Source organism: Heterodontus francisci, chromosome 8, assembly GCF_036365525.1.
Source record: "Heterodontus francisci isolate sHetFra1 chromosome 8, sHetFra1.hap1, whole genome shotgun sequence".
NCBI classification, from domain to species: Eukaryota; Metazoa; Chordata; class Chondrichthyes; order Heterodontiformes; family Heterodontidae; genus Heterodontus; species Heterodontus francisci.
In genome coordinates this window covers 24,627,440-24,749,335 of record NC_090378.1, presented here as the reverse complement: position 1 = coordinate 24,749,335, position 121,896 = coordinate 24,627,440, and the positions used below count along the sequence as shown (strand labels likewise).

General features: G+C 43.9%; 4 protein-coding genes across 7 annotated transcripts in view; 2 read left to right on the top strand and 2 right to left on the bottom strand.

Moving 5' to 3' along the window:
* Positions 1-1,688: 1,688 nt before the first annotated feature.
* Positions 1,689-79,343, bottom strand: LOC137372489 (very-long-chain enoyl-CoA reductase-like). Its single transcript, XM_068036359.1, has 13 exons — positions 79,018-79,343; positions 34,658-34,708; positions 34,102-34,153; positions 30,107-30,151; positions 25,251-25,354; positions 18,842-18,957; positions 14,152-14,257; positions 11,726-11,798; positions 11,584-11,627; positions 10,307-10,364; positions 9,111-9,199; positions 2,372-2,417; positions 1,689-2,267 (listed from the first exon to the last, which is right to left on the bottom strand). Exons 1-13 carry the CDS (start codon positions 79,039-79,041, stop codon positions 2,140-2,142), a joined length of 936 nt encoding a protein of 311 aa, XP_067892460.1. The 5' UTR covers positions 79,042-79,343; the 3' UTR covers positions 1,689-2,139.
* LOC137372488 (transforming acidic coiled-coil-containing protein 3-like) lies at positions 68,069-68,716 on the bottom strand. Its single transcript, XM_068036358.1, has one exon. The coding sequence runs from the start codon at positions 68,686-68,688 to the stop codon at positions 68,137-68,139; it is 552 nt and encodes a 183-aa protein (XP_067892459.1). The 5' UTR covers positions 68,689-68,716; the 3' UTR covers positions 68,069-68,136.
* Positions 79,344-90,380: 11,037 nt separating the features above from the next.
* Positions 90,381-112,849, top strand: gclm (glutamate-cysteine ligase, modifier subunit). Its single transcript, XM_068036819.1, has 7 exons — positions 90,381-90,573; positions 90,682-90,747; positions 99,735-99,819; positions 102,941-102,997; positions 107,949-108,151; positions 110,004-110,118; positions 110,970-112,849. Exons 1-7 carry the CDS (start codon positions 90,439-90,441, stop codon positions 111,137-111,139), a joined length of 831 nt encoding a protein of 276 aa, XP_067892920.1. The 5' UTR covers positions 90,381-90,438; the 3' UTR covers positions 111,140-112,849.
* Positions 112,850-116,016: 3,167 nt separating this feature from the next.
* Positions 116,017-121,896, top strand: part of LOC137372703 (deoxynucleotidyltransferase terminal-interacting protein 2-like) — a 21,084-nt gene continuing 15,204 nt past the window's right edge. For 2 of the 4 annotated variants that reach the window (XR_010975480.1, XM_068036816.1), the window contains exon 1: positions 116,017-116,187. Coding sequence is in view for 2 of the 4 variants with exons in the window: in XM_068036816.1 (XP_067892917.1) it covers positions 116,041-116,187 (147 nt within the window). In the remaining 2 variants the exon portion in view is untranslated. Of the gene's footprint in view, positions 116,188-116,574; positions 116,591-117,455; positions 117,557-121,896 lie in introns of those variants that run through there. The other 2 variants (XM_068036818.1, XM_068036817.1) reach the window with 2 other exon arrangements.

Here is a 121,896-nt window from a genome sequence, read left to right as displayed (position 1 = left end):
TATGAAGGACTTGTAAAATATAGGCACTGTTGTAAAGTACCAGCCGTTTGTGCACAGCAAGATCCCACAAACAGTAATGTGAAAAATGATCAGATAATCTGTTTTTGTCAGTAATATTGGCTGAGAGATCGATGTTGACCAGAATACTAGGAGAACTACCCTTTTCTTCTTCAAATAATGTCATGGATCTTTTACATTCAAAGGGTCTCAGTTAATATCGCATCTGAAAGATGGCACTTCCAACAATGCAGTACCCCCTCAGTGCTACATTGAAACATCAGCCTAGATTAGGTGCTCAAGTGGAGTGGAGTTTGAACCCATGACCTGGTGACTCAGTGGTGACAGGGCTCCAACTGAAACAAGGCTGAGACCTGCTGTTATAACTCACATGTCAGGACATGATCCTGACAGGGGTGAGGCAGAGTGTTATTTAAAAGACTGCTTTCTATATGGCAATTACATTTCAGACCATTGGAAAAGCAGTGAATTTGAAATGTTGGCTGTTGCGTTTGATTGTTCAGTGATTGATTGCTCTGTGCTGTAAGACTGCTCACTTTGCAGTCAGTCAACCCTGAGTGGGCGTGGTTCCAACAGTGAAACTATAACAGATCCGGGAAGCCATCGTGAATAAAGCCTACACAGAAATCATGAGTCTAATTTCTTCATGCTTGGGGTACGAAACATAACATCAACTTAGCAATTATCTGTAAAAGATCTTTATCCCCCTGCACTGCAGCAACTTCTATGCAACCAGCCACCACAGAATTTGTAACAAGTTCAAAAATCTATCCTTGGGGGCTGGATCACCCCCGATTTGCCCTGAGAAGGCCTGGAGAGAAATTTCCAGGGTTGGATATTTAAGAAGTCACCTTGCACACATCTACAAAATAGAGTAACACCCTTCTGAAAACACAAATCATACAGCCAAGCACCCAATCCACTTCAAAACAAGTCCTTTAGGTGAAGTTTATTCAATGGACAAAATACGTTAGCCGCTGGAGACTCCTTGTAAAGCCAGGCTTTATGTTTAATAAAATGAATCACACAACCGTTTTGCTGTCTTTCAAACCAGCAGCACTTGCTGGCCCTACCAGAAAATATGATGTTCACAATGTTTGGTGTTGCGAATTTGAAATCACTCGCCACCAGGACCCTGTCAGTTCAACAATAAAGCATTGCATTTACATCAGATGAGACAGTAAACCGAGGCCTAACCTGCCCTCTCAGGTGGATGTAGAGGATCCTATGGCTCTATTATGAGGAAGAGCTGAGGAATTCTCCCTCCTGGACAATATTTATCTCTCAACCAATAACACATCATAAGCAGATTATCTGGCCATTATCAAATTGTTCTTGGGAGGAACTTACTGTGCACAGATTGGCTGCTGTATTTCCTACATAAGAACAGTGATTGCACTTCAGAAGTGCTTCATTGGCTGTAAAACACTTTAGGGATGTCTTGAGGTTGGGAAAGACACTATATAAATGCAAGTCTTTCTTTATGTGCACGTTTAATTGGGTGGTATTTATTGCACATGCATTGCCAGGACATAACTCAATGGAATCTCTAGAATATCTCTCATTGCTTCCTTCACTTATGGATCTAAAAAGAGCAGAAAACACTTCAGCTAAACTTTTTATTCAGATAGAAACAGCATTAGCAAAGGATCTGCAAAATAACACACAGGCTTTGCTGTCAGCATCTGTGTTTATTTCAAAACTAAATCTCGGTAACAGCAAAGCTCTCTACCTTTACACTCAAGTCAACAGCAAACATGCTTAGCATACAGTAAAGTATCAAAGGATATCATTGTGCAGTTTGAGAAGTGCCTAAACATTTGAGCACCACAATAAGGTGAGGTTACTGTAAGATAATGAGGGAGCTTCTAGTCTTGGATCAATCTGGTTTATAATGTAACGATAATCAACCAACAATATTCTTAAGTTAGGGTAGTGCGCTACAACCAGAGATTTGAGTCAATAGCATAGTTGTGAGCAGTTTAAATTTGCAGTCCCATGCTAAAGTTTGACATGTATTGAAGGGCCTGGTACAGAACGTCAGTATGTCAATAAGAACGAGAATTTCTGCCAAGAAGGCTTTGTTCCTTTTGGTGCTACGTGGTTTCAAATTGTGCTACGTTATAGCAAAAAAGGAATTATTGGCATGCGCAGGGTGGGATAATCCTTAAACTCCTTCAGGTACATGTGATGCTTCCCTTTAGCCCAGACAGTCATCTGGAAGAAACCTATCAGGGTAAACAGACCAACTGGAAGGCAAAGTAAAGAAAAGATTAAATGAGAATTGCATACATGCATTTAGAAACTCTTTTTCTGCACTTCTGTTGAATATTTTTGATTTATATTGTCCTACCTGGAAGACACTGTGTCATTATGGTAAAACCAATCCAGGATCCCACCTATAAGTTAAGAAGCAGAGTGAGACGATCATGATTTGGACTTATGACTATTAGCCAGTTTAGTTCCTCGCTTTTAACAGCCATACAGCAAATTGCATAGTCAGAAACATAATGGTTATGTTCTTTCTAGCTAGGGCCGATCCCTTCAGAAACAACAAAATGCAAATTAATAACCTGCTGTTCCTCAATATTTTAGTTTATATTAAGTACAACATTCATGACGAAAGCAAGTGATTATTATTAGTAATCTGATCAAGGGATTCAGGTGTTGACAGAAAAAGATTCTTCCAATAACTTTTTCTCCCTTCACTACACACAGAGTGCAGACAAACAATTTCTGCCAGATCCCTGTCCAACTCAGTCAGTTAGCAGCCCCTATCAGATACAAAGATAGCTTAGAAGCACCAATTGAACCAGGTTTGAGATTCAGGAAGGTTAACCTGTGGGGAGTTGTACGAATTGTGCTTCTAACATCTGAAAGGAGCTCTGGGCAGTGTTGGCATTATTTTTATTTACAGTTTTTGAGGTATAGGTGCTTAAACACTTCACTACTTTCTGAGGACAGGCTGTAAGGTGTGGAATCACCAGAAACCAGCACAGTTTCTGATATCATTGCTGCAGCGTAACAGAGAAATAATAATCTGCACTGAATGCAGGGGGGTTGTATATAGACCCCCAAACAGCAGTGGTGATGTAGACGATGGCATTAAACAGGAAATTAGAGATGCATGCAATAAGGGTGCAACTGTAATTATGGGTAACTTTAATCTATATATAGATTGGGCAAACCAAATTAGCGATAATACTGTAGAGGAGGAGTTCCTGGAGTGCGTACGTGATGGTTTTTTGGACCAATATGTTGAGGAATCAACTAGAGAGCAGGCCATCCTAGACTTGGTATTGTGTAATGAGAAAGGATTAGTTAACAATCTTGTTGTGCGGGGTCCCTTGGGGAAGAGTGACCATAACATGATAGAATTCTTCATTAAGATGGAGAGTGAGAGGGTTGATTCCAAGACTAGGGTCCTGAATCTAAATAAAGGAAACTATGAAGGTATGAGGCGCAAGTTAGCTATGATAGATTGGGGAAAGTTACTTAAAGGGTTGGCAGTGGATAGGCAATGGCTAGCATTTTAAGAGCGCATGGATGAATTACAACAATTGTTCATTCCTGTCTGGTGCAAAAATAAAACAGGAAAGATGGCTCAATCGTGGCTTACAAAAGAAATTAGGGATAGTATTAGATCCAAGGAGGAGAAATATAAAATGGCCAGAACAAGCAGCAAACCTGAGGATTGGGAGCAGTTTAGAATTCAGCAAAGGAGGACAAAGGGATTGATTAAGAAGGGGAAAATAGAGTATGAGAGTAAGCTTGCAGAGAACATAAAAACTGAGTGTAAAAGCTTCTATTGATATGTGAAGAGAAAAAGATTAGTGAAGACAAATGTGGGTCCCTTACAGTCAGAAACAGGCGAATCTATAATGGGGAACAAAGAAATGGCAGACCAATTTAAATACATACTTTGGTTCTGTCTTCACAAAGGAAGACACAAATTATCTCCCAGAAATGTTCGGGAACATAGGGTCTAGTGAGAAGGAGGAACTGTATGAAATCAGTATTAGTAGGGAAATGGTGTTAGGGAAATTGATGGAATTGAAGGCCGATAAATCCCCAGGGCCTGATAATCTGCATCCCAGAGTACTTAAGGAAGTGGCCCTAGAAATAGTAGATGCATTGCTGGCCATTTTTCAAAATTCTATAGACTCTGGAACAGTTCCAACGGACTGGAGGGTAGCTAATGTAACCCCACTATTTAAAAAAGGAAGTAGAGAGAAAAACAATGAATTATAGACTGGTTAGCCTGACATCAGTAGTAGGGAAAATGCTCGAGTCCATTATAAAAGATGTAATAGCAGAGCACTTGGAAATCAATGACAGGATCGGACAAAGTCAACATGGATTTACGAAAGGGAAATCATGCTTGACAAATCCACAGGAATTTTTTTGAGGATGTAACTAGTAGAATAGATAAGGGAGAACCAGTGGATGTGGTGTATTTGGACTTTCTGAAGGCTTTCGATGAGGTCCCACATAAGAGATGAGCATGCAAAATTAAAGCACATAGGATTGGGGGTAAGGTGCTAATATGGATAGAGAACTGGTTGGCAGACAGGAAACAGAGTAGGAATAAATGGGTCTTTTTCCGAGTGGCAGGCAGTCACTGGAGGGGTACCGCAGGGATCAGTGCTAGGACCCCTGCTATTCACAATATATATTAATGACATAGATGAGGGAATTAAAGGTAATAAATCTAAGTTTGCAGATGACACAAAGCTGGGTGGGGGTGGGAGTATGAGCTGTGAGGAGGATGCAGAGAACCTCCAGTGTGATTTGGACAGGTTGAGTGAGTGGACAAATACATGGCAGATGCAGTATAATGTGGATAAATGTGAGGTTATCTGGCAAAAACAGAAAGGCAGATTATTATCTGAACAGCAATAGATTGGGAAAGGGGGAGGTGCAGTGAGACCTGGGTGTCCTTATGCACCAGTCGCTGAAAGTAAGTATGCAGGTGCAGCAAGCAGTTAAGAAGGCAAATGGTATGCTGGCCTTCATAGTGAGAGGATTCGAGTACAGGAGCAAGGATGTCTTGCTACAATTATACAAGGCCTTGGTGAGAACACATCTGGAGTATTGTGTGCAGTTTTAGTCTCCTTATCTGAGGAAGGATGTTCTTGCTATGGAGGGAGCGCAGTGAAGGTTCACCAGACTGATTCCTGGGATGGCAGGACTGAAGTATGAAGAGAGATTGGGTCGATTCGACTTGTATTCGTTGACTTTAGAAGAATGAGAAGGGATCTCATAGAAACCTACAAAATTCTAACAGGACTGGACAGACTAGATGCAGGAAGGATGTTCCTGATGGCGGGAGAGTCCAGGACCAGGGGTCACAGTCTAAGGATAAGGGGTAAGCCATTTAGGAATGAGATGAGGAGAGATTTATTCACCCAGAGAGTGGTGAACCTGTGGAATTCTCTACCACGGAAAGCAGTTGAGGCCAAATAATTAAATATATTCAAGAAAGAGTTAGATATAGTTCTTAGGGCTAATGGGATCAAGGGAGTTGGGAGAAAGAACAGGGTACTGAGTTTGGATGATCAGGCATGATCGTATTGAACGGCGGAGCAGGCTCAAAGGGCCGAATGGCCTACTGCTGCTCCTATTTTTTTTTCTATGTTTCTAATTTCTACATCCAGTACATGAGATAACAAGGGACATTAAGAGTAAAATTAATACCTTCAAACCCTGCAGCAGTGCTTTTAATAATCTAATTGCAGTAACTTCTAGTCAACAAGACTCAGGGTATTGCTCTGGGGACATGAGTTCAAATCCCACCACAGCAGCAGGTGGTATTTAAATATAACTAATAAATCTGGAATTTAAAGCTAGTCTAAAGATGGCCATGAAACCATTGTCGATTGTTATAAAAACCCATCTAGTTCACTAATGTCCTTTAGGGAAGGAAATCTGCCGTCCTTACCTGGTCTGGCCTACATGTGACTCCAGACCCACAACAGTGTGGTTGACTCTTAAATGCCCTCTGAAATGGCCTAGCAAGCCACTCAGTTGTATCTAATCGATACGAAGTCAATAAAAAAGAATGAAACCAGACAGACCACCCGGCATCGACCTAGGTACCGAAAACGACAACGGCAAACCCAGCCCTGTTGACCCTGCAAAGTCCTCCTTACTAATATGTGGGGGCTTATGCCAAAGTTGGGAGAGCTGTCCCACAGACTAGTCAAGCAAAAGCCCGACATAGTCATACTCACGGAGTCATACCTTACAGACAATGTCCCACACACTGCCATCACCATCCCCGCGTATGTCCTGCCCCAGCAGCAGGACAGACCCAGCAGAGGTGGCGGCACAGTGGTATACAGTCAGGAGGGAGTTGCCCTTGGAGTCCTCAACATCGACTCCAGACCCCATGAAGTCTCATGGCATCAGGTCAAACATGGATGAGGAAACCGCCTGCTGATTACCACCGACCGCCCTCCCTCAGCTGATGAATCAGTACTCCTCCATGTTGAACAGCACTTGGAGGAAGCACTGAGGGTGGCAAGGACACAAAATGTACTCTGGGTGGGGGACTTCAATGTCCATCACCAAGAGTGGCTCGGTAGCACCACTACTGACTGAGCTGGCCGAGTCCTAAAGGACATAGCTGCTGGACTGGGTATGTGGCAGGTGGTGAGGGAAGCAACAAGAGGGAAAAACATCCTTGACCTCATCCTCACCAATCTGCCTGCTGCAGATGCATCTGTACATGACAGTATTGGTAGGAGTGACCACCGCACAGTCCTTGTGGAGACCACGTCCCGCCCTCATATTGAGGATACCTACCATCATGTTGTGTGGTACTACCACCGTGATAAATGGGATAGATTTCGAACAGATCTAGCAATGCAAAACTGGGCATGCATGAGGCGCTGTGGGCCATCAGCAGCAGAATTGTACTCAACCACAATCTGTAACCTCATGGCCCAGCATATCCCCCACTCTACTATTACCATCAAGCGGGGATCAACCCTGGTTCAATGAAGAGTGCAGGAGGGCATGCCAGGAGCAGCACCAGGCATACTTCAAAATGAGGTGTCAACCTGGGGAAGCTACAACACAGGACTATCTGCGTGCCAAACTGCATAAGCAGCATGCAATGGACAGAGCTAAGCAATCCCAAAACAAACGGATCAGATCTAAGCTCTGCAGTCCTGTCACATCCAGCCATGAATGATGGTGGACAATTAAACAACTAACTGGAGGAGGTGGCTCCACAAATATCCCCATCCTCAATGATGGGGGAGCCCAGCACATCAGCGTGAAAGATAAGGCTGTAGCATTTGCAACAGTCTTCAGCCAGAAGTGCCGAGTTGGTGATCCATCTCAGCCTCCTCCTGAAGTCCCCAGCATCACAGATGCCAGACTTCAGCCAATTCGATTCACTCCGAGTGATATCAAGAAACGACTGAAGGCACTGAATACTGCAACGGCTATGAGCCCTGACAACACGCCAGCAATAGTACTGAAGACCTGTGCTCCAGAACATGCTGCGTCCCAAGCCAAGCTGTTCCAGTACAGCTACAACACTGGCATCTACCCGGCAATGTGGAAAATTGCCCAGGTATGTCCTGTACGCAAAAAGCAGGACAAATCCAATCCAACCAATTACCGCTATATCAGCCTACTCTCAATCATCAGTAAAATAATGGAAGATGTCATTAACAGTGCCATCAAGTGGCACTTGCTTAGCAATAACCTGCTCAGTGACGCTCAGTTTGGGTTCCGCCAGGGCGACTCAGCTCCTGACCTCATTACAGCCTTGGTTCAAACATGGACAAAAGAGCTGAACTCAAGAGGTGAGGTGAGAGTGACTGGCCTTGACATCAAGGCAGCATTTGACCAAGTATGGCATCAAGGAGCCCTAGCAAAACTGAAGTCAATGGGAACCAGAGGGAAAACTCTCCGTTGGTTGGAGTCATACCTAGCGCAAAGGAAGATGGTTGTGGTTGTTGGAGTTCAATCATCTGAGCTCCAGGACATCACTGCAGGAGTTCCTCAGGATAGTGTCCTAGGCCCAAACATCTTTAGCTGCTTTATCAATGACCTTCCTTCAATCATAAGGTCAGAAGTGGGGATGTTCGCTGATGATTGCAGAATGTTCAGCACCATTCACGACTCCTCAGATACTGAAGCAGTCCAAATAGAAATGCAGCAAGACCTGGACAATATCCAGGCTTGGGCTGATAAGTGGCAAGTAACATTCGCGCCACACAAATGCTAGGCAATGACCATCTCCAACAAGAGAGAATCTAACCATCTCCCCTTGACAGTCAATGGCATTACCATCGCTGAATCCCCCACTATCAACATCCTAGGAGTTACCATTGTCCAGAAACTAAACTGGAGTAGCCATATAAATACCGTGGCTACAAGAACAGGTCAGAAACTAGGAATCCTGCAGTGAGTAACTCACCTCCTGACTCCCCAAAGCATGTCCACCATCTACAAGGCACAAGTCAGGAGTGTGATGGAATACTCTCCACTTGTCTGGATGGGTGCAGCTCCAACAACACTGAAGAAGTTTGACACCATCCAGGACAAAGCAGCCTGCTTGATTGGCACCCTGCCCACAAATATTCACTCCCTCCACCACCGACACACAGTGGCAGCAGTATGTACCATCAACAAGATGCACTGCAGCAACGCACCAAGGCTCCTTAGACAAGACCTTCCAAACCCGCGATCTCTACCAACTAGAAAGACAAGGGCAGCAAATGCATGGGAACACCACCACTTGCAAGTTTCCCCTCCAAGTCACACACCATCCTGACTTGGAACTATATCGCCATTCCTTCACTGTCGCTGGGTCAAAATCCTGGAACTCCCTTCCTAACAGCACTGTGGGTGTACCTACCCCACATGGACTGCAGTGGTTCAAGAAGGCAGCTCACCACCACCTTCTCAAGGACAATTAGGGATGGGCAATAAATGCTGACCTAGCCAGCGACGCCCACATCCCATGAATGAATAAAAAAAGTCATTTGATAGATGTGCAGTTGGTTTCATGCAGCATCTGTGCAGGCTATAAATGATAACAACTGAGTGAGTGCACCCGACAGAGAACATACCTCATAGGTGTAATTGGGGCAAGACACAAAGAAGAAGAGCCAAGTGAAAGGGTTTTTTGTTGGGTAAGGAATTTTGCGCATCTTGGATCCTGCCGGAAAAAAAAAGACACATGTTCATCATAAATATAGATAATGTGCACACACAAGGGATAGTCTTCTCACCCTGAGACCTTGAACAAGCTTCCTGTGTGATGTACGTTGGGCTTAAGATTTTCACAAGTTGACTTATGCAACAATCTTTTTAAATCCCTGTGATGTGAATTACAGCAAACAGGAGCCAGTGATTACCAGATATCTAAAAAAACAGAACAGGCAGTGAGCAGCTAGCAGACCCAGAAAGAGAAAGCAACGAGACAAGTTAATATCAGCTTATGCATGTAGGTGAGACTTTATTTTTGAAAATGTTCTACTCTTGACAGCTGATCCTTATAATGTTCTGTAAAAGGTACAAGATTCTTACTGAAAATATTTCTGAGCAGTATACATAATGGCATTCGGTTATAAGGTTTCTGTGTTGTTATACTGTAAAGTGCACAAGATTGTACAGGGCCAGAAAAGACTACATCGTCCATCCTAAGTGTCCGCCATACCTCAGTGGTGGCACTTTCGCCTCTGAGTTAGAATGTTGTGGGTTTAAGTCCCAATATAGGTCTTGAGCACATAATCTAGGCTCATCCTTCAGAGATGGCTTTGGGATGAGACGATAAACCAAGGCCTCATCTGCCTGCTCTGGTGGACGGAAAGAGTTCAACAGCACTATTCCAAAAAGCAAGGGAGATCCCCTAATGTCCTGCAGTACATATGTTCCTTAACCACCACCAATAACTGTCATTTATCCCATTAGTGCATGTGGGCCTTTGCTGTGTGCATGTTGGCCACACTGTTGGTATCTACAAAAGTAATTAATCGGCTGCTAAATGAATTGGGAGATTCTGAGGACATGAAAGATACTGTATGCCTGGAAATTATTTCATTCTATTCGTTCTGTATCCTCTATTTCCATCCTTCTGAAGAACAGTAAATATACAATTCCTAATAGAATTGTCGTATAATGAAGGGGTTTTACATGTAGGGTGGAGTGGATTCAAGTCAGCTTCAAAAGGTGATGCTTTCTAACTTAACCTCCAGGCTCAGAAACACATTGTTGGAAATAGATCACAAATAGAAAAGCAACAGAAGAGTAGAGTGGTGCTTACCCTCTGAACGCAGGTTCCTCAGGGCTATATGGATCGAAAAATTTCCAATTTCACACACCTACAATGATGCATAAATCACTGTGATATAATTACTCTCTCACATAGTCTGCAAAGCATACCCTTTAAGATGCTACAACTGTGGTGTTAGCTGTACCCAGAGTGACAGCATCACAGTCCAGGCTGGAATTTGAATTTATTTCTAATTTTCAAAGGTTGTCTGATTATAAAGGTGATAAATGTTGCCAGGCCACTGCATTCAGGCTAAAACTAGTGGTCCAATTTACTTAAAAGTAAATTAATTACACAGAAGCATAAAACTACAGCAAGATACTAAGAGCACAAATAATTATAAATATCAATTGCTGAAATCGGTCCACAAGGATTCAAATATCTTCCTTAGAATGTATCTCTGACACAGTCCAATAATCTACCAGATTTTTGAAGGACATACACATTGGAAGACTTCCTTTAGACTTCCTAATATGATGCTTGGATGTGGGTGAGGTTCTATTGTCATTTACTGCATGGATTCCAGCTGTCCACTTTAAACCGAACTAAAAATGACAGGAAAGGTTGCTATACATATTCCACAAATTAATAGACCTCTGAATATAGAACTGTCAATCAAGTTTGTTGAAGGTGCATTTGTTATCCAGAATAATCTGATGAAAAGCCATTCACATTTTGTCCAGGCTTCATATAGATATTGATGTCCTGACCACATCCAATTGAATTAGCTGTCAGACAAAGCTTTTAGCGTAATATAACCACCTGCATCTGGCAGACATCTGGACTCCAGCCCTCATGTGTAGCATGGTAAGTGAAGACCCACCTTCTATCCTATGGCTAAGTATGTTTCTACGCATCACTGCCACGGCAGGAAAGATTTCCACTAAGTGCAGTAAAATCTTAAAACTGAGTATGAAGACAACTAGAGGGGCTGAATGGGCTACTTCTGCTCCTAACTCATATGTGCGTATGTTCATATGTAGAATTTCCTCACACTAAGCAACAGAAATTTCCCCCCACATTTTTATAGCTTTGTTACATGGGGATAAGTCTAATCACTCTGTTTTGCTATCATTGCCTTGCTTGAGTCAGTAGTTAACTACTGATTACCTTTGTGGTTGATAGTTTAAAATCGATAATAATAAACTGCAGATGATAAGACCTTATCATTCTACACATTGCTTAACTTCATTGCTAACTTAACACTTCCGATTTGAAACATATGGAAATGCAGGCAGTGTAAACATTTGACAATTGATCAGGCTTACCAGGAAGGTATATAGAGCCACATTGACCTGTTGGTCACCATACACTGCAAAAGCCAGAAAAACAAATCAGGATAAAACATAGCTTAAAAATGGATTATTGAAAGCTCGTGAAATGCAGCAGGCACAATATCATGTTACTCACAGGGAGGCGTGTAGAGTGGATGGTTGATGAAATAAGCCAGCCACGCAGTGAAACCCCAATAATAGAAACAGTTCTGTGAAGGCAAAAGCCAACCTTCAGACTAGCAGCCAGCACCATTTTAATTGAACAAGTTCAGCTCTTTTACAATGTTATTCACGCTGCAGCTACTGAGAATCCGAAAGTCTTTACTCTCAGATAAACTGGATCAAAAGTAATGTTGTCAAGAGTCTGAAAGAAATCTTGTTGGAAAGATTTCAAATAACCTTAACAAGCACCAATCCTTAATAAGAACATCCAATAAAAACTTATTTATAGATAGATTTAAATTTACATTGTTACTGTTCATTTATGATTCATATCGACACAGTCCAGTTGGTATTACATTCTGAGAGGTTATTTTCATTAAAGTAAAAGTGCATCTAAATGGTGTGTATTTTGTTTGGCTCAGTGTCCCTTATAATAATGGCTATTCCTGTACTTGTCTTACTTGAGCAGAAATGAGGCTGTTTCCACTGTTGCCTTCCTCTTGCCAAACCAGCGACGTAAGTGCTTCAAGTTCAAGTTGACAAACTTGCCTTGTTTTCTTTGGGACCCCCAAGAATGGCTCGGAGCCCTACCATCCTAAATAGCCGATTCCAAAACACAATTTCTATTTGGCTTCCACGAAAGTGACTGATTCTCTCGTAAGTGAATTACCCAAAGTTGTTACCCTTCTCTCATCTATCGGACAGTACCTCAGTATTCTTATAGTGAGGTGACCAGAACTGCCTTCATGACATCACCCCGGAAGGGCCTAGCTCTAATTTTACGGTTATGTCCCTTTGTGCTGGACTCCCCGTACCAGAGGAAATAGTTTCCCTTTTTATACCTTGTGACGAAAACACCACACGTCAAATGGAAGTATTAATTTCATCATGTGGAACTTTGCCGGAGACTTTTACTGGAAATTGTTACAGATAACTTTTAAGGCAGAACAGCTAGCAGCCAAGATGACCACGCACAATTTGCCTATGAAAAAACAAAAGGATCAGGCTGGAGACAGATGTGATTAACCTCAGCTAGCCAGAACAATGGGGTACTCTCTGATTCACTTATCTGAGATAACCTTATCAATGTGGTTGTCAAAAGGCATCAACACCCATTGACTTTGAAAGAGCCAAACACCCACCCACGCCCACCCCACCAAGTATGTCTGAACAGCATGAGGGGAGAGCCTTGAATTTCAGAGACCCTTCCAGAAGATCTCATTCAAGCATAAAGAGGTTGTCATATCATGTGACCGCTTGGGCCACTCTGGAGATTTGTGAGTGGTGACTCAGAAGGCAGACAGTAACTGAGATCCAGCAAGAGAACATCGCTCTCTCTCTCTCCCTCTCTCCAACAGAGATCCAGAGAAGCCTCAAGCTGCAGCTGGTGGATGCAAGTCTACAGATCCTTACAGTCAACAACTAGGGGACAAGGATAAGGCCCCTCTTCTGCCTTCCAGAACCTGAGAAGCAAGCCCGACCCGTGCACGTGGCCATGCAAGTCCTGATGGACTACAACTTCAACTAAGGAATCTGAGACTAAGTTTCAGTATTTAAATTCCATTTTTATTATGGACTCTACTTCAACCTCCCAACTTTGTTTTTCCCTCTGTAATCTATTAGTGTGTGTCTGTGTGTGGCTCTTGTGTGAATGTGGGCATGGATGCATAGCGTATTTTAGTAATTTTAACTGGTTTAGAGTGATAAGGATAATAAGCTTACATCTTTTTTGTTTAAACTAAAGAAAAACCTGTCTGATTGGTTCATTTGCAATTATATTAGAGTAACAGGAGCAAGTGCTCACTGAGGTGGTAAGTTCAATCACTGTGTAAAAAGAATAAACCCTGATGCGGTCAAACCGGAGAAGGGGCGTAAGGGGAGCCTGAGACCTCGTTCCTCACCTGGTCGTAACAGAAATTGAACAATTCCTTTAACCATCTTAAATGCCGCAAAGGCTTTTTATCGATATTGTTCATTGAATGAATGCAGTCATTGCAACTGACTGGGCCTGCCTGCTCGAGTGATTCCAGCAGCTGTGTCTTCTTGCCAGTTTCCTGAACATCTCTCAATGAGAAAGTGGAATATAGTGCTAATCTAGCTCGCAAAAGCTCTAGCATGCATCCCATGTAATTTCCAACATTGGCTGCCATTGCAAAAGTCCAAACTTACTTGACGACCATTTGGCCTACATGCAAATAGAATTCGAGACTTGCTGCCCTTTAACCGCAATTAAACCAATGTAATTATGCACAATACTCTTCCATTGTGAAGGCATTGTTTCAGCGCCTATGCTCCAACTTAAGTATACAATATTTCTAAATGAACATATTCATAGAAATATGCTTTGTGTTTAAGTTGTAGTAAGAGGTCAATGCAGGTCAACAGCTTGGAGGCACTTACCTTAACAGTGTTTCGAAGAGGCATTGTACCATGAGAAAAGCGATGCACAAACAGAGTTTCGATCAGTCTTTTGACATAATGGAAGGAATGGCAAAACCCTGCCAAGCTGGAAAAGACAAGGAGCAAAGCTATATTGCAGCATACCGAAAAATACCACCATGTCAGCTGAATGCCTCCTGTTGTTAACTTCTTCAACCAGGTGAGGGGTTTCCTGGTCAGGTCACGATACGTCTGACCTTTGTCCGTTCTGACAAAAGGTCAATGGTCTGAAACTTTGGGGAAAGTCTAACTCCCAAAAGTGGGTGAGTTTGGGTCAGGTGGGCAGTTAAAATGTTAAAAATCTCAAACCGAAAGCCAACCTGCCCTGAGACCACCCACTTCCAGTTTTAACAGAGGCAGGACGGGGAGCAGGCAACCAATCCACTCCCAGGACACAGGTAGGTCATTTAAATATTATAAGGAGGCTGCGTGACCTCAGTCTTCTCAAGGGCAATTAGGGATGAGTAAGAAATGCAGCCTTGCCAGTGATGCTCACATCTCATGAACGAATTTTTTAAAAAACGTAATCACCCTTTTAAATTTAACCCTGGCTAGCAAAATACTGCAGATGCTGGAAATCTGAAATCAAAACGGAAAGTGCTGGAAATACCCAGCAGGTCTGGCAGCATCCGTGGAGAGAGAAACAGCGCTAATAGGATTTTATGTAGCCCCCGAGGCAGAGTCGGAGGCGGGCGGAGGGGGGGTCACAGAGTATCGTGACGGGTGGCAGAGGGCCCGTTACCAAGCAACCAAGCAATCATCCCGGGGGTGGGATAGGCCGATGATGGCCTTCCTGCCTAGAGGCTAATTGAGGCCCTTAAGTGGCCTATTAATGGCCAATTAAGGGGCTCTTTCCACTGCCACTGGTATCTTACGAGCAGCGGAGGGGGGGGGGGGGGGTGGGTGGGGGAAGGGGTTGGGGGGGTGGGTGGGGGAAGGGGTTGGGGGGGTGCCTCCAACACACGGGCAAGGCGCCTTGTAAAACGAGGTACACTCCCTGCTGGGTTGGGGGGGGGGGGGAATCCCTCTATCGTAGGCAATCTGTGGCCCACAGAGGAACCCAGCTGGGACCTCTTTACCTGCTGACCCCACCCCCTCCCCGGGATCCCCCTTTCCCTGGACTTCAAACCTACCACCCTTCCTCGCTAGGGCCTTCCAGACTGGCCCCTGCGACCCCACCTCACTTACCTGAGGTCTGGAGTACCAGTGCTGGACCTGGGTCCAAGGTCTCTGCAGTACCGACAGTGGTCACTGCTCCCAGTGGCGCTGCCAATACTGCTGAGTTGCCAGCCCTCTGATTGGCCATCTTGGAAGCGGGATCCCCATCTTTAAAAGGATGGGGATCCCAGCTCCTGAAACTGAGATTTAAAAAGACCGGAGGATCTCTCCGGGGTGGCACGAAAAGGCAGAGGTGGGCTTTCCCCCACCTTTTCAGCCAGGCACCAGGAGTCCTGCCTCCAACACAAAATCTAGCCCAACGTTTCAGTGAGCTGTTTTTCAAAAACCCTGGGATCTTTCCTGGCCTGAACCGCCAGAGCAGAGCAGGTAGGGAAGGCCAAAGTTTAACATTTCATCTGAACAACAGCACCTCTGACAATGTGCCACTCTCTCAGTATTGTACTAGAATGTCAGTTTAGGTTATGAGCTCAATCGGTGGCTTGGGCCTCAAACTCACAATATTTGGCCCTGAATGACATCAACGGGAGTATGCACCACTCGAGGTCGCAAAACAACATTTTTTTTTATTCGTTCCTGGGATATGGACATCGCTGACTAGGCCAGCATTTATTGCCCATCCCTAATTGTCCTTGAGAAGGTGGTGGTGAGCTGCCTTCTTGAACCACTGCAGTCCATGTGGGGTAGGTACACCCACAGTGCTGTTAGGAAGGGAGTTCCAGGATTTTGACCCAGCTACAGTGAAGGAACGGCGATATAGTTCCAAGTCAGGATGGTGGGTGGTTTACAGGGGAACTTCAAGTGGTGTTGTTCCTGTGCAACTGCTGCCCTTGTCCTTCTAGTTGGTAAAGGTTGGGGGTTTGGAAAGTGCTGTCTAAGGAGCCTTGGTGCATTGCTGCAGTGCATCTTGTAGATGGTACACACTGCTGCCACTGTGCGTCAGAGGTGGAGGGGGTGAATGTTTGTAGATGGGGTGTCAATCAAGCGGGCTGCTTTGTCCTGAATGGTCTCGAGTTTCTTGAGTGGTGTTGGAGCTGCATCCATCCTGGCAAGTGGAGAGTATTCCATCACACACCTGACTTGTGCCTTGTAGATGGTGGACAGGCTTTGGGGAGTCAGGAGGTGAGTTACTCGCCACAGGATTCCTAGCCTCTGACCTGCTCTTGTAGCCACGGTATTTATAAGTCTACTCCAGTTCAGTTTCTGGTCAATGGTAATAGTGAGGGATTCAACGATTGTAATGCTATTGAATGTCAAGCATATCGCTGGGCATAAAATCTGCCATGAACCAGCACAATTGGGCAGCATTTTAAAAAATACATTTTCCTTCAAAAAAAATTTCTTGATGTGTTTAAGATTGGTAACTTGGGCAGGTTCATTAATACAGCAGAAAAAGGGTTTAACACAAAAAATAAGCATTGGAATCACAATGTCAATTTTCCACCTGTAAATAGCCCGATCTTCAATTGCTGCAAATGACTTGTTAAAAAAAAAACCTATACAGAACCATTTGCTAAATATATTGGGGTACAGTAGTCATTTCTTGGTAATTAAAAAAAACAAATTCAAAGGTTTTCAAAATCCTTACAGCCAAAAAAAGCTTAATTGTTAGATCCTCCTTAAAGGACTGTAAATGAGTGTAATTAGCAGAATCTCCCAATGGTAATTAATTCATCCTGGGTCATAACCAATTTTGTGGATGGAGTCATCTTCTAGTGCGATGTTTTTTAAATGAGTGCAAAAGATTGCAAAAACTCAATTTGGGCTGAAAGCAATTTGCACTTAAAATTTCGTGACCTTCAGCTTAAGTTATGTCGATTTCAGGTGATTCAGGCCAAAAAAAACTACTGCCATTCTTACAATGTATTTTCTCTCTTGCCCTTTCTTAGATTTTCTAAAGCAATGCTGAAGTGAACTGGGTTACAAAGCTAGGAGATAGATCAATAGAGAAGCTCACATCTCATGAATCTCATGCTCACATCTCTGTCCTGGGATTGCTGCAGTGTTCCAGTGAACATCAACGCAAGCTCGAGGAACAGCATCTCATCTACCGATTAGGCACACTACAGCCTGCCGGTCTGAACATTGAGTTCAATAATTTCAGAGCATGACAGCCCCCCATTTTACTTTCATTTTTAGTTGTTTTTTCTTTTTTCTTCTTTTTTTCATTTTTTACAACCTTTTATTTGCATTTATTTCATTTCATCTTAGTTTGTTCAGTTTGCTTACCCACTGTTTTTTTTTCATGCTTGCACTTGCTGCAGTTCAATATTCAGTCCATTAACACCTAATCTGTACTAATGCTTTGATTTTCATCACACCATTAACATATTGTTTGCCTTTGCTCCATGACCTTTTGGTCAGCTATGTGGCCTTGTCCAATCTACACCTTCTCCTTTGTTATCTCTTGCCCCACCCCCACCTCACTTGCTTATAACCTGTGACATCTTTAATATTTGTCAGTTCCGAAGAAGGGTCACTGACCCGAAACGTTAACTCTGCTTCTCTTTTCACAGATGCTGCCAGACCTGCTGAGTGGTTCCAGCATTTCTTGTTTTTATTTATTATAATAGAGAAGCAGTGGCAGACATTCAAGGGGATATTTCAGAATACTCAGGATAAGTATATTCCTATTATAAAGAAAAATTCTAAGGGGAGGATCCACCATCCGTGGTTAACTAAAGAAGTTAAAGAAAGCATCAAACTTAAGGAAAAGGCATATAATTGCGCAAAGATGAGTGGCAGGTCAGATGATTGGTCTTTATGTTGCTCCTTTAATGTAGTAAAACATCCCAAAGCACTTCACAGGAGCATAATCAGACTCTGAGCCAAAGAAGGAAGCATTGGAACAAACACTTGATCAAAAACATTAGTTTTAAGGAATGTCTTCAGGGAGGAGAGAGAAGCAAAGAGGTTTAAGGTGGGAATTCCAGAACTTAGGGCCTAGACGATTGAAGGCACGGCCACCAGTGATTTATTTTTTATTTATTTATTTATTTATTTAGAGATATAGCACTGAAACAGGCCCTTTGGCCCACGGAGTCTGTGCTGACCAACAACCACCCATTTATACTAATCCTACATTAATCCCATATTCCCTACAACAACCCCACCATTCTTCTACCACATACCTACATTAGGGGCAATTTACAATGGCCAATTTACTTATCAACCTGCAAGTCTTTGGCTGTGGGGGGAAACCGGAGCACCCGGCGGAAACCAACGCGGTCACAGGGAGAACTTGCAAACTCCGCACAGACAGTACCCAGAATTGAACCCAGGTCACTGGAGCTGTGAGGCTGCGGTGCTAACCACTGCGCCACCAATGGGATGAAGGATCTTATGAAAGCCTCTATTTAATAGAGTGGCCTCTATTAAATCCACAGTCAAACTCAGATGATCATAGAACTCCACTATACTGGAGCTTGGTGGGGGGGTTGTGTTCATAACAGGCATCCAAAACCTATTTACTTACTGCACCACAGTGTAAGGGCTGGTGGTAAATTCATCCTTTTCTTCATAGATAAATGGCAGGCGGGAATAGAACAGCAGGTAGATAAAGAGTGGACCTGCATACTCCGTCAGGAACACCTACAGTCAAAGAACATACAGATGGAAGCTTAACATGATAATTAATTTCAATACAATGTAGACACAAGGTTTGCGTTTCGTCCAACTTGCTCCCATTTTCCCCTCCATTCACCTTCCCTCCCCCACCGACAATGGTGATTACCTCTGAGTTGGAGCTCCACAGATACAGCCAGGCCTCTGGTACCCACCTCATGCCATTATTCATATGGGAGCCTGGACTGTGTGTAACACCCGGCCTGTTGACAATGCGGCATTACAGCTGCACCCAATTCTATCCATGCCCACCAATTGCATACTGATATTATCCACTGACAATCACAGATTGAAATCAGGAGGGAAACAGCGGGGAATATTTTTCCCCCTTCTGCAGTCAAACAGCACTGAAGCCAATGTAGTACCCCGCCCCCCCCTACCCCACCCCACCGAAACCCACCCCCAACCAACTGCCTGGGTAAAGTTTTGGAGATCATAATACAAGACAAAATGAATACTCACTTAGAAAGACTTGGGTTAATTAAGTACAGTCAACATGGATTGAAAGACCCTACCATTGGTGAAAGCCTCCACTGAACCTATGCCTCCCACCAACAACCCCCCCCCCCACCCCACCCCCCCCCCCACCACCTCTCCCACTCCTCTTGATGGATGAATCCTCCTCTTACAGAGCAAGGATTAGAGATTGGATCAAATCGGAATTGTCCACCCCTACCAAGGACAAGGATTCTGGTCCTAAACTGAGGAACTGCCCACTCTATTGAGCAAGTTTTTGGGGCCTGGATTGACTCACAGCTCACAGCAACCTCATCACCCAAACACATCCCTCTCCGACCCCAACACTCAGATAGTTTCCCATCCCCTCCCACTTTTCCCCAATTCAACCACAACCCTGTTCCCATTCTCCGCTTTCCTCTAACCCTCAGGCTCCCAGTCTCCTCTTCTCTTCCCTTTCACAAAGGAATAGGAGGAAGACATTCAGCTCTTGAGCCTGTCCTGCCATTCAATGAGTTTGTGGCTGATCACTGACTTAATTCCATGAATCCACCTTTGCCCCATATCCCCTAATATCTTTGGTTAACAGGAATCTATCAATCTCAGATTTAAAATTAACAATCGACCCCCGGCTGCAGGACATTCTGAAGGGGGAGGGTGAGCAGCCAGAGGTCGTGGTACACATTGGTACCAACGACATAGGTAGAAAAATAGATGAGGTCCTGCAACAAGAATTTAGGGAGCTAGGTAGCAGATTAAAAAGCAGGACCTCGAAAATTGTAATCTCTGGATTACTCCCGGTGCCACGTGCTAGTGAGTTTAGAAATAGGAGGATAGAGCAGATGAATGAATAGCTGAGGAGGTGGTGCAGGAGGGAGGGCTTTAGTTTCCTGGATCACTGGGTCTGTTTCTGGCAAAGGTGGACCCTGTACAAGTTGGACGGGTTGCACTTGAACTGGAATGGGACAAGCATCCTTGCTGGGAGATTTGCTAGTTCTGTTGGGGGGCGCGGTTAAACTAATTTGGCAGGCGGATGGGATACAGAGTGGAGGTACAGTAGGGAGTAATATAGAACAGAAAGTGAATCTGCCTGGATGGCAGAGCAAATATAGACCTGGTAAGGCACAAGGGAAAAATGCAAGGTTGGATTGCATCTATTTCAATGCAAGGAGTCTTAGTATTAAGCAGATGAATTGAGGGCGTTGATGAGCACATGGGATTATGGTATTATTGCTATCACAGAGACATGGTTGAGGGAGGGTCAGGACTGGCAGCTCAATATTCCAGGGTATAGAATCTTTAGGCGCAACAGGGGAGGGGATAAAAGAGGAGGTGGCATTGCACTGTTGATCAAGGAGTCAATTACTGCAATAAGGAGGAATGACATCTTAGAAGGTTCCTCAAATGAAGTCATTTGGGCAGAACTTAAAAACAATAAGGGGACAATCACTTGGCTGGGTGTGTACTACAGGCCTCCAAACAGTCAGGAAGAAATAGAGGAGCAGGTATGTAGGCAAATCTCTGAGAGGTGTAAAAATAATAGGGTAATAAAAGAAGAGTATTTCAACTTCCCCAGTATTAACCAGGATAGTCTCAGTGCAAAAGGCTTAAAAGAGGCGGAATTCTCAAAATGCATACAGGAGAGCTTTTTGAGCCAGTATGTAGAAAGTCCTACAAGAGAAGGGAACGAAGCCGGACAACTGGTAGAAGTGTCAGTGGGGGAGCATTTTGGGGATAGTGACCATAACTCTGTAAGATTTAAGGTAGTTATGGAAAAGGACAAAGATGGACCAGAAATAAAGATACTGAATTGGGGGAAGGCCGATTTCAGTATGATAAAACAGAATCTGGCCAAAGTGGACTGGGAGCAGCTACTTGTAGGAAAGTCTACATCACATCACCGGGAGTCATTCAAAGAGGAAATTGTGAGAGTTCAGAGCTAACATGTACCCGTTAAGGTGAAGGGTAGGACTAACAGGCCTAGGGAACCCTGGATGTCAAGGGATATAGAGGATTGGATCAGGAAAAAAAAAGGAGGCTTACGGCAGATCCCAAGCACTGAAAACAGCAGAGGCACTAGAGGAGTATAGAAAGTGTAGGGTGGCACTTAAAAAAGTAAGTAGGAAAGCAAAGAGGGGACATGAAAAAACACTGGTGGGCAAGATAAAGCAAAATCCCAAGGCGTTTTATAAGTATATTAAGGGTAAGAGGATAACCAGAGCAAGAGTAGGACCCATTAGGGACCAACGTGGCAATCTGTGTGTGGAGCCGGAGGACATAGGTGAGGTTTTAAATGATTACTTCTAATCGGTGTTCACTATGGAGGAGAACCATGTAGGTGTAGAGATCAGGGAGGGGGATTGTGATATACTTGAACATATCAGCATTGAAAGGGAGGAAATGTTAGCTGTTTTAGCGGGCTTAGAAGTGGATAAATCCCCAGGCCCAGATGAGATGTATCCCAGGCTGTTAGGTGAGGCAAGGGGGGAGATTGCAGGGGCTTTGACACAAATTTTCAAATCCTCTCTGGCCACAGGAGAGGTACCAGAGGACTGGAGGACAGTAAATGTGCTATCATTATTCAAGAAGGGTAGTAGGGATAAACCAGGTAATTACAGGCCAGTGAGTCTAACATCAGTGGTTGGGAAAATATTGGAAACAATTCTGAGGGACAGGATTAATCTCCACTTGGAGAGGCAGGGATTAATCAGGGATAGTCAGCATGGCTTTGTCAGGGGGAGATCGTGTCTAACTAACTTGATTGAATTTTTCAAGGAGGTGACTAGATGTGTCGAAGAGGGTAAAGCAGTAGATGTAGTATACATGGATTTCAGTAAAGCTTTTGATAAGGTCCCGCATGGGAGATTGGTTAAGAAGGTAACAGCCCATGGGATCCAGGGTAATTTGGCAAATTGGACCCAAAATTGGCTTAGTGGCAGGAGGCAGAGGGTAATGGTCGAGGGTTGTTTTTGCAATTGGAAGCCTGTGACCAGTGGTGTACAGCAGGGATCGGTGCTGGGACCCTTGCTGTTTGTAGTGTACATTAATGATTTAGACGTGAATATAGGAGGTATGATCAGTAAGTTCGCAAATGACATGAGAATTGGTGGTGTTGTAAATAGTGAGGAGGAAATCCTTAGATTACAGGGAGATATAGATGGGCTGGTAAGATGGGCAGAGCATTGGCAAATGGAATTTAATCCTGAGAAGTGTGAGGTAGTGCATTTTGGAAGGACTAAAAAGGCAATGGAATATACAATGGATGGTATGACCCTAGGAAGTATAGAAGGTCAGAAGGACCTTGGTGTACTTGTCCATAGATCACTGAAGGCAACAGCACAGGTAGATAAGGTGGTTAGGAAGGCAAATGGGATACTTGCCTTTATTAGCCAAGGCATAGAATATAAGAGCAGGGAGGTTATGATGGAGCTGTATAAAACGTTAGTTAGGTCACAGCTGCAGTACTTTGTACAGTTCTGGTCTCCACACTATAGGAAGGATGTGATTGCACTGGAGAGGGTGCAGAGGAGATTCACCAGGATGTTGTCTGGGCTGGAGCATTTCAGCTATAAAGAGAGACTGAAAAGACTAGGGTTGTTTTCTTTGGAGCAGAGAAGGCTGAGGGGGGACACGATTGATGTGTACAAGATCATGAGTGGCATTGATAGGTTAGATAGGAAGAAACTTTTTCCCTTAGTGGAGGGGTCAAGAACCAGGGGGCATAGTTTTAGGGTAAGGGGCAGGAAGTTAAGGGGGGATTTGAGGAAAAATTATTTCACCCAGACGGTGGTTGGAATCTGGAATGCACTGCCTGAAGAGGTGGTGGAGGCAGGAACCCTCACAATATTTAAGAAGTATTTAGATGAGCACTTGAAAAGCCATAGGATACAAGGCTACAGGCCAAGTGCAGGAATATGGGATTAGAATAGTTGGGTGCTGGATGGCTGGCACAGACACAATGGGCTGAAGGGCCTGTTTCTGTGCTGGATAACTCTATGACCTAGCATCATCTACTATTTGCAGAAAACCTTTCAAACCTCTACCACCCTTTGGTGAAGAAATATTTCCCAATTTCACTCCTGAAAGGTCAAGCTCTAATTTTTAGACTAGACTCCCCAACCAGCAGAAACTGTTTATTTCTCTGTACCCTATCAGTTCCACTCAGTATCAAAAACTTCAATCAAATTACCCCTTAACCTTCTAAATTCCAGGGAATACAATGTTAGTTTGTGAAACAAAAACAAGAAATGCTGGAATCACTCAGCAGGTCTGGCAGCATCTGTGGAAAGAGAAGCAGAGTTAACGTTTCGGGTCAGCGACCCTTCTTCGGAACTGTGAAATCTCTCCATCATTGAACCCTTGGAGTCCAGATATAATTTTAGTAAATCTGCACTGTGCTCCCTCCAAGGCTAATATATTCTTCCTAAATTGTGGTGCCCAGAACTGAACACTCCAGGTGTGGTCTAGTGTGAGTCTGGGAGCACGAGAATAGTTGAAGAATGGTTTGGGCTTTGCATGCCATTGCAGGCTCTGGCCATTTGGTGGCACTCTGGACCACAATATTGCTTTTCTCAGCCCATTAATCTCCACCATTGTATTGTATCAGTGGGTTTTTTTGAGGTAATTTTTGTTTTTTTTCAAACTTTTAAAATTTATAATTTATATGTAACTGTAATTAACTTTTGCCATTTTGCCCTCCAGGTGAGATTTATCCACAGCATTTGTCTTCAGACACTTCCGATGCCTCCCTGCTCCATAGACTATCTGAGTTCTAGCTCATAATATTTCCATTCAAGTTTATTACCTGTATTATTTTTCATATGGTGGAATATAATTTTTAAATATATTTTCACATTTTTATTTAATTCACTAAGGATTGGCACCCCACTGCCTATAGCCCCAGCCAGAAATAATTGTGGCCCCAATTTCCTCAGAGAGAGCCATCATCCCACCCAGGCACTAAGAATCAACTCAGCCCTATAACAAGAATATTTTCGATAAATAGCCATGGGGGCCCCCACCTTAGCAGAGCCAGTAGATGCGTTCAGATAGTTCATCTTCTGAAATGTCCTAGCCCTGCCTGCATTTCACGAAATGAAAATAGTCACTGCCCGATTTTAGAGACTCACGGAATAATGCCTGGTGTATTTGAGCTGCTTTGGCCTATCTTACCGAATGCACTGTAGCTGCACATTCATATTCTAAATGAGGAACGTTAGGTTTATTGTTTTTTTGGGGGATTTATTCCTGTGGTGAAAGAAATACTCCCTGACGTTGTGCTGCAGGTAAACTCCATTAAGCAAACATTCCTCCTCCTTGTTTCCCCCTCCCCTCCCCACTATCCACCCCTCCCTTGCTTCTTTTATCCCTTTATCCCCTCCTCTCTCTCCACTTGCACCCTCTTCTTCCCTCACTCCCCACCTCCTCTTCCTCTCACCCATGTCCCTCACTCCACCTCCTGTCTTCTTTTGGATTCCAGTCTTTTCTCCTCTTTCCTCATCCTTTCCTCCTGCTTTTTTCCCCATAACCTTGTACATTCCTCGTTCTCAAGTACGCGTCCAACTCCCTTTTCGTAAAATTATTTATGGAATCAGCTTCCACCATCTTTTCCGGTAGAATGTTCCAGATCCTGAAAAAAATCAGTGGAAACATTTCTCCTCATTTTTCCTCTGAATCTTTGGCCAATGATTTTGGTTTGTTTTTTTTGCTGGCACTCTGCCCAAATCCACATTTGTTGCCAGCAGACCAGGATACTCCTGAACGTGGAACCCATCGACAGCCCTGCTGAACAAGGGAATGCTCACCGTGGTCCAACCGACTTGTGGGCCCAGATCTTTGAAATAGAAGGTAGCAGTGGTGCCGACTGGGAGCGTCTGCAGGATTTCTTCATCCCGTACACACTTGCCCTCTGTGGAGCAAAGCAACATTAGCAAGAGGTGTTCAGCTACTGTACAAAAGCACTTGTACTCAGAAGGGGAACCAAACTGAAACTATTCACAATGCAATATTGAAGAAATCTGGCTGGATCTGAACCCAGGTTCCAGGCGGAAAAGATTTACTGCTTCATTTGAATACAAAAATTAGATTGACTGAATTGATTGAAGCTAATTGTGCTTTACTAAGGATACCTTAAGTCCTTTGTGTTATCCTCGTGAAGTCAGCATTAGGCAGTCCAGGGGAATTAATGTACACACAGGCTAGTAGTTGGTGAACAGATTTAAAGTATGTTTTCGCTCCACCCATGGATCACTGAGTTTATCCCTTGACGAGTTGGTTTATAGGGACCAGGAAGGTGCCTCTAGACTGTACTGAGTTTGCTAATCTCAGTACTGCAGTTAAGGAAATGGCAATCGGCTGGCATTCTCACTCCTGGTCACCATCCAGCTAGACTCTGAAGAGGTGCATGTACTTGGACCATGCACAAAGACAGGATCGGGTGTCCGCTCATGACGGCGTGTCCTGCCAACACTCACTGTCAAAACTCACAGCAAAAATGGTCACTTGTGCCCAACCTCTGCTCAGCTTGTCAAAACACCGCAACATGCCTGTTAATGTGTCATTGAGGCAAAACCAATCTACGTACAGTGAAAACCTGGTAAGATCAAATTGCTGAAAAGAAATGAAATTCTGAATTAAAATGGAATGTATCTTCTCTGTTGGGTAAGCAGAGACACAAGATAGGAAAGGATAAATAGGACATTCTACATTTGTGACCAAAAGGGATTTCTAATACAACTTTACTGTGTTCCTCCTTTCTGTGCCATCCTTAGCTCAGCTGAGATGAAGCTCAAGCAATACAAATCAGGGATAAACCTTGTGTTTTCTGGTCTGTCCAACTCAATGCTGGATGCTGTTGTCCCGTTGAGCCAGTATGGAAGCTCGTTGACAAGCACTATGAAGCACCCGCACAATTCCTGAGGGTTGGTCGGGCATGGGAGGTCCTCCCAGAAAGCATAATGGAAACAGAATGACTTTGAAAAGGGCAGTGGATAAATATTTGAAAAGGGTAAAAGGGTCTGGGGAAAGTTCAGAAGAAGGGAATAAGTGGATATGGTGTAGATGGAGTGACTGCAATGGCTCAGTCAGTAGCACTTTTGCCTCTGTGTCAGAAGGTTTTGCGTTCAAGGTTTTGTTTAATGCATTTGTGGGATATGGGTATTGGCCAGCATTTATTGTCCATCCCTAATTTCCCTTGAACTGAATGGCTTGCTAGGCCATTTCAGAGGGCAGTTAAAAGTCAACCATATTGCTGTGCGGCTGGAGTCACATATAGGCCAGACCAGGTAAGGACAGGGGCAGCAGATGTTTTTACAACAATGATTTCATGGTCGCCATTAGACCAGCTTTTAATTCCAGATTTATTAATTGAACACAAATTTCACCATCTGCTGTGGTGGAATTTGAACTCATGTCCCAGAGCATTAGCCTGGGCTCTGGTTTACTAGTCTAGGGGCATTACCACTGCACTCCCACCTCCCCACTCCAGCGAATTAAGCAAAAAAATCGAGGTTGATATTCCAGTGCAATGCTGAGGGAGTGCAGCACTGTCGGAGGGTCAGTACCGAGGGAGTGCTGCACTGTCAGAGGGTCAGTGCTGAGGAAGCGCTGCACTGTTGGAGGGTCAGTGCTGAGGGAGCGCTGCACTGTCGGAGGGTCAGTGCTGAGGGAGCGCTGCACTGTCGGAGGGTCAGTGCTGAGGGAGCGCTGCACTGTCGGAGGGTCAGTGCTGAGGGAGCGCTGCACTGTCGGAGGGTCAGTACTGAGCGAGCGCTGCACTGTCGGAGGGTCAGTACTGAGCGAGCGCTGCACTGTCGGAGGGTCAGTACTGAGCGAGCGCTGCACTGTCAGAGGGTCAGTACTGAGCGAGCGCTGCACTGTCGGAGGGTCAGTACTGAGCGAGCGCTGCACTGTCGGAGGGTCAGTACTGAGCGAGCGCTGCACTGTCGGAGGGTCAGTACTGAGGGAGCGCTGCACTGTCAGAGGGTCAGTACTGAGCGAGCGCTGCACTGTCAGAGGGTCAGTACTGAGCGAGCGCTGCACTGTCGGAGGGTCAGTACTGAGCGAGCGCTGCACTGTCGGAGGGTCAGTACTGAGCGAGCGCTGCACTGTCGGAGGGTCAGTACTGAGGGAGCGCTGCACTGTCAGAGGGTCAGTACTGAGCGAGCGCTGCACTGTCGGAGGGTCAGTACTGAGGGAGCGCTGCACTGTCAGAGGGACAGTGCTGAGGGAGCGCTGCACTGTCGGAAGGTCAGTACTGAGGGAGCGCTGCACTGTCGGAGGGTCAGTACTGAGGGAGCGCTGCACTGTCAGAGGGTCAGTGCTGAGGGAGCGCTGCACTGTCGGAAGGTCAGTACTGAGGGAGCGCTGCACTGTCGGAGGGTCAGTACTGAGGGAGCGCTGCGCTGTCGGAGGGTCAGTGCTGAGGGAGTGTTGCAGTGTCAGAGGGTCAGTACTGAGGGAGCGCTGCACTGTCGGAGGGTCAGTACTGAGGGAGCGCTGCACTGTCGGAGGGTCAGTACTGAGAGAGCGCTGTATTTTGGATGAGAGGATAAATCAAGGCCCTGTCTGCTGTCTCAAGTGGACATAAAGGATCCCAAGGCACTATTTTGAAGCTGAGCTGTGAGTTATCCTCAGTGTCCTGGCCAATATTTATCCCTCAATCAATATCACATAAAAAGATCATTATCGCACTGCTGTTTGTGGGAGTTTGCTGTGTGCAAATTGGCAGCCATATTTCCTTCATTAGAACACTTCAAAAGCATTTCATTGGCTGTAAAATGCTTTGTAACTTTGTGAATGATGTTACAAAGCAGCAAGTCTTTTCTTTTCGAGATTTCTTTCAGTGATTTGGTCTGTCCTCAATGTGCTGAAGATCCTCCTTGTGTTTTGTAAAACTCAATAGTTCCTTTCTGAAAGAATCTGAAGCAAAAGCAGACAACCAAACGCTGTGTTACCCTGATAATCTCCATCTCCCGCTGTGCCATTCAGACCAAGAATATCCTGAGTTCCTATCCCTGGCCTGTCATCAACTACCTGACCTCAGCAGTAGTGACATTCCAGTGGGGCTCAGCATCGCTGGGTTGGGAAGTGGGTAATGGCAGTGTTCTGATGACTATCTAACCATCTGCAAGTGCATACATGCATAAATATAGATACACATGTACGAGGATAACTGTGATGCCCCTGCTGTCAAATAGGCTGCTCCTACTCACTGTCCAGCCTTGCATTGAAATGGGACATTTAAACATGGTATCAGAGATTGGCCAATACTTAATATGTTTCTAGGAGAGGATATGAGGGCCCCAAAAATCTGCAGGCCCCCAGCCCTGAGCCTTTCAGAGTTGGCAGGCTGATGTTTTACTGGCTGTGGCATCAGCGCTGAGCACAGTTTGATCAAAGTGGGTGGTCCAGCGAAGTGTAACTCAATCCATATTAGTTTCAGCCCAGTGACCAGAACCTCAATGTCACATCCACCAGACACTATACATGCCCTTGCAAGCAGATTCTTTCAGCAGTAAGCATTTCTGAAATTCCAGGACTGTTAAGGTAGACAAACAGTGCATGTTATTTGTAAGCCAGTAAGGCACTGTGTTCAGTCCCTTCATCCTCTGCGAATTTTCAAAAGAAAACCAAATTGTTGACGCAGCTGAATGATGCGACTTTGGTGCGAGCGTCGGTTCAAATTGTGTTTGTATCTGCACCAACTCAAATAACAGCAGCTAGATTAACCCATTTGGGAATGGAACAGATGCCAATGTCTCCTTCAATCAGTACCGCTAAAGATGACATACATAGAATCATACAGCACAGAACGAGACCATTCGGCCCACCATGCCCCTGCCGGCTCTTTGATAGAGCTATCAAATAAATCCCACTTTCCTACTCTTTCCCCACAGCCCTGAAAATCTTTCCTTTTCAGCCGGATATCCAATTCCCTTTTGAACATTCCAATAAATTCGAAGTACTGGAGTGGCTGGAGAACACAAGTGACAGTGTTACTTTTATCGCATTACTTGTTGCTGAGAAGGCTTCACTGATACTGTGTTTGCAGCCCTTCAGCATGGTGTCTTATTCCAGGTCTTGCCTGCCTCACTGACCTGAAGCAAAATTCCTTTGGTAGGGTTCCAATTTTAAAAGAATGCAGATATTAACATTCCTCCTCCTGAATAACCAGTCATTAGCTGTTTGTGGGACCTTGCTGCTTGCAACTTGGCTGTCACATTTCCTGTATTACAACAGTGCACTTCAAAGCAAAAGTACTTCATTGGCTGTGAAGCACCTTGAGATGTCCTGAGGTTGTGAAAGGTGCTATATTAATGCAAGTTTGTCTTTCTTTTGTTTCAAGCTTATCTGAAATCAGTTGCTGTGTAATCTATCTGAAACAGACCTAAGCAAATGGAGAAACAGTAAGGAAAGGCTGTTAAGGTAATTTGGTGTTTTGCACATCAATTCTTAGATGTTTTTGAATTTATGATTCCTCTGCTAGAAGGGTCAGGATGTTTTCCTGCTTAATGTGAACCAATACAGTAATTAAGGATGTAGTTTAATTGCCTTATTATCAGTTGGTTAACCATATCTAAACTAACATTGTAAAAGCTGGATAATTTCAAATGCAATAAATAAATGCCCATAAGTTTGTACATAGCAATAAGGTACTTACTGGGATCTAACCTGATGGACTGTCTTGCTGGGTACCACTGAGGGTCTAAAAAGGAAATGCAGAAATAGGATTTATCTGTTATTGTGAAATGGAGAGATTCTAGATCAAGGAGACTGGATTTCTCAATGGGACACGATCCTCATCAGGAGTGGTATGCAGCCAGACTTCTGTCTGCCCAGACTCACTTACGCCGACTTGCAATATTTTCCAGGGTCAGCAACATTTGCATAATCTAGTCAAAGATTGAAAGGCGCTATCACTGGCAGTTTGTCCATTTGGCAAACGTGGAATATCAGGCCCCTGCAGGGCCTCAAGGGAGCTTTTTCTGTAATGCCCAGCAACCCTGAGTGCCCATTTTATACCTTTCCCTGGCCCGTTTCCAACGTCCCTTGCGAATTTTTCCCTTTCAAGGGCTGGATTTTAAGAGCCCACTGCTGATTTCGGTGGGGGGGGGGGGTGCTGACCAACCTGGCAATGACGTCAGCTGCCTGTGAGCAGCCAGCCCTGCCGCCCAATTTAAATTTTTTAAGTCCCAAAATTAAATGCATTTCTAATGCCCCTTTCCCACCCCCCAATAACAATTGCAATAACTATTTGTCCTTCCCCCCACCCCCAAAACACTTACCTTTTACATCTAAACTTCCCCACCCCCCACCAAAAATGGACAAAGTTTCAGGTTCCCATCATCCTCTACACCCATTACGTGTATTTGACCCTGTTTACGCCCCCCCCCCGCCCCTCCCTCGCACTGATAAACTTACCTTCTCCACCTTCCCCACCAGTGTGGCACGTCATTTCCCCCAACGGGAACCTGAAGGCACGGGAGTGCCGGCTGTCACGCCAAGGATCGCGGCGGGCCCTCAAGATCACAAGTAAGTCTATTTAAATTTATTAATTTTATTCATTTGAATATTTAAATTGTGGTCCCATCGCCCAGCAGCCATTGGGCCGCCACAGAGCCTTGCCGCCGCCGGGAGAATTGAGCCGGGCCCTCCCGGCGTTAAGATCCCTGGTGGGCCTCATCTGGTGCCATCTTCAGCCCACAACCGCCCCTCGCCAAGGAACCCGACGCATGGGGGAGAACAAAATCCAGCCCCAGGTATTTATCCAATTGCCTTTTGAAAGTTACTATTGAATCTGCTTTCAGACAGTGCATTCCAAAATATAACAACTTGCTGCGTAAAACAAAGTTCTCCTCCTCTCCCCTTCTAGCTCTTTTGACAATTACCTTAAATCTGCTTCCACTGGTTTTTGACCCTCGTGCAAGTGGAAACATTTTCTTCCTTTGTACTCTATCGCAACTCTTCACGATTTTGAACACTTCCTTTAAAGCTCCCCTTAACCTTTTATGCTTTAAAGAGAACAATGCCAGCTTCTCTAACCTCTCCACATAACTGGAGTCTCTCACCCCTAGTACCATTCTACCAATGATCTGATTGGGCATAGTCAACATGGATTTATGAATGGGAAATCATGTTTGATGAACCTGTTGGAGTTTTTTGAGGATGTTACTAACAGAATTGATAAAGGGGAGTCGGTGGATGTGATATACTTGGATTTTCAGAAGGCTTTGTAAAGTCCCCCGCAGGAGGTTGATTAGCAAAGTTAAAGCACATGGGAAAGGAGGTAATATACTGGCATGGATTAAGGATTGGTTAACAGGCAGGAAACAGAGAGTAGGAATAAATGGGTCATTCTTGCATTGGCAGGCTGTGGCTAGTGGGGTACCGCAAGGATCAGCACTTGGGCCCCAGCTGTTCACAGTATGTACCAATGATTTGGATGCGGGGATCAAATGTACTATTTCCAAGTTCGCGGATGACACAAAACTAGGTGGGAATGTGTGTTGTGAAGATGATGCAAAGCAGCTTCAAGGGGAGTTGGACAGACTTAGTGAGTGGGCAAGAACATGGCAGATGGAATATAATGTGGAAAAATGTGAGGTTATCCATTTTGGTAGGAGGAACAGATGTGCAGAGTATTTCTTAAATGGTAAGAGATTAGAAAGTGTAGATGTACAAAGGGACCTGGGTGTCCTCGCCAATAAGTCACTGAAAGCTAACATGCAAGTGCAGCAAGCAATTAAGAAGGCTAATGGTATGTTAGCCTTTATCACAAGAGGATTTGAGTACAGCAGTAGTGAAGTCTTGCTTCAATTGTATAGAACCTTGGTTAGACAGCACTGGGGAGTTTTGGTCCCCTTACCTTAGGAAGGATATTATTGTCATAGAGGGAGTGCAATGAAGGGTCACCAGACCTGTTCCCAGGATGGTGGGACTGTCCTATGAAGAGAGATTGAGGAAACTGGGCCTGTATTCTCTAGAATTTTGAAAAATGAGAGGTGATCTCATTGAAACCTACTAAACACTTAAGGGGATAGACAGGGTAGATGCAGGTAAGATGTTTCCCCTGGTTGGGGAGTCTAGAACCAGGGGACACAATTTCAAAATAAGGGGGAAGCCACTTAGGACTGAGATGAGGAGAAATTTCCTTACTCAGAGGGTTGTAAATCTTTGGAATTCTCTACCTCAGAGGGCTGTGGAAGCTCAGTCATTGAGTATGTTTAAAGTAGAGATTGACAGATTTCTAAATACAAATGGTATAAAGGGATATGAGGATAGTGTGGGAAAAAAGCATTGAAGTGTATGATCGAATTGAATGGCGGAGCAGGCTCGATGGGCTGAATGGCCTACTCCTGCTCCTATGTTTCTATGTTCCTATGTTGCAAGTAAATCTCCTCACCCTTTCCAAGGCCTTGACATCCTTCCTGAAGTGTGGTGTCCAGAATTGGAAACAATACTCCAACCGAAGCATGACCTGTGATTTATAAAGGGTTTGCATAACCTACTTGCTTTCAGACTCTGTGCTGCTGTTTATAAAGCCAAGGAGGATCCCTTATTCTTTAACAGCCGTCTCAATGTCCTTCCAATCTCGAAGATTTTGTACATACACCCCCAGATCTCTCTGTTCCTGCACCTCCTTTAAAATTGTGCTATTTAGTTTATATTACCTTGTTTCATTCTTCCTGCCAGAATGCATCACTTCACCCTTCTCTGCATTAAATTTCATCTGCCATCTGTCTGCCCATATCACCAATCAGTCTGCCGTCCTGAAGTCTGCTACACTACATTTCTGAATTTTGAGCCATCTGCAAACTTTGAAATTATGTCTGTATACCCATGCCCCAGTCATTAATACATAGAATCAAAAAGAGCAGCGCGCCTAATACCAACCCCTGGGGGACCTTTAAAGTTACCAACTCCTTTTTGTGCCTTTCAGTCTCACCCTTCCTTTGACTGTCCTTTAACTATTTATATGTTTATAAAAGACTTCAGTGTTCCGTTGTATGTTGCCCGCTAATCTATACTCGTATTTCCTCATATTTCCTTTTACAATTCTCCCCTCCACATTCAGTCTTCAGCTTGATTCTCTACTGTATTAACCTTATATTAAACATCAATTTCTTTTTCTGTTGCATTTTAATCCCTATTTCTTTAGTCATCAAGAGAGTTCTAATTTAGGATGTCCTTCTTTTCTCCCTCGTAGGAGTGTGCCTCATCTGTACCCAATCTATCTCCCATTTGAAAGCCTCCCATTGCTCATTTATTGTTTTACCTGTAATATTTTTTTTGCTTTCTAGCGATCAGATTTCATTGAGTACATTCTCATAATAACTATTGTTAAATTTATCCCTGAGGGCAGCTGCTGGAGGGAGGAATAAATAGACCCAATCCAGGAATTGTCATTCATTCCAAAAGGATTTGTATCTAATGATTTACAACCTCCCAGGATTTCTCTTTACAAACCACCTCAACTACATGTAGTAAGGGAAAGAAATATCTGTACAAAAAATAATGATGTAGCAATCAATTACAGAGTTTTGACAGAAAGAAAACAAAGCAATGAATAAACAAAAAATAGGCAAATTAATTCAAATACGACAAGGATGCTGTCATTGGGATTTCGAGAAAGTCTTCTCAAATGCTTTGACTTACACGACTTATGGAACATGGATTTTATTTCTCCGACTGTGGCATTTGGCTCCACCTAAATAAGAGGCAAACAAAATGTAGTCAGTAGCACTGCACACTGAAATTTCTAAGCAGAAGGGGAGTCTGACACATTGCAATGCAGATTTCAGGAGAAAAAGCCCCAAAAGTGCTGTACTAAGGACATAATCGTTCATTAATGTGACATTCTGATGCTATAGGGCACAACAGCGGCTGAAATAAATTCCGCTGCCCTGCAACAAAGTCAGGACATTTTCAGAAGCACCTAATCGGGGCTTGATTCGTTGTGACATAATTAAACTATGTGTTAACCAAGTCACTTCAAAAACGTCCTTCAAATCAATCTTTATATTGTGTAAAAATAGATGGGAGGCTCAGACATCTTCGTAATCAGTGAGCACCTCCGCCTATTAAACAACCCATGGATCAAATACTTGGCAAATCACAAAGCTGCACCAAATATTTATGTTTGCAAAATCAGTTGCTCAATGGTTATAATTATACATGAGGGATATTTTTAATGTAATGTTTGGAATCTTACCTTGTCGAGGAAGCAGAGCTGCTCCTTTGTCTTAGCATCAAGGATTTCCACCTCAAAGAAAACAAATGATTTTGCTTTTTTAGTTGTGGTTGAGGAATCTCTTGCTTGCTGAGTGATAGTAGTAGTGACTGCTTTCTTCTTTAAACTAGTTGCAGTAAAGACAGTTGTTAAGTCTATCGTCTGCATCGGTGCCATAGCTTTTCAGTGGGCACACAAATATATCCGAAATGTTGCACAGAGCAGGCACCTAGCAGTGCAAGTGTGAAGAAAGTGGCAAGCACGCATGTCCCTGACATTTCCAGACAGTAACAAGTGTAAAGATGCATCATGACAGCAGTGTGACAGAACAACCCAACTGATAGAAAGGGCCTTGTAATTCGATAATGCAGAATGCCCTATCAATCATGGTTATAAGTGAGCAGCTCCCTTTTTTTTAATCCAGCTGTTTCACTGCCTGCAAATGTATCCTTCCAACTCATGGCTTGTAATAGTTATAGAAAGCTATATCACCAAAAAAAAAAACACTATCTAACAAACACTTTGGGCCAGATTTTCAAATGTGGCCTGCACCGAGTCCTGGCCCCTTTGAAAATCCAGCCCTTTGAATGTGAAAACTTCAGCTTAAAGTACCACATGTGGGAGCAAAGCAGCGTACCATTCATTTCAAAATAGCTCACATTACGGGTGAGTGTGTCTGGATGAATACCGTACATACACATCAACACATTTTTTTGTGCGTTAGGTAAACAAACTGATGTTTTATATAAGGTTTGTTAAGTGCCCCTTCCCAAGGATGTCCATGAACTGAATTGTAAAACTCTCGAGAGTTTGGGATTAAGGATGAGTTTACATCTGGTAAAATGAAATGGGAGCATTATATTTGAAAGAAAAATATTTAATTTTTAAAAAATATTTTTAAAAGTTACCATGGAAAGAATATATTTGATCCTCATGTCTGAAAGTGTCATGGAGTGACTCTTAAAGAAAGTGAATGTGAGACATGGGTACTCAGGAATATACCCTCAGATGTCAGAAATAGATCCAGTGCCAATCCTGTTCTACAACAGCAATATCTATAGTACTCAACAACAACAACAACTTGCATTTCTATAGCACCTTTAACGTAGTAAAATGTCCCAAGGCTCTACACAAACCACATGGAGCTATTAGGACAGGTGCCCAAGATCTTGATTAATGAGGTAGGTTTTAAGGACCATCTTAAAGGTGGAGAGATTTAGGGATGGAATTCCAGATCCTAAAGCCTGGGCAGCTGAAAAAGTCTCATTTCATGGTGAAATCAACTGGATCGTGTTATGAAAGTCCTTCTATTTTAAAAAAATTTTTTTGAGGGTTCATATTTAGAATCACGAACATTGGTTTATTTGGACAAACTGAAAAGACTCCATGGATGCTTTTTGCAAGGGTCACTGAGAGGTCTTGTTTGAAAACAAACCTTTACTGGATATCACATGCCTTAAGCTCAATAAACAGCAGAAACCTTGGTGACTTGGGGGAGATGTTTACAGAGAGGTAAACATATCATGATTTAGGATGGTCAGGAAGTCGCTTTTGGGATATTGTTTTGACTTTCTGTTTGGGTTGTGGACTGTTTTGAGTTAGTTGGAGATCAACCTGCCAAGAGAGAAACACCTAGCTCATCCCTTTCCTCCTGTCTCTGTGAAATACTGTAAAGATCCAGTGTGTGAGAGCTGAAACCCCTGATGCTGCATTTCTGCTGAGAAGCTGAAAAAACCTGCCAGATTAATTCTCGATGCTACCCTGAAAAGAACTGCTCCAGAAAAGATCCTAGTGACCTATCTACATGCTCTCGGGTGCCAGACTGTATGCCATTTTGGGAAACATCATATCTCATCCATTTTCTTCGAGTATTTGGCCAAAGTATTTTTTTTGTCTGTTTTTTGTAAAAGAGCTCTGCAGAAAAAATGTCTTTAATTTTTTTCCGTTTTAACCAGAGAGTGTGTGTGTGTGCGTGTCTATGGGGGGTATTTAAAAAGGACATTTTCATATTTCAATCTGTGTTGATGCTTTGCTTTGTTATTGGATAAGTTTTGTTTTATAATAAACTAATAGTTTTGTTGTTTATTAAAGGAACCCGCCGGTGTATTTTATTTTGGGATAAGGAGGAGTGTCGATGATTGACTGTATCGGTAACTGGGTAAACATTTAAATATATGTTGTGACCTGTGGAGAAGTGGAACTAGAAAAGACAGTGCACTCCTCCCGCCTCAGTTGTAACAATCGTCTAACATTTTTGAAAAGATATATTAGTAGAAAATTGAAGCCTTTTGAACATAATTTTTGACTTTGAGCAATAGTGTAAAACAGGCTTTTCATTTCTGTTCACTTCAATAGAAATGAAAATTGGCAGGGATGTACAGCGGGTGACTGAATCAACATAGCTCGTTTTGTGACTGAATCCATAGTTTTGACAGAATTTCCCCAAAAGATGTCAGAATAGTGTTTGCACAAACAATGCAGGGAGTAAACATTACAATCAGTCGTACAAGGAAATACCTTTCTAGCACATGATCCTGGTTTGTGCAGTGATTTTAATCTGACCTTGTGATACGGGCACTGCTCACAGGGCACCTTCCCCAGCTGGTGGGCTACCGATACAGTCAATCATAGACACTCCTCCTTATCCCAAAATAAAATACTGTCTACTAGCAATTGTTTTTACAACTGTGTGGCTTTCTAGATCCTTTACAGGGCATTAAGATTCAACCACCCAGTGTGGACTAGTGTCACCTGTAAGCCTGTCTGCGTAAGGGTCTGACAGGCTCACATACCCAAAAAGGCATCAGTGAAACAGTAGGGTTTTTACAAACTTCATCGTTTTTTTTTGCGGTCCTGGCCCACAAATTGCCAGATTGGAATTGGTGGGATTTGAAGTTATAAATCTCTGGGTTACTAGTCCACGAACATAACCACAATGCCACTGTGTGCCTGGTGGGGTGGAGGCAGAGGTGGAAAATGCCCTGGTCTTCAAACCAAGAATAACTAGCGCTGAACACAGAGGTAATTGAAACTCTGCTACTGTATAAATGTGAGATAGCTTCGCTGTATGGAGCCAAAGTAAATGCTCTAACCCAAATATGGTTTGTACCACACAGCTATAAATGTAATAGCATTACAGTACTATACAACCATTATCATAATATCATTACAGAGCTACACTTCTATTAGTACAGCCTGACTATACTACACAACTAGAAGTGACAATATTACAATACTGCACAGCAATGTTCCCAATAAGATTCACACATGTATGGCTGCACAGTAGCTTGGAAGCTACCACACAGGCCTTAATCCATATTAAATACCGTGCCTGCAAAATTTAAAGATGCTGCGCATTGAGAAAACTGGCCATGTACAACAGCATTTTACAGGGAGCATTGCTGCATAGCTGTCAATACAGGGGCATTACTGTACTGCAGAATCATGAATGCATTACATAGCCACAAATATGACAATAATATATTGCTATGAAAACAATAGGATTACAGTACTAACCAGTCACAAATATGATAGTATTACAGTTCTAGACAAATAGAAAAATAACAGCAGGTAAAACACAGCCACATGCAGTAGTTTTGCAAGGCCATAAATACAATTGGATCACAGTATTAGGGAACACTGAATGATCCAAGTCAGAGGAAAACACTAACTAATAATAAAGGACAGGTTTAGGTTTAGTTTGCTTTGCGAAGTGCAGAAGATTGGTGCTTGGCACTGTAACAGGGACTCTTGGCTAACTGTACCATTCGAGGATATACCAATTTTTGATACATCGGGTAGAAGGCAGCTTGAGGAAGATGGAGTAGAGACCAATTGCTCTCCTTTGATAGGGTTGTATTGCAGTACTGCATGGTCATAAATACAACAGCTCTTGTTGTCTCCATTGTCACTTAGATTGAAACTTCATCAATCTGCTGCGATTTCATTGCCAATTTTTAATTTTTAAATCTACTCTTTCGCATAAAACTTCAAGACAGGCTTTCAAAATTGTACTGTAAATAGGTAGCTGTATAACAGGTACATTTGATGGAATAAATTGCTAAGCTGTGTTTAATTTAAGAGATAACTGAATTTATGACCTTGCAGTTGGGCAATATTATAGTTTTTATGGCTGTGTAGTACTGTAATACTGTCACATTCATGACATTCATACTGTAATACTGCTGAGCATTTTGGTCCCAGTGTGTTTAGACCCGTGGTACTGAAACAGCCATGTTCAACCAGGCGCTCATTAATAATTCCCATCCTTTCCTGGTATGCAGGGTGGTTGCTGCCAGTCGCCTGATGGACCTCATAGCTAACATGGCTGTTTCTAGTGGTAATCCTCCTTACACGTCAACAACAACTTTCATTTAAATAGCACCACATACGAGGCACAAGTCAGGAGTGAGGGAATACTCTCCACTTGTCTGGATGAGTATAGCTCCCACAACACACAAGAAGCTCAACGCCATCCAGGACAAAGCAGACCGCTTAATCAGCACCCCATTCACGACCTTAAACATTCACTCCCTCCACCACTGGCGCACAGTGGCAGCAGTGTATACCATCTACAAGATGCACTGCAGCAACTCGTCAAGACCCCTTCCAAATCCACAACCTCTTCCACCTAGAAGAACAAGGGCAGGGGACACATAGGAACACCACTAGCTGAAAGTCCTCGACTTGGAAATAAATTGCTGTTCCTTCATTGTAACTGGGTCAAAATCCTAGAACTCCCTTGCTAACAGCCCCAACACTACATGGACTTTTTATTCTTTCATCGGATGTGGGCGTCGCTAGCAAGGCCAGCATTTGTTGCCCTTCCCTAATTGCCCTTGACAATTGAGTGGCTTGCTAGGCCATTTCAGAGGGCAGTTAAGAGTGAACCACATCGCTGTGGGTCTGGAGTCACATGTAGGCCAGACCAGTTAAGGGCAGCAGATTTTCTTCCCTAAAAGGACATCAGTGAACCAGTTGGGTTTTTACGACAATTGATGATAGTTCCATGGCACCATTACGGAAACTAGCTTTCAATTCCAAATTTTTATTAATTCATTGGTTTTATCAATTATTGACTGTCTTTGATTAATGTGTGTCTTTCTAAATGAAGATTTATCCTTTCCCTCAGAATTCTTTTCCCACCACCGAGGTTAGGCTGACTGCAGCAGTTCAAGAGGCAGCTCACCACCATCTTCTTAAGGTCATTTAGGGATGGGCATTAAATGCTGGCCTTGCCAGCGACACCCACATAGAATCATAGAAATTTACAGCACAGAAGGAGGCCATTCGGCCCATTGTCTCCATGCCAACCAATGAGTCATCATCCAGCCTAATCCCACTTTCCAGCTGTTGGTCCATAGCCTTGTAGGTTACAGCACTTTAAGTGCATATTCAATACTTTTTAAATGTTATGAGGGTTTCTGTCTCTACCACCCTTTCAGGCAGTGAGTTCCAGATCCCCACCACACTCTGGGTGAAAAAATTTCCCTTCTAATCCTCTCTATACCTCTTCCCTAAATGTATGATCCCTGGTTATAGACCTCTCGTCCAAGGGAAATAGGGCCTTCCTATCCACTCTATCTAGACTCCTCATAATTGTATACACTTCAATTTCCAAAGAAAACAGCACTGGCCTATCCAATATTTCCTCATAACTAAAGTTCTCCTGTCCAGGGAACATCCTCATGAATCCCCTCTGTACCCTCTCTAAGTGCAATCACATCTTTCCTATAGTACGGCGACCAGAACTGCATGCTGTACTGCTGGCTATGGCTAAACAAATGTTTTTTTCCAGTTCCAGCATAACCTCCCAGCTCTTATATTCTATGTCTTAGCTAATAAAGACAAGTAACCCCTCTGCCTTCTTGTCCACCTTATCTACCTGTCCAGCCACCTTCAGGGATCTATAGGCAGGCATTCCAAGGACACTCTGTACCTCCACACATCTCCGTATCCTACCATTTATTGTGTATTCCCTTGCCTTTTTAGCCTTCCCCAAATGCATTGCCTCAACTTCTCCGGATTGAACTCCATTTGCCACTGTTCTGCCCACCTGACTAGTCCATTGATATCTTCCTGCAGTCTGCAGCTTTCTTCTTCATTATCAACCATATGGCCAATTTTTATATTGTCTGCAGACTTCTTAACCATACCCCCTACATGCAAGTCCAAATCATTGATATATACCACAAAAGCCACGGACCTAATACTGAACGCTGTGGAACCCCACTGGAAATAGCCAGTCACAAAAATACCCATTGACCATTACCCTTTGTTTCCTGCCTCTGCGGCTACTCTCAGGTTCCCATCCCCTTGTCAAGCCAGTTTAAACCCTTCCCAAAATCTGTTGAGGCTTCTACAGGTCCACCTCCCCGAGAAGCGGTCCCAATGCCTCAGGAATCTAAAGCCCTCCTGCCTGCACCATCTTTCCAGCCACATATTCATCAGCTCTATCTTCCTATTTTTGTACTCACTAAAACATGGCACCGGGAGTAATCCGGAGATTACTACCTTTGAGGCCCTGCTTTTCAAACTCTCTCCTAGATTCCTAAACTCTGCCTGCAGGACCTCAATGCCTCTTTCTGCCTATGTCATTGGTGCTGATATGGACCACAACCTCTGGCTGTTCACCCTCCCCCCTCAGAATGTCCTGCAGTCACTCAGTGACATCCTTGACCCTGGCACCGGGGAGGCAACATACCATCTTGGAGTCACATCTGTGGCCACAGAAGCACCAGTCTGTTCATTCACTATCAAATCCCCTACCACTGTTGCTCTTCCACCCTTCTTCCTCACCCACTGTACAACTGGACCACCCATGGTGCTGTGGACTTGGCTGTACCTGCACACCCCAGGGGAACCATCACTCTCAACAGCATTCAGAACTGAATACCGGTTTGAAAGTGAGATGCACTCAGGGAATCCCTACCCTGCCTGGTCCTCCTTGTCCTTCTGGTGGTCGCTCATTCCCTCACTGCCTGAACATTTTTAAGCTGCATGTTGACCTCCTCCAGAAACATGCTCTCCACGAAGCTCTCAGCCTTACAGATGGCCCATAGTGACTCCAGCCTCCACTCAAGCTCCAAAACCCAGAACTCAAGCTGCTCCAGCTGGCGACACTCCCTGCATATGTGGACATCCAGGCCATGAGAAGCATCCAGGATTTCCCATATGGCACAGGATGTGCATTCCACAGGACTGAGGTGCCCTGCCATGCCTTTACTTTCTAGATTATTAGCTGGAAACACTTACCAACTACTCACCAATCGACTCCTTCCCTGGTTGGCGCATCAATTGAGCTGTTTTGCAGATGTTGCTTTTGTTATTGCCGATTTCATTGGGAGCTCTCCCTCCCACTATAATTCCTCGGTCACTGTGCTCAGCCTCTACCCAGGTTCACCACCGCCGCCAGTGTATCTCTCTGTAATATAGATAAACACCTCCCTGCTACCCCAACTAACGCCTCTAGACTTTAGCTCTCAGGACTCGCTGTCTCCTGTTCCCTCACTCAGACCACTCCTGGTTTGGTAAAAGATTAGACAGCATCTCTTCCCTTATTGTGCCGAATTCCCTCACTCACCAGTCGAAGCAGTACTCCGTAGAACTGGACTTTCCAAGAACGAATAAAAAAAACCTTTAATGAAGTAAAATATCCCAAGAAGCTTCACAGGAGCATTATCAAACAAAATTTGTCAAATCAGAAATTCAGAAAGAACTGATGTAAGTAACCGGTTTGATATATGATATCCTGGCTCTAGTACTATTTTACTCTAATCTAATTTTAACCTCGGTGTGCAGGGTAGGGTGTTAGAGGGTCCACGCAGGGACTGGAGTTTAGAGGATTGAAACTTGGATAATGTGAATACAGAGACACAGGGGGGTACAACAGTAACAAATGTTCAATATACAGGTATGTCAGGCTTATTAAAGGGTTAGTGTTAACCAGTGCATAAATGTTGCTTATCTTTTAATCTTTAATTCTGTTGAAAGTTGCACATCCAAAAAGTTAAAGCTGTCTTTTCTCTTTACAGATGCTCACTGCCCTGCTGTGCATTTTCAGCATTTTATCTTTTTATGTCAAGTTCCAACTTTCTTTGTAAAGTTATAAGGAATGACAGCTCTGAAGCAGTTTAGTTTTGCTCCTCTGCTCCTCATGAACAGTGTTTGTCTCTTTCAGCGTGCTCACTATCATTGTAATCCTTTCTGTCCTTGTTTGTGTCTGTGTTTTTGCCAAGACTTTCTTTTGCAGCTGTACCTCTTTTCTCTGCACCTGCTTCCAGCGCTGACTCACTCCAAATGGATTCCAGCTAAAGTTTCACTCTTTATCTTTCACAGACAGTCATGATGATCGGTACCTTTGTGATATCGAATACTTCTCTGGCTACTGCTTTTGGTATTTCATGTAATCGACCCTCTTCATCATACACCACCACATGTACAGTCTTGAACATCAGATTGAATCTATACCATAACTGTTCCACATCATCCTTCATCACATCTGATACTTTCACATAAAAATGGCAAGAACAGAAAACTCAAGCAACTCTTGAATGGCAGTCAATACTCACTGTCTCTTCCGGTCTACTTTTATCTGAATTTATCTTTGCTAACCTCACTCTTTACTGGCTTTCCCCCTGTGACCTCACGCTTTCTGACCTTGAACAATCCTTCCTTCGTAAAGGCCTTAGCTTCAGCTGCCAGGCAGGCATTGCAATAAAATCCAAGCCCGATATGACACTGAGCTTTCCTTCCTCTACCACTTCCACCAACCACATTGTTCCACATTTTTTCTCTCAGAGAGTCATGAGTCGTTGGAATTCTCTTCCTCGAAAGGCAGTGCAAGCAGAGTCTTTGAATATTTTTAAGGCAGAGGTAGATAAATTCTTGATAAGCAAGTGGGTGGAAGGTTATTGGGGGTAGGTGGAAATGTTGAGTAATCAGTTCAGCCATGAACTTATTGAATTGCGGAGCAAGCTTGATGGGTTGAGTGGCCTACTCTTGCTCCTAATTCGTATGTTCCTCAAACACACACATTCCCTGTGCAACACCCTTTACCTGGAGGAGATGAGTTCAAAGAGTAGGGACAAGTTCTGAACAACTTTAACCAGACAGGGTTTCTGCTCTTTCCACCTTGTTCCCTAGATACACAAACAGGACTGTTCTGACAGAATGATTGTTTCAGCCTGCTCCTGATGTCTGAACCAATTCCTTCTTGCCTTGACTCTATTCTACCTTACCCCATACATTTTCTATCTCGCTACATCCATGACTCCTCTGATGCCTCTGCTACTTCAGGAACAAAGAACTGGGAGTAGGCCATTTAACCCCTCGAGCCCGTTCCACCATTCAATGAGATCATGGTTGATCTATAACCTAACTCCAAATACCCACCTTTGCCCCTTAAACTTTAAAACTTTTAGATAACAAAAATCTATCACTCTCAGTTTTGAAATGAACAATTGCTCAAGCGTCAACTGTCATTTGCGAAAGAGAGTTCCAAACTCCTACCACTGTTCGCGTGAAGATGTGTTTCATAATTGCATTCCTGAAAGGTCTAATTTTTAGACTGTGCCCCCTCGTCCTAGAATCCCCAACGAGCCTGTCTGCTCCCCTTAATATCTTGAAAACTTTGATCAAATCATCGCTTAACCTTCTAAATTCCAGGGAATACAACCCCAGTTTGTGTAATCTCGCTTCATAATTTAACCCTTGGAGTCCAGGTATTTTTCTGGTAAATGCACTCCCTCCAAGGCCAATATATCCTTTCTATAGTGTGGTGCCCAGAACTGCTCACAGCACTTCAGGTGTGATCGAACCAGGGCTTTGTATAGCTCGAGCATGACTTTTACTACTAGTTCTCTAACTAAAAAGAATAGCATTCCATTAGCCTTTCTGATTATTTTCTGTACTGCTGAAAATAGAGACATGTTGTCGAAGCTTTTCGTCTTGCTCTCATCTGCAAGCTTTTGTTGCAAGTCTGCAAGAATAACCAATGTAAGGGAAAACAACAACTTATACTCCATGAGAAGAGAGTGCTGATTGGTTGGCAAGTGAACTCTGATTGGTAGAGGCGTTGCCATGGAGAATGCACCAGTTTATGGTGACTGACAGTTAACTGCCAGGCTTTGTTTGAAATTTAAACCAGGCAGCTTGACTCTGATTGATCAAGGCATTGCCCTGAGGAATGAACCAGCAAATGGCTGTCACTTAATTTGTTTCGCTGAAACATGCGCAATGTATTTACGTATTTTTTCTGTCTGCAAAGAACAGGGCCGTGTGTATTAATATATGTAGCTACCAGTACGCGCAAGTGTGCCACACTATGAACCCTACTGACAATCTTAAATTGATTGCCAGCGTAATTCTTAGTACACTGAGGATTAATTAGCAAAGGTTGTCCAATCGCGGAATCGCATCTAATGTTGGACACTGTGTTTTGAGCTTTGCAAGCACGGGCTGGTTGGGTATGGCCTGTACCTTGCCCATTGCGAACAGCAGCAGGGACTGGGTCCAAGGCCTCTGCAGTACCAGTAGTGGCCACCGCTCCCGGCGGTGCTGCCGATACTGCTGAACCGCCAGCCCTCTGATTGGCGGGGCTCCCCCCACCTTTTCGGCCTGGTGCTTGGAGCCCCAACACAAAATCCAGCCCATTGCGTGGCTTTCAGGCTGTGTGTGAAAACAGACACTGTGCCACAACAAAAACAAAATACTGTGGGTACTGAAATAAAAACAGAAGCTGCTGGAAAACACTCAGCAGGTCAGGCAGCCTCTGTAAAGAGAGGGACAGAGTTAAATGTTTCAGGTTGGTGACCTTTTTGTCAGAACTGTACCACCATGGGGGTTACATCTGGCAATGCCGCAAACACATGATTGAACTAAAAGCAGCATCATCAACAACTCTCAAAGCTTCCGTTATCAGCCTGTGCTTGTTGTTATTAAAACTGAGCTCTGCCTCTGCTGAATCAGCGGGGATACTAGCCAATTAATCAAGACCTAATCTCAGCCTACAGTGAGGCACAAAAGAGCAGTGTGAATGCCGTGTTAGTATATCGAATCATAGAATCACACAGCACAGAAAGAGGCCATTTGATCCATCGTGCCCCATGCTGGCTCTCTGAAAGAGCTGCTGATTAGTCCTTTCCCCATGGCCCTACAAATTTTTCCTTTTTGAGTATATACCTGATTTTAAAAGTTACTATTGAATCTGCTTCCACCACCCTGTCAGGCAGTGCATTCCAGATTATAGCAATGAGGAAAGTAAGTGTTTCCTTATCTCCTCCTGGCTTTTCCAACAATTATCTTAAAGCAGTATCCTCTGGTTACCGACCTTCCTGCCAGTGGAAACTGTTTCTCCCAATCTGCTTTATCAAAACCCCTCATAATTTTGAATACCTCTATTAAATCTCCCTTTAGCTTTCTCTGCTTAAAGGAGAACAACCTGAGTTACTCTAGTCTTTCCACCTTACTGAAATTCTTCATCCTTGTCACCATTATAGTAAATCTCCTCTGCCCCCTCTTCAAGGCCTTGACATCCTTCCAAAAGTGAGGTGACCAGAATTAGGGCACAATACTCCAGCTTGAGGCCTAGTTAGTAAGTTTTAGAGGTTTAGCATAACTTTCTTGCTCTTATACTCTATGCCTCCATTTATAAAGCCAAGCATTATTAACTTGACCTGCCATCTTCAAAGATTTGTGTATGTGAACCCCCAGGTCTCTGTTCTTGCACCTCCTTGAAAATGATACCATTTAGTTTATATTGCCTCTCCTCATTTTAGCTTCCAAAATCACTCCACACTTCTCTGCATTAAATTGCATCTTCCATGTGTCTGCCCATTTTACCTCAGTCCTCCCGAACTCTGTTGCTAGCCTCCTCACTGTTTTGCCGAATTTTGTGTCACCTGTGAACTTTGAAGCTGTGCTCTGTTTACCCAGGTCCAAGTCATTAATATATATCAAAAAGAGCAGTGGTCCTAATACCGACCCCCAGGACACACTGTACCTCCCTCCAGTCTGATAAACAACCTTTCACCACTGCTCTCTGCTTCTTGTCCTGCAGCCAATTTCGTATCCACGCTGCTACTGTCTCTTTAATCCCATACGTTTTAATTTTGCTGACGAGTCTATTATGTGGTACTTTGTGAAAAGCCTTTTGAAAGTTCATATACACAAAATCAACCACACTTTTAATCGCGTGACATTATTTTATAAGTTTTAACTAAACACATCCCAATGGTGTATGGGTAAATATTATGGCTTACAAATTCCACTATTTATCTAGCAAGCTGGGAGGGGTAAGGCAGGAAACTGGGGTGGAATCTGTTTGCGTTGGATTTGTGGTCCTTACTCCCGAGAGAGGGGGGAATGGGCACTTCCTCCATCCCAGCATTACATTTTAGGGTGGGTGGGTGGTGTCTGGCAGGATCTGAGAAATCCCACCAATTATGCCTCCTGCACAGCCAGTGGTAAGTATGCCTCCATGAAGCAGGTGTGCTTCCTGTACAGCTCCATACGTCAGCCCCACTCGGCTGTATCCAAGAGAGGTTAATTGCCATGTGAGGTTGGAACCCACCTGCAGGGGATTGTCAGAGAAGAAATTTGAAGGCCTTCAGCCTGACCAAGCTGTGGTCCGCCTGATAGCGTAACAAGACACCACTCTAAATCCACCCAGCTATGCAGGCTGAGTGCCCAGCAGTGTCAGCACTGGTGCAACCTTCTCCCCCTGATATTGAAATGACCTAATCTCAAAATTTGATGCCCAACAGTGTACAGTCCCATCCCTCGCATTTTATTGAGACCAGAAAGGTCCCATTCGTTTATACTGATTCAGCTGATCTCAGTTGCAGCATCAGTAGAGGTTCTTTAAATGGCTAGAGGTCCCCTTGGTTAGGGAAGGCATCCAACTTTTGATCAATTTACAAGAACCCCTGGTGAAGACATGAACACAGTTGGCTGGGATGCAGCTCGTCTGCATTTGGTGTAGAAATTAACTCGCATTTCTTTTTAAAAGAAAGGTTTTAAAATATCAATAGCAATACAAGGAGGTGGGGGCATGCAGGGTGGTTGCAGTATAAAAGGAGCACAGAATGGGTTGTGCTACACACAGAGTGCATCTTACATGGGTAATGCTGCACTTGGGAGGTTCTGCCATGCAGACTAAGAAATTTTGGGTGGGGAGAGCTACAAGGAAACCAGAGTATTTACTAATTTGAACAAAAAACCATGTGGACCCTTCTCTGTGTGTTATTATCTATACATCTGCCCATAGACACACGCACTGCCCAGTTGGGAAAGATCCAACCAATATTTGAAGCTACAATCAGGAATGGTGAAGACAACTACTGTAGAAGAGCCTCTACAGTTAACTTTTACAAGACATTTCTGAGTTGATATGAATGTTCTTCTTGTTTCCACAGCTCCAATACCAACTCAGAAACTGCCAACTGTCCCTGCACCACTGACAACACTGGCAGCTCCCTTTCCTCTGTCCTATTTCTTTAAGCATTCCTCCTCTTCTCACCCACCAACCGCCCCCCCCCCCCCCCCCCACCCCCCAACCCACTTACTCCCAAATCTCCCTCTACTCCTGATTCTGGCAGCTCTCCCTAGTACTGATTCTAGCTCCCAAAGCTCCACTGCTTCTGTACCCAGGGATCTGTGCAGCTCCCAGCCCTGTACTGCTGCAGGGAGGATGCATTCAGCCTCTGGTGGTTGGCTGTAGACTGCCATTAACAGCAACAATCTTTCCACAGCAACTTACATTACTGTTTAGGGAGATGCTTCCCTCAGTATTTGTTCTTCAATGCTGGCTACTTTTTGACTTACAAAAACATTTATATTTGCATTTATATAGCACCTTTAATGTCATAAAGCATCCCAAGGCGCTTCGCAGGAGCATTAGCAAACAGAATTTGACACTGAGCCATATAAGGAGATATTGGGACAGACAACCAAAAGCTTGGTCAAAGAGGTAGGTTTTAAAGGAGTGTCTTAAAGGAGGAAAGAGAGGTAGATAGGCGGAGAGGAGGAGGGAAGGTATTCCAGAGTCTACAGACTAGGCAGCTAGTCAAGGAGAAGGCAAGGAGAGATAGTGGTTGAAACAGCCCACACATAGAGCATCTTCTTGTAAACTGGACAATAACAAAGTTAATAAATAGCTGTCTGTTATATACATGTGTGGTGTCACCACTATGGCAGATTTGCCAATGTAGCTTTCCCTGGGTAATTCTTGATTATTTTACTTTACAATGATCTCCACCTACAGGGTTTTTCTGCGGAGCTGCACTAATAACCATTTCAGACAGCTGATCTGGAGTGACTGAGCCAGTGTCATGTCAATCAGAGGGTTCCCCTTCAACACGAGTGATCCAAAGAATAGGATCAATCATCACCAGCCTTAAAGAGCCCCTGTGCATCTCTCTGCAAAGTATTAATGGACTGGATGGACTCAAGGGGGATTCTCATGGCCTCTGTCTATTATTAATAAAACAACCTTGACCACTGCACGTGCTCAGCTAGACTCAAGATGTGAAGCTGCTGCCTCTTGTTACAGTCCTTCACTAAGCACATGCTTAATGGTACCTCACTCCTCAGGAATAATGAATAGCTATCAAGATATTGAGCCATTTCCAGGTTATTCAATTATCATCTGTACATGTATGCAAAGAACTTGAACCTTATTGTCCTATTTTCTTATTGGCCTGAGGCTGGAAACCTAAGCCGGCTGTAATTTGTTTATTGGAAAGGATGGGGGTGGTGGGAGAGGTGCATCATTCTCAACTTCTAACACCAAAATATATTTTTAAAAGTGAGGATACCTTTAAATTCCTTTGCAAGTGTTAATTCTCTGCTCCCCTCAATCAGCCCAAATTCCATTCCTTTCTTCAAAAAAAATTTTTATGCATGATCATTGCACCTTTATTTAACACTTTAGATCGCCCCAGAAGGCAATATTGCTGGAGTTGGCTGTTCAGGTGCAGCACCTGTTGAGCAGTGAGATAAATATGTGAGATTATTCACTTCACTTTGGGCACCTCCACTGTGCAGCTCAGCTGAGAGTTGCCGAGACTCCTGATACACTGCATGTCAAAGAAAGAAAAATCAATAAAATGTAATTAAATCTAGTGACCAGTCAGAAAACTGTGGGTTCATTATAATCAATTACCAAAGGAACTGCCTCACACTGCTCGAGGTTAACATTTTTAATCTAACTAGTCTGCCTGTCTCAGCATTTTCTATTATTTCAGGTTTAAATGAGGCATGTGGATTTTCCATGTCACTGTCTCTCAGAATTCCTGTTCCACAACATTGCCTCAGTCTCCTGACCATTCACTGGAAGGGCTTCAGAAATATTGCACGAGTACACAGGAAACAAAGGAAGAATGGTTTGGTCATAGTCATGGCTGCAATTGGTATCACGCCCTGGGTTAGAAATGAGAAATTCAGTTAGGGTTCCTGGGCACAATTGTTGCCTAGTTACTCTTTCCTGAAAGTTTGTGTGTATCAGATCGGTGTGATCAAGATTGGCTGTGGGGTTTCCTCCCACACTCCTCCCATGCTGCTGCTTACTGCCGTGAATGAATAACCAAATGGGTGAGGTACCAAAGGGCACCTGATGTCATGGGGCTGAATTTTCCCAACATTGTGGCAATGGGTTTGGATGGGGGGCACCAATTAAAACTTACTTGCACTTCTTAAAGGCAGCCTACACTTCTTAAAAGGGAGGTGCAGCAGCTCATTCAACAGGCTGGGAAACACATTAGGATCAGGAATAACCCTCAGCAGTGGTGCAGGAAGACAGAGAGAGTATGCCAAGGTTCTCAGATGCAGCTCTGGCAGCCTTAGTGCAGGAGGTTGAAAGGAGGAGAGAGGTGAGCTATCCACAGGGACTCAGGAGGTCCTCCAGACAGACATAGTGAAGGCAGTGGCAGCAGAAGACACAACGGTCGATACCAGGAGCCTGGCCTCAAAGACCTAGATACAGTGCCAGAAGAAGTTCAAAGACGCCACACTTGCATTCAAGGTCAGGTAATGCAGCTTTAAATGTCATATCCCAGTAATTGCACCACCAACATCACACATTTCTCAATGCAGCACAGCTCCATCACTCACCTATGAACAATCTCTGACAATCAGAACTCGTGCCTAACATTCATATACTCCATCTCACCCTTCACATGCTTACCACTGCTGCAAGCCTCACACCTACAGCTCACATCTTCCACATACTGCCAGTTATTCAGATATGACTGGTACTTCACCCAAACACATTGCAATCCAGAGACACACTTCCCCCTCTTTTCCAGGATAAGGTGGCCCATAATAGATGGCAACAGCAAAATGGCATGGGAAGCAAGGGAGGAGATTGCTGGGGCCCTGGCAGAGATTTCCGTATCATCGTTAGCCACGGGTGAGGCACCAGAAGACTGGAGGATAGCTAATGTTGTGCCTTTATTTAAGAAGGGCAGCAGGGATAAGCCAGGGAACTACAGGCCGGTGAGCCTTACATCAGTGGTGGGAAAGTTATTGGAAGAGATTCTGAGAGACAGGATTTATATGCATTTGGAAAGGCAAAGTCTGATTAGGGATAGTCAGCATGGCTTTGTGCATGGGAAATCATGTCTCACGAATTTGATTGAGTTTTTCGAGGAGGTGACCAAGAGGATTGACGAGGGCAGGGCAGTGGACGCTGTCTACATGGACTTTAGCAAGGCCTTTGGCAAGGTCCCGCATGGTAGGCTGGTCCGGAAGATTCAAACACATGGGATCCAGGGTGAGCTAGCCGATTGGATACAAAATTGGCTTGGTGATAGGAGGCAGAAGGTGGTAGTGGAGGATTGTTTTTCAGATTGGAGGCTGGTGACCAGTGGAGTGCCACAGGGATCGGTGCTGGGGCCTCTGTTGTTTGTCATATATATTAATGACTTGGATGAGAATGTAGGGGGCATGATTAGTCAGTTTGCAGATGACACCAAAATTGGTGGTATAGTGGACAGTGGAAAGTTGTCTAAGGTTACAACAGGATATAGATCAGCTGGGAAAGTGGGCAACGGATTGGCCAATGGAATTTAATGCAAACAAGTGCGAAGTGATGCATTTTGGGAAGTTAAACCAGGGCAGAACATATACAGTGAATGGCAGGGCCTTGGGGAGTGTTGTTGAGCAGAGAGATCTTGGGGTGCAAGTACATAGTTCCCTGAAAGTGGCAACACAGGTAGACAGGGTGGTGAAGAAGGCATATGGCATGCTTGCCTTCATCGGCTGAGGCACTGAGTACAAGAGTTGGGACGTCATGTTACAGTTGTACATAACGTTGGTTAGGCCGCACTTGGAGTACTGTGTGCAGTTCTGGTCGCAGCACTACAGGAAAGATGTGATTAAGCTAGAGAGAGTGCAGAAAAGATTCACAAGGATGTTGCCTGGTTTGGAGGGCTTGAGTTATAAAGAGAGATTGGATAGGCTGGGTCTGTTTTCCCTGGAGCGAAGGAGGCTGAGAGGGGACATGATAGAGGTATATAAAATTATGAGAGGCATTGATAGGGTAGATAGCCAGAGGCTATTTCCCATGATAGGTGTGATTAAAACTAGAGGGCATAGATTTAGGGTGAGAGGGAGGAGGTTTAAAAGGAATCAAAGGGGTAAATTTTTCACACAAAGAATAGTGGGTATCTGGAATGAGCTGCCTGAGGAGGTGGTGGAGGCAGGAACAGTAGCAACATTTAAGAGGCATCTGGACAGGCACTTGAATGAGCAAGGCATAGAGGGATATGGAATTAATGCAGGCAGGTGGGATTAGTATAGATAGGCATTATGGTCGGCATGGACGCAGTGGGCTGAAGGGTCTGTTTCTATGCTGTACGACTCTATGACTCCATGACACGGCTGCATGTGCTTACCCCCTACACAGGAGATGGTGCTGGGCATAACTGGAGCGGCTGTCACTGAGGCCTTGGCAAGTGGCATTGCTGAAGTCATCCAGAATGACGGCTTGTTCCTGCCTTATGAACTTGTCAAATACCACTTCATCTTTATTCCACAACTGGTATGATGTTTAAGCTACAGAGGGGGTAACCACACACCTCTTGCTTTCTCCCCACTACTCCTTTCCCTCCCCCCCAACTGAGGTGGTGCAGTCCAAAGCTGGGCCCCCAAGACCAAGGGCTGCTTGAGGGGGATCCTGCAAGGCCATATGCAGTCTCCCCCACTGTAAATCAACAGCCTTCCACAGGCCATGCTGCAGCCACTGGGGTAACACTGCATAGGAGCACCAGGCCAGGCAAAGGCACCTGCAAGACATGAAGTAACAAGGGTGACTAGTTGAGTTTTGTATGTGTTACTGGATACGTTGTTGGATAAAGTTGGTTTGGAATGGTTGTTTTGTGCTATTTTTTATTTCAGGATTTTGCCCAATAGGATGCTGTGATGTAATGTCTCCTTATCTGAGGAAGGATGTTCTTGCTATAGAGGGAGTGCAGCGAAGGTTTACCAGACTGATTCCAGGGATGGCAGGACTGACGTATGAGGAGAGATTGAGTCGGTTAGGATTATATTCGCTGGAGTTCAGAAGAGTGAGGGGGGATCTCATAGAAACCTGTAAAATTCTAACAGGACTTGACAGGGTAGATGCAGGAAGGATGTTCCCGATGGTGGGGGAGTCCAGAACCAGGGGTCAGAGTCTAAGGATACGGGGTAACCTTTCAGGACTGTGATGAGGAGAAATTACTTCACCCAAAGTGGTGAGCCTGTGGAATTTGCTACCACAGAAAGCAGTTGAGGCCAAAACATTGTATGTTTCAAGAAGGAGTTAGATATAGCTCTTGGGTCTAAAGGGATCAAAGGGTATGGGGCGAAGGCGGGAACAGGTTACTGAGTTGGATGATCAGCCATGATCATAATGAATGGCGATGCAGGCTCGAAGGGCCAAATGGCCTACTCCTGCTCCTATTTTCTATGTATGTTTCTATGTAAGAGGAATGGAAAGGTGGGGTAATGTGGAGTAAAAGGTATCTGAGGTTTGATTCAGGGGAACTGGAGTCTGATGTTCCACAGTCCTGATGAGCTGTCTGGGAGTGTATGTGCTGTCTGCCTCCTCCTCCTGAGATGGTTGCTAAGGCCCTGGTGCCTGGTGCTGTACCCTCATGATGGCCAGTTTGTGGAGAATGCAACACACTCCAGCAAGTACTGGAGTGCTCTCATTGAGCGGTCCAGGGAGCAGAACCATTGCTTCAGAATGCCGATGGCCTGCTCACTAACATTCCTGATCACAGCATGGCTGTCACTGTATGAGCACTGGCCACATGTGGTGCAGTGGCAGAGGGGCGTCATAGCCAAGTGTAGAGCGGGTAGACCTTGTCGTCAAGCAGCCACCCCCGGTTCGATGTGGTGGCTGGAACAGGGGACTGGCACCGGATGAAAGCGTCAATACTGCTGCCAGGATAGCAGGCATTAACCAACATGGTGTTCTGGCCGTAGTCACAAACCAGCTGCATGTTGAATGAGTGACATCCCTTGTGGTTCCAGTATATCTCCCCATTGAGGTTTGGGGACCACAAAGCCATGTGTGTGCAGTTGAGGGCTCCCTGCATCATGAGAAAGCCTGGTATCTTGGCAAAGCCAAGTGTAGGCTCCTCCTGCTTCTTTCTGTTCAGAGAGAAGACAACGAATTCCCGCTCCTGGCATACAAAGCCTCTGTCACCAGCGATGGATGGTGAACTGCAATATGTTGTCGATGTGACCTGTTCTAGCTGATGTAAAAATTGCAGCTCATGGCCACCAGCAACATTGTCCTCACCATGCTCTGTGACTGCAGATCCGATTCTAAGAGTTGGCACAGTTCTGTGACCATCTCCTTGGTGAAGCACACCCACTGAACACACAGTTCTGAGCTTAGGTGGAGCTAGGAGAAGCACTTCCTGAAGACCCAAGGTGGGTTTGCTGCTGAGACCCCTTTTCCTCCTCCTCCTCCTCCCTCCATGAGTAGCTTGTCTACTCTGCTGCCTCTGCTCCATCTCTCCATGATGCTGCAGCCCAAGGGAACTGCAACGATAGTCCCCATGACTGGGAGCAAGCAATGTGTTCAGAGGCCTTTCAGAAGCATATAAGTTCTTCCAAACATCCATCCCTACTCCCTTCTTGCTGAAACAACCTCTCACACCTCCTGCAACAACATAGTATTTCCACTAACTCTGCAACAGCAAGTAGATAGTCAAAAGCACCTCACCTGCAAGTTGGATGAGAATGCCTTTAAATAGCTCTGGTTGTGGGGGTGGAGTGGGGCCTCGTGCTGCTGAATGCACGTTAGAGAGGGGCGTTAAGGAAGCAGTGAGATCCAAAATATCAGGTCAGGTGCCAAACCAGCATTAGATGCTGACTGTTCACTCTATACTCAACGCCCACACTATGTCCCTTCACAATATAGTGATTGGCAGGGGCTGTGCCGAAAGTGGACAGGTGATGCCCCCCCTGTCACTTTTTAGAGTGCCAAAACCACTGGCACCTTTGCCTTTGCCCCAAGACTTCCTTGTCAGTTAATTTCTCCGGCCCTCTGTACTATCAACACCTTCACTTCTGTTCTCTTTTCCCCACCCCTGCTTTATTTGCTTAAAAACTATTACATTTCTAACCTTTGCCAGTTCTGATGAAAGGTCACTGACCTGAAACGTCAACTGCTTCTCTCTCCACAGATGCTGCCTGACCTGCTAAGTGTTTCCAGCACTTTCTGTTTTTATTTTATATAAGTTTAAAACGGTTAGCTAGACTTTTCACCAGTTCAGATTTCTTTGCTTTTTGTCTGAAAGTGATTCCAACCTCTGTAGCTAACTTTTTTAAATCTTTGACACTTAATTTGTTTAACTTGTTTAACTTATCATGGGATATCTCTCCCTGCTCTACAAACTCCTTAGTGTTAAATGTGACCATCTCTTTTGTTTCTAGCACCATAGAGAAAAGCCAGAAGAATACAAAAAACCTGTTTGTTTATTTTTCCACAATTTTAGAGGTCAATTTTCCTCCCATTTGCCAAATCTCTTGTTTGTGTGGTGGTTCAGATCTTGGCGTCGAGCCCCCAATTTGTTAAGGCCACGTGGCGTGACGTGGGTGGTTCTCACTGTTCAACTCCCCAACTGACTGCAGCAGATGTATTTGTATTAGAGTTTAGCCCCTTGGTGTTTTATTTTTCAAAAAAACCAGACAGCAACAAGTTTTCTTGTAGGTTATAAAAACAGAAAGGCAGCTCTTTATTGATCAATACGCCTTATCCCGAAATTGTCACAACCGCATTCACTCACCCCCACACACGCACACAAGAAGAAACAGATAGAGAAGGGAAAGAGGAAGGTATTTTTTAGTTGGGAGAGAAAGGTTACGATAAACCTGTTGAATTCTCTTGAGTCCCAAGTTCTGGATGGTTGCAGGTCTGAAATGGTTGTAGATTTCTCTCTTGATTGAAGGTTCTGTTGAAGATGGTGGGTCACTTACAGCTGTCTCTGTTGTATAATGTAGGTGTTGGATTTTTCAGCAGAGCATGTGCTTTCTGGCTTGCTGGAATGCCAACTGCTGCAGGTAGCATCACCTACTGGGTCATTCTCTCTCTCTACCTCTCTCTCTGGCTGTCTTTTTTGTGGTAAAATTGCATCACCTCTCATCTCCTGTTAAGAAACATTCTGGTTTCTTTCCCATGGTGATTGCACAATGGCCCAGGACATGGCTACTTCACACCTCCTTTGTTTTAGAAGAAGACATTAAATTCTGCAATGTTTCCATGATAGGTGTGAGATGGGTTTTATTAACAGCTCTTGGCTTTGAAGATTTGTCCTTTGTCTTTGTCAGACTGTTTGAATATACAAAAGGCCGATCCCCTTTCTCCTCAGTTACTATTTTGGACCATTGTTCACGTTTTAAAATAATGGATCATTTTTTAATACAATGTCTGTTTTTTCATAACTCTTCAGAGTCAGTCTGTGAATGTATCATCACACTTCTGATGTGTAACACCTACCAACTATAGTGCTATCTGCCCTAACCAATTCTCTTTCTTGGAGCTTTCAGACAGATTCCAGTTGCTTTGAAGGCTCTAATGAAAAAATGACTGGTTGATAAATACCTTAAAGCTACCAAATAGGACCAAGAACATTTTACAAAACTGCCTGTTCAATTCAAGAGGAGCTGTTAATCAATTATATACCTGAACAAATCACATAGTATGTTTGCATTTGAAATGAGTGATTTGCCCCCTTTCTGAACACTTGTGGATTGCAGAAAACAGCTAATTATTGCAACAGAATGAGCTGGAGCATTCTCCTGTGAGGCAAATAGGTCTTTAAAGCCCTTATGCACATGGCAATTAAATAAGACAATACAAAGCTAAATCTTAGACAGAAATGCTTCTTTATGATATATAGACTTCTTACTGTAAGTAATATGCATTGACTATGCAATGTCCCAGTGTCTTAACTTTCACCAAAAGTTCTGTTGTAACCCTTCATCCTATCACAATGCTCACAGGACAAAGTCATCATAGATTTTGGCAGCTAATGACAAATTCCATAGCCAATGCAGACTTCAAAGCACAGCAATCATTTATACATACAGAAATAATCTAGCCATTAATTATGATATCAAATAACAGTTGAGTTAGAGTGAACTACAGGCTGTAAAGCAATCTCTGGGTTCAAATGATTTTCACAAAGTGCAAGCTTGGCTCTTCTGTTTATGTAATCTTCTGATATTTTGATCATGCTTGAGTCTTGTAACATTCAAACTACAACTTCTTTTCTTGACAAGGTATGAATATCACTGAACTAAGTGCTATAGTGACAAGGGGGAAAGATGTCCCGCTCTGTTCCCATTATAGAAACGCCATGAGCACATTTATAAGGAAAAGGTTATTCATTTTGCTATAAATAGCAAACAGAGAAAATCGTCCCCATTTGTGTGTTCGTTCGTGTGTGTACATGATAACAACTTGATGAAAAGTCAGATCAAATTCATATTTTCTGAATAAAAAAAAAAATCAAACCATGAATTCTGCAGATGTGAGGCTAGAAATTCAGCAGTGTCAAATTTTGGGCATCTCACCCGCAGAGTGCTAACAGCCTATGCTCACATGGGGAGGTCTGAGGAGCACAGGATTTTTGGGATGTAGAAGGCGCAGCAGGGGAACTGACACAGGTTTGTGCGCAATCTTCAGTTCAGAATCACAGAATTGTTACAGCGCAGAAGGAGACCATTCAGCCCACCGTGTCTGCACCAGCTCTCCAAATGAGCAATTCCCTCAGTTCCACTCCCCCACCTTCTCCCCGTAACCCTGCACATTCTTCCTTTTCATATAACAATCTACGAGCTGAAGATAAGCTGTGGATGAGAAGCAGTCCAATGCCCAAACAGCTGGTTAAGCCAAAGCCTGGGAAACACTTTGAGGAACAGAAAAAACATACAGGTGAGAAGGCTCATGACATAGGAAAACCTTGCCAATGTTGTGGAGCCAAGAAGACCCACAGATGAGAGCAGTGCCCAGCAAGTAAAGCTGAGTGTTTTGAGTGTAGAAAAACTAGACACTATGGAAAGATGTGCCACAGCAAAATTTCTTCGCTTAAAGGTGCAAAGCAGAAGACCTTCACGCAAAGAACAGTGAATCAAGTACAGCAATACCCACAAGAGAAAGAACCAGGAGAGTTCTTGGGAGAAATCAGTAATCCAGACCAAGATTTCTGGACAGCAGACATCTATATGAATCACGAATTTTAAGCATGACATAGCGTCATGATATTGTTTGACCAAGAGTCTTGGGTGACGAGACATTACCTGCAACTGACAAGATATACAGTTGCATGGCCCAGGCGGGACACAACAGCAAGTAAAAAGCAACTCTTCAGCATAGAGGCAGAAAACTGGTCGAGATCTTATATGTCTTACACAATCAAGGATTTTCTTTACTGAGCAGGAATGCATGCTTAGAACTACAGTTGATTGAAAAGGTAGCTGAAGTCAAGCAAATAAAGGTAAACAATTCCTTATTATCACCAGCAGAATTATAATGGGAAGGAAGTTAAGAACGCGGCTTCCTGTATTGCCTCAACAATTAATGTCAGGATTGAAGACTCAAGACTACGAGAAAGTTCAAGAAAGAGAAAACTCCTACAGAAGGTAACAAATCTGGAATGACAATAGGAGATTTCGAGTGAGAAGCTTACCCAAATTAAACAATGGTCAAAAAGTTTGGATGTGTGACATGGAACAAGAAGGTACAGTAATCCATAACCATGGGCAATATCAGTGATCGTTTGTTATACGAATGAATGAAAGGAACATTTTTTTTTAATTCATTCATGGGATGTGGGCGTCACAGGCCAGGCCAGGCCAGCATTTATTGCCCATCCCTAATTGCCCTTGAACTGAGTAGCTTGCTAGGCCATTTCGAGGGCATGTTAGAGTCAACCACACATTGCTGTGAATCTGGAGTCACATGTAGGCCAGACCAGGTAAACACAGCAGATTTCCTTCCCTAAAGGACATTTGTGAACCAGATGGGTTTTTACAACAATTGACAATGGTTTCATGGCCATCATTAGACGAGCATTAAATTCCAGATTTATTAATTGAATTCAAATTCCACCTTCTGCTGTGGTGGGATTCGAACCCATGTCCCCAGAGCAATACCTGGGGCTCTGGGTTACTAGCCCAGTGACAATACCAGTACGCCACCACAAACCTCTGTTCTTGGCCCCGGTGGCGCCTAAAAATCCTGCCCCTCATTTGAAAACTGGCACCTCCGACAGTGTGGAGAGATTTAAAATCAAAGCCTTAGTTTCTGGCTCTGTTGAGTTTATAACTTGTCCGTGCCTGAGCAAATGAGGCAAATTACGAAAACTTTATGGAGTGAGAATCAGTTCGATCCAGAAATTCAATTTGTGGAGCCACTACGTATTGAGAGCAGACAGGTTTTGGCAGGTATGAATAAACAACACAGATCTCAAAAAGAAGCAAAAGTGGGATCATGATAACAACAACAACTTGCATTTCTATAGTGCCTTTAAAATAGTGAAATGTCCCAAAGCGCTTCACAGGAGCACTATCAAACAAAATGTGAGAAAAAGGAGATAATAGGTCAGATGACCAAAAGCTTGGTCAAATGGAGGTAGCTCTTAAGGAGCGAGTTAAAGGAGGAAAGTGAAATAGAGAGATAAAAAAGGGTTTAGGAAGGGAGTTCCAAATGTTAAAACCCAGGCAACTGAAGGCACTGCCACCACTGGTGGAGCGATTAAAATAAAGAAAACAAGAGCTTGGTTAAAAGATAAGATTTAATCAGTTGGGGGATGGAAAGAGAAAAGTCAACAGAGAGGATTGAGAGAGGGAGATGAGGGTTAGTGAAAGAAACAAACAGCTATGGGAGGATAGGGAAGTCAAATAGAGGCTAGAAAATAGGACAGAGTAAGGAGGCCTAAACTGAGAATTGGGTGGATGAACTAAAAGATGATGTTGGAAGGTGCTATTTCACATTGCGTCCAATATTCCAGAAGGACAGAACATTGCCCCACATTAAAGCATCATGAAGTAGAAAGGTATCTGAGCCACTTGCAGGTGGCAGCCCTCCCAGAAATAGAGCTTGCATCTGAGGCATCAAAATTTTAGCACCAAGCTTAGACCTTTAGGCCTTAAGCTTTTATTTGCCATGTTACAATGGGGTTTGCAATTGTCTTATTTCATTTTCCCACTGGCCTAACTATAATGTGTTGATTTAAGAAATTAGTTTGTAGTTTGTCTTCATATGTTATACTGGTCTTTTTGCTTCAAGTCTGTTCATGTCAACATGGAGTATATTGTGCACAAACTTGTTGAATCTCACTCTCTCCTGGAATTATTCTTCACCTCTATCCAGACACAACTGTCAATGTAAGCAAATGGCCAATTTGATTCCCCTACCAAGGTAGGGAAAAATGAAAGGGGAAAAATTATCTTAACTCTATCGACCCATGTTAACTGCATAACCCATAATACCCTTGCCAAATAAAAATCTATCATTTTCAGTTTTGACATTTTCAGTTGACCCCCAGCCTTAACAGCAGAGAGTTCCAGATTTCCACCACCCTATGTCTGAAGAAATGCTTTCTGACACCACCCTTGAACAGCCTAGCTCTAAGTTGAAGGTTAGGTCTCCTTCTTCTTGACTCTCCCAAAGGAAACAGTTTCTCTCCATCTACCCTATTAAACCATTAATCATTTTAAATACCCCAATTAATCACCCTTTAATCTTCTATATTAAAAAGGAATAAAAGCCTGTATTAATCTCTTTTCATAATTTAACCCTTTCAGCATGGGAATCTACAGTCTGTAGATCTGCAGTCCTGCCACATCCAGTCGTGAATGGTGGTGGACAATTAAACAAGTTACAGGAGGAGGAGTCTCCAAAAACAACCACATCCTCAATGACAGAGGAGCCCAGCACATCAGTGCAAAAGACAAGGCTGAAGCATTTGCAATCATCTTCAACCAGAAGTGCCGAGTGGATGATCCATCTCGACCTTTTTTTTTATTCATTCATGGGATGTGGGCGTCACTGGTTATGCCATCATCTATTTCCCCTAATTGCCCTTGAGAAGGTGGTGGTGAGCTGCCTTCTTGAACCGCTGCAGTCCATGTGAGGTAAGCACACCCATAGTGCTGTTAGGAAGGGAGTTCCAGGATTTTGACTCAGCAACAGTGAAGGAACGGCAATATAGTTCCAAGTCAGGATGGTGTGTGACTTGGACGAGAACTTGCAGGTGGTGATGTTCCCTTGGATCTGCTGCTCTTGTCCTTCGAGGTGTAGAGGCCGCGGGTTTGGAAGGTGCTGTCTAAGGAGCCTTGGTGCGTTGCTGTAGTGCACCTTGCAGATGGTACACACTGCTACCACTGTGCGTCGGTGGTGGAGGGAGTGAATGTTTGTGGATGGTGCCCCATCATCACAGATGCCAGTCTTCAGCCAATTCGATTCACTGCACATTATATCGAGAAACGGCTGAAGGCACTGGGTACTGCAAACAGCAATAGTGCTGAAGACATGTGCTCCAGAACTGGCTTTAAATGTAGCAAAGCTGTTCCAGTACAGCTACAACACTGGCATCTACCCGACAATGTGAAAAATTGCATAGGTATGTCCTGTACACGAAAAGCAGGACAAATCCAACCCGGCTAATTACCGCCTCATCAGTCTACTCTCGATCATCAGCAAAATGACGGAAAAGGTCATCGACAGTGCTATCAAACAGCAACTACTCAGCAATAACCTGCTCACTTAAGCTCAGTTTGGGTCTGCTAGACCCACTCAATACAGTATTACGTAAGCGCGTCTATTTTTCTTTGTAAAATATGTTTTAAGAAATTATAGTTGAACTTTGGACATTGAGTCATCTGGAGATTGCTGAACTTTGTGGTTGTTTTTAAAAAAGCAAGGAAGGTCAACAGAAGGTTCCTGGTTTTGGCTATTAAACAAGTTCTGGAAAGCATCTGATTTCAAAGTAAGCACATCAGGGGGTTCTGCTTGTGTTCTGACTTGAAGGACAGATGTTGCAAGGAAATGACAGACCATGATTTATACATGTCACAGTATTGCTGAACAGTTTTAGTTTCATTTTGAACTGTTAAAAAGGCCAGTTGGTTTGGCTAAAAGCAGAAGGAAGGAGTTGCTGTGTGCCTGCCAGAAGACAGCGGACATCTTTCTCTCTTTGAAGAATCCTTGCATCAAGTTGCACTGTTTCCTCCTGTATTTGAAGAAATCCTGCCTGTTTGCAGAAACCTTGCATCTTTGAAGGAACTTTGCATCAAATGTGCAAGAATTGAAACCTCTGTTGCTGCACACCTGATGTAAAACTTATGTGAAGCTTTCTGTAGCTGCATCTTTGTGAAAGCCTACACAGACTGGTCATCAACATCACCTGGAAAGAATCAATGACAGCTGCCTATTCACCTTTGGGACACCTCACCAAGACAAAGGACTTCCATACCTTCTCTTCAGCTGAAGTATTTTTTTTTATTCCTTCTATTTCTTTGTAACAGCTGTAAACAGGATTCCCCCCCCCACCCCCCCCCCCCCCCCCCCCCACCGCCCCCGGTTAACCGGTTGTGTATGTATGTGTGTGTGTGCGTGAGGGCTAGGATAAAATAAGGGGCTTAAATATTTCCATTTGGGTGTATGTTTTACTTCATTATTGGTTAAGACTTGGTTTATAATAAATGGATAATTTTGTTGTTTATTAAAGAAACCTGGTTGGTGTGCTTTATTCTGAGGAAAAGTAGAGTATATATGATTGATTGTTTCGGTAAGTGGGAAAATTTAAATATATGTTGTGACTTGTGGAGAAGTGGGACTGAATTAACAGTGCACTCCTCCCGCCTCGGCGTAAAAACAGCCTTCGTCCTCACTTGGACAAAAGAGTCGAACTCAAGAAGTGAGGTGACAGTGACTGCCCTTGACATCAAGGCAGCATTTGATCAAGTATGGCATCAAGGAGCCCTAGCAATACTGGAGTCAATGATAATCAGGGGAAAACTCTCCACTGGTTGGAGTCATACATAGCACAAGAGAAGATGGTTGTGGGCCAGGAGTGCTGCCTGTGACCTCTACCACCTAGAAAGACAAGGACAGTAGATGCATGGGAACACCACCACTTGCAAGTTCCCTTCCAAGCCTCACACCATCCTGACTTGGAACTATATCGCCGTTCCTTCACCGTCAATGGGTCAAAATCCTGGAATTCCCTAACAGCACCGAATGGACTACAACAGTTCAAGAAGGTGGCTTGCTGCCACCTTCTCAAGATCAAGTAGGGATGGATAATAAATGCTGGCCTTGCCAGTGATGCCCTCATCCCATGAAAGAATAAAACATTTTTAAAATCTTTACAGTGAATCTGCACCGCACTCTTTCCAAGGCTAAGATACCCTTCTTGAGATGCAGTGCCCAGAACCGAATGCAGTACTCCTGATAGGGGTATAGGACTCTGGTGAGACCCTTTGTACTCCATTCCTCTTTAGAGAAAGGCCAACAATCCATTAGCCCTGTTAATTATTTTTGGACATGGAACAAAGGCGGGTAAATGAAGTTGTAGTGCAGATCAGTCATGATCTAATTGAATGGAGGAACATGTTGAAAGGACTGAATGGCTTCCTCCCATTCCTAATGTTCCCAAGAGGAAGGTGCTGAAACAACAATCCTGTACATCCTAGTCCAGTTTATTAAAGAATAAACTCAGATCATTGGAACATGCAAGAGAGGGAGCTATCTAAAAGAGGTCTCAACACTTTAATTCATTTCAACTGGCCATTATAACAAAGAGAATATTGAATAGCATCACATTTGGATTTTAGTCACAAAAAATTGGCATGAATCAGAAGTTTGTCTCAGAAGTTACCAAGCAGGGCCTTTTGCATGTATGTCTGGGTGCTATATACAATTTGATTATCGCAGAGAAGTGATCTTAGCAGAGAAGATTTGAGGTAACAGAGATGACTGAGAAAGCACTGACTGCTGAATTTGAAAGTACCTCTGCTTATTATAGACCCATATCTGGTTATTGATTTATAATGGGCAATTCAGCGCACTGAAAGCTGTGTCAGTAGATTCTTTCAGCATGTCCAGTTTCTGTTAAAGACAGTTCTTGGAGTTAGAACCCTAACTCTGAGAATGGACTTCAAACAATCTCCCCAGAATCTAGACAGGATTCCGGGCAATGCCTAAGCTCATCAGATTTCTTTACCATATTTGCTGACATTTTTGTTGCAGTATATCTATATTAAATACTAAAAGCCTACCTGCATGCCTTAACGACAACATTTTGTCCATTAGTAACTATTCTGTCAACATTTAGAATGGAAGGTGCCCAAGTGAACTTGTTACCGTGCAAATGCACCCTCTCCCTAGTGGAGATGCTGCAACTTTCGTAGGAAGAGTAACTTACTTTAATATGTACTTTTATACAATTTGTTTCAATTTTCCCTAGTGTTTCCAGCTAACCAGCGGTTAACAGGACAGATGCTATTCCTAGAACTATGGTGAGTTGCAAATCTAGGAATACATTTGGTATATAAACAGAATACATGGTAAGACAAACAACTCATAAAATTGGGTCTATAGTTGGCATCCTTCTATGTACCAAAGATGATGGACATGCAGCAAAAATTCATTTAGATGGGGTGTCTTCTCTTGGTGCACCTTTGTTGATGGCTGTGAAGGTCAATCCTTGAGAGGCAGGTTCTGGATGAGGTCTGGATAACAGTTAACCACTTATGACATTGGGTCAAAGCACATTCAACTTTAGCACACACACATGTGGAGCTCGGAATCGCTTGGTTTACATGCTGTGATCCACCTCATCAGTAGTATATTACACACAAATAAATAGCCATTAATCATTCTGTGTGGTATGATTAAACCGGTCTATGTTCAGTTACCTTTGAGGATATTGCTCCACGATATTGCTGGTGGAAGCATGGCTCTCTCGTACATGAACTGTCCATGTGTGTTTGGGTGTCAGTGGGGATTCATGAGTTACATGTAGAGTGGGTAGCTTTGTCACTAAGCAGCCACTCTCTGGTTCATCGTGGAAGCTCGCAGATGACAGGAACAGCTGTCTAGAGCAGAATAAAAGAATTGTGGCTACTGCCTGGATAATAGGCATTCAGCAGCATGATGCATGGCCACATGTTAAGGGAATGGAATCCTTTGTGGTTCTAGTATATCTCCCCATTGAGAGGTGGCACCTGCAGAGCCACTTGCATGCAGTCATTTCTATCCCTGCACCCACTACCTTGGCAAAGCTTCGTGCCCGAGAGAGAAGACAATGAAGCCCCTCTCCTTAAGTACAAGGCCTCTGTGACCTGACTGATGCAGAAATGCATGGTGAACTGAGAGATGTTGTCGACGTCACTGGCTTCAGTCTGGAAGAATCTTGAGGCATAGAAATTGAGGGCAACGGATAGCCACTGGCAGCGCCGTCCTTGTCCTGCTCTGTGACTGCAGATCCGATTGGAAGAGGGGGCACAGTTCAGTGACCACCAACTTGCTGAAACATAGATGCCACAAACACTGCTCCTGGAAGAGGTGGAGGTAGGAGGAGTGCTTTCTGACTACTGTAGGCGGGTACAACCTTCTGCTGTGAGCCCTCCTCCTCCTTCTGCGCACAGCTTCCCCTCTCTGCTGCTTCTGCTCCATCTCCCTGTCATGATGTAGCCAAATAGGGGCTGCAACTATAGTCCCCATGAATGAAGGCAAACTTTCTGCTCAGAAGCCTTCAAACTCCACTGAACTCCTTGTAAAAGTCCTTCGCCACTCCCTTTGGACTCCAACAAATTGTGTGAGCTCCTCCAACAGCACTGTACACAGTACTTCCACTAACTCTGCAACAGCAAAAGAAAGTCAAAAACACGTCACCTGAAAGTCCCATGCTGATGCCTTTAGATATCGCTAGTCGGGGTTAGGGAGGGGGGTCCCTCATGCAGCTGAAGGATGTTTAAGAGAGGGTGTTAAAAGGACCTGCGAGGTCCAAAATGGCAGGTTGAGTGTCAAATCAGTGTTAGACACTGACTGACATCACAATCTGCCCACTCTGCATGCTTCTGCCGGACACATGGTATGACCAGGCTATCACGTCTCCAAGCATGGCAATCTGTGCGGACCATGCCGGAAGTAGCTGAAGGCAAATCCACAGCCATTTTTAGCCCCTCCAGGCTCCTGTAGCACCAAGACCAGCTGTGCTACAACAGCTCAATATTGCAACCAAACTCTTCAGGACAGGAGGAGGGGAGAAAAATTACTTCCAAAAGGAGAATGGGAAGCAAGCTGCCAAAAAGTGGAAGGCTGACCTAAATGATAAGAGTTATGTGATTGTGTGCGGCACAATGACAGACATATTAATGACAATATAAAATCAAAGATTTCAATCCCGAGGCCTACACATAAACATTCTGTTCTGTTGAAATGTTTCAACATCGATTCACTAATGGCTGACAATTATAAATTGTGCCAAGCTAAACCATCTGCAGTACATTAGATCAGTCACATTAAATGTGGCGATGGTTATGAGACTGCATTAGAGTTTAATTGCAGAAGTTAATGGATATATATTTTAGATAGCATAGTAGCCAGAAATTGATCCTGGAAGCTGCTCTCACTGAAGATAAAAACATAGAAAAATTCTACTGAGCACGAACTAACAACAGACTTCCTGTACTGTAATGTATACTTTGGGAATTATAGTTCAGGAAACATTGAAGGACCATGACCAGTGTCTCAAGAGGTTGTTGTGAAAGTAAATAGGGAGTTAAGAATTTAGTTATAATAAATAAGTAGAAAACTAGAAATAAGGGCCACTTAAGGGCTTCTTCCCACAGCCGCTGGCATTTTACCAGTGGCTGGTGGGTCTCTGCCACATTGGGAGACCACCCAGTAAAATCTGAAGGCCATCCTGTGGGCTGGGTGGTGGGAGGGCCTCTCCTGATGTGGACCATGAATGGTCACCCCAGTGGAAACAGCACCCCCACAATCCATCGCTGGGGCCTACCTGATTGTCCCCGGTGACACCTGATCCCACTCACCTTGTGGGGAGGTCAGCGTCAATTTTTGACAGCTGCAGTTCCAGCTCCCGGTGATGCAACTGAGACTGAAGAGCTCCTAGCCCTTCGATTGGCTGGCAGCTCTTGGGGGCGGGCTCCTGTCTTTTAAAGACGGGAGCCACGGCGCCGGGCAGTTCATTATCTAAGGATCTAAAAGTTCAGCCAGGGTTCCCCCAAATGGCTGAGACAAGGTGGTCCCCAGCTATCCAGCCCAGCGTTGAGACCCCCGCCATGCTGACAAAGTTCAGCCTATTGCATTTAACTTTGGTACCCTCACATGGCAGGAAAGTGAAACTCTGGTAAAGGTTCAAAAGAGGGTCACTCGATTAATACCTAGTTTAAAGGCACTTGGTTATCAGGCTTAGAGAATTGGGTATTTTTACTCTGGAAAAACATAGACTTGGAAGGAAATTAATTGATATCTTTAAAGGATTATATGTTGTCCAAATGGAGAATGTTATTTGAGTTAGAAAGGAACAGGAGAACTAGGAGGCAATGCAAGGGATGGAAACATTGGCAGATTATTTCTTTCAACAGTCATTGACCCCTAAAACAGGTTAGCAGTATATCTGATGAGTATGGATTTGCTACAGGCCTTCAAAAGGGAGCTAGTCAGTTCCTGTGAGTGAAAGACATCTCAGGTTATAGGAGATAGGAGGGTTGACTAGTACCAGTTGACATGATCTCCTGGCTCTTGCCTGGTTCCCTTTAGGGGAGGAGGGGGTTAGCAAGGGATTTCTCAGAATCCTTTTTCCTCTGCCTTTCCTTGAAGGCTGCACGTCTGTGGAGTCAGGAGATTAATAGTATAAAAAAGGAAAAAATAGTTGAGATCAAAGAAGTACAGGATGCATTAGTTTTTACAAGTTGGATGAGGAAAATCAGATCTTCTCCATCTTGGAAATTAGTTCATCACAGATTTTTGACAGTTCGACATTTTCTTTAGTCTTTTCTTCCAGACTCTTTTCCATGGAATTGGCTTTCATTTGCTCCTTGCGCAGATGAGCCTGGAGACCAGCAATCTCTGCCTTGTACTTGTTACGAACTTGTGCAATCTCTTCATTTGCTTGATTCAGTTTTTCTTCGGCATGAACTTTCAGAGCCTGGTACCTCTGCTCTTCCTTTTTAATTCTTGCAAGATAATCCTGAGCACATTTCTTTAGAGACTCTTCATTCTTTTTATAACCCTCAAGTGCTTCCTTCTGTTTCTCAAATTGCTTAAACAACTCCGAAAATGATTTTTCAACTGGGTTTAGCTCCTTTAAGGCTTGCAGTTTTTCTTCTGTTACTTTTGCCAGCTCTGCCTTGGCTAATTCACTTTTTTTGCCAGATTCTTCCATCATTTGAAAGGTAACCTCTGAATATTCATTAACAATTTTTTTCATTTCTGAACATTGTACAAGGCTTTCTTCATACTTCTGTTTCCATTCCATAGTTGTTGCTTCCTCTTAAGTCACATCTTGCTTTACAGCCAGAAGTTTATAACTTGTCCGGATGGAATAGTTTGGTTATATCCTGCTCAATTTTATATGTTCAAAAAGTCACGTTTAACTGAAATTCATTGCAGGGTGCTTGAAAGTCACTTACTTTCCTGCATTCAAAGGATTTGTCATGATTACAGGAATTTCATCCATCTTTTAGACATCACGTACAAAAGTGCACTGGACTTCAGAGACCAGCACAGCATCCACCCCAGTCAAATAGGATGTAGAAACTTACAGACATCATTGATTATTATGTGGCTCAGTGTCTGATTTTGCTTTATGATGCTCATGTGAAGCACCTTGGGGCATATCACTACGTTAAAGGGGCTATATAAATACAAATTGTTGTGTTGTGTGTATGCATCTGAAAAGGGATGAGGCAGGTCAATGTAGACTTCCAATATTTGCAGCATTTTTTTCCTTTGCTGTTCATAGATATTTTTTGAAGAACTAACTGAGCACCTTTACACGAAATAAAAAACAAAATGTGGAAACAACTGTATTTCTACCTGAAGGATCAGGTGAGACTTGTAAATCTTGTGCTCTTTATGACATCTTGTGTGCTATCTCTAGAATTACTGCACACCTCAGCATCTGATAAGCTGCTCTTATCATTCTATATATATTCTGTGGGAAAAACTGGATTAAGCCAATGCATGATGTGCGATTAAACTGGCCTGTTCATTGTGTCAGGAAAACCCTATATGCCAAATTGGACATTACATTTTCATCGTTAGAAACTTACCTTAGACTTTTAATGGGAAAAAATCCTACAAGTAACTTTTAAAAACCTAGCAGCCAAGATGGCCACTGCCATTTACATCTGAAATACCAGGAGATTGGACTGGAGACAAAAGGTCTAGCAAGAAGCCCAGCCAAGACTATGGCTTTCTCCAAGTGATTGAATTACCTAGAATGGTTTCATTAGTATGACAGTCAAGGCCATCCTGACCCACTGACTTTGAAAGAGGCAACCCCCTCCAAGTGTGAATGGACACCCTGGGGAATGTAGAAACTTGAATTTCATTAGCAATTTCTGGAAAAACCTCATTAGAAACAAAGGGGATTGAGAAGAATCATGTGACCACCTATTCATCTCTGAAGAAACTGGAAGTTTTGTTACACAGACAAGCAGACAGGCAGACAGGAAGTAACCGAGTGGACAGTAGCTCCTCTGTTTCTCCCTTCCCAGAAAATATCAAGTGAAAACCATCTGGGACTGGGGGACCCTCCAAGCCTACAGACCCCTACCGCCAGCGACAAGGGGAAGAGAGCCATCTACAGATTCTGCCTTCAGGAAAATCCTGAGCAAAGCAAGCCAACCAAAATACACTTTGACCAACCAAGAACTTCAAGAATACAGCTTCAGCCGAGGACTACTGGATCATCCACTTTACAGACTGTATTTAAGTTCCATTTATTCTGGACTTTAATCCAATCACCAAATCTATTTTCCCTCCTGGAATCTATTTGTGTGTGCGTGATTCTTGTGTGAATGTGTGCGTGAATGTGTAGCGTATTTTTAAATTGGGTTAGAGTATTAAGTATAATAACCTTACCTCTTTCTTGTTTAAACTCAAGAAAACCTGTTTGATTGGTTATTTTGCAATCACAGTAAAGGAAAAAGGTAAAACACTCACAGAGGTGGTAAGCACAACCACTGTTTAAAAGGAATAAACATTGTTGTGGTCAAATAAGAGGAAGGGGAAAGAGAGGAGCCTGAGACCCCACTCCTCACCTGGTCGTAACAATTGCAAACTTTACGCTGCCTGCTAATTTAAATGATAGGGGCATGCAGCCCAGCCCTAAACATGCTGCTAAGTGACTGCACACCTCAGCGGGGGGCCCATGTTCGTGCGAGGCTAGCAACACTTAATGCTCGCCTTCACTACTTAAAGGCAGCTTGCCACACAAGAACAAAAACACAAGAAACAGGAGCAGTGTTATGACCAGGTGAGAAAGGTGTCTAGGGTTCCTTTTCAGCCTTCACCTGGTGTTACTGTAACAGGGTTTAATTTTAAACACATGGTGTTTTTAGCTTCCCCTTGATGAATCCTTCTTCACCACTTTCCAATTATAAGGCAAAGAAACCAGCACAAATAGGCTTTCTTAGGTTTAAAGAAGAAAAGTTGAAATCTATTAAACTCAAACTGTAATTTGGTTAATGCCTACGGATACACAATGCGCCCACACTAGCATGCATGCACAATATACACATGCAAATAGAGACAGAAAAGAAAAGAAAAAAAAGTGAAAAGTTTGAGGCAATATCTGCAGAATTTTTGTTGCGGTTTTTCGAGCTCACTGTAGAGTCCTTGATTGTAGGTGCATCTTGCTTTTCGTTGGGGCCCAATATTCTTCTTAAACCTTGTTCGCTGTAGGAGACTATTCTCTCTTGTGGTTCGTGTGTCTTCAGTGGATTCAGAGGCTTGTGAGAAAGATGGGGAGCAGGCAGGGGAGATCTTCTCGGTCCAGGAGCAAACAGACTTTTTGTTTAAACTGTTTGTACAATTCAGAAAACCCCAGGTGCCAAGCAGGTTAGTCATGTGACTAACTGGTCTGACCATGTCTTGGATTGTATCACCTTAACAGTCTCTGGAATGCTCCTCTTAAACACAATACCTGGTGATCAAGGTCCATTGCGTGTTGAATGCATCAGGGAATGTTCCTTTGTACTTCCAATCACCATCTGTCAATTTGTAAATGTCTTTTCCAGCCACGGCTGATCTGTTTAACAAGTCCTTTCTTCACTCCAGTAACAGCCTTTAATAGGCCACTTAACGGCCCCAACTGGCCTCTGGGCAGGAAGGCTGTCTTCAGCCTATCCCACCCCCAACAAATTTGCGTTGCAACAGGGAGGTGATGGGCCCTCCGCCCCAGCCTCCCATTGCAATTCTATGGGACCCCACCCCCCCCCCACCACTCCAAACCCATCTCAGAGGATCCATAAAATTCAACCCTTCAGGTGCATGCCTCATCCAACATTCCCCCTAAATTTTTTTGGAGTACGTGGGCAATTTGTTTACATGTATGTCTCCTTTAAATTTTTTTGTGCAGCACACACATACAATAATTCAAAGGAGCCGACTTGTGTGCTGTCTGTGCGGGGACTTTCTGGTTGCCGCATGGCCGTGCAGCTTCGAGGAAATGCACGTGCTACCACCCTCACCAAAAATGCCACTTGACGCAAACGATGCCAGAAGTGTGCCTGCTCAGCCCAACACCATTTTGATACCTAAACAGTGCTTTGGGCACTGCGGAAACCAATATTGTGGCCTCTAACATCTCAATATTCATGAGAAATTATACACCTCCATTCTATCAATCGTGGTTATTAAACCTTATTGTGGATGGCACTGTAACATTTCACAATGTTGTCCTCACAACAAGGCAACAGCACACTCTTGCCTTTGTAAAATATGTTTTTAAGGACTTGTTGTTGAATTATGGACATTGATTCATCTGGAAGCTTGAAGAGATGCTGAACTTCTTGTTTTTTTAAAAAAGATGTCACCAGAAGGTTCCTGGACTTGGCTTGTAAACAAGCCCTTACCGGAAGGCACCTGTTTTCAAATACCAGCAGAGAGCTGGTTGTTTTGACTTGGAGAAGATATTTACAGAGAAGTGACAGGTCAAGATTTATAGGAGTCAGGAGGCTTGATTATTGTGACATTGTTTTGGTTTCTATTTGGACAGTGAGTTGGAGTGTAAACTACTTAGAAGACAGTTGGTTTTTGCCTGCCAAGAAAACCCAGCTCATCACTTTCTCTCCCTTTGAAAGAAACCCTGCGTGTCCAGTGTGTCAGTCTCCTCTTTCTTCCTGTATTTGAAGAAACCCTGTGTCTCGAAGTGAGAACTGAAAACTCTATTGCTGCATTTCTGCTGTAAGGCCTATCTGAAGCCTCTGTAACTGCATTTCTTGGAAAGCCTACCCAAATTGATCTCCAACATCACCTGGAAAGAACTGTTATAGGAAGATCCCAGTGACAGCCGTCTATACGCATTTGGGACACCAAACCAAAACAAAAGGACATCTTTCCATACCTTCTCTTTTTTTCTTCAAGAATGAGCAAGTATTCAGCCTAAGCGTTGTTCTGTTGTTTTGTAACAGAGCTCTAAAGGAAAATTCCTTTTTATTTTTCCAGTTAACCATTGTTTGTGTGTATGTATGTATGTGTGTGTGTGTGTGTGAGAGTGAGCGTGAGGGGTTAAAGTCGAAATTAACTTTTATATTTCGATCGGTGTGTTTATGCTTTACTCCATTACTGGTTAAGGCTTGTTTTATAATAAATTAATAATTTTGTTGTTTATTAAAGAAACCTGGGTAGTGTGTTTTATTCTGGGAAAAACAAGAGTATATGATTGCCCGTATCGGTAAGTGGAAAAATTTAAATATATGTTGTGACCTGTGGAGAACTGGGACTCGAATAACAGTGCATTCCTCCCGCCTCGATTGTAACATACTTTAGTTTATTTGATAAATGCAGTTTTCATCCATACCACGTAATTCGTCATATATAAAATACCAGGAAGGCAGAGGGTGTTAACGGCTGTAATTAATAATATAAATCTGTTTTGACTGGCAAAAAGATCAGTAACTAGAGAACACCAATGGTTGGCATCCTTCTATCTACAAGATATGATGAACACGCAGCAAACAATACATTTAGATGGGGTGCCTTCTCTTGGTGCATCTTTGCTGATGGCTGTGAAGGCCAATCCTTGAGAGGCAGGTTCTGCCACAAGTGCTGCACGTGAAGCTGCCAGTTGTTGTTTTTGTTGTTGTCAGCTGCTGTAGCAACTGGTCGTCATGGTAGTGCACACCAGTCCACATGTTGTGTCGCCATTCCCCTCTTTCACCAGCTATACACTCCCGGGCGTGATAGTCAACATTTAGCGCCTTCATATCACACTTTCAAGTATCCTTGAAGTGAAGCTTTGGGTGCCTGGGTTACCTCGCCATACAGACCGTCTTCCATCCCGCAGACGTGTCCGATCCACTGCAGCTGCCTCTGTTTGATTAGTGCCGACACACTTGGGAGCTCTGCCTTTGAGAGGACTGCTGCATTTGTGCTTTTGTCCTGCCAGGATATACCCATGTGCCACAGACAGCAAAGATGGAAATTATTGAGCATCTTTTCCTGGTAGCTGTAAGTTGCCCATGTTTCACAGCCATTCAGCAAGGTGCTGAGAACAGGCCTTAAAAAGCATTAGCTTGGTCCTAGGAGTCAGCTTGATGTTATCCCATACACATTTTACAAGTCGCCCAAAGGTGGTAGCTGCTTTCCCTATGTGTGTATCGACCTTGGCATCAAGGGACAGATTGTCTGTCACCATGGACCAAAGCTGGCATAATTTGCTAACCACTTCCAATGGGTGTTATTTAGTGTGATCAGGAGCAGAGATGCAACACCTTATCCCATGGCCACATTTTTCTTGATGCTTATAGTCAAGGAGAACAAGTTACAGGCATGGGAGAGACAGTGCATGAATCTTTGTAGCGGAGTTTCCGTGTGAGCGACTAGCGCAACATCATCAGCGTAGAGGAGTTCCCTGATCACTAAGCAATGTGTTTTTGTCTTCGCTTTCAACCTTGATAAATTGTAGAGCTTGCCGTCTGACCTAGTGTGCAAGTAGACTCCTTCCATATCTGTAGGGAAGGCCAAGGTCAGGAACATGGAGAAGAAGATGCCAAACAGGGTGGGGGCTAGGGCACAGCCCTGCTTCACTCCATTCTGCACTCCAAAACTAGAGAACACAGATTTAAGGTATTTGGCAGAAGAGTCAGAGGTGAGATGAGGAGAATTTCTTTTTAGCCAGCCAGTAATTATGCACTGTTTGAAGGGGTGGTGGTAACAGATTCAACAATAGCTTTCAAAAGGGAATTGGATAAAAACTTAAAGGAGATAAAATTGCAGGGCTGTGGGCAGAGAGCAGCGAACTGGAACTAATTTCAGACAGCCAGCATAGGCATGATGGGCTGAATGGCCTCTTTCACTGTTAAATGGCTCTATGATTCTATAAAGTATGAACTACCCAGATTGCTCAGAGAGTTAGCTGTTGGAATTAATGGTATATATTGTCTAAAGTCTGAGACTCTGGAACGAGAGTTAAAGACTGTAATTCAATCTTGAAGGCTTTGCTGACATTTACAAACCACTCCTGCATACAGTTTGGTCTCCTGATTTAAGGAGGGCTATACTTGAATTGCAGGCAGTTCAGAGAAGGTTCAATAAGGTTGATTCCTGGGATGAAGGGGTTGTCTTATGAGGAAAGGTTGAGCAGATTGGGCCTGTACTCATTGGACATTGGAGGCCCTAGAGGAGTATAGGAAGTGTAGGGGGGTACTTAAAGGAATTAGGAGAGTAAAGAGGGGGCATGAAAAAACACTGGCAGACAAGATAAAGGAAAATCCCAAGGTGTTTTATAAGTATATTAAGGGTAAGAGGATAACCAGGGAAAGAGCAGGGCCTATTAAGGACCAAAGTGGCAATCTGTGGATGGAGCCGGAGGACATAGGTGAGGTTTTAAATGATTACTTTTCATCTGTGTTCACTATGGAGAAAGATGGTGTAGGTGTAGAGATCGGGGGTGGGTGGGTGTTGTTGGTGGGGGGATTGTGATATACTTGAACAAATTAGCATCGAAGTGGAGGAAGTATTAGCTGTTTTAGTGGGCTTAAAGGTGGATAAATCCTCAGGCCCAGATGAGATGTATCCCAGGCTGCTGTGTGAGGCAAGGGAGGAGATAGCAAGGGCTTTGACACAAATTTTCAAAACCTCTCTAGCCACAGGAGAGGTACCAGAGGACTGGAGGACAGCGAATGTGGCACCATTAGTCAAGATGGGTAGCAGGGATAAACCAGGTAATTATGGGCCAGTGAGTCTAACGTCAGTGGTAGGGAAACAACTGGAAAAAATTCTGAGAGACAGGATTAATCTCCACTTGGAGAGGCAGGGATTGATCAAGCATGGTTTTGTCAGGGAGAGATTGTGTCTGACAAACTTGATTGAATTATTCGAGGAGGTGGCTAGATGTGTAGATGAGGGTAAAGCAGTTGATGTAATCTACAGGGACTTCAGTAAGGCTTTTGATAAGGTCCGCATGGGAGATTAGTTAAGAAGGTAAGAGCCCATGGGATCCAGGGCAATTTGGCAAATTGGATCCAAAATGGCTTAGTGGAAGGAGGCAGAGGGTGATAGTCAAGGGTTATTTTTGCGAATGGAGGCCTGTGACCAGTGGTGTACCGCAGGGATTGGTGCTGGGACCATTACTTTGTAGTGTACATTCATTTTTAGACGTGAATATGAGGTATGATCAGTAAGTTCACAGATGACACAAAAATTGGTGGTGTTGTAAATAGTAAGGAGGAAAGCTTAGATTACAGGACGATATAGTTGGGCTGGTAAGATGGGCAGAGCAGTGGCAGATGGAATTTAGTCCTGAGAAGTGTGAGGTGATACACTTTGGGAGGACTAACAAGGTAAGGGAATATACAATGGATGGTAGGACCCTAGGAAGTACAGAGGGTCCGAGGGACCCTGGTGTACTTGTCCATCGATCGCTGAAGGCAGCAGCACAGGTAGATAAGATGGTTAGGAAGGCATATGAGATACTTGCCTTTATTAGCCGAGGCATAGAGTATAAGAGTTATGATGGAGCTGTATAAAACACTGTTTAAGCCACAGCTGGAGTACTGTGTACAGTTCTGGTCACCACATTATAGGAAGGATGTGATTGCACTGGAGAAGGTGCAGAGGAGATTCGCCAGGGTGTTGCCTGGGCTGGAGCATTTCAGCTATGAAGAGAGACTGGATTGGCTGGGGTTGTTTTCCTTGGAGCAGAGAAGGCTGAGGGGAGATATGATTGAGATATACAAAATTATGAGGGGCATTGATAGGATAGCTAGGAAGAAACTTTTTCCCTTAGCGGAGGGGTCAATAACCAGGGGCATAGATTTAAGGTAAGGAGCAGGAGGTTTAGAGGGGAGTTGAGGAAAAGTTTTTTCACCCAGAGGGTGGTTGGAATCTGGAACACACTGCCTGAAGGGGTGGTGGAGGGGGGAACCCTCACAACATTTAGATAAGCACTTGAAACGCCATAGCATGCAAGGCTAAGGGCTAAGTGCAGGAAAATGGGATTAGATTGGATGGGTGCTTGATCGTCGGTGCAGACGCATTGGGCCAAAGAGCCTGTTTCCGTGCTGTATAACTCTATGACTTTAGAAGAGTGAAAGCTGATCTTGTCAAAACATATGAGATTCTGAGGGGGCTTGAAAGGGTAAATGCTGAGAGGATGTTTCCCCTCGTGAGGGAATCTAGAACTAGGGGGCATATTTCAGAATAAGGGGGCCTCCCATTTAAGATGGAGATGAGCAATAACAACAACAACTTATATTTATCTAGCAACTTTAATATAATAAAACATCCCAAGGGTCTTTACAAGAGCACTATAAAACAAAATATGACACCGAGCCACAAAAAGGAGATATGAGGTCAGATGACCAACAGCTTGGTCAAAGAGTTAGGTTTTTAGGAGTGTTAAAAGACAACGTCTGTCAGCCAAGAGCGACGTCTCAATTCATTCCATCTTCGCTGCCTCCGGAGAATACTTGGCATCAGGTGGCAGGACCGTATCTCCAACACAGAAGTCCTCGAGGTGGCCAACATCCCCAGCTTATACACACTACTGAATCAGTGGCGCTTGAGATTGCTTGGCCACGTGAGCCGCATGGAAGATGGCAGGATCCCCAAAGACACATTGTACAGCGAGCTCGCCACTGGTATCAGACCCACCGGCCGTCCATGTCTCTGCTTTAAAGACGTCTGCAAACGCGACATGAAATCCTGTGACATTGATCACAAGTCGTGGGAGTCAGTTGCCAGCGTTCGCCAGAGCTGGCGGGCAGCCATAAAGACGGGGCTAAAGTGTGGCGAGTCGAAGAGACTTAGTAGTTGGCAGGAAAAAAGACAGAGGCGCAAGGGGAGAGCCAAATGTGTAACAGCCCCGACAAACAAATTTCCCTGCAGCACCTGTGGAAGAGTCTGTCACTCTAGAATTGGCCTTTATAGCCACTCCAGGCGCTGCTTCACAAACCACTGACCACCTCCAGGCGCTTACCCATTGTCTCTCGAGACAAGGAGGCCAAAGAAGAAAAGAGGAAAGTGAGGTAGAGAGGTGGAAGGGTGTAGGGAAGGTATCCCAGAGCTTGGGGCCCACCAATGGTAGAGCGATTAAAACCAGGGATGCTCAAGAGGCTAGAATTAGAGGAGTGCAGATATCATGGAGGGTTGTGGGGCTGGAGATTATAGAGGGGCGGGGGGTGGTGTAAGAACATGGAGGGATCTGAAAACAAGGATGAGAATTTTAAAATCAAGACATTGCTTGACCGGGAGCCAATGTAGGCCAGTGAGCACAGGGGCAGGAATTTCTTCTCTCAGGGGGTTGTGAATCTTTGCAATTCTCTACTGCAGAGAGCTGTGGAGGTTGAATTACTGAATATATTCAAGGCTGCGATAGACAATTTCTTGAACCAGAGAGTCAAAGGTTATGGGGAACAGGCAAGAAAGCAGAGATGAGGCCAAAATGAGATCAGTGATGATCTAATTGAACAGTGCAGCGCCTGCTCCTATTTCTTACGTTCTTGTGTTTATATGCTGCTTCACTCTCCCCAATTCGAACATCGTTGAAATCCTTTGACTGAATGACAGGTCTATTAACTCCTTTCATATTAACCAATATCTGTGCTTTCGACGAATGCATTACTCATTGTTATAACGCATTCGAAAATCTATCACCTAATTTTAACCCTACCCGTATAATGCAAAGTTCTTCAGTGGAATTCAGAATTTATAACCGTGGAGGAACAGATGAGTTTATTAAACTGGTCCACCCGCAGGTATGTTGTATTACACCAGGTAATACTAATACTCATTACTTATATGCTATTGCAAGCCGAGTAATTACATTCCCTGAATGAACGCAAGTAACACTAACACCTCCACTCAGAAATAAAGTGCTCTGACGCAAGTTTTTTTTTGCACCCATTTGTCGTGCAATATAAGTAGCAAACAATGTCAATTTACGTCTGGCAGTACTTGCAGCACCAAGATATGACAACTACTTTTAGCCATAGTATAAAAGCAGATTCCACAGCAATAGACCCTTACATGGATATAGTGCCCTTGTGCTTCCCTGTGCAGATCTCTTTCAGTATTGCAGTGCAGGAAAACGCCACCGTTTCCACAATTTGCGCCGATTTCCGAACCCCCTTCTTACCTCGAAAAAGGTCACCCGGCTCATTCTTGCAGCAGTTACCAGCTGAGAGGCACCGGTCTCCGTCTAACAGCTTCGATGCTCTCAGCTGGCTGACAGCTCAGAGACTCAGCAAGGACAGGAGTTTGACGCTGAACGGACCCTCGACCATCTCCCCTTTGGGCTCCGGGAAACTCTATCCAGGGTGGAGCTAAGAACGAAATGTGACTTATGGCCAAGAATGGGAGCATCTCCCACATCCACGTCTCAGTGACTCCAGGGGAATTTAGCGCAGTGTTCAATTCCCATTACACCGCACTAGGGAAAGTTGGAACTGCTCATTTCCAATGGTTAGTTAGAATACCAGCTGTGTCACTCCCAGCGCCAAGAGGTCAATTTATTTTTCATTTTAACCCCTTTCGTCTCTTGAAGGGGTGATTGATGTTCAGATACGATATACCCTGGACACAGCAATCTTACAACACATTGTGAAGCAAAGGTAAAATACCTGGGATCACAAGCGCTTTCTGTTGTGATCCGCGGTACAATTGTGTTCAGTAGATGTTGATAAATATAAAAGCAAAATACCGCGGATGCTGGAAATCTGAAGTAAAAACTGAAAATGCTGGGAATTTTTTATTCATTTCATGGGATGTGGGTGTCACTGGCTAGGCCAGCATTTATTGCCCATCCCTAATTGCCCTTTGAAGGTGGTGGTGAGCCGCCTTCTTGAACTGCTGCAGTCCATGTGGCGTAGATACACCCAAAGTGCTGTTAGGAAGGGAATTCCAGGATTTTGACCCAGCGACAGTGAAGGAACAGCGATTATAATTCCAAGTCAGGATGGTGTGTGGCTTGGTGGGGAACTTGCAGGTGGTGGTGTTCCCATGCATCTGCTGCCCTTGTCCTTCTAGGTGGTAGAGGTCATGGGTTTGGAAGATGCTGTCTAAGGAGCAGGTCTGGCAGCATCTGTGGACAGAGAAGCAGAGTTAACATTTCAGGTCTGTGACCTTTCATCAGAACTGGAAAAAGTTAGAAATATAATAGGTGTTAAGCAAATGAAAGGGGGGAGGGGGAAGCAGAACTAAAGGGAAGGTCTGTGATAGGGTGGAAAGCAGGACAGATTAAATGACAAGAGAATTGGTGATGCAGGGCTAAAGGGAGTGGTAATGGGATAAGTAAACAAACAAAAGCTGTGTCTAGAGGAGGTGTGAATGGCAGAATGATAAACAACTGTCATCTAAAAACAAAAACGAGGTGACCCTGCAGTGAGTGGGACAGTAGTGAAGGTGAAAAGGATTTGATGTGATAGCAGATGTGGCTCTTAACATGTCAAATCACTGTGCAACAATGCTAAACAGACCAAATGGAGTCCTAATTTATATTGCCAGATCAGCAATTGGTGAGAGGAAGCATGTTAAAACTACATCATATCTTAGTCAGACTACATCTTATATTCAACTTTGGTCCCCCGATATGAGAAACAGTCAAGTCATAGGATTATACAGAGAAGACTTAGAAATCTGGTGCCAAAGGATTGAGTTATGACTAAAGACTGTAGAAACCAGAACTCTTGCCTTGAAAGAAGATAAATCAGAGGGGGCCTTGATTAGGGAAATCAAGAGAATCTGAGCATAAGCCATAATATTAGAACAAGGGAATATGGTAAAACTGATGAAAGGATAAGTCAGTACTGATATGAGGAAGAACCTCTTCACATAAAGAGTAGCCAACACTTGGAATGGTCTTCCAGTTTGGGTAGTGAAGGATGAAAACCTTAGATTAATTTAAGGTGTGATCAGATGATGTGACAGGACTGACTTGACGGGAGGGTGCTGGGGTTGTGTTTTTCCCCTAGATAGATTAGCTAAATTGGGATAAATGGCCTCTTTCATTTGTATTTAGCTTAAGATCCTACGGCCTTAGCTATTTATCTGGATTCTCAATACGTTCTGTGATAATTAACATAAGAAATAGGAGCAGGAGTAGGCCAAACAGCCCCTCGAGCCGACACTGTCATTCAATACATTCATGGCTGATTTTCAGCCTCAACTCCACTTTCCCACCCACTTCCCATATCCTGTGATTCTGTGAGAGACCAAACATCTGTCTACCTCAGTCTTAAATATATTCAACTATGGAGCATCCACAACCCTCTAGGTAGAGAATTCCAAAGACTCACAACCATTTGTGAAGAGATTTGTCCTCATCTCAGCTTAAATGATCATCTCTTTATCTCGAGAGCATGCCTCCATGTTCTAGATTCCCCAGCCAGTCGAAACAATCTCTCAGAATCTATCTATCAAGCCCCTTTTGAATCTTGTATGTTTCAATGAGGTCACCTCTCATTCTTCCAAATTCCAGAAAGTATAGGCTGGATTTTACCAAGCCCATGACACTGGGCTCTGTTAAGGGGGAGGGGAGGTGCGGAGCAGAATGTGGGTTGAAATATTTACCCTCCTAATTGCTTGCTGTACCTGCATGCTAACTTTCTGTGTTCCGTGCACGAGTATATCCAAGTATCTCTGAACATCAACATTTAGAAGTTTCAAGTCCTTTTTAAAAAATATGCTGCTCTTCTATTCTTACTACCAAAGTGAATAATCTCACACATTATACTCCATCTGCCACCTTGTTGCCCACTCACTTGACCTGTCCATATCACTTTGCAGCCTCTCTGTGTCCTCCTTGCACTTAGATTCCCACCTAGCTTTGTATCATCAGCAAACTTAGATACATTACTCTTGGTCTCTTTGTGTAAGTCATTAATATAGATCGTAAATATCTGAGGCCACAGCACTGATCCTTGTGGCACTGCACTAATTACAATAGACTTTGTCTTTGACACTCCCTCTTTCTAGCTCATTATTTTAAAGCCTGGAAAATTGTGGGCCTGCCTGAATTTCTGAAATGCAATCTGCACACATAGCTCTGCACCAGACATAATGATGATAGAAACTTATCCAATGTGCCAAAGGAAACAACTGACCAGGTTTTTCCAGCACGGCTATTGCTATTCATCAAATTGCAGCAAACACAGATTTATTAATTGTTATCACAGTATATTATTTAGCATAATTTCATTTGAGCGTTTGGCTGTTTTCCAAATTAAATAAACTGAATTATTTCTACCTGAATAATAATAAATTTACACTGTAATAATGAGCTATATTTCAAAACTATAGAACAGTGTGAAAAGGATGTCATGCATCTCCTGATTAATAGTGATAATTCTACAAAACTTTAAGTGGATTTCATGTGCTGCAAACACAAAAGAATAACTAAGCACCCTTCTACAAGGATCTATTTAAATGATGATGTGTAGGAAGTTCTTTAATTTCATGAGAACATGAAAAGGTCAGCTTATATTAATGTCACAGTATCTCTGCCAACTGACCTACTTCTCAAATACATGCTTACATGATAACATTAGAATCAACCATCCAACCATAATGTTTGGGACTCAAGAAGGGTAGTCAATAAATAACAACTGCAATAACATATTTATATAGCATCTTTAACATAGTAAAGCATCCCATGGCACTTACAGGAGTGTTATCAAACAAAATTTGATACCGAGCCACATAAGGCGATATTAGGGCAGATGGCAAAAATCCTGGTCAAAGAGGTAGGTTTGAAAGAGGTTATTAAAGGAGGAAAGTGAGGTGGAGATGTTAGGGAGGAAATTCCAGAGCTTAGGACCTTGGCAGCTGAAGGCACGGCCACCAATGGTGGAGTGACTAAAATCGGGGATGCTCAAGAGGCCAGAATTGGAGGAGTGCAGATATCTGCAGTATGAGGATTTTAAAATCAAGGCATTGCTTAACTAGGATCCAAAGTAGGTCAGCGAGCAGAGGGGTGATAAGGGAATGGGACTTGCTGCGTGTTAGGACATGGTCAGCAGAGTTTAGATGACCTCAAGTTTTCTTTTTTTATTTGTTCATGGAGTGTGAGCATCACTGGCAAGGCCAGCATTTGTTGCCCATCTCTAATTGCCCTTAAGAGGTGGTGGTGAGATGCCACTATTTATATAGGGTAGAATGTGGGAGACTGGCAAGCAGTGTGCTGGAATAGCCAAGTCTGGAGATAACAAAGGCATGCATCAGGGTTTCAGTAGCAGATGAGTAGAAGCAGGGGTGGAGTTGGGTGATGTTACAATGGTGGAAATAGGCAGTCTCAGTGATGGCGTGGATGTGTGTAAGATCATCCCTCGGTTAAATAGTTGTGAACAGTTTGATTCAGCCTCTGACAGGGAGAGGGATGGAGTTTGTGACTGGAACTGAAGACAATGGCTTGTCCATATTTAGTTGGTTGAAATTTCTGCTCATCCAGTACTGGATGTCAGACAAGCCATCTAACAATTTGAAGACAGTGAAGTGTTTCTGAGAGGTGGTGGTGAAGTAGAGCTGGGTATCATCAGTGTACATGTGGAAACTGACACTGTTTTTGGATGATGTCACCAAGGGGCAGGATGTAGATGAGAAATAGGAGGAAGGCATGGATAGATCCTTGGGGGAAACCAGAGATAATGGTGCAGGAGTGGGAAGAGAAGCCATTGCAAGTGATTCTCTGGCAGCGATTGGATAGATAAGAATGGAATCAGGCAAATGCAGTCCCATCCAGCTGGGCGATGGGGGAGAAGTGTTGGAGGATGGTGTGCTCAAACGTGTCAAAGGCTGTAGACAGGTTGAGAAGGTTGATGAAGAGATAGTTTACTTTTGTCACAGCTACATAGGTTCTCATTTGCAACTTTCATAAATAGGATTGCAGCAACAAAATGTTTAACTTGTATGTAAAATATGACAAAGATGAATGTTGCATATAAAACAATATCTTGTTTATTTTGATTCAAGTTTCAACATAGCCATAAAAAGGGCCTGATTAAGACGTCTTCCAACCTCACTCTATTTGGCACTCCTCTCCCTACCCAAATTGAACAGATAATGAAATAATACTTCACAATTTGTGGCCTTTTGTTCTGTCTCTACCTGCTTTAGATTTTGTTCGAGTATTAATGTTTTTAGGTCACTTCAAAGTCATGTTACCTCAGGAGAGCCAAAGGTTAGTTAACAAGATGGACACAAGATAGTGCTGTCTTCAATTGACCCACACACCATCATAAAATATCATTTCAATATAAATGTTGTCAAGCTGGCAACATAATTTATGGAACAGTAGTTTAATCTGCACCTAGATGTTATTCTACTCAGTATCTTGGACAAGCCTCTGCTCTGCTATTTCTACCAATAGGTCCAAGAATTCTGTGAAATCTTATGTTACATTCAAGCTGCTCCTTAACGACCTAAAGTAACCTCTGCCAGGATGGTTTTGGAAGGTGACTACAAAGACAGCAGATCACATTTAATGTTCTCCAAAACCAGAATAGGGATAATTAACTGTTACCTAGACAGGGAATTAGCTGTGTTCATTGATATGGCTATCAGATACAGTGTCTGAAGTTTCCCATTGTGTGTGGGAACCAGTACAGTGTTTCTATGGTCATGTGTATGACTTTTACACGTACTTGATTTTTGAATTTCCCCTTCACCTATACAGACAATTTAAACAACCAATGTCTGTAATGTCTCCCAATTCTGATACAGGCTCCACACCTGCAATAGCGGGTGCAGACAGGAATCAGTACTGGGATTAGGACTGGGACTTATTAAATAATTAATTGTGAGCAGGGGAGCAGCTTCAATAGGGTGAGAATGGACCTGGCCCAGGTAAATTGGGACAAAAGATTGGCAGGCAAAATGACAACTGAACAATGGGCTGCCTTTAAAGAGGAGATAGTTTGGGTACAGTCAAGGTACATTCCCATGAGGGGATAAAGTAGGGCAAATAAATTCGGAGCTCCCTGGATGATGAAAGAGATAGAAAGTAAGACGAATCAGAAAAAGGGGGCATTTGACAGATGTCAGGTGGATAATAAAAGTGAGAACGAGGGTGAATATAGAAGGTTCAGAGGAGAAGTGAAAAAAACAAATGAGAAGCATGAGTATGAGACGAGACCAATAGCTAACATAAAAGGGAATCTAAAAGTCTTCTTCTTTCTTTGGCCTCCTTGTCTTGGGAGACAATGGGTAAGTGCCTGGAGGTGGTCAGTGGTTTGTGGAGCAGTGCCTGGAGTGGCTATAAAGGCCAATACTAGAGTGACAGACTCTTCCACAGGTGCTGCAGAAAAAATTGGTTGTCAGGGCTGTTTCGCAGTTGGCTCTCCCCATGTGCTTCTGTCTTTTTTCCTGCCAACTGCTAAGTTTCTTCGACTCGCCACACTTTAGCCCCGCCTTTATGGCTGCCCGCCTGCTCTGGCGATCGCTGGCAACTGAATCCCATGACTTGTGATCAATGTCACAGAATTTCATGTCGCGTTTGCAGACGTCTTTAAAGCGGAGACATGGACGGCCGGTGGGTCTGATACCAGTGGCGAGCTCGCTGTACAATGTGTCCTTGGGGATCCTGCCATCTTCCATGCGGCTCACATGGCCAAGCCATCTTAAGCGCCGCTGACTCAGTAGTGTGTATAAGCTGGGGATGTTGGCCACCTCGAGGACTTCTGTGTTGGAGATACGGTCCTGCCACCTGATGCCAAGGATTCTCCGGAGGCAGCGAAGATGGAATGAATTGAGATGTCGCTCTTGGCTGACATACGTTGTCCAGGCCTCGCTGCCGTAGAGCAAGGTACTGAGGACACAGGCTTGATACACGTGGACTTTTGTGTTCCGTGTCAGTGCGCCATTTCTTCTATAGGCATATAAATAGTAAAATGGTGATAAAAAGAGAAGTGGACCTGGTTAAGGACTTAAAAGGGGATTTTCGCATGGAGGCAAACGACATGGCTGAGGTACCAAAGGAGTACTTTGCATCTGTCATTACCAAGGAAGAAGATGCTGCCCAAGTCATAGTGAAACAGGAGGTAGTTGAGACACTGGATGGACTAAAATTGATAAAAAGGTGTTAGATAGGTTGACTGTACTTAAAGTTGATAAGTCACCAGGACTGGATGAGATGCATCCAAGGAAACTTAGGAAATTAAGTGTGGAAATTGCAGAGGCACTGGCCATAATCTTCTAATCCTCCTTAGATATAGGGATGGTGCCAGAGGACTGGAGAATTGCAAATGTTACACCCTTGTTCAAGAAAGAGTGTAAGGATGAGCCCAGCAACTACAGACCAGTCAGTTTAACTTCAGTGGTGGGAAAGCTTTTAGAAACGATATTGTGAGACAAAATTAACAGTCATTTGGACAAATATGGATTAATTAAGTTAGTGATAAACTTCAAGAGGTCATAGACAGACTGGTGGAATGGGCGGACAAGTGACAAATAAAATTTAATGCCGAGAAATGTGAAGTGAATCATTTTGGTAAGAAGAATGAGGAGAGGCAATATAAAATAAAGGGTACAATTCTAAAAGGGGTGCAGGAGCAGAGGGACCTGGGGGTATATGTGCACAAATCATTGAAGATGACAGAGCAGGTAGAGAAAGTGGTTAATAAAGCCTATGGGATCCTGAGCTTTATAAATGGCAGCATAGAGTACAAAAGCAAAGTTAGAGTCGTAGAATTATACAGCACAGAAACAGGCCCATCAGCCCATCATGTCCGTGCTGGCCATCAAGCACCTATCTATTCTAATCCCATTTTCCAGCACTTAGCCTATATCCGGTGATAAGTTATGATAAACCTGTATAAAACACTGGTTCGGCTTCATCTTGAGTTTTGTGGGCACCACACTTTAGGAAGGATGTGAAGGCATTAGACAGGGTGCAGAAAAGATTCACAAGAATGGTTCCGGGGATGACGGACTCAGTTACATGGATAGGTTGGAGAAGCTGGTGCTGTTCTCCTTGGAGAAAAGATTGAGGAGATTTGATAGAGGTGTTCAAAATCATAAGGGGTCTGAACAGAGTGGATAGGGAGAAACTGTGGCTTTTGGTGGAAGGATCTAGAACCAGAGAACCAGATTTAAGATGATTGGTGACATGAGGAAAAACTCTTTTACACAGCAAGTGGTTAGCGCAGGGTGGGCAAACTACAGCCTACAGGTCATATTCAGCCCACGGGAGGTTTTAATCTGGCCCGCAGCCTGCGGCCAAGCCATGGGGGTCAAGTAGTTTTAGGTAAGATAGCCAATGATTGGTAGCCAGAGGCGGATGTTTCTCAAAAAATAAAAGTGCCTGTCTTTGGTATTCAGAGACTGGGAGCTTCTCTGGTAAGTGCAGTCTTACTATCTCCAACCCTGAAACTGAGTAAAATGCTTTCCACCTCCTATTGGAAACTGATTTTAGGGCCCGTTTTGTCCATCAACAGCAACAGGGTGGTTGCAGAGGAACTCAAATGCCGGGCACCTCAGAGGGCAACGTTCTGAGGATGAATTTGATCAGGGAACAAATTTTGTTGGAAGAGAGAATAAAAGGTCCAAGGATTGGGGCAGAGACTCCTGGGGTTTTGGGAAGTAGGACACAGTGGGGTGCATTGTGACAATAGGGGGCTCCAAGCTTAGGATATTATCCAGGGAGGCTGTGCACAAGGACTGTGGGGAAAGAAGCTGCTTTCCTGCCCACTGAAGCTGTACCCCAAACTAAGTGCCCACAGTGGTGGTGCTAAAGACATGACTGGAAACAGTGAGAAGCTTGTAGGAATGGGTTGGAGCTGCAGCTCAATAAGGTGACTGAAAAACAATTCAACCTTTCCACCATCTCGTTTAGGACCTTCGGTGGGCAGGCAAAGCAGCTCCCTTCCCCGCAGTCCTCAAGCATATTCTCCCTGCTGTTGATGGAGAAAAATCTGACAAAACCAGCACTCTGTGCATGTCTCCATTAGGCCATGTGGTCACTACCTGCATAATAGATAGCAATGGAGAGAATTAGGGGTGCAGTCAGACCTCGGAACATCCCAACATGCTTTACAGCCAATGAAGAACTTTTTGAAGCTCCGTTGTAACATAGGAAACACAGTAGCTGATCTGTGCACAGCAAACTCCTGCAAACAGCAATGGATCAAGAATAAATATTGGCCAGAACTTCCCTGCTCTTCAAAACTAGTGCCATGAGATCTTCTATGCCATCCTCTTTCTAACAATTGTAGTTTAGCACTGAGATGAGCAGAAGTTTCTTCACTCAAAGGGTTGTGGATTTTTGGAAATCTCCACCCCAGAGGTTGAGGCGCACAGCTTTTTGGGCTCTCAGGGAATCAAGGGATATGAGGAGCAGGTGGAAAAGTGAAGTTGAGGCCGAGGATCAGCCATGATCATATTGAATGGGGGAGTATGTTTAAGGGGCAGTATGGTCTACTCCTGCTCCTATTTCTTATGTTCTTATGTTACCCTGTGGCTGTAGTATAATCTGAGTCTTGTTGTGGGGGGGGGCGGCTGGGGAGGCAAATCAGGCACTCCTCGAGAGGAAGGAAGCACACGCGAAAGAGCACTGAGAGCAGCACAATGTAAGTAAATCCTCTGATTTCTGCTGACTTGGTGCAGTTTATAGAGGACAATGGCCCAAGGGAAGGACATATTGTTGACCTGGAGGTGATTCAAGACAGAACCGGAGGTGATGATCTGCAGTATAAGATAATCTAGTCTGATCTCATTAGGAATTGCTTGCCGGAGGGTGGCAAGAGTCTAGTTACAGACATCCAATTTTTCAGCCTCAAAGATCAAAACCTGGCTCTGCTCACTGATAATGTATAAATGGGCCTATTCGTAAGGTAATGTAATTTTTTCTTAAAGTTTAATTTGACATGCAATCATTTTCTAAAATGCTGTAAATATCATGAATAAGTCAAAAAATCCAATCAGCATGAAAATGATGCTTGTTGAAAGTCTATTTATAAATACTGTAGCGGAGCAGTATGAAATGTTTGCCATTATTTTCCAAAATTCAAGTGATTAAAGACCCTTCTTAGCAAAAGGCTTTTAAATTCTCATAAATTCAAATACTTGATTAGATCAGAACATCAAATGCTCTTTTGGATGTCATGTAATTAATTGGTGCTCTGGGAACCATCAAAGATTTATTTAACATTTTGAGGTGGGCATCTCAGTGATTAGTTGTTTATGCCCTTATGAAAATTAGAGTTGAAAAAGTATCTTCTGTTCCTGCCAGAGGTGTAGCTAAGGTTTAGATTTTTAGAAGGATGAAGAATATAGTAGAAAGTGTATGTATTTAGGGTTTTATGCTTTGAGAAAATAGCAAATTAGGAACATGTTCCCTAACAGATGTGGAACAAATTACAAATGCACTTCGGTGAGATATTTGGCCATCCATACAATTTCCATACCCAGATGTGGCCCTCAGGTCAAAAGGTTTGCCCACCATTCGGTTAGGATCAGGAATACACTGCCTGAATCTGCCTCCACCACACTCTCAATCAAGGCCTTCAAAAGAGAACTGGATAATTATCAGAAGAGAAAAAATTTGCAGGGCTACCAGAAAAGGGTGGGGAGTGGGACTAGGTGAGTTGCTCTTGCAGAGAGCTGGCACAGACAGGATAGGCCAAATGGCTTCCTTTGTGGATCCTGGTGAATTTTTTTCCCAAAATATACTTTATTCATAAAAATTTGCAAAAATTCATTACAAACCAGTTCAAATTTCACATTTCGGAAAGTACAATGGAGATCAGATTTCTTCGATGCAGAAACATAAGGTGCCTCACAACTCTTGCCATTCCATTTTATATGCAATGTACATTGGCATTACATAGCAAAAAACATTTTGGTGCATACAGCCTGAGGGGTTTTACACAGGTTCCAGACCCTCAGTATAAAGGCCTGCTACCCGTCCCGAGCCCGACAGGACTCAATGCCATGGGTTGGGTCGGGCTGCTCTTCCGGGTCCGGCCTTTGGGCTTGGGTCAGGTTGGGCTGGGTCTGAGTTGGGCCGGGCCGGGCCGGACACATACAACAAGTTAAGTGTTAAAAGTTAAAAACTTACCTGAGCTGTGAGTCCGGGACCTCAAGCAGGGAAACTAAGTCTGCGCAGTGAGCGTCTCTATGACGTCATCACACTCACGCTACAGCTTCCTGAATTTTGGGAGTCGGAAGGTGAGTAAAGGGAACATCCCGGAGGTTGGGCTCAGGGGGAATATGGAGGGACCCGGGTCCGATATGGTTCTGTCGGGTTTGGGTCAGTTTTTTTTTTAATGACTTGAGTAGGCCTTTACCTCGGTATACTATAGCAGGAGGACCTTGCACAGTAACCTTTCTCCATGTGCAGCCAGGTGGATGTCAGTGCAGCAGGAGGCGGGGCTATTTTGTCCTGCCATTGGCGGGCTAGTGACGCACACATGTACAGCCTTGACACAGGGGTTCGGGGATTGGGTTTAAGACGGAGGGGGCGGGGCAAGGCAGGTGATGACGTGCGTCTCGGGGCGGGGCAGCGCAGGTGATGACGCTCTGGGGGCGGGGCGGCTGTTGACGCCAGGCTGAGAGCGGGTGCAGCACTATGTCGGGAGGTGAGATGCTGATGGAGGGCGGCAAGCAGCTATTCGCTCAAGCCTCAGCCGTCTCCATTCACACCGGCAACATCGTCAATTGGAACCGGCTCAAGAAGAAGTGCCCAACATCACCGAGCGAGGAGGTGAGTGGGAGGCGGTGGAGCAGCTGCCCCCCTCTCCCGGCCTGACGGCCTCGGCCTGTCCACTCGCCTTGGCCCTTCACTCACTCTATCTCTTTCTCTCTCTCGCAGTTACAGGACTGTATTCGGGAGACTCTGAAGAAATGGTGCTCACAGGTTAGCCCCGAGCTGCTGAAGGTGAGTAAGTGTTTGTATTTACATTCAGTACTGCTTGCTTACAGCATCTCCCATTTATATAATGCCGGTAAAAGTGCCATTAGTGGCTGCTTCTGAGGGGAGTCGGTACTTGGAGTAAAACACGTTCTCAGAATGAGCCAGCACATACGAACATACTAATTAGGATCAGGAGTAGGCGACTCGACAGGTTTGAGCCTGTTCTGCCATTCAATAAGTTCATGGCTAAACTGATTACTCCACATTTCCACCTACCCCTGATAACCTTCCACCTCCTTACTTATCAAGAATCTATCTACCTCTTCCTTAAAAATATTCAAAGACTCTTCCACTGCCTTTTGAGGAAGAGAATTCCAAAGACTCACGACCCTCTGAGGGAAAATTTCTCCTCACTGTCTTAAATGGCTGACCCCTTATTTTTAAACAGTGACCCCAAGTTTAAGATTCTATCATAAGAGGAAACCTCCTTTCATATCAACCCTGTCAAGACCCCTCAGGATCTTATGTTTCAATCAAGTTGCCTCTTACTCTTCTAAATTCCAGTGATACAAGCCTAGCCTGTCCAACCTTTCCTTGTAAGACAGCCCACCCATTCCAGGTATTAGTCTAGTAAACCTTCTCTACTGCCTCCAATGCATTTACATCCTACCTTAAACAAGGAGACCAGTACTGTACATAGTGCTCCAGATGTGGTCGCACCAATGCCCTGTATAGCTGAAGCATAACCTCCTTACTTTTGTATTCAATTCCCCTCGCGATAAACGATAACATTCTATTAGCTTTCCTAATTATGTGCTGTACCTGCATACTAACCTTTTGCGATTCATGCACTAGGACACCCAGAGCCTTCTGCATCTCAGCTCCACAGTCTCACCATTTAGATAATATGCTTCTTTATTCACATAAGGAAGCCGTTTGGCCCATCGGGCCCTTGTTTTGATTGGACGATCCAATTAGTTCCACTTATGGGCATTCAACCAAGAGGTGCATATACCTACCGGGTACAGTTATACTCAAGATTTTTAGTGCGACAGACTAGTGGAAGACGTGGCTATTTAGATGTCAGCTGTGGCCCATTTGATAGCACTGGCTGAGTCAGAAGGTTACATTTATTTACATTTAGAGATACAGCACTGAAACAGGCCCTTCGGCCCACCGAGTCTGTGCCGACCATTAACCACCCATTTATACTAATCCTGCACTAATCCCATATTCCTACCACATCCTTACCTGTCCCTATATTCCCCTACCACCTACCTATACTAGTGGCAATTTATAATGGCCAATTCACCTGTCAACCTGCAAGTCTTTTGGCTGTGGGAGGAAACCGGAGCACCCGGAGGAAACCCACGCAGACACAGGGAGAACTTGCAAACTCCACACAGGCAGTACCCAGAATTGAACCCAGGTCGCTGGAGCTGTGAGGCTGCGGTACTAACCACTGCGCCACTGTGCCGCCCCTGGTTGTGGGTTCAACTCCCACTCCAGTAATGGAGTACAAAAATTAAGGCTGACACTTCAGTGCCATATGGAGGGAGTGCTACACTGTTGGAGGTGCTGTCTTTCAGATGAGATGTCAAAACCAAGGCTGTCTCTTCTTACTCAGATGGATGTAAAAGATCCTGTGGCACTATTTCAAAGAAGACCTTGGGTGGGGTGGGGTCTTCCAACTGACCTGGTCAAGATTTATTCCTCAATCAACCTTGCAAACACAGTTTATTGGGTCATTGCTGTTTGTGGGAGCTTGTGTGCAAATTGGCTGCTGTGTTTCCAATTGTGACTACGTTTCAAAAAGTGTTTCATTGGCTGTACAGTGCTTTGGGATGTCCTGAGATTGAGAAAGGTGCTGTATAAATACAAGTATGTCTTCTATTTATGTGTAAATATTACTGTTGTTAATGGTACATTTTAGAGCCAGTGCCACCTGAAAGTTTTTTCCTCCACTTAGTGTGTTTACATTTCTCACCTGAGCTGTCTGCTGCCCCATTGCTGATAGCTCTACATGTACAATAGGTTTCTACTTTCCCTTTACAAATCTGAAATAAAATCTTAATGTCTTTTTTCAGTTTTCCTCTCTACATAACAGCAAATCAGGTAGGGGAATCTCCCTTCAAGGTGATATTTTAATTTTCACTGCTTCTTGTGGAGACCAATTTCAGGGTTAACCCACTGTGCTACCCCAGTCTCCATTCCTGGGTCTACCCTATAACAGATTAGCTGAGGTAGTTTCCAGAACATTGCCCATGTATCAGCCTTGCTTGTCAGTGGCTTATTGTAATTTAGGTTATGATTTTGTATTCACTTTTGCAGCAGGAGTTTTAATTTATGCTGCTTCTGAGTTAGAAGGTTATGTGTTCAAGTTTTACTCAATTACTCAAGTACGTAATTAGGCAGACACCAGTGCAGGACTTAAGAATGCTGTGTTGGAGATGCTGTCTACCTGTTCCAGTGGTTCAGGTGGGCATTTCAAATCCCATGGTATCATCTGAATTTAATTTGGGTGTTCTAGTATTCTGGTTAAGATTTCTCCCTTGATAAACACCTCTGAAAACTTTTTATTTTGTTAACTGTTTTTGTGGCCTTGCTGATTGCGGTTCATTGGTCCTAAGTTCTTTGGGAAGGCCTGAGATGTGATATGCAGTATAAATGAACGTGTTTTCTTACCCAGCTGTACAATAGTAAACTGCTGTGGGTGTGTGCATATTAACTCTCCTGGTTGACTCTGTAACCATGGTGACTTGTGATGAAGTTAGTTGATTTCATGAAATGACAGCGTACACCGAATGTTATGTTCCTCTATATTCTGTCCTCGGGCTGGCAGTTCTTCAGTAATTTGCCTACTTGATTGCTCACAGTGAGCCAGAGCAGGATTGTCCAAGCTGTTTGTGTTCCTGGCTGCTTAGGTGCAAACTGTTGAACTTCGGTAGCCTCAAGTAAATCAGCATTTCCATTAATGTGCATACATGTGAAGTTGCAAGCTGTCATAGAAACATAGAAAATAGGAACAGGAGTAGGCCATTCGGCCCTTCTGGCCTGCTCCGCCATTCAAAAAAGATTATGGCTGATTCAGTCAGCTTTCTCCCCATATCCCTTGATCCCTTTGGCATTAAGAAATACATCTATCTCCTTCTTAAATATATTTAATGACTTGGCCTCCACTGCCTTCTGCGGTAGAGAATTCCACAGGTTCACCACCTGAGTGAAAAAATTTCTCCTCATCTCGGTTCTAAATGGCATAGCCTGTACCCTGTATCCTGAGACTGTGATCCCTGGTTCTGGACTCCCCAGCCATCGGGAACATCCTCCCTGCATCCAGCCTGTCTAGTCCTGTTAGAATTTTATAGGTTTCTATGAGATCCCCTCTCATTCTTCTAAACTCTAGTGAATATAGGCCTAGTCGACCTGATCTCTCCTCATACCTCAATCCTGCCATCCCAGGAATCAGCCTAGTAAATCTTCTTTGCACTTGCTCCATGGCAAGAGCATCCTTCCTCAGATAAGGAGACCAAAACTAGACACAATACTCCAGATGTGGTCTCACCAAGATCCTGCATAACTGCAGTAAGTCATCTTTGTTCCTGTACTCAAATCCTGTGGCAGTGGAGATCAACATACCATTTGCCTTCCTAACTGCTTGCGGCACCTGAATGCTTGCTTTCAGCAACTAGTATACAAGGACACCCAGGTCTCATTGCACCCTCCCCCTTTCCCAAGCCATCACCATCCAGATAATCTGCCTTTCTGTTTTTACAACCAAAGTGGATAACCTAACATTTATCCATGCATTTGCCTATTCGCCCAACTTGCCCTCATCACATTGGAGCCTCTTTGCATCCTCCTCACAGCTCACATTTCCCCCACCACCCCCAGCTTTGTTACATTTAGTTCCCTCACCCAAGTCATTAATATATATTGTGAATAGCTGGGGCCCAAGCACTGATCCTTGCGGTACCCCACTGGTCACTGCCTGCCACCCGGTAAAAGACCTGTTTATTCCTACTCTTTCTTTCCTGTCTGTCAACCAATTCTCAATCCGTGCCAGTATATTACCCCCAATCCCATGTGTTTTAATTTTGCACACTAACCTCTTATGTGGGACCTTATCAAAAGCCTTCTGAAAATCCAAGTACACCACATCCACTGGTTCTCCCTTATCTTTTCTACTAGTTACATCCTCCAAAAAACCTCCAGTAGATTTGTTAAGCATGATTTCCCTTTCGTTAAATCCATGCTGACTTTGTCCAATCCAGTTTGTCAGAAATATTTGTCTTCTGATGTAGGATTAATGTACCCCACAAAGTATCAGCACTATAAACCCTATCCAAAACACTGTGTCCGTGACATTCAAACAGCGAGTAAAAGTATGCTTGTAAATATACCTGAGTTATCTGGATCCTAGGTTATGTGCAGACTCCCTGAGCTGGAAAACAAATGTTGTTCATTTGTACCTGATGTTGCAAGAGAACCTGATCTTGCTGTTCATTCTCATCTTGAATCGACAGAGGGAGTGTCATGCTAGGCCCCCACCTGTCAAGAATGAGGCACATTAATTTTGTCATGAACATTGATTTTAAACTGTTACTGGAATGAGGGGAGGGCTTGTTGAACAGATCGGCTGTGGCTGGAAGGGACGTTTGCATATTGGCAGACGGTGTTTGGAAGGACAAAGCAGCCTTTCCCTGATAGTCAACCCACAATGGACTTTTGATCACCAGAAGTTGAAGGTGCGGAAACTGGCATTTCAGGTTGACTGCTATGATGGCTGAATACACAAATAGACATGGTCAAACCAGCTAGTCACATGACTAACCTGCTGGGCAACCTGATGTTTTTTTGAATTTGTACAAACAGTTTGGGCAGAAACCTGTTTGTGCCTGGACTGAGCAGATCACTCTCCTGTCTGCTCCCATCTCTTTCTCACAAGCCTCTGAATCCACTGAAGACACATGAACCCCAAGAGAGAAAAGTCTCCCATAGCGAACAAGGTTTAAGAAGAATACTGGGCCCCAACGAAAAGCAAGATCTACCTACAATCAGGGACTCTAAAGGGAGCTCAAAGTAACAACTCTTCAGATATTGCCTCAAGCTTTTCCACTTTATTTTTCTTCTCTTTACTGTCTCTATTTGTATGTGTGCATCCTGTATGCATATTAGCGTGGAGCGTGGTGTGTATCCGTGGGCGTTAACCAAACTAGAGTTTAAGATTAATAAATTTCAACTTTTCTTTAAACCTAAGAAAGCCTATTTGTGCTGATTTCTTGGCCTTACAATTGGAAAGCGGTGAACAAGGATTCAGCAAGGGGGAGCTAAAAACATGGTGTGTTTAAAATCAAACCCTGTTACAGTAAGACCAGGTGAAGGCTGAAAGGGAATCCTAGACACCTTTCTCACCTGGTCCTAACTCCACTCTAGCCCTGAGGTCAACTAACTCTGAATGCAGCAGTGATTGATTCCTGGGTTCTGCCATGTTTTCATGGCTCATTAATGCAGTGAATAATGCATCTACTTCTCTAATTTTCCAAATAATGCAGTGGTTGTGGATTATTTTCCCTACTAATGCCTTTTGTGTTTTGACACCTACACTTGTGAATTGGTTGCAGGAATGATGTTCAATGAGTAATACTCTGTTAAAAACAAAGTTGATGGATGGATTGCTATGGTGATTTTGAGCATATTTCTCTTCACTTTTTTTCCACTTTTGCTGGCCATGCTTGATGCACCAGTCAATGCAAGTGATATGTACTTTGCAAAATGGGCCTGTGATTAGCTTGGTTCTGCATTGACTTGCTATACGGTGTTGAAAGTAGTTGTATAATGAGCAGCTTCAAAAGCTTTAGATGGGCTCAAGGTTAGAAATGCATAAGAAATAGCTGGAAAATATTCTTGCTTATGTTCAGTATGACAACTCACTCTGAAGTTTTGTTTGTTCGATTGTGGGATATGGGCATTGCTAACAAGGCCATTATTTATTGCCCATGCTAATTGCCCTAGAGAAGGTAATGGTGAGCTACCTTCTTGAACTGCTGCAATCTAATGAAGGTATACCCACAGTGCTGTTAGGGAGGGTATTCCAGGATTTTAACCCAATGACAATGAAGGAATGGCAATATGTTTCCAATAAAAACAGAAAATGTAGCAATATGCAGCAGGTCTGGCAGCATCTATGGAGAGAGAAACCGTTTACATTTCAGGTCTGTGACTTTTCATCAGAAAGGTTCACGTGGTCTGATGAAAGGTCAGAGACCTGAAATGTTAACACTCCCCACAGATGCTGCTAGCACTGCTGAGTATTTCCAGCATTTTCTGTTTTTACTTCAGATTTCCAGCATCTGCAGTATTTTGCTTTTGATATGTTTCCAAGTCAGGATGGTGAACATGCAGATGATGGTGTTCCCGTGCACCTACCACCCTTGTCCTTCTTCTGGGTGGTAGCGGTAACAGGTCCAGGAGGTTCTGTCGAAGAAACCTTGGTGGGTTGTTGCAGTGCTTCTTGTAGATGGTACACACCCCTGCCATGGTGTGCCGGTGGTGGATGGGGTGCCAGAATGTTTTCTTCTTTTGTACTATTATGTAAAGATATGTTGTACTGATCCAAGTAAATCTGACCATAACTGTTCTGTATGTTCATTCACTGCGTAACAGGATTTGTATTGAGCCTTACCTCACCAAGTTGGTTCAGCGAGGCATATATATCTGGTTCAGGTGACAAGGGATTGAGACACCACCTTTGTCTCTTCCTGGGTTATGCTTTTGTACAAACAAATACAGAGAAATGTGACTCAAATCCACAGAAGTAAAATATGAAGATGTTTATGGGAGTGATTGACGTCACTGAACCTGAGAAGGTATCGTTGGGAAACCCAGACTATTGCACTGGTTGAATTTAAACATATCTCTATATACATATGCAGCGCTGCAGCTTCGACTCATACTGCAGCATTAATTTCATGTCATGTATGCTGGAATGGTGATGGGGGCCAAGTTCTGCTCATATAAAAATAAAAGCAACAGCAGCAGATTGAGTAAAAGTTCATGTATAATACAGGCTGCATGCAGTTCTTAAATTATGTTGAATTTCTTGATCCCGTATTCAGCACCATTTTGATGTGAAAATGCTAAAAGTTTAATGTTCACTGATAGGTCGTGATTTTATGTGGCCCCCTGAGGCGGGGTCGGAGGCAGGGGTACGGAGTATGGTGATTTGGGGGGGTGGGCAGAGGGACTGTCACTAAGCAATACTCCAGGGGGTGGCTAGGCCGACAACAGCCTTCTCACCCAGAGGCCAATTAAGGGCAGCTTTCCACGCCACTGGGATCTTACTATCAGCAGGAGGTGCCTCTGCCTCATGGGGAGGGTGCCTTATAATGCAAGGCATGCACCCTGCAGGGTTGGGGCGGGTGGGGTCCCTCCTCCATGGGCCTTCTGTGGTCCACTGAGGAACCTCGCCAGGAGCCACTTTACCCCCCCCCACTCCCGCCCAGGACCCCCCCTCCCACCTGGACTGCATGACTATCCCCCATCACTGGGGCCTTCCGGACTGTCCCCAACAGCCTCACCTTACCTGAGGTCTGGGGTTCCAGCTCTGGACCTGGGTCCAAGGCCTCTGCAGTACTGGCAGTGGCCACCGCTCCTGGGATGATAGGTAACATTCACACCGCGCGAGTGCCAGACAATGACAGTCTCAAACAAGAGAGAATCTTACCATCTCCCCTTAATGTTCAATGGCATTACCATCACTGAATCACCCACTCAACATCCTGGGGGTTGCCATTGACCAGAAACCGAACTGGACCAGCCATTATAAATACTGTAGCTACAAGAACAGGTCAGAAGCTGGGAATTCTGCAGCAAGTAACTCACCTCTTGACTCCCAAATGCCTCTCCGCTATCTACAGGGCCCAAGTCAGGAGTGTGATGGAATACTCTCCACTTGCCTGGATGGATGCAGCTCCAACAACACTCAAGAAGCTCAATACCATCCAGGACAAAACAGCCCACTTGATTGGCAGCCCATCCACCATCTTCAACATTCACTCCCTTCACCACTGACACACAGTGGTAGCAGTGTGTACCATCTACAAGATGCACTGCAGCAATTCACTAATGCTCCTTTTATCAGCACCTTCCAAGCCTGTGACCTCTACCATCTAGAAGGACAAGGGCAGCAGATGAATGGGAACACCACCACCTGCAAATTCCCTTCCAAGCCACACATCATCCTGACTTGGCACTATATCGCCATTCCTTCACTATCGTTGGGTCAAAATCTTGGAACTCCCTTCCTGACAGCACTATGGGTGTACTACACTGCATGGAATGCAGCAGTTGAAGAAGGAAGCTCACCACCACCTTCTTGTGGGCAATTAGGGACGGGCAATAAATTTTGGCCTAGCCAGCGACGCCCACATCCCATGAGCAAATTAAAAAATAACACTGAGCTGCTGGCCCTCTGGCTGGCAGCTCTTGGAGGTGGGATCCTCATCTTTAAAGAGACGGGGATCCCGGCTCCTGAAACTTAAATTTAAAATTACTGGAGGATCGTTCTTGGGTGTACAAAAAGGCAGAGACGAACTTTCCCTGCCTTTTCGGCCTGGCGCCGAGAGCCCCGCCACCAACACAAAATCCAGCCCGTGATGCTGCAGAAACTTGGTGCTGATTTATTTTAATAACTGGAATCTTTGACCCCAGGTTGAACTTTGGACCTTCTGTTGTGTGACTCTCTCTCATTTGTCTGCATTTACCAGTTACTCTGGGGAAGCCATTGTTAACTTTCAATGGAAAGGTGAGTATTGATGAAGGCATTTAGCTTCTAATGTAGGTGGCTGTAATACATATCCTTCACCCATTCCAAGAAGAAAAGATCATGAGGACTTTGATAAACTAATCAATTTTTGCCAAACCACTACAGGCAGCACAAAGCATTGTTCAGCAGCAATAGTTGTTTCCTGGGTCTACTCTCCAAATTTATTTCTTTTTTTGGTTTGTTGCAGGAGCCACCTGCTACGTTGGAATGTACCATAACTCAGGATGTAGACTCAATAAGCCCTGAGGAGAGAGAGGAAGTGAAAGTGTCAGGTAATGTTGCAGGATAAGGCCCAGATATTCACGGGGAGGTTGTGGGGGCCTGTGTCAGTGGCTCAGAAAGCAGAGGTCCTGCTGAATTCAGCAGCAAGACCTCAGAGTTTTTTTTATTCTGTTTCCCGCCCCACAGCTGGCCAGATTGAGGGGCTGCCGGGCAGGAAAGCTTGCAGTACAAGGCAGCTGCTGGAGACGGACCCTGGCAATCAAGAAGATCAGGAATCAGTGGGGTTGCTGGAATTGAGGGAGAGATCTTAGTTGGGGATGTGTGGGGGTGGAGTGGGGTAAGTCCTAACAGTTTCCTTGGGGTGCCGGAGGTAAGCACTCCTGCTACTCTGAACAATGCTGGAAAAGCCCTTACCTGCTTGATCTGGCAGCTCCCTACTCTCTAGGCTTCCTGAGCCCAGGAAACCTGACCTGTAGCTGTTAAATTGAAATGACTGCCAAATCTGAGGAGTGCAGCCTCGTTAGCATATTAAAATCACTAACCCATCTCTCCGGAGCAGGTTTCTCAGTGCCCTCAAAGCCATCTCAGTTAAGCCACAAGTAAGCACATTCATGACAAGTTGGGGTCAGGTTTATTCGTCTGCACTCCCTCCCTGGCCATATCTCTATCAAGGTGGAGGAATTAAAATTCTCTCCTAAAGCATTTGACGATGGCAACTTTTTCTCTTTCTTTTCTCCTTCTCCTCTCCTTCTCCCTCACATCTTTGTCCCTTCCACTGGATTGTTCCATCCTCAGTAAAAAGGCAGCACAGTCTAGCCTTCCAACTTTGCAAATGTTGTAAACTCTTAACAAGTCCTAGAGGAAGGAACAAACCTGGTCACTCTTCACTTACTCCAGTTGTGATGTATTCATATTTTAATAACTATTGACGCATTTAAGGGATAGCTAAATAAACATGAGAGAAAGGAACAGAGGGTACACTGATAGGGTGAGGTGGTGGGAGGAGACTCGTGGAGCATAAACACTAGCAAAGACCTGTTGGATGGAATGGTCTGTGTAATTTGTGTGAAAAATACATGACACCTCCTCCAGTACTAATCCTAAATTTATGCTCATTACCAATGTACTGACTGGAAACTTTTCACTGTTTATTTACCCTATAATAACCTTTAAATTAATGCAGTTCTAGTTTTCAAGTCTCATTATAACCTATATTTTAGTGTTTGTCTGGTGAATCTGTTCTCTTTCCAAGCTCCAATAATCACTGCTGCAGCTGTGGCCTAACCAATGATGAATGTGTACAGTACATCTCTTCATTGTTTTTGTATTCGATATCCCTTTATGTTGAACCCACTTTCCTTTTTTATGAATCTTCAGCTTTCAATATCTATCTACACCCTTGAATCTCTACTGCATTTCATTGAGAGATTTGCTATCTAGGGTATAGGAACATAGGAGTGGGCCATTCAGCCCATCGAGCCTGCCTCGCCATTCAATAGGATCATGGCTGATCATCCACTTCAATGTCTGTTTCCCACTCTATCCTCATATCCCCTTATGTCATTTGTATTTAGAAATCTGTCAATCTCTGCTTTAAACATACTCAATACTGAGCTTCCACAGCCCTCTGGAGTAGAGAATTCCAAAGATTTACAACCCTCTGAGTAAAGAAATTTCTCCTTTTCTCTGTCCTAAGTGGCTTCCCCCTTATTTTGAAATTGTGTCCCTTGGTTCTAGACTCCCCAACCAGGGGAATCATCTTACCTGTATCTACCCTGTCTATCCCTTTAAGTATTTTGTAGGTTTCAATGAGATTACCTCTCATTCTTTGAAACTCTAGAGAATACAGGCCCAGTTTCCCCAATCTCTCTTCATAGGACAGTCCCGCCATCCCGGGAACAAGTCTGGTGAACCTTCGTTGTGCTCCCTCTATGGCAGTAATATCATTCCTAAGTTAAGGGGACCAAAACTGCACACAGAACTCCCCAGTGCTATCTAACCAAGGTTCTACACAATTGAAGCAAGACTTCACTACTCCTGTACTCAAATCCTCTTGCGATAAAGGCTACCACACCATTAGCCTTCTTAATTGCTTGCTGCACCTGCTTGTTTGCTTTCAGTGACTTATTGATAAGGACACCCAGGTCCCTTTGTACATCTACGCTTTCTAATCTCTTACCATTTAAGAAATACTCTGCACATCTGTTCCTCCTACCAAAGTGGATAACGTCACATTTTTCCCACATTATATTCCATCTGCCACTTTCTTGCTCACTCACTAGGTCTGTCCAACTCCCCTTGAAGCTGCTTTGCATCTTCCTCACAACACACATTCCCACCTAGTTTTGTGTTATCCGCGAGCTTGGAAATATTACATTTGGTCCCCGCATCCAAATCATTGATATATATTGTGAACAGCTGGGGCCCAAGCACTGATCCCTGCGGTTCCCCACTAGTCACAGTCTGCCAATGCGAGAATGACCCATTTATTCCTACTCTGTTTTCTGTCTGTTAACCAATCCTTAATCCATACCAGTATATTACCTCCTATCCCATGTGCTTTAATTTTGCCAATCAACCTCCTGCGGGGGACTTTATCAAAAGTCTTCTGAAAATCCAAGTATGTCACATTCACCGACTCCCCTTTATCAATTCTGTTAGTAACATCCTCAAACAAACTCCAACAGGTTCATCAAACATGATTTCCCATTCATAAATCCATGTTGGCTATGCCCAATCAGATTATTATTATCCAAGTGTCTATTTATCTCATGTATATTTTTTGTTTTTCCTAAAAATGTACACGCTGTTAAACTGCATTTTCCACCTAATTGTGCATTCCAAGTTGCAGTTAATAAAAGTTTCTAACTTGCACTGCCCCAATCAGTAAAGTGGAAGCAAACACAGGCAACTTCATCAATAACACAGAGACAAAATTAAACCAGGAATTAAATGTTACCTGGGTGCCCAGTAGAGGTGTGACCTGCAGGTGCAACTTTTTTTTTGTTAAAATATTTTGAGGGGCGTTTCTTTTTTTTTTACTGTTTTGCTATCTTTGCATTTATCTGTTGATTCACTGTCTGCAATCTTTTGCAAGCTACAAAAAGCCAGTTAACAGGAACCTTTATCTGTTGCATTAGTCAATAACTTGCAATTGTTTTTTATATGCAGCAAAGCTTTTTCTCAGTGACCCTGACTCCTCAGGCATCAAGGATGCTGTGAAAAAAGGTAAGTGCCAAAATTGAGGTATCTGGATTTTTGTTTGCTCTTCAGTGTACTTGTTATATTTGCATCCTTTTTAAATGAACATTCAACATGTTTAGAAATAATCTAACCAGCTGCAGTGTGGGTCAATGGGAATTTATTCGAATGATATATATATCAGCTTAGTAATGGTGAGAACAGTGATCTAGAGAATCTATACTGGATGCTAGTAGTTACCATGTTTTATACAATAACTGTGGATTCTCCAGCTGTCGATGCAACTGTTCCTGACTATTGCAGACTGACCCACGTGAGCAGCTTTCACTGTGCTGCTGCTAACCTCTGGCAAATAAAACATCATCTCAATGCAAACAATTAATTATACAACTCATCAAAGTTTTTCACAGCAAAAATTCTAAATCAATCTCTGAACCCAAGATTCTTGCACTTCATATGCTGTACATCTCGCATCAATTAAAGGCTAGTCTGTTATGTTTGTAATAAAAACAGAAAATGCTGGAAATACTCAGCAGGTCACAGCTCTGCTGGGCACCTACATCTATGTAATTCCTGGTTTAATTTTGTCTGTTTTTGATGAAGTTGCCTGTGTTTGCTTCTACTTTACTGATTGGGGCAATGAAGAGAGGAACAGAGTTAACATTTCCAGTCGCTAACCTTTCATCATAACTGGTAGAATTTGGAGATACTGCCAGACCTGCTGAGTATTTCCAGCATTTTCTATTATTTAATTCCAGCATCCACAGTATTTTGCTCTGCTCTTTGTGTTGAGGAGCTTTGTGTTGAGGTGTTTAAATATTTGTCTGTAATATTCTTGTTCCAAATTCAGTGCTATTATATGTTGCAGTTGCCAACACTGTTTGTGCTTGGAACAGCTCTGAAGCTAGCTCAGGAGTGCTCAAATCCCAAATGGTTTAGTGCTGCTGAGAACATTTGCAAATGATTTGTTTCCTGGTAATTTTTAATGCATTAAATTAATATTCTCCAACAAGCACTACCATCTTCCTTTGCACTAAGTATGATTCCACCCAGCGGAGAGTTTTCCGCCTGATTCCCATTGACTCCAGTTTTGCTAGGGCTCCTTGATGCCGTACTTGGTCAAATGCTGCCTTGATGTCAAGGGCAGTCATGCTTGCCTCACCTCTGGAGTTCAGCACTTTTAGCCATGTTTGAACCAAGGCTGTAATGAGGTCAGGTGCTGAGTGGCCCTGGTGGAAACCAAATAGAGTGTCACTGAACAGGTAATTTCTCATTTGGTTATTGATATGGTTATTCGGGTTATTGTCATTTTGACAATTTCCAGTTTCCTGGCCCTAACTGCCTCCTCTTCACTATGGGCATCCAATCTCTCTACACCTCCATCCTCCACCAGGACGGTTTGAGGGCTCTCCGCTTCTTACTTGAACAGAGGCCCAACCAGTCCCCATGCACCACAACTCTCCTCTGCCTGGCTGAACTTGTTCTCACATTAAACAACTTGTCCTTCAACTCCACTCACGTCCTTCAAGTAAAGTTTTTGCTGTGGGTGCCTGTATGGGTCTTGGTTATGCCTGTCTTTTTGTGGGATATATCGATCATTCCTTGTTCCAGTCCTATTCAGGCCCCCTCCCCCAACTCTTTTTCTGGTACATTGATGACTGTATCAGTGCTGTTTCCTGCATCTGCCCTGAACTGGGAAACATTATCAACTTTCCTTCCAATTTCCATCCTTCTCTCTCCTTTACATGGTCCATCTCCGACACTTCCCTTCCCATCCTCGACCTGTCTGACTCCAACTCTGGGGATAGGCTGTCTACTAATATTCATTATAAGCTCATCAACTCCCACAGTTACCTCGACTACACTTCACACCCTGCCTCCTGTAAGAACTCCATTCCATTCTCCCAGTTTCTCCATCTCCGACGCGTCTGCTCTGATGATGCAACCTTCCACAACAGCGCTTCTGATATGTCTTCCTTTTTCCTTAACCGAGGATTCCCCCCACTGTGGTTGACGGGGCCCTCAACCGTGTCCGGCCCATTTCCCGCACCTCTGCTCTCACCCCTTCCCCTCCCTTCCAGAACTGCGACAGGGTTCCCCTTGTCCTCACTTTCCACGCCACCAGCCTCTACATCCAAAGGATCATCCTCCGCCATTTCCACCACGTCCAGCGTGATGCCACTACCAAACGCATCTTACCCTCCCCTCTCCTGTTAGCATTCCGAAGGGATCGTTCCCTTCGCAACTTCCCTGGTCCACCCTTCCCTTACCCTACGATACCTCGTCCCCTTCCCACGCAATCGCGAAAGGTGTAATACCTGCCCTTTTACCACCTATCTCCTCACTATCCAAGGTCTCAAACACTCCTTTCAGATGAAGCAGCGATTTACTTGTACTTCTTTCAATTTAGTATACTATGTTTGCTGCTCACAATGCCGACATCTCTACGTTGGAAAGACCAAACGCAGATTGAGTGACCGCTTTGCGAAACACCTCCTGCGTGGTCCGAAACAGACCCCGAGCTTCCTGTCGCTTGCCATTTCAACACATCCCCCTGCTCTCATGCCCGCATCTCTGTCCTGGGATTACTGCAGTGTTCCAGTGAACATCAATGCAAGCTCGATGAACAGCACCTTATTTACCAATTAGGCACACTACAGCCTACCAGACTGAACATTGAGTTAGTAATTTCAGAGCATGGCGGGTCTGCCTTTTTTTTAGTTTTACTTTGTATTTTTTATTTTTATTTCATTTTATTCTAGTTTGTTTTATTACACTTTTTTTAACTATGTGCCTACCTGCTTTTTTTTTCATGTTTTGCTTTTGGCTAGGGCTTTCATTATTCTGTCATTTAGCACCTTCTCTGCACTAACGCTTTGTATTTAACCACACCATTAACACATTCTTTGTCTTTTGCCCCATGACCTCCTTGTCAGTTATTCTCTGTAACCCTCTGTCCTATCAACACCTTCCCATTTGTTCTCTTTTGCCCCACCCCCACGTTATTTGCTTAAAACCTATTACATTTCTAACCTTTGCCAGTTCTGATGAGGGTCACTGACCTGAAATGTTAACTTTGCTTCTCCCTCCACAGATGCTGCCAGACCTGCTGAGTATTTCCAGTACTTCTGGTTTTATTTCAGATTTCCAGCATCTGCAGTATTTTGCTTTTATTTTGGGTTATTGTTCAGCACATGCCACTTGATAGCACTATCGACGACCCCTTCCATCATTTTACCGATGATCGAGAATAGACTGATGGGGCGCTAATTGGCCGAGTTGAATTTGTCCTGCTTTTTGCGTACAGGATATAGCTGGGCAATTTTTCACATTGCCAGGTAGATGCCATGTTATAGCTGTACTGGAACAGCTTGGCTAGGGGTGTGACAAGTTCTGCAGCACAGATCTTCAGTACTATTGCTGGCATGTTGTCAGGACTCATAGCCTTTGCAATATCCAGTGTCTTCAGTCATTTCTCTATCATGTGGAGTGAATCGGATTGGCTGAAGACTGGCATCTGTGATGCTGGGGACTTCAGGAAGAAGCCGAGATGGATCATCCACTCGGCACTTCTGACAGAAGATTGTTGCAAATGCTTCAGCCTTATCTTTTGCACTGATGTGCTGGGCTCCCCCATCATTGAGAATGGGAATATTTTTGGAGCCACCGCCTCCAGTTAGGCTTAGACCTGATCTGTTGGTTGTGGGATTGCTTAGCTCTGTCTATCGCATGCTGCTTATGCCGTTTGGCGAGCAAGTAGTCCTGGGTTGTAGCTTCACAGTTGACAACTTATTTTGAGGTATGCCAGGAATGCCCTCCTGCACTCTTTATTGAACCTTTGTGATGACATTTGCAGTTAATTAGTAAAATTTTGCTGCAGTATGTTTTTCTAAAACCTGGACCTTGTATAAACATTTAACAAACCTGCTTGCTCTCATCTGTTAAGCGGTGGTTCTTGAAATCTGTTTTCTGGGAAAATGTTGTATTATGACTGATTTGCAGGGCCAGTTCTCTTTTGAAAATGTTGCTGTATTTGAAGGACACAATAAACATGTGTTTTAGAATGGAGATACTGCTAGCTAGTATTAATATAACAAGGACTACTACTGTGCTCACATTATAATATTTTACTGATTACAAGAGCCAGGCCAGGTGGCTGCAGTAGTTCTTGCCTTCTGAGTACTTCTACATGGCTTATTTGCCTGCTTGTGTCATATTCACTTGCTGTAGCTGTCTTTTATGTGAAGGAGGATACTGTGTTTTTGGTTCCTAGTGGTTTGCACTCCTTTCTTTTTAAAACAACAACTCGCAATGTACATTGTGTTAGTAATTTAACATGGCCAGGAGTTTTCTACAGGTAACATTCATGATCTCAATTGGCAGCATGCCAATAAGCAAATCTATTTCCATGCCTTTTTTGAACTGCTTTTCCAAATGCTGAGGCTTAAATTGTTTTTAATGGGATAGTAGCCATAATGTTTGCATACTGGAAAAGACATCAGTTACTGCATCAGTCTCTGGAAAAATCTGTTAGTGATCAAGATACTTAAACCCATTTGAAATTAAATTTGATCATTTGTGACATTTGTAAATGACCACTCAGCTGTTAAAAGGTGCTTGCCATTACTGTGTTTTATTAGTCCTTACTATTCTCTTCTAAACTGCAGATATACAGGGAAAGTGCCAGATGCCCTGTAAATTTATTTTCCAGTATTGTCAAAGCTTCCAATATTTTGTCCCTTGGGTCTTTTTCCCCTGCAGAGATTACTGCTCGCTTATATTATTTATAAGGTAAGCTTCCTCTTGACAGTCAGCAATCTTCTATTCTACTAAGAATGTTTCTCAAGTGTTGCTGTTTTCAAATGCTATTTCTGTTTTTACTAGCTATCTGTTTTTGATTAGGAGAAAAGAGGTACCAATAACAGTCAAAGTTTAAAATGTTTTCTAGGAAGTAATCTGAAATTTGTATTTAATGCAGCTTGTTCAGCACTTGCAGTGTCACAGCTGGATTCTGTGATAATTGCTCCTCCTCCACTCGAAGATGGAGCCAGTCTTTCTCTCTCTCATCTGCAACCATATTGGGAAGAACTGGAAACTCTTGTTCAAAGTCAAAGCATTGCAGCAATTGGTACCTCTGATTTGGATAAAGTACTTTTAGAGCAACTCTATCAGTGGGCTCAGGTAATAGCAGGTTGATATTCTTGGATAAAGTTCTGTCCAGTGTTCCTCTTAGCTGTGTGGGTGCAGCCACATTGCCATCTGGAATGTACTGCACAGTGCAATAAACAGGCTGCACACAATGAAACAAAGAAAATAGGAGCAGGATTAAGCCATTCAGCCCTTCGAGCCTGCTCCGCTATTCATTATGATCTTGGCTGCTGATCAACTCAGTGACCTGTTCCCGCTTTCCCCCATATTCTTTGATCCCTTTTGCTCCAAGAGCTATATCTAACTTCTTCTTGAAAACATACAATGATTTGGCCTCAACTGCTTTCTGTGGTAGCGAATTCCACAGGCTCATCACTCTCTGGGTGAAGAAATTTCTCCTCATCTCAGTCCTGAAAGGTTTACCCCGTATCTTTAGACTATGACCCCTGGTTCTGGACTCCCCCACCATCGGGAACATCCTTCCTGCATCTACACTGTCAAGTCCTGTTAGAATTTTACAGGTTTCTATGAGATTCTCCCCGCCCCCCTTCACTCTTCTGGACTCCAGCAAATATAATCCTAACCGACTCAATCTCTCCTCATACGTCAGTCCCGCCATCCCAGGAATCGGTCTGGTAAACCTTCGCTGCACTCCCTCTATAGCAAGAACATCCTTCCTCAGATAAGGAGACCAAAACTGCTCACGATATTCCAGGTGTGGCCTCAGCAAGGCCCTGTATAATTGCAGCAAGACATCCCTGCTCCTATACTTGAATCCTCTCACATACCAACATACCATTTGCCCTTTTTACCGTCTGTTGCACCTGCATGCTTACCTTCAGTGACTGGTATACGAGAACACCCAGGTCTCGTTGCATATTCCCCTCTCTGTTTATAGCCGTTCAGATAATCTGCCTTCCTGCTTTTGCTACCAAAGTGGATAACCTCACATTTATCCACATTATACTGCATCTGCCATGCATTTACCCACTCATTCAACTTGTCCAAGTCACCCTGAAGCCTCTCTGCATCTTCCTCACAACTCGCCCTCCCACCCAGTTTTGTGTCATCTGCAAATTTGGAGAAAAATGAGTGTTAACACTGGTTCTGTCTGTAGACTTGAGGACTAATAGATTTGCTGCTGCTTTAAAAATTCTCCTCATCCTTTGAGTTTGTTAGAAATAGCTGTATTCATCCTGCTTTTATGATTCAATATTTGGCATTAAAATTGTTGGATGCACTGGATTGAGTTGGGGAAACTGGCCAGGGTTTCCATTCCTGATTGCTGTCCAGTGATCTCGGCTGGAATTGTGCATGTGATCACTGGAAAATGATGGGAACAGCTTGGCTCAGTGCTCCCAGATTTAATTCTTGATCTGGTTGGAGTTAACCGACCTCAACTGGGATGTGAATGGTAAGAGTGGCCAAAGTTTTTGCTCTTGATAATTATTCAGTGCTTTGTGCTGGAAAATGTGGTCGTAAGCATAGATTGCAGTCAGATCAAACTTGTTCGTGATGTCTCCAATTGAATAGCTTCTGAAATTCAGTGAGCTCAGGCTGGAGGTTGGCAATTCCTGACTAGAAATGGTTTGGAAATGCTTCACTTTCAGAAGTGGGAGCATGGAGATTGACGGTACAAAAATATTATCTCCATCTGAGATTTGGTTACTTATACTGTACTTAATAATGAAATAGAAAATGGGAGATTATGTTTAGATCAAGATTTTTAGTTTGATTAGGAACTACAAACACTGCAAATTCAACAGAGAATAGTTTGGTGCACTAGAGTTCAAAAATTGCATCAGTGTGTTTACCCAGTATTGCCTGTAACTCTTCATTTTTCCACCCTTCCACCTTTCCCCCCCCCCCCCCCTGCCATGTCTAGGTAAAACCTAGCAGCAACCAAGTAAATTTAGCTTCCTGTTGTGTGATGCCACCAGAGCTTACTGCCTTTGCTAAAGAATATGACATACAGCTGCTGACTCACAGTGACCCTAAAGGTAAGATGAGTGAGAGTGTGTGTGTATATCTGTACACCTGATATGCAGACTCTATAACAGATGTTCAGCGTGTGAGATAGGTGCTGGTTGCAGCTTGCCCTTGGGGGTGAGTGGGGATCTGCTCGATCAGTTTCTGTTTATTTTTTTTCTTTTCTTTTGTTCTTTCCTGAAGTTGCCGGTTCTGCTGGGATTTATTTCTGCTGGTGTCTTCCGGTCTTTGCTAAATAATCAAATGTGAGCCAGGGAGGTGTCTCAGCATAGTATTTGACTATTGGAAATACCACAGCTGAGTGCAGATCATTCCCTCAGCAGACATCCAGATATATATGGCAGGGACCCTGTCTGAATATTCTCTCCAGAATCATTTTAGCATTGTTGAAATGCTGTGTTTTTCCAAATATATTCAACTGTGTGTTCTAGTGGTTCAAATAGACTTCAAGATGCTGTGGGACTAAGAAAAGTATGCAGTTCTCCTTATGTCCTGGCCAACATTGCACCTTCAAATACCACCAAAAAAAAACAGGTTAACTAATTATTTACTGCATCGTGTTTGTGGAATCTTACTGTGCACAATAGCAAGTTCACCACCACCTTCTCAAGGGCAACTGGAGTTAGGCAATAAATGCTGGCCTTACTAGCGATGTCCATGTATATTCCAAGAATGATTTTTTAATGTACCTACATAAATTGCTACATTTCAAAGTAATTCTTTGTAAGTGAAGTGGTTTGGATTGTTTTGAGAGACTTTAAAAGGCATTAAATAAGTACAAGTCTTTATTTTATTTCCTAAAGCACAACCACTGAGCTGTTTGCACTAAATGTCTCATTTCTCTTTTTTTTTTTCTTTTAAGAATTGATACCCATGTTAAGTTTTCAAGAGGCTGTAATTGCCAGCATTCAAGACAATCTGGCATATGAATGGATAACGAAGTGGGTGCTGCGCTATTCAGTAATTGTTAAAAGCAGAGGAATTATTAAGTCCAAGGGCTACCTTGTATATGCTAAAAGAATTCATTACTAGGATCATCTTTGAGAAGCCAGCTGATTGGAATAGCACTTTTATAAACCAATTTATGCATGATACGCAAAGGAAGAAATCCTAGAAGCTGCACTATTGACCAAATGCCTTTTGATCCTTTTTGATGATTTATTACTGGGTCCAAGACGAATTTAAAGGAAATAAATTCAGTTGAAAAGAATGCATTGCAAAGCCAGATTGTGTTTTGCATATTGTATACTGTTTCTAATTGTTGATTTAACTGGCTATTCTGTTAAATTCCTTTTTTTTTTCTTTTAAGTATTTTTGCTTTAAAGATGTGAAGAATGTATTTACTTTTTGTCGTTCATATACTTTTTGGGGGAACAAGATATGATTACTTGTTCAAAAGACACTAACACAAATAAAATAAAAAACTTTCAGACATATGCAGATTTGTGGTCTACAGCTTACCTGGACAAGCTTCAGACTGAACCCTTGAGTTAAAATGTGCTGTTAGCAAATGCCTAAGTCATTGCTATTTGTGCAGCTAAACTTTTTCCATTTTCGAGTAGTTTTCATTAAGCTAATTTTCCAAGTACTAAACCCATGCTACTGAGTCAACATTATAAAATATTGGGTTATGGTGTACAAAGCAGTAATGTTTTAGAAAATAACATTTTATCTTTTTTTGAAGGCTTACTGTTATGTGTCAGGAAAACCTTGCTAATGTACAGTTATTTGTGATGGAGTGAAACATTTCCAACTCCCTCACACATGCCTATCTCAAATTTTCCACTATCTTCAGATCAGCTAAGAGAAGAATGTGTTTGAATGTGTGAATTCCAATGGTATGTTAAGGATAGACAAGTGGATTCTGCTGCTTGCTGAAGAAAGGCCGCTGAATAACATCAGGCCAGACCCTCTTGGTTTTCAGCAAATTACTGACTTCTCTTGTGTATTTTATTAATACCATATGTATTACTATTTTTCATAGTTTATTGTAAAGAAATTAAGGCAATACATAATTGCTTTATGTGGTAACATGTCATCACTAAAAATTGTTGCATTCCCTGCCACATAGCATTACTGTACTGTGATGCAGTCATTTGATAGTTGGTGAGTTCATTGCCTAGGTTAACTGACTTGGACATCATGAAATAGTGGAGTACAGAGTAAAGTTGGTTGTCGAGCAGTAGATTATACTGAGTGGAGCTGAGCAGTAGTGGCAGGGGATTCACTAGAGGCTCCTTTATTGGGTAAAGTACAGTGCTGCAGTCTGCTTGCAATTGGTGGGATGGATGACAGTTTAATATGCTGTCATCTTTCTGTATGCATGAGTGCATCATGTGAGCCCTGTGATTTGGGGAGCAGGGGCTTTTGTAGAAAAAGTCACATTCAAAAATAATTAAACCACAAAGCGATATTCAACCTACACGTTCATCTACTTGCTGCTCTTGAAGAAAATCTTGACCATAAATCATGGGGATGCCATTCTGGAGCATTATCCTTAACAAAAGTTGATTTTGAAATTGTAACTTGGGGCCACTTTTGGCCATAACTTATTGCTTTTTTTAAACTATCAACTTTGTGCTTAACATGTTTAGGCTAAAGTACTTTATAAGCTTGAATGTATAGTAGTTCTAATTAAATGGTACATATCTGGAAATAGTAAATCTATGAAATGTTATATTTTGTTTACTTGTCTATGTAATGGATTTGAGGTGATTTGCACATTAAAAGGGTGATCTTAAATGCCTTACTGATGTTTCTGTTCCATGTGTTTTGCATTTGTACTAAGTTCAGAAACAGACTTCGTTCCCTTAACTTAGGGAGGATATTATCGCCCTAGTGGGAGTGCAACGAATGTTCACCAGACTTGTTCCTGGGATGGCGGGACTGTCCTATGAAGAGAGATTGGGGAGACTGGGCCTGTATTCTCTAGGGTTTTGAAGGATGAGAGGTGATTTCATTGAAACCTACAAAATACTTAAAGGGATAGACAGGGTAGATGCAGCTAAGATGTTTCCGCTGGTTGGGGAGTCTAGAACCAGGGGACACAATTTCAAAATAAGGGGGAAGCCACTTAGGACAGAGATGAGGAGACATTTCTTTACTCAGAGGGTTGTGAATCTTTGGAATTCTCTACCCCAGAGGGCTGTGGAAGCTCAGTCATTGAGTATGTTTAAAGCAGAGATTGACAGATTTCTAAATACAAATAACCTAAAGGGATATGAGGATAGTGTGGGAAAAAGGCATTGAAGTGGATGATCAGCCATGATCATTGAATGGTGGGGCAGGCTCGATGGGCTGAATGGCCTACTTCTATGTTCCTAGACACTTTTTAAAGGGATCTGTATGTGCTAAGTGCTGTTCTGCAGTGTTGCTGAACTGAGTCGAAGGACATGCTGCTTTTTAATAAGGGTGTTCTTAATGTGATGGGTAGCTTAACAGCAAGTAGGGTTGACACTTGTGGGATGTGCAGGCTATACAGCAGGCTTTTAATACAATATATAAATAATATTTGACCACCTCTACTTGAGCCAGCTAAGCATTACATGCTTCACATGTTTGTCTTCAGAAAATGTTTTGCAAATTGGCTGGCCATCATGACGAACAAGTGCTTCTCGGATATGAGAATGAAAAATAAATTGCCATTTCCCACTGCATAGGTGAAGATCTATACACAGTTGATATGTAAAGAGGGCAAGTTGAAGTTAGATATTCTTAGAAGTTAGATAGGGCGGCACAGTGGTTAGCACCACAGCCTCACAGCTCCAGCGACCCGGGTTCAGTTCTGGGTACTGCCTGTGCGGAGTTTGCAAGTTCTCCCTGTGACCGCGTGGGTTTCCGCCGGGTGCTTCGGTTTCCTCCCAGAGCCAAAGACTTGCAGTTTGATGGGTAAATTGGCCATTGTAAATTGGCCCTAGTGTAGGTAGGTGGTCGGAGAATGGTGGGGATGTGGTAGGGAATATGGGATTAATGTAGGATTAGTATAAATGGGTGGTTGTTGGTCGGCACAGACTCGGGCCGAAGGTCCTGTTTCAGTGCTGTATCTCTAAAATTAAAAAAATTCTGTTAATACAAAGCTCTTTCACTTGGAAGCTTCATGGAATAGAATTGTTGAAGATTCCTATTTCATGTAATAAAAAGATATGTCCTCCCATTTGACTCAGTAAATCCACTGAAAGGTGACTATAAAAATATATACTAAATAATATAGATAAATGAGCAGAACTTCAAAATTTGCCCAAGATTCTTGACCAAGAAGCATAGATTAAAAATGGTAAAGAAAAGTTTTTAAGGTAGATGTCAGGAAGAATTTCATAGAAAGTGATTAACATTTGAAAACCTTGGGTACATTCAAGCAACAAAAATGTGATTAGGAGATTTTTTTAAAAATTCTAAATGGTGAGCTAAGATGGGCACCTTCATCATAACAATCGTTAAAAAAAAAAGTTCCCAGTCATTTTCTCCCTGCCTTCTCTCCAGAATGAACTGATTCCTGGTTGGGGTATGGATGACTGCTTCTCTAGTATCTTTCCCCTAGTTCAGCATACAGATTGGCTGCTGTATTTACCTACAGAACAGAAGCTGTTAGTTACTTTCTGCAATTCTTTATACTTTTGATGTGAAATATGAATTGCAGGCATTAATAGCTTAATTTTATTGCAAATTATTTGGGGGTTGTAACCTGTAAAACTCTTCCTCCAAATGATGGGTTTATATTTTTTCTTTACGTTATATGTAGTGCACTGCTTTATTAATATGCTTATAATCTATTGATAAAGGAACTGATTTTCAAAAAGACTGCTTGGAAATACTGTTAGAAGCTGTAGCATCGCATTGATAACCAAGTCTCACTTGTGATTTGTGTTGACATTCCAGCTCCAAAGTTTTGTTACAATTGGACATTACATATCATCGCTTATAAACTGGCTTATTCATTCCTGATAGCAATTAATGTTTTCACGACATTTAGTAGACCTAACCATTTCAAAGTCTGATTCATTCGTTGCACTGAATTTTAAATTCTCATCACATCTTCCAATCCTTCTGTGACATCAACTGGCTCTGAACCTCTTCCAGCCTTCTATCTCCTTTCAGTACTTGTTAATCTCCTCATTCTGGCCTTTTGTGTATCTTGCCTTCCCTTTGCCCTACAATTTGTGGTAGATTCTTCAGCTTTATTTATGACACCCCTAAACAACTCCCCTTCATTTTCTTACTTTTTAACGAATAGCTTTTCAAAATCTCTTTCTGATCAGGCTTTTGGTTAACACTCACCTTGGTTTGGCCTTTGTTCCTTTTTATGGTTTTATCTTTTCCTCCCCTGTACCTCGCAAAGCTGCTTGGAAAGTCCTGTACATTATATCTGCTATATAAAGGTATACTGTTGCAGTTTTGTGTTTGCTTTCTAATTATTCAGCATGAAATATTGCATAACCCCACCGAATGCATGTTCTTAGTTTATGTGCAACAATATGGATTTAATCATCGCACTAGCATTGCAGTTCATCCTCTGTTCTGAACAGTCGCCTGCATTATTAATGTATCTATTACTTATTGCATTGTTACATATTTTACATCACTAAAAATTAAAGCAAATGTTACAAATCTGAAACAAAAACGAAAAAAAACCTCGGACGCCGTCAGACCAATGTGCGTTCAGGGAGAGAACAGCCAGTGTTCTGGATCCATCTACAGAGGATGAAGCTGAAGTCAATGTTCAGACCAGATAGCTGCAGTGTGCCCAGGAGAAAGATGCAATACTAAATTAGAGAGGTTTGAAACAACCTAATTGGATCTAAGGTTAAAGGTTAAGTGACCGACATCAAGATTATATATATATATATATATATATATTAACCAGAACACTAGCCAGCCTCCCTGGGCTGAAATACTGAACAGTGCGGCTTGTTTCAACTCGGTACCAGTCGGACGCGATGCGGAGGCGGTGGTGTCCAGTTCGAGGGAACACCGGGCGGAAGTGTCTGGGGGAAGGTCTTGGTGTAGTACCGAGCGGAAGTACTGTGCGGAGGCCCTGCAGGATGGTGCAGACACGGAGCGGCAGGCAGACCCAGGCCGGGAAGGTAAAAGGTGGGGCGGGGGGTGTTTGTGGGAAGGGGCCAGTGAGGAGTGGCCGGGCCGAGAATTTAAAGCGTCGCTCCCCCTAACCCCCCCACTCCTCTCCCCGGACCTGAGACACGTGGAGCGGTTGCTGAGGGAGATGGTCTGGTGGATGACTGAGACCCCCTGCGAGTGGAGAGGCCCCGGGAGATGGCGAGGCTAAGGGACTGGCTGTGAACATAGATACCAGAGATTAGAGGAAGGTGTTGAAATACAGACCCAAATCACCATGGATATGTTGTGCCATGCTGAGCAAGGAAAGGACGGAGGATTTTGCGGGGAGGATTTTAAAGGAAGGGTGAGAGGGCTGGAACCAAGGGGAAACGCTCCAAGGAGGAGAAGATGCCAGAGGATTAGGCAGAGAGAGTAAGTGTGACTTGGTGATGAGAGCCACACCAACACTGCTGCAGTATGGGCAGGGCAGGTAATAGGAACTGTAGTCAGCCGAGAAGGATTTGATACAAAACTGTTACCATCCCTGAGCCACGTTTCAGTCAAAGCCAGCATGTCGGTGCAATCGTCCACAATATGGTCATGGATGGAAAGGATCTTGTTTGCAAGTGAATAAACATTCTTGAGGGAAATGTGGAGCTGGTGCAGTGATTGATTAATTGGTCCAAGGATGAGCTGTGTAAGGTTGCCAAGATTAGCCCCCACCCCAAACTTGCATGCTGGGTTGAAAGGTCAGAAAGAGAGGAGGGTGCAGCAGTTGAGTTTTCTGCTCCTGCCTCTGTGCACTTCAGAGAATGCCTAGAGAAGCATAGAGCGTAACTGTGGACTCATCAAGGATGGTGGGGGCATAATAATTCCCTTGGGAGTTAGGGGTTGAAAGAGAGGAGAATGAAAGCTGGATGACAGGAGAGAAGAGCCTGGGTAGACAATAAAAGGTTAGAAATAATGGACTCCGATCCAAAGTGGCAGCTAAAATGCAGACACGTATGGACACAAAAATTCAGATTAAATAGGACTGGTAGAGATTAGAAGAGACCTGACCTGGTCAAAGAGAACCTTCCCCAGTGCTCCAGGTGTCTTGTATTGGGCAGATCAAAGATTATTATACTCGCTACCTAGCAATGCAATAACTGTTACAGTATCTGATTATCCAACTGTCAACTCACAGGTGCAAAACCTTGCAAGATGAACAATCCCACCAAACACTAGACCACTCCACAAAGCAAGGATCAGAAATTGAACAGATAGTATTCTTTTGTTAATGTGTCTCCCTCTTTAGTGAGTAAAGGCCGTGAAACCTGGAATAAAAACAGAAAATGCTGGAAATACTCAGCAGGTCTGGCAGCATCTGTGGAGACAGAAGCACAGAAAATATGCCAGGTCTGTGGCCTTTCATCATAAATGGGAAAAGTTAGAAATGTAGTAGTTTCTTAACAGGTGATATGGGGGAGGGTGGAACGAACAAACAAAAGGGACAGTCTGTGAAAGGGTGGAAGAAGGGAGAGAGTCATGCAGGGTCATTGGGAGTGGTAATGGGGCAAAAAAGAAACAAAAGATGTGCCGAGAGCAGGTGCTCGCTGGTGATTGCACAATGTTCACCATTCACAACTCCTCAGATACTGAAGCAGCCTGTGTCCAGATGCAGCAAGACCTGCACAAAATCCAGGCTTGGGCTGATGTGTGGCGCAAATGTAACTTACCACTTAAGTGCCAGGCAATGACCATCTCAAACAAGAGAGAATCGAACTATCTCCCGTTGACGTTCATTGGCATCACCATCGCTGAATCCCCCACTATCAACATCCTGGGGGCGGGGGGGGGGGTTACCATTTACTAGAAACTGAACTGGACCAGCCACATAAATGCTATGGTAACATAGAACAGTACAGCACAGTGTAGGGGCCCCAACAACCCCACTGCCTTGTGGGTGTCTCGGGAGAGACCAAGGCTAAGGGAGTAAATCCTAACAGATAATCCGGAGCGGAACCCCGTAGGCGGTCATGTGTCACCTTTGGCATGCTTCCGGCAGTTCCTGCAGCCAAACTGGTGCCAAACGTCGTGCCCTGCACTCCTTTGGACCCCACCAGAAAGGCCGAGAGGGGGGTTTTGATGACTGGGCAACTCTCGACCTCCATAAACTTGCCCAGGCATGTACCATGGAGAGGTCACTCCATAGTTGCCTCACAGCAACTGAAACAACACGGAAGGCAGCAGTTACGGGTTAAAGGTCCAGATAAATTGGCGTAGAAACTGGGCGCCACGGGTTGCCTTTGTCGGTGGGAGAGGTCATTGCACCTCACTGGACAGCTACCGCCCGCCTCAAACCGGGCAGCCCCCGGTCAATAAGGTTCTGTTCCGCCACAGTCTACCTGCTTCAATGGGTGCTTGGAGCTCAGGGTCATTGCACGAAAGGTGCACTGAAACACCGCACCAAACAACACGAATAAAGGAAAGAAGGTACCAGCCTTCGCTTTGCAAGCTGGAACGTCAGAACTATGTGTCCTGGCCTGTCGGAAGACCTTACACAAATCAACGATTCTCGGAAGACCGCCATCATTAACAACAAGCTCAGTAGACTCAATGTAGACATTGCAGCACTTCAGGAGACCTGCCTCCCCGCGAGTGGATCTCTAGCAGAGCAAGACTACACCTTCTGGCAGGGCAGGGATCCTGAAGAACCAAGACAGCATGGAGTGGGCTTCGCCATCAGAAACTCCTTGCTCAGCATGATAGAGCCTCCCTCAAATGGCTCGGAACGCATACTGTCCATCCGACTGCTCACCACCTCTGGTCCAGCACACCTACTCAGCATCTATGCTCCAACACTCTGCTCCCCACCTGAAGCTAAAGACCAGTTCTACGAGCAACTCCATAACATCATTAGCAGCATCCCGAACACCTATTCCTGCTGGGGGACTTTAATGCCAGGGTTGGGGCCGACCATGACTCATGGCCTTCCTGCCTTGGGCGCGATGGCGTTGGAAGGATGAATGAGAACGGGCAGAGACTGCTTGAGTTGTGTACCTATCATAACCTCTGCATCACCAACTCGTTCTTTCACACTAAACCCTGTCACCAGGTTTCATGGAGGCACCCAAGATCACATCGTTGGACCCAGCTAGACCTCATTGTCACAAGGCGAGCCGCCTTAAACAGTGTTCAAATCACACGCAGCTTCCACAGTGCGGACTGCGACACCGACCACTCCCTGGTGTGCAGCAAGGTTAGACTCAGACCAAAGAAGTTGCATCATTCCGAGCAGAAGGGCCACCCGCGCATCAACACGAGCAGAATTTCTCACCCACAGCTGTTACAAAAATTTCTAAATTTACTTGTAACAGCCCTTCAAAACACTCCCACAGGGGATGCTGAGACCAAGTGGGCCCACATCAGAGACTCCATCTATGAGTCAGCTTTGACCACCTACGGCAAAAGTGCGAAGAGAAATGCAGACTGGTCTCAATCTCATAATGAAGAGCTGGAACCTGTCATAGCCGCTAAGCACATTGCACTGTTGAACTACAAGAAAGCCCCCAGCGATTTAACATCCGCAGCACTTAAAGCAGCCAGAAGCACTGCACAAAGAACAGCCGGGCGCTGCGCAAACGACTACTGGCAACACCTATGCAGTCATATTCAGCTGGCCTCAGACACCGGAAACATCAGAGGAATGTATGATGGCATGAAGAGAGCTCTTGGGCCAACCATCAAGAAGATCTCACCCCTCAAATCTAAAACAGGGGACATAATCACTGACCAACGCAAACAAATGGACCGCTGGGTTGAGCACTACCTAGAACTGTACTCCAGGGAGAATGCTGTCACTGAGACTGCCCTCAATGCAGCCCAGCCTCTACCAGTCATGGATGAGCTGGACATACATCCAACCAAATTGGAACTCAGTGATGCCATTGATTCTCTAGCCAGCGGAAAAGCCCCTGGGAAGGACAGCATTACCCCTGAAATAATCAAGAGTGCCAAGCCTGCTATATTCACAGCACTACATGAACTGCTTTACCTGTGCTGGGACGAGGGAGCAGTACCACAGGACATGCGCGATGCCAATATCATCACCCTCTATAAAAACAAAGGTGACCGCGGTGACTGCAACAACTACCGTGGAATCTCCCTGCTCAGCATAGTGGGGAAAGTCTTTGCTCGAGTCGCTCTGAACAGGCTCCAGAAGCTGGCCGAGCGCGTCTACCCTGAGGCACAGTGTGGCTTTCGTGCAGACAGATCGACCGTTGACATGCTGTTCTCCCTTCGTCAGATACAGGAGAAATGCCGTGAACAACAGATGCCCCTCTACATTGCTTTCATTGATCTCACCGAAGCCTTCAGACTACTAGAAAAGATCGGATGTCCACCAAAGCTACTAAGTGTCATCACCTCATTCCATGACAATATGAAAGGCACAATTCAACATGGTGGCTCCTCATCAGTGCCCTTTCCTATCCTGAGTGGTGTGAAACAGGGCTGTGTTCTCGCACCCACACTTTTTGGGATTTTCTTCTCCCTGCTGCTTTCACATGCGTTCAAGTCCTCTGAAGAAGGAATTTTCCTCCACACAAGATCAGGGGGCAGGTTGTTCAACCTTGCCCGTCTAAGAGCGAAGTCCAAAGTACGGAAAGTCCTCATCAGGGAACTCCTCTTTGCTGACGATGCTGCTTTAACATCTCACACTGAAGAGTGCCTGCAGAGTCTCATCGACAGGTTTGCGGCTGCCTGCAATGAATTTGGCCTAACCATCAGCCTCAAGAAAACGAACATCATGGGGCAGGACGTCAGAAATGCTCCATCCATCAATATTGGCGACCACGCTCTGGAAGTGGTTCAAGAGTTCACCTACCTAGGCTCAACTATCACCAGTAACCTGTCTCTAGATGCAGAAATCAACAAGCGCATGGGTAAGGCTTCCACTGCTATGTCCAGACTGGCCAAGAGAGTGTGGGAAAATGGCGCACTGACATGGAACACAAAAGTCTGAGTGTATCAGGCCTGTGTCCTCAGTACCTTGCTCTATGGCAGCGAGGCCTGGACAACGTATGCCAGACAAGAGCGACGTCTCAATTCATTCCATCTTCGCTGCCTCCGGAGAATACTTGGCATCAGGTGGCAGGACCGTATCTCCAACACAGAAGTCCTCGAGGCGGCCAACATCCCCAGCTTGTACACATTACTGAGTCAGCGGCGCTTAAGATGGCTTGGCCATGTGAGCCACATGGAAGATGGCAGGATCCCCAAAGACACATTGTACAGCGAGCTCGCCACTGGTATCAGACCCACCGGCCGTCCATGTCTCCGCTATAAAGACGTCTGCAAACGCGACATGAAATCCTGTGACATTGATCACAAGTCGTGGGAGTCAGTTGCCAGCGTTCGCCAGAGCTGGCCGGCAGCCATAAAGACGGGGTTAAACTGTGGCGAGTCGAAGAGACTTAGTAGTTGGCAGGAAAAAAGACAGCGGCGCAAGGGGAGAGCCAACTGTGCAACAGCCCCGACAAACAAATTTCTCTGCAGCACCTGTGGAAGAGCCTGTCACTCTAGAATTGGCCTTTATAGCCACTCCAGGCGCTGCTTCACAAACCGCTGACCACCTCCAGGCGCGTATCCATTGTCTCTCGAGATAAGGAGGCCCTAAAGAACAGCACAGTACAGGCCCTTCGGCCCACGATATTGTGCCGACCCTTTAACCTACTCTAAGATCAAACTACCTACAT

Bases quoted from the DNA above. Each gene is read 5' to 3' on its own strand.
- LOC137372488 (XM_068036358.1), bottom strand. From the start codon at position 68,688: ATGGAATGGAAACAGAAGTATGAAGAAAGCCTTGTACAATGTTCAGAA.
- LOC137372489 (XM_068036359.1), bottom strand. From the start codon at position 79,041: ATGAGCCGGGTGACCTTTTTCGAG. The intron at 34,709-79,017 runs GTAAGAAGGGGG...GTTTTCTTTGAG, and splicing joins GCCGGGTGACCTTTTTCGAG to GTGGAAATCCTTGATGCTAA. The intron at 2,418-9,110 runs GTATGTTCTCTG...CTTAACTTATAG, and splicing joins GCCCCAATTACACCTATGAG to GTGGGATCCTGGATTGGTTT.
- gclm (XM_068036819.1), top strand. From the start codon at position 90,439: ATGTCGGGAGGTGAGATGCTGATGGAGGGCGGCAAGCAGCTATTCGCT. The intron at 90,748-99,734 runs GTGAGTAAGTGT...GGTTTGTTGCAG, and splicing joins TTAGCCCCGAGCTGCTGAAG to GAGCCACCTGCTACGTTGGA. The intron at 108,152-110,003 runs GTAATAGCAGGT...TGCCATGTCTAG, and splicing joins AACTCTATCAGTGGGCTCAG to GTAAAACCTAGCAGCAACCA.